General features: G+C 32.7%; 11 protein-coding genes across 20 annotated transcripts in view; 9 read left to right on the top strand and 2 right to left on the bottom strand.

Moving 5' to 3' along the window:
- The first annotated feature begins 3416 nt into the window (after positions 1-3416).
- LOC100248785 (4-hydroxyphenylpyruvate dioxygenase) lies at positions 3417-5558 on the top strand. Its single transcript, XM_002283239.5, has 2 exons — positions 3417-4715; positions 5211-5558. The coding sequence occupies exons 1-2, from the start codon at positions 3427-3429 to the stop codon at positions 5395-5397; spliced, it is 1476 nt and encodes a 491-aa protein (XP_002283275.2). The 5' UTR covers positions 3417-3426; the 3' UTR covers positions 5398-5558.
- Positions 5559-16688: 11130 nt separating this feature from the next.
- LOC100852705 (hypothetical protein) lies at positions 16689-17156 on the top strand. Its single transcript, XM_003633214.3, has one exon. It carries the CDS (start codon positions 16729-16731, stop codon positions 17008-17010), a length of 282 nt encoding a protein of 93 aa, XP_003633262.1. The 5' UTR covers positions 16689-16728; the 3' UTR covers positions 17011-17156.
- Positions 17157-37467: 20311 nt separating this feature from the next.
- Positions 37468-62389, bottom strand: LOC100253946 (rRNA (cytosine-C(5))-methyltransferase NOP2C). Its single transcript, XM_010658807.3, has 12 exons — positions 62147-62389; positions 59431-59869; positions 57638-57785; positions 55275-55412; positions 50350-50412; positions 49392-49513; positions 45612-45849; positions 43365-43576; positions 41329-41429; positions 40794-40875; positions 39228-39289; positions 37468-38181 (listed from the first exon to the last, which is right to left on the bottom strand). Exons 1-12 carry the CDS (start codon positions 62338-62340, stop codon positions 38067-38069), a joined length of 1914 nt encoding a protein of 637 aa, XP_010657109.1. The 5' UTR covers positions 62341-62389; the 3' UTR covers positions 37468-38066.
- Positions 62390-63273: 884 nt separating this feature from the next.
- LOC100248855 (persulfide dioxygenase ETHE1 homolog, mitochondrial) lies at positions 63274-73485 on the top strand. 5 transcript variants are annotated; one of them, XR_786971.3, is made up of 10 exons: positions 63274-63641; positions 67989-68117; positions 68389-68496; positions 71520-71654; positions 71777-71818; positions 71957-72016; positions 72123-72176; positions 72620-72644; positions 72761-72953; positions 73081-73485. XR_786971.3 is itself a non-coding variant. In XM_010658810.3 (10 exons), the coding sequence occupies exons 1-9, from the start codon at positions 63420-63422 to the stop codon at positions 72850-72852; spliced, it is 867 nt and encodes a 288-aa protein (XP_010657112.1). In that variant the 5' UTR covers positions 63274-63419; the 3' UTR covers positions 72853-72879; positions 73370-73485. The 5 variants fall into 5 exon arrangements, 4 of the variants coding, with proteins under 4 accessions (XP_010657112.1, XP_010657111.1, XP_010657110.1 ...); XM_010658810.3 differs by having other exon boundaries at positions 72761-72879; positions 73370-73485; XM_010658809.3 differs by having other exon boundaries at positions 72761-72879; positions 73103-73485.
- Positions 73486-87834: 14349 nt separating this feature from the next.
- LOC100243717 (aspartyl protease family protein 2) lies at positions 87835-90349 on the top strand. Its single transcript, XM_002279105.5, has one exon. It carries the CDS (start codon positions 88412-88414, stop codon positions 90050-90052), a length of 1641 nt encoding a protein of 546 aa, XP_002279141.2. The 5' UTR covers positions 87835-88411; the 3' UTR covers positions 90053-90349.
- Positions 90350-95682: 5333 nt separating this feature from the next.
- LOC100266026 (3-hydroxyisobutyryl-CoA hydrolase-like protein 5) lies at positions 95683-100536 on the top strand. 2 transcript variants are annotated; one of them, XM_002279126.5, is made up of 17 exons: positions 95683-95957; positions 96365-96606; positions 96838-96897; positions 97067-97150; positions 97249-97317; positions 97477-97540; positions 97676-97749; positions 97873-97956; positions 98095-98179; positions 98318-98403; positions 98892-99013; positions 99106-99166; positions 99285-99383; positions 99690-99791; positions 99913-99954; positions 100055-100161; positions 100258-100536. In XM_002279126.5, the coding sequence occupies exons 3-17, from the start codon at positions 96865-96867 to the stop codon at positions 100313-100315; spliced, it is 1170 nt and encodes a 389-aa protein (XP_002279162.2). In that variant the 5' UTR covers positions 95683-95957; positions 96365-96606; positions 96838-96864; the 3' UTR covers positions 100316-100536. The 2 variants fall into 2 exon arrangements, with proteins under 2 accessions (XP_002279162.2, XP_010657114.1); XM_010658812.3 differs by lacking the exons at positions 95683-95957; positions 96365-96606 and adding an exon at positions 96642-96717.
- An 833-nt stretch (positions 100537-101369) lies between these two features.
- LOC100260824 (protein VACUOLELESS1) lies at positions 101370-116092 on the bottom strand. The gene is made up of 15 exons (XM_002283392.4): positions 115014-116092; positions 113147-113437; positions 112311-112450; positions 109076-109181; positions 108802-108894; positions 107323-107412; positions 107105-107218; positions 106811-106918; positions 106590-106663; positions 106399-106453; positions 103842-104023; positions 103292-103421; positions 102981-103083; positions 102188-102285; positions 101370-101860 (listed from the first exon to the last, which is right to left on the bottom strand). The coding sequence occupies exons 1-15, from the start codon at positions 115788-115790 to the stop codon at positions 101705-101707; spliced, it is 2517 nt and encodes an 838-aa protein (XP_002283428.1). The 5' UTR covers positions 115791-116092; the 3' UTR covers positions 101370-101704.
- A 2958-nt stretch (positions 116093-119050) lies between these two features.
- Positions 119051-120993, top strand: LOC104880841 (proton pump-interactor BIP103-like). Of its 2 annotated transcripts, XM_059741301.1 has the most exons (4): positions 119051-119224; positions 119340-119760; positions 119851-120045; positions 120687-120993. In XM_059741301.1, exons 2-4 carry the CDS (start codon positions 119593-119595, stop codon positions 120729-120731), a joined length of 408 nt encoding a protein of 135 aa, XP_059597284.1. In that variant the 5' UTR covers positions 119051-119224; positions 119340-119592; the 3' UTR covers positions 120732-120993. The 2 variants fall into 2 exon arrangements, with proteins under 2 accessions (XP_059597284.1, XP_019079014.1); XM_019223469.2 differs by lacking the exon at positions 119051-119224 and having other exon boundaries at positions 119273-119760.
- Positions 120994-123263: 2270 nt separating this feature from the next.
- On the top strand, positions 123264-125230 carry LOC104880842 (proton pump-interactor 1). Its single transcript, XM_010658814.3, has 6 exons — positions 123264-123329; positions 123506-123718; positions 123916-124101; positions 124218-124346; positions 124447-124626; positions 124788-125230. Exons 2-6 carry the CDS (start codon positions 123521-123523, stop codon positions 124986-124988), a joined length of 894 nt encoding a protein of 297 aa, XP_010657116.3. The 5' UTR covers positions 123264-123329; positions 123506-123520; the 3' UTR covers positions 124989-125230.
- A 5994-nt stretch (positions 125231-131224) lies between these two features.
- LOC100852672 (proton pump-interactor 1) lies at positions 131225-132876 on the top strand. 4 transcript variants are annotated; one of them, XM_010658815.2, is made up of 6 exons: positions 131225-131332; positions 131511-131713; positions 131828-132025; positions 132139-132266; positions 132379-132540; positions 132671-132876. In XM_010658815.2, exons 1-6 carry the CDS (start codon positions 131326-131328, stop codon positions 132696-132698), a joined length of 726 nt encoding a protein of 241 aa, XP_010657117.1. In that variant the 5' UTR covers positions 131225-131325; the 3' UTR covers positions 132699-132876. The 4 variants fall into 4 exon arrangements, 2 of the variants coding, with proteins under 2 accessions (XP_010657117.1, XP_010657118.1); XM_010658816.3 differs by having other exon boundaries at positions 131232-131332; positions 131476-131713; XR_009467167.1 differs by having other exon boundaries at positions 131511-131733; positions 132379-132876.
- Positions 132877-143465: 10589 nt separating this feature from the next.
- Positions 143466-144179, top strand: part of LOC100245442 (cytochrome b561 domain-containing protein At2g30890) — a 2654-nt gene continuing 1940 nt past the window's right edge. Inside the window, exon 1 of the mRNA XM_002279206.4 lies at positions 143466-144036. Within this exon, the coding sequence (XP_002279242.1) occupies positions 143914-144036 (123 nt within the window). The 5' untranslated portion in view covers positions 143466-143913. The remainder of the gene's footprint in view (positions 144037-144179) is intronic.

The following is a 144179-nucleotide window of genomic DNA, read 5'->3' as shown; positions in this document are numbered from 1 at the left end:
TGGTGCAAGGTCCCCATGGACATTGAAACTCTTTAGTTTTCTTACATTTCAATGCCAATAACGTCTTTATTAATGAAACAACAATGTACTCTTGATGTAACTAATTAAGTACATTTTTACAACACAATGCAAATAAACTTTGGAGTTAAATACTACCGAATTGTGAACTCTACTCTTGAATTTCCTATACAAGTGTTCCCTTTTGGAGTCCAATCACTAGATACAACATTACCAATGTTCTCTACATTTTCAAACTATGGCAATGATGTAAAATGATATTGAACTAGAGAAGGCTTTGTTGGATGTTCCAGGTTTAGGTTGTTTGAAGTGTCACAATCTTCAACATCCATAGTTGCATACCTCATGTATTTGATTTTCACTATTTCTTGTATGGTTAGAAATGACAAACCAAAGTTATTATGATGATCTTTGTCATTAGCAAATTCAAAGGCCTTTGGTCCACCATGTTGAATATTCTCACTTCCTTTGCTTGGATACTAACCTCTTCTTTCTCTTTGTTTTCTTCATCATCATTATCTTCTCTATACCCTTCATTGCAAAGAGAGGAGGTTATCATGGTGGTTATAAGTTGCATCTATAAATAAGTATTGTTGTGACTATATCATATTGTTGTGAAATTTGGTCGTGACAAAATACAACAACCAAGTAGAGCATGTGACTAAAAGTTTGTAATATAACCATGATCATTTAGTTTCCGAGACTTAAAGGATATATACAACTACAATTTTTCTATGTTTCATGATCATAGGTTTTATATAGTTACATTACTTTTATTATGGTTGTGATTAAAAGTGCAACAGGCAAAATAATCCTAAGGGACCAAGGCATTTAGTGGTGATTTTATTTTGACCACAATTATAAAGTCTTAAAACCTCCATAGCATTCCTCAATTGATTACATTGATAGAAAAATAAAAATAAACTTGCATAGATTAATTTTCAATACATAGGAAAATGTATATTAATTTTCTTTATATAGGAAAAAGAAAATGTATGCTAATTTTTTCACATATACTAATTTATCAATACTTTCTTTACAATTTGCACTAAAAAATGTAAGGAATAAAAAAAATAAGGAAAAAAAAAATCATAATCATCAATTGCAATGTCAATGTACAATGTAAGCCTGTAGAAAAACCTTTTTTTTAAACCTTCAAAAGGGCTTCCTTATCTTTAGTTTTTTTTTTTTAAACTCCTTTGGCTTATGCTTTCTTTTTCATATTTTTATTTACAATTCTACAAATTGGTTTTAAATTGTGGTTTCCGAAAATCAAATTTTAAATTTTATCCTTATTTTAGAAACCAATCTAGAAATAATAGAAAATAAAATAAATTGCTTATTCTTAATTAATAATTTTCCCATATATTAGATATTCACATGTAAATCAACTTGTTTTTATACCAAATTTAAAATTTTTTTTATAAGGATGATTAGTATCTAATATGACAAAAACCTAAAATGAAAATAAAAATAGAAAAATATTTATATTCTTATAAAGCCCATATTTTCTTTCTAAACATCAATCTCTTTTTGTTTTTATTATTTCTAAATGAGGCCCATGCAAAGAAAAAAAGTATGAGTGTATTTAGCATTACTTAAACTACAACTTTCTTATCGGTTAACTTTCTTATTGGATTATGATTTTGAAGGTGTTCTTTGGTTTGATGTTTACTCTCTTTTTCCTTGATAATATATTACTTTATTATCCCCTTAATGAAACTAATTGAGACTATTTTTCTTCTTTTTCTACTTTGTGTCTCATTGGTTGGATATAGCATGTGATATATGCTCATATATAATTTTTTATATCTCCAATGGGATTAGGGTTGTAATCTGGGGAGGTTGATCGGATTGATAGCTAATCCAAACTCAATCCGGCTTAAGAAACAATCAACTTGACTTGACTTCTATCTAATTTGACTTCTAACTTGAGGTATTCAATTCAAACTCAACGTACCCTTATTTCTCTAAGTTCAGATTGAATTCATTCAGATTAAGTTCAGATTGTGATGTTATATTTGGGTTGATTGGATTAGACTTAGGTTAGTTGAAATATATAATTTAAAATCCATAATATTTTTAAAAAGAAAACTTTTTTCTTTATATTTATACCAAAATTTAAATAGTAATTATGACAAAATTTCAAGATAACAACAAAAAAGAAAAATAAATTTATATATCTTTCTAAAAAAGAAAAATATATATGATACAATGTAATTTGATATTTTAAAAAAAACTAAAAAGAAAATGAATATTATTATATAGAATAAAATACATTATAAATGTTATAAAAACATTAACTTGAGTTAGGTTAGGCTCAAATTGTGTTAATCATGACCTCTACTCAATCATAATATTAAAAATAATTTCCTAAACTTGCCCAAATGATGAGCTAGGTAGAGTCAACGGCCTATGTTGCACCCCTTTAATAGAATCATTCTATATTAAGAAAATATGTATATTATAACTAACAATATAATATAATATTTTTATTTTTAAACTCCAGATATTTTAATCATAAATAAGTTTTTCATTCCTATTTTTCTTTCTTATTTTATAAATTAAACATAAATATGATGTAATATATCCCATTGAATATATTACTTTCTAAGATCATTCCACCGGATATAATATCTAAAAATATCATACTTAACTAAAAATGATGTTATAGGATATGTTTATATTATATAATATAAAAAAAAATATCATATTCAATTAAAAATAAAAAATGCACAAACATACTAATACAAAGTATCATATTCAATTCAAAATGATATATATATATATATTCATCTTGGGTAACCAAACCCCACTTGTATTAGCACACCATAATGGAAATGATAACATAATCGAATTTGTAGTGAATCATAATATATGTAAAAAAGATGACTTAAAATCTCGATAAAAGTGAATATGAAAATAAATTTTTAAGTTTTATTTTTATTTTTAAAAAGATTAATTTTCTTTTAAGTATGTTTAGTTAATCATTATCTTGGATAATTATATTTTTTAAATATTTATTTATTTATTTAACTTTGCTTTTTGATTAGGTGTGTGTCGTTGCATCCAAATCATATTTTATTTTAAATATATAAATGATAATATTTTACTTATATCAGTATTTTTTATATTTGTAATATTTATATTTATTAACTTATTTTATATTATTTGCTTTTTTTTCTCTTTTTTTTTTCAATTTTTCAAAAAAGAATTTTCATTTTTAAAATATGTTTTGAAAAACATTATGTTTTATATTTTTGACCGCAGAGAATTGTTATGTTAGTGTCGTATACTTTTGTCCCTGAACGGAAAACCGTTTTTTAAAATAACCGCGGAATGTACGTAGACCATCGTCATTGAGATAAGCATACGCTATTGAAAAAGCAAACAAGATAAATCACTCCAATGATAACACGTGTCCAGAAGTTCCTTCCCTTCGCTGGACTTACTTCGGTCCTTAAAATATCCAACCTCTTTCACCACACTTCCACGCCTGCCTTCGCCCAACGCGCCACTGCTTTCTACGGCACTGAAATGGGAAAAGCAAGCGACAGCGGTGCGCAAGTTAGCAACCCTGCGCCGGGGTTCAAGCTGGTGGGCTTCTCCAACTTCTTGCGCACCAACCCCATGTCCGATCGTTTCGGAGTCAAGCGGTTCCACCATATCGAGTTCTGGTCCACCGACGCCACCAATCTGGCCCGCCGCTTCTCCTGGGGTCTGGGCATGCCCATTGTTGCCAAGTCCGACCTCTCCACTGGAAACGTTATCCATGCTTCCTATCTTACTCGCTCCGGCGACCTTAACTTCCTCTTTACCGCACCTTATTCTCCATCCATCGCCGGAGATCTAGAAAATGCCGCAGCCACTGCTTCTATTCCGTCCTTCGACCACTCCGCCTGCCATGCCTTCGCCGCCTCTCACGGCCTCGGCGTCCGCGCCATCGCCATCGAGGTCGACGACGCTGAGGGCGCGTTCCACACCAGCGTCGCTCACGGCGCGAGGCCGATGTCGCCTCCGGTCACGATGGGTGGATCCGTCGTGATCTCCGAGGTCCATCTCTATGGCGACGCCGTTTTGCGCTACGTCAGCTACAAAAATCCTAATCCTAACGCTACTTCGGACCCTAGTTCCTGGTTCTTACCCGGATTCGAGGCGGTGGACGAAGGATCGTCGTTTCCAGTGGACTTCGGGCTCCGGCGGGTGGACCATACCGTGGGTAACGTCCCGAAGCTGGCGCCGGTGGTCACGTACTTGAAGCAATTCACTGGGTTTCACGAGTTTGCAGAGTTCACGGCGGAGGACGTGGGAACTAGCGAGAGTGGACTGAATTCGGTGGTGCTAGCCAGCAACAATGAGATGGTGTTGCTGCCGTTGAATGAGCCGGTGTTCGGAACAAAGAGAAAGAGTCAGATACAGACGTATTTGGAGCACAATGAGGGGCCTGGAGTGCAGCATTTGGCGCTGATGAGCGACGATATTTTCCGTACACTGCGGGAGATGAGGCGGCGCAGCGGGGTTGGGGGCTTCGACTTCATGCCCTCGCCACCACCAACTTACTACCGCAATGTGAAGAAGAGGGCTGGGGATGTGCTGACGGATGATCAAATTAAAGAGTGTGAGGAGTTGGGGATTTTGGTGGATAAGGATGATCAAGGTACCTTGCTCCAGATTTTCACCAAGCCTTTGGGTGATAGGTATGCCCGCAACCCATATATGCTGTTATTCATTCCAATTAAGTGATATTTTTTGTTTCAGGAAATTCTGATTAAATCCTTGTGTTGGAAGAGTGGCGGTGCAGGGGATCTAGGCTTTACCCTTTCTTTACCCTTTTTCCCTTTCTTCTTCATTTTTTTTTTTTCTAAATAGAAGGGGCTGCGACAGAGAGATGTAATAGAATAAATGGGTAGAAACAGAGGATGGGAGAGGCGCCTCTAAACTGATAGGAGGGCAGGATTCTAAATCTAATGCAGAAGGGAGACCCTATAAAGCTGATTTTTTTCTCTCAGAAATAATCTTAAGTTGCTAATTGATCCATACTTTATTAATTACTTGTGATACCCCTTTTGGATACCTTTTGTTTTGAGTCTGTCTTCCCTATTTTTCCAATTCAGAAGATAGCTATGGCAGGAACTGGAGAAAAAAAAGTCGTATTGCTGGATTAATTGATTTTATTTGTATCTTTTGTGCAGGCCCACAATATTTATTGAGATAATTCAGAGATTAGGGTGTATGGTGAAGGATGATGAAGGGAAGGTATCCCAGAAGGGTGGGTGTGGAGGGTTTGGGAAAGGCAACTTTTCAGAACTTTTCAAATCCATTGAAGAGTATGAGAAGACTCTTGGAGCCAAGCGAATCGTAGACCCTGCTCCTGTATAAGAACAGGAACTTCTTCCTGTGTCTCCTTGATCCATAATTCTCTTTGATGAGGCAGCCGCTGAACCTGGGTTAGTTTATTCCCATCTGTATTTGTTCATCCCTATCTAATCATGAAGAACAAGTGAATAAATAAAGTTCAGTGTTCATCATTCTGGGTCTAACCTGGTGTTTGTATCCTGATTATAATCTTCAAATAATTTTATGGACCATTAAAGCTATCATCACTTTGTGGATCAGTGTTTTCTAATCAAGTACATGGAAGAACGATTCTGCATTTAGCTTTGTGCTGAATATTATATAGATTCCCCAACTGTTAAATTGATAATAACTTGTAGCAGTGCAGAACTTGTCATTGGAAAAAGCTAAGGTATCAGAGGTTCTCCATTGAAGTTACTTGTGCGAGTGCTATCTTTTTACCTTTTGTGAGGAATATCACTTTGTGGGAGGGATGCCAGTCAAGTTCTTGGTAAGAAGAGAGGTCAAAATGGGTGGCTTCCAATATCAAGAATTATACGTGTTAAGTGGTTCTTTGTGAGCAGGGCAAAAGATTTTCCAATCCCCATCAGGTTTCAAAAGGATTTTTTCTAGTTTGGGATATTAACTCAACTGTCTCCCACGCTTGAGTTTTGGTAGCTGTCATATGGATTATTTTGTTTGGAGTTGAAGGGTAGGTAAAATCAAACCAAGGCTCTGGTCATAAAAGAACTCCCAAGTTGTGTAGTGGCAAAATCGCTCACCTTTAAGCGAACAGTGACACGAGGTCTAATTGAATATGTTCATATGATATATGGGCGTGGCAGAATGTGGTGAGCTTGGGTTTTCTAGATAATGATACTAATGGGTAGTGATTAGAATCCACTAGTGGTTTAGGATTAGATGTTGGCCCTCCTGTCGATTCATTGCTTTTAATTATTGAATACTCCTGTGTTGACTAGCACAACAGTGGCCTCAGTTTAGATTTATATTAAATATATAATTTATATATTATTAAAAGTTAAAATAATTAATTAATTTTTTAAATATTTAATCATTTTATTTTTAATATTACTATATTAATCATGATAAGGAAAATATGAACATTTTTTATTTCCTTGAATAGTATAATTATGATATTTAATTATTGAAAAGATATTATATTATCGAGAAGTCAAGTAATATTTTTATTTATATATTATTAATTTTACATTTTATTCTTTTGTTGTGGCTTATATATTCATTATAAATAATTCATATTTATGTATCACAAATAACTTATATGATAAGAAAACACTTTAGCTTAATGATTTATGTTTAATACACATTTAGGGTTTATATTTACTGCATAATAAGTGTTTTGAAAGACTTTGGAGCAAACTAATTTTATTGCTTGGCTTAGAGTCCATTTGATAATGATTTTAGAAAGTGGTTCTAATATTTTTAATATTTGAAAAGTTTTATCATTCAAGTGTTAAAAACACTATAAACACTTTTTAGAATCACTCCCGTTTTTAGAACTTGTTTGATAGTGATTTTAGAAAATATTTTTAATTTTTTAAATATTTAAAAAATAAAAATTTTCAAGTATTGGACACGATTGAAAACACTTCTTAGAATTACTATCCAACAGTATAGGACCCACTATCTGACATTTAATATTAATAAACATTGGAAGGCCATTAGTTCACGAATAAAAAGGGAGAATTGTGCTTTTCAACCCAGTTGGGCCTAAAAATTGGCCCATGAATGTTGGAATTGCCAAATCTTCATCAATGTCAGTGCAGAATTGTAGCTAAAACATACTCCTAATAACTATACATCTTGGCATGTGCAATTTTAGTCCTTATTCCTAAGGTATCTTAATGGAATGTTTCCATGGTCATGGATTCTCTTTGGATACAGCAAGATAGTCTCTCACTTCATGTAATCTTTGCATCACTTCCATAACATCTCACCAGGCGTAGACCAAGTTGGCAACCTTGTATGCCATTCGGTCTAAAACTCGAATCATGAGTCTTAAGGTCCTACTTACCTTTGGAACCAAAGAAGACAAAACCATTATTGAGTGCATCCACATGATCAAGTGCACAATGGATGAATTGACTCTTGTCTGCGTTCATATATTATATATATTTTTAACAAATAAATATTAGAATTTAATTATTTATGATAATAGAATATTTTAAGTTTTTAAATTATATATATATATATATATATATATATATATATATACTTTCAATTTTAATATAATATAAAGTAAATAGTTATAATATAACATTGATATCATGATTTAATCACAATTTAATTATCTCTAGGGATGACAACGGGACGGGTTTGAAACGGGTCACCCCCATCCCGACCTCGTCCTGTTTATTCAAAATAATTTTCATCCCCATCCCATTTAAAAAATTAAATGGGAATGAGCGGGACGGGTATGATAAATTCCTATACCTGTCCCGTCCCGTTTAACTTTTTTTTTTTTAATTTAATTTAATTTTTAAAAAAAATTACTTTTAAAATTTTTAATTACATTAAAATAAATATATTTTATAAATAATTAAATTATTATATTTTTTATAACTTATTTTATTAAAAATATTTTATTATTATCTATATATTAAAAATAGTAAAATAAAAATTAAATTAAATTAATTTAAAAAAAATTAATTTTATATATAATTGGGGCGGGATGGGGCAGGCCAATACTCGAACTCGTCCCGAACCCGCCCTAGGTTTAAAAAAAAACCCAAACCCGTTCCAAACTCATTTATTAAAATTGAACCCCGTTCGATTAGAGGTGGGGCGGGATAAATACCCAAAAAAATCCGCTCCATTGCAATTCCTAGTTAGACATATAAGCAATCGAAGTTATCTACTTCAATCTTTTCAGCTTGTGAAGCATCTAAGTCAGAGTGATGACCGACTCAAACTGTTTTTTAATTTAATTTGATTTGTTGAATAATGCCAACCTACTCGTATTAAATCTAAGGGTCTCCAAAAAGCTCGCGGCCCACGGCCCGGCCCAGGCCTAAGCCCATTTTTGGATGGACCGGGCCATGGGCCCCAATTTAGGCCCGGTCCGGCCCGACGGGCTGGCCCGCCACTTAAAATATATATATATATATATATATATATATATATATATATATATATTCAAGAAATAGAAAATGCTACATTAATAAAAATATTCATTGCTAACTATTTTATTCATTGAATGTATACATTACATTTGAAAATGTGGGAAAAGTTTACATCACTACAAAAAAAATACATCCCAACTAGGTTGGCACCTACTTATTTGTCAATCATTTGTACTTTTCAACCACAAAAATAAAAATAAAAATAAAAATATGACATACATTTAGTAAAATATTTTAATCATTATCTCTTGACGGTGATGGCGAACTATCGCAAATCCATGAAGATCTTGATGATTTTAGTTTTTCCATATCGACAAGCATATTTTCTTCTTGAATAGAATCAAATATCCTTTTATCTGTTATTGCCTAGTCTTTCACACATATATTTGGTTCAATGAAATCCGGCGCTAAGCTGCATCGTTTATCACTAACTACTTTTCCACCTGCACTAAAAGCAGTTTCTGATGCAACTGTACTCACAGGAACTATTAGTACATCACGAGCAATGATAGAAAACACATGATATTTGTGTTGTTGTGATTTCCACCATATTAAAATATCAAAATCTTCATCATCTTCAAATGAAATTAAATCAATATTAAGATATCTATCTAAATCAGTTGTGTTGTTTGGAGAACTATTTGTTGCCTTCTCTCGACTTTTTAACATTTCTAAAGCTCCTTTATAAAAAGATGAAGAACTTGTAGATGTAGGTGGTAATTTAATAGAACTAATATCATCACCATATTTTTCTTTATAATAGTTATATAAATTATATAATAATGAATTTATTTCATTTTTAATTTCTTCAATTTTTATTTGGTCATTAAAATAAATAATTGTTAACCATTCATCCAAAGCTTCAAATTTCAATCTAGGGTCCACAATTAAACCAAGATAAAAAATTAAAGGTATTTCTCCCCAATATTTTCTAAATTTTTCTATCATTGCAAATATTACACCATTAAATATATCCAAATTTAAATATTTTTGAAGTACAATAAAAATATTAGTTATTTGCATGACATCTCGGTTTGAAGATGGATAATATACACCACAAAATTTTTTTGTTGAAGTATCAAATACTTCAAAAAGATCTCTTAAAAGATCTGCAATATGCCAATCATAATCATTTAATACATCAATATCTGCTTCACAATCATTGCTAATTAATTGTATTTCATATAGTTCTACTACTTTTCTATATTTTATAATAGTTTGTAAAAGTTTATAAGTGGAATTCCATCTAGTGGGCATATCCAAATTTATATTTCTTTTTTTCATATTTAACATTTTGCAACAATAAAAAAATAATTCATGTTTTGCTTGAAAACTATTAAGACCCGTAACAATGCCTCTAATTTTTGATAATGTATCATCAACGTGTTTTAATCCATCTTTTACAATTAAATTTAAAATATATGCACAACAACGCACATGAAATATTTTACATTGATCTTCTTTTATTTGCCAATATCATTTTAATATAGATACTGCTGCATTATTATTAGAAGCATTATCTAATGTTATTGTAAATATTTTATCACGAATGCCAAAATCTATAATTTCATCATTTATTAAAGATGCTATATTTTTACCATTATGTGGGGTATTTATTATTTTAAATAAAATAATTCTTTTATTTAATTTTCATTCATTATCAATATAATGAGCAGTTATAATAAAAAAACCACTGTGAGTTAAAAATGTCTAAATATCAGATGTTAAAAAAAATTTTCCTTCAAAATTTGCAAAAAAAAATTTTAAATTTTCTTTTTGTGTTTCAAAATTTTTTATAAGAATTCTTTTAACTATATTTCTAGAGCAACCTTGAAACTGAGGATTAATAACTCGTTGCATTGTTCCCGTATAATCATGAGTTTCCATGAAATTGAAAGGTTGTTTTGCTCTTATTATATAACCAATCATTTCTTCACGACAATAAGATTCATCATAAGAAATTTTTTTAAAATTTCCACTTTCATCTTTACCTAATTGTATATTATTTCTAATATCTATATTATTTTTAGTTTTACAATTTTCATGATGCCTTTTTAAATGACTTGTACTGGCATTTGAGCCACCACTAAGAAGTTTGTTACTAATTTTATATTTTGCTTTTATTTTTTATTTTTTATTATTTTCTAAATTTATTTCTATTCTATCAAAAAAATTCCATATATTTGAAGTAAATTTTTTGCTATCACATGCATTAGATGAAGAACAAGAACCACTTGCCATAATTATAATTATTGATAAAATATTATGCTAAAAATAATAAATGTAAATTAAAATGTAACAAATAAATAAAAGAAAAGGTGAAGTATGTTACTAAATTGGAGAACCGAAGCAGAAATTCCTTCAAATTTGAAATCTTTGAACCACCAATGCTTGTTTTTCACCACCAATAATATTGAATAATTTGAAACAAAATGCAATAATTGAAAATATTGTGGATTGGGAGAGAGCTTAAGAGTTGAGAGAATAGAAAAAAATTGAGGGTATTTAATATTTATAGGGATTTAAATATTAGGATTTAATTTTTTTTTTTTTAAATGTCAAGACCGTTCAACGGTCATATATTTGATATTTATGAATTATGAGTGGCATATTCAACGGTCATGTGACCGTTGAACAGCCAACTCACTTTTATTTTTTTTTTTCAAAAATCATACAATATTTCTAATATATATATAACTAATGCAAAATAGTTACACAAAAGAGGGTTAACTCAGTTGGTGGCTATCTTTCCTTGAATGCTTATGGATCCATAAGGGAAGGGGTTCAAATCCCTTTCCCTTCAAAACTCAAAAGTATTTTAATTTTTACCCAATACCCAGCCAAGCCCGCCCTCCCAGCCTGCCCAGCTTGAGGGCCCACAGGCTGGGCCACGAGCCTTAGATTTACCAGACGGAGAAAATCACTAAAAAATAAAAGTAAAAATTTCTTGAAACCAAAACTTAAAGTACTTTTTGGAAGTGATTTTGAAAAACGTTTTTAACTAAAATATGTTTTTTTTAAAAAAAAATTGATGTTTGGTCAAATTTTAAAAATATTTTTTAAAATTTAAAAAATCACTTATAATATTGAAAAATTATTTATAATGTTTTTTTTTAAATATTTTATATGTGATTATCTTAAAAAAAAACATTTTCAAAGAAAACACTTTTATTAAAATCATTATCAAACGTACTCTTAGTTTTATTAAAATTTTAATTAATGTATTTCGTAAATTATTGGATCATCTTCCTCAGCATTCTTATCTTATTCTTATTAAGAGTAGTGATGATCCTTTTCTCTACATTAGCAAAGCACCTTGTGGCATTTTGATGTTTGATGTTCATCTACTCCCTTGACGGAGAAATTGAAGTTGAAAGGGAGCATTCCTATAACAATGACTAAATCCATTGTCAACATTTACAGCTCTCTTTTTTGTCATTTCTCATATGGAACTTCAGTTCAACCCCGCACTAAGAATGTGAAGACTTCATGCCATTGAATTATTTACATTCAACAAAAGTTCCCTTTTTTTTTAATAGACAATAAACTTTTGTCAATGAATCACATTTGAAAATTTTTAGTTAAAAGGCAAATTTCATGTGAAAAAATATTTTAAAAATTGCTACACAATCACTTGACATGACGGTGATATTGATGAAACCATGTAAAACTTTGATGAGATTTTGAGTAAAAAATAAGATACTTAGACCTATGAAAATATTTTTTAGAACTATTTTTTATTTTCTAAAATAAAAAATAAAAAAAAAATATTTTTGGCAACGAAAAATTGTTTTATATTTTCAAGAACATCTTTTAGTTGTTTTATATTATTTTTACTTATTTTTTAAGGATTGTTTTAAAAAATAATTATATAAACATGTAGAATGATTTAAAATAAAATAGTAGATATAAAAATTATTTTTAAAACATATTTAAAATATTAAAAATAAGTTAAAAACATTTTAAGTTTTTAAACAGACTTTTGTTATACAAAAATCAAAAAATAATTTTCAAAAACTGTTCTTAAAAGCCATTTTTTGTAATTGTTTTCACAAATAGTTATCAAACAAACCCTTAGAGTCTATTTGAAGATTGTTAGAAAAATTAGGCTAATCTAAACCTATGGTAATTACCCTAGAGGGGGGGTGGGCTTTGAAAAGGGTGATAGTCTCTTTTTGTAAGTTTAAATAGTATGAATGCAAAAGATAATTATATGTAAGTATATAATAAAACAATATAAAGACAATTGCATATGAAGTAAAAAAAAAATAGGGAAAAGAGAATGTAAACACAAGATTTTATAGTGGCTCGGCGCAACCCGACCTACATCCACTCTCCTCTAGCTTCAATCTCAAGCTTAAGATTCTACTAATTCAAGACTTCCAAACCAAGCTTTAATACAATTGAATTATGGTTTCAATCCACTCTCTTGGACTTTTGGCTCCAAGCACCATTTACAAACTTTAAGAGATACCTCACTCTTAAATAACCCTTCAAGTGATACCCCACACTTGAGAATCCCTAAGTGATACCTCACACTTAGATTCTTCATCTCAAAGATTAACAAATGAATGATCTCACAAAATCCTAGTACAAAAACTTTAAGCTCAAATGATACAAGAAAAACTAGGATTGAAATGTGCACTAATGATGTGCAAGTTTTAGAACAATGGTACCCTAAAAAATACTCTTCCAATGCTCAAATATATTCAAGAAAGGCTTGGAAAGGTTAAACTTATAAACAATGAATATTTGAAGTCTTTTTATAGAGGAAAAAAACCAAACTAGCCATTGGGGGTTCGATCGGTTGACTAGTCGTTAACATTTAATAGTTGATAGGTGATCGTTGGATTTCGATTGGTTACTGTTCGCACCTTGATTGGTTGAACAACCGTTCTGAAAGAGAAAGAATGTTTTTTCCACCAATTGACTAGTTGAGCTGAGGGGTCGACCGATTGAGTTGGGGGGTCGATCGGTTTCTCATTCGGTTCGACTAGTTGAGCCGTTTTTGGCTCAACTACCAACTTTTTCAACTTAAAACTTTTAAACAAGTTTGAAAAATATTTGATACAAAGTTTTAGTTGAAAACATGAAATCATCCAATTTTAAAAAATTTAAAACAAAATAACTCTTGAATGATTTTGGTGCATAAGTAAAGAATGTAATGCATGAAAATCCTAATGCATCAATAACCTTATAAAGAGATTTTATGAAGCTTGAGTCTTTAAAAAACACTCATCTTTAAGATGATCTTCTTTTTCATGATTTCTCTTTGCCTTGATTTATCTTTGGAAATTGTCTTGCCTAATCACACTTGAAATATAATCATTAGTTTTAAACTTTGTTTTGTCATCATCAAAATCGAGATTAACCAAACCTTGGTTTTATAGAAATGTTTTGAAAAACAATTATCGAAAAATATATTTTGAAAATAGTTTTTAAATTCTTAACTTGTTTTATTTACACTTTCAAATCTTTCTTAAAAATAATTTTAATCTATAATATTTTATTTTCCATCATTCCTTATATTTATATAATTATTTTTTAAAGCAACATCCGAAATATGTGTAAAAACAACTTAAAATAATTAAAATATGATTTAAATTTTGAAAACCTATTTTTAGACAATTGATTATCAAATGTGTTTCCAAAATATTTTGTTTTTAAAAACAAAAAGTTGTTCTTGGGGCCGTTCCCAAAGAGGCCTTGCCCATCCCTGTTGGATTGAGAACAATTATTTATCACTTAAAAAATGATATACAAATTCAAAGGAGGAAAACGGTTCAAATCAAAACAACATTGAGAATGCCAAAAAGTCATCCATGTCCATCGAACATCTCATTTAAAAATGTTAGTAAGATATGGACCAATGATATAGAATTGACTAAATTGTACCTGTCATCTGTTGACAAACCAAGTTGAACACCCGTTTACAGGGACTTGATAGGTTTGCTCCTTCATTATCTCTCTCTCTCTCTCTTAATAAGTGGTTCATTCTAATTTGATGGGACGACTCATGGAGGCCTAGCCTTCCATGGAGATAAGAGCACCAAATTGTCAAAACTCAAAAGCATGAAGTAGACCTTACAAATGAGTCATATTGTTTTAACTATAATATTTTTATAAAACACTGATGTCAATCCATTTGGCAGTCGTGATCCAGGTCTTTATACCACCCAATTAAACAAGAAGGGCCAAAGCATGCTTATCTTCTTTTAAGTAATCAATATGTTCTAAATTTTTTATATACATGGGCTTCTCACGATTTTACCAACTTTTTCACCTTGGGTTGCAATTTGTACGGTTGATCTAACCCAATCCGAACTCAACCCAATGTTTGAACGTCCTGGACAAACATTTTCAATATTCGGATTGGGTTTGGGTTAAGTCTTTTTTTAATTCGAATTCAATTTAAGTTAAGTTGAGTCAAGGTTCAAACAACCAAAGTTTAACCCAAATTCATTTATGTTTTTACAATATTTATAATGTTTATTATTGTATATGATCATATTCATTTTTTTATATCAAATTATAGTTATATCATTTAAAAAAAATATATATATATATAATTTTATTTTTATTTTTTATTACTTTTTTGAAATTTTGTCTTATTTACTATATTTAAATTTTGGCATAAATATATAGAAAAATTAAGTTTTTTAAAAACCATTGTTGTTGAATTTTGAATCATACAATCCAATTAACTTGATCAACCTATGTCCAACCCGGTCAACCCAAATTTAAAAAAATGAGGTTGGCTTAGACTTGGGTTGAGTATCTCGGATTAAAAGTTGGGTTTGGTTAAACTTAAATTGGACTTGGGTTAGCCATCAATTGGACCAACCAGCATAAGTTGCAGTCATATTCAATATACACTTGTTACTAAAGAAATTAAGATGGATATATTGCTTTTCATGAGCTAAGCTCATGGTTCCAAATTCACATTTATTTTCTATGTAACAAAATTCTAATAATTACTTGAATTTTCAAGTTCCTAAATTCTAGTTTTTTTCTTTCAAATTATTACCTAATTAATGAATATTTAAATGCATGTGAATTCTACTTGGGTAAAATGGTTTCTAGCTTAGGATAAATTCAAATTTTATTTAGCATAGAATTAAGCAGAACTTCTCTATTATTAAATGAATTTGTTGAAAGTCACACTCAAGATGGGGCATGAGAATTGCCTCCAAATTAACTATGCATCTCCATTAGAGAATATGGTGTGGTCATGCCTGATTTCACATATAGAACACGGAAAATAAATTATACTAACCAATTGAGATATTAATTGATGTCACGAAATCTTGGGTCTACATTTTTCAAATTATAATTTTGAAGTGAAAAATAGAGTTATGGTAATAATTAAAATAGTTAATATTATTTTAGTGTTCTAATTAACAAATAAGGTCATGATGTGGATGGACTCGACCCACTATCTAAACAATATGAAATACTAAGGAGTTGGTTGGTGTTTAGATGTATAAGTTCTCCCAATGATAAGTTATCATAATTGGAGCTTTCCATTGATTGTTGAAAACTAGGAACAAAAAATGGGAAAATTAAAAGTGAGAAAAAGTTCCATGAAGAGAAAGTAAAGTTACATGATAAGTGATGTTTATTTTTTGGTTGATTAGAAAAAATTAAAATATTAGATTTTTTTTTCTATTCAATTAAAAGTAATTTACTATTATCAATCAAAATAATTAAAGTGAATTTATTGTCAATAGACTTAAATTAATTATATTGATTAATATCAACATGTTACTTCTAGTTGAATAGAAAAAGTCAAATATTGATATTTTTTATTCATCAATAAATAAAGTTTTTTGAAATTCTTATCTTCAAAAAACATGAATGAAAAATAAAAATATATTTTTTATCTTCAATGATCTGATCGGTTCAATGATCGGACCAATAATGCCTTAAAAGAATACTTGGAAGGGCACACAAAAGAAGTTAAAAAAAAACACACAAAACCCTAGGGTAATGCAAAAAGTCCAACAGGGTCATATTCAAAACTATACATTATTTAATTCTAATTATAACTAGAAGAAGCCATAGACTAATGCAAAAAGTCCAAAATCGTCATATTCAACGCTATACATTTTTTAACACTAACTACAATTAGAACAATAAAATATTGATCACCTTCTTGCTATAAAACTATGCATACATGACCAGCTGAAAGTGCAGGTAAAGAGGAGGTTGGAGCATGGGAAAGAAGGCGAACCCGCCTCCGGCCTACGTGAGACTGACCCATGACGACACCCGGGAAGACCGAGTGCGCAAAGGGAAGGTCCCTGTGCTCGTTGGGGAGGGTGAGGTGATGGAGAGACTACTCATACCGACAAAGCTGTTCAAGCATCCATACATTGTTGCACTCCTGGAGATGTCTGCTAATGAGTTTGGGTACCAGCAACAAGGAACCCTAAAAATTCCATGTGCTGTGGAATGCCTTAGACGGAGTATTGAGATGATATCAAAGGAGAAGTGATCATATGCATACGAAGATTGAACTCATGGCATGTGTATACTAGTCTTTACAGTAATTACAGAGTCTGCTCCTAAGTGATGAAGGTACTTTTTTCAAATTTGTAACTGTCAATCTTTCATCCTGCAAATAAAAGAAATCTTCACTCCGGTTTTAGCTTCTGCTACCATGGATATTTTCAGTCTCTCCTTCAACAACATTTTACATCATTGCTGAGTATCTTTCCAATTTGTGGGCAGAATCATATACACTGAAGTGAGGAAAAAATATTATTTTCAGAAACTAGCAGTAGGGAAGGATCACCAAAAATTAAGGCCAAAGAACTTATGATGACCGACTCCCATACCAGAACAATTATGCATCGATCATTCGCATGGCACTGGCAGTTTGGGATAGAATATCATAAATTGATTCTCAATATAAAAATATATAGGAAGGGGAGCCTGTACTAATCTATGCTATAAAGGGGTCAAGCCATGGTAAAGGAGAAGCTCTAACAGCATATATACCTTTACAGTGGTTAGGGCTTCCATGAACTAGCTAAATAATCTTGACACAAAAATTTAAGCCCTGTTTGAGAGATATGATTATTACTGCTGTGTGATTGAATTTTGTATTTTAGAATTGTCTTTTAAAAATGCTTTTATTAAAGGGAAAATTGTGTTTATGGGCTGTTATATGGGAAATATATGTAGGCTCATAAGTACCAAAATATCCAAAATATTTATGTACAAATATATTTGAATTCTACTATAATTCAAACTTCATCCAAAATATCCAAAATATTTATGTACAAATATATTTGAATTCTACTATAATTCAAACTTCATCCATTATTCTAATTCAAATTAATAGTAAATATTTATTCTAATTCAAATTCTATATTCTATTTTAATTCAAACTAACAATAAATAAATAAATTAAACATTTAAATTATTTATTTATTCTATTACTATGTCATTAAAAGGTAGTACATACATGATTAAATGTATTATCTTTGACTTTAAAAGGGGACAAAAATCTAATTATTTTTTAATAGAACATGAAGTTTAGATTTCCTAATTCACCGTTTTTTTTTTCAAGTGTGTGGAAACACACTTTTTCTTTGTAGCTTCATTTGCATTCCTCCCAAATGAGTTTATCAATAAAATAAAATACGATTAAAATAATAAATTATTAAGTTGTGTTTGGTTATTTGGAAATAATATGAGATAAGATAAAAGATATCATTAATTAAATATAGAATAAAATAAATTGATAGAATATATTATCTCACTTTGTTTTTGACATCCCATATATATATATATATATATATATATATATATATATATATATATATATATATATATATGTAAGTATGTATTAATAAATGAGACTTGATATTGTAAGGGAGAATTATCTTTTGGGGTAGATGAACCCCTAAATTAACAAAAGGTCCATATAACTCCTCAAATTGAGTTGAAGGATATGAAATAGTAACGGACAAATATACCATTTAAGAACACATATAAAATATTTTATAAAATTAATTTAAATAATTTTTTTTCAATAATTTTTTTTTCAAAAATACTAAATTAAATAAAAGTAGTTTTCAAAAATATTAAATTAAATAATTTTTTTTTCAAAAATATTAAATTAAATATTTTTTTTTCAAAAATATTAAATTAATTTTTTTTTCAAAAATATTAAATTAAATTAAAGTATTTAAAAATATATTAAATTAAATATTTTTAAAAATATTAAATTAAATAAATTTATTTTTAAAAAATATTAAATTACATAAAAGTATTTTTTAAAAATATTCAATTAAATAAAAGTATTTTTCAAAAATATCAATTTTTTTCTTAAAATCAACAAAGGACATTTTTGGAAATACTGAAGGATGATATCCTTCAACTCAATTTCCATACTTTTATTGGGTCTTGGGCTCAATTTGAAGAGTTACATGGACCTTTTGTTAATTTGGGGGCCCATCTACCCCCAAAACATAATTCTCCCATATTGTAAAATATAAATATGGTACCCTTTCTTATCTAGCCAATTAACCAAACATAATATCAGAGTTTTTATTTTTGTGTATTTTTTTTAAAAAAGGAAAAAACTCTAAATTTTTTTATCAATAAGTTTATTATAATGATTAGAATTCAAAAAAGAAAAAGAAAAAAAAGGTAAAAGTTGTTGTTGCTCGATCCAAATGGATGGTTTCGTCTAGCTTCCAAGAGTCGGATGAATGGCCCAACCAATGGTTCCATATAGCTTGCTTGAGATGCGAACGACTATAGTATTTGCACAAAAGGCTTGTCCAAATGGTTTGTTCGGGCACGCCCCTTCGATGCTAAAGCTGATAAGTGGCTTAAGTAAGTAAGGGAATTTGTCAAAAAGAAAACACATACCATTTGTAGAGTCTGTACAGTTACTTATACTTATTGCATCGTAACGTCTTTTTAGGTGTCTTAATAGCACCTTAATTGTGTTTGATTATGCGATATTATGACATTGACTGCCAATGCATAACAAATGTCTTGCATTGATGAGATGCTAAGAATGAAATGTTTTCCGATAACGACTGTATTTAACATAAAACATGTCTAACATGTAATTTGTGCATTAATAACTGAGTAAATGCGTGAAGGATAGTTGTACGCTAGTCTTATTGTATCCGTATAAGATTTATCCATGTGACCCACTATGGGATGGATTAGTCACCATTGGGACATACGACTGAAAATGATCATTCAGACCGGAGAGGGACTTTTCTCAATAGTACAGTAATTTAAAAAAGTTATGCTTAAATTATTGTAGTAGAAGAAGTTATTACAAATATATGGTAGTTTTTGCCACATAGGAGAGAGGAGAGAGGAGAGAGGAGAGAGGGTGAGAGAGGAGAGAGGAGATAGGAGAGAGGGTGAACGGATAAATTTTTTTAAAAAAGGGAACTCATCTCTTGAAGAGACGAGTTCCATGAAAAAAAATATATATATTTTTTTAAAAAAATTCCTATTTACTCAAGGGAACTCGTCTCTTCAGACGAGTTCCATGAAAAAAGACAAGGGAAAGACAAGTTCCCAGGGAAAAAAAATATATTTTTTTAAATATATTTTTTATTTAAAAAAATCCTAAATTAAATTTAAAAAAAAAATTCCTAAAGGGGACTCGTCTCTTTGGGAAATTTTTTTTTTAAATATATTTTTTATTTTAAAAAAAATCCCAAATTAAAAAAAAAAAAAATCCTAAAGGGAACTCGTCTCTTCAAGAGACGAGTTCCCATGTAAAAAAAAGTATATATTTTTTTTAAAAATATATATTTAAAAAAAAAAATTCCTAAAGGTAACTCGTCTCTTGACTTCAAGAGACGAGTTCCATGGGAAAAAAAATATTTTTTTTTTTAAATATATTTTTTGTTTAAAAAAAAATCCAAAAAAAAAAAATTTCCTAAAGGGAACTCGTCTCCTGAAAAAACGAGTTCCCATAGGAAAAAAAAAAATTTAAATATATTTTTTATTTAAAAAAAATCTCCAATTAAAAAAAAAAAAAAATCGAAGAGACGAGTTCCCATGGGAAAAAAAATATTTTTTTTTAAAATATTTTTTATTTAAAAAAATCCCAAATTAAAAAAAAAAAAATTCCAAAGGGAACTTGTCTCTTCAGTCTCTTGAAGAGACGAGTTCCCTTTAGGAATTTTTTTTTTTTTTAAATATATATATATTTTTTTAAAATAAATATTTTTTTTACATGGGAACTCGTCTCTTCTTGAGGAATTGTTTTTTTTTTTTTTTTTTTTTAATATATATATTTTAAAAAATATATATATATTTTTTTCATGGGAACTCGTCTCTTCAAGAGACGAGTTCCCTTTGAAATTTTTTTTTTAATTTTGGATTTTTTTAAATAAAAAATATATTTAAAAAAAAAATATATTTTTTCCCATGGGAACTCGTCTTTTCAAGAGACGAGTTCCCTTTAGGAAATTTTTTTTTTTTTAAATATATATCTTTTTTTTACATGGGAACTCGTCTCTTGAAGAGACGAGTTCCCTTTAGGAATTTTGAGAAATTGTTTTTTTTTTTTTTTTTTTTTAATATATATATTTAAAAAAAAAAAAAATTTACATGGGAACTCGTCTCTTGAAGAGACGAGTTCCCTTTGGAATTGTTTTATTTATTTATTTATTTATTTTTTATTTGGGATTTTTTTTAAATAAAAAATATATTTTAAAAAAAATATATATTTTTTTCCCATGGGAACTCGTCTCTTGAGTTCCCTTTAGGAAAGTTTTTTTTTTTTTAAATATATATATATTTTTTGAAAAAGATATTATTTTTTACATGGGAACTCTTCTCTTCAAGAGACGAGTTCCCTTTAGGAATTTTGAAGAATTGTTTTTTTTTTTTTTAATATATATATATTTTTTTAAAAAATATTTTTTTAACATGGAAACTCGTCTCTTGAAGAGACGAGTTCCCTTTGGAATTGGTTTTTTTTTTTTTTTTTTTTTTTTTTTTTTTTTAATTTAGGATTTTTTTAAATAAAAAATATATTAAAAAAAAAAAAAAAATTTTACATGGGAACTCGTCTCTTCAAGAGACGAGTTCCTTTGAGGAATTGTTTTTTTTTTAATATATATATTTTTAAAAAAAATATTTTTTTTTACATGGGAACTCATCTCTTCAAGAGACGAGTTCCCTTTGGAATTGTGTTTTTTTTTTTTTTTTTAATTTGGGATTTTTTTAAATAAAAAATATATTTAAAAAAAAAAAAAAATTTCCCAAAGAGAACTCGTCTCTTGAAGAGACGAGTTCCCTTTATTCTTTTTTTTTTTTTAATTTGGGATTTTTTTTAAATAAAAAATATATTTTAAAAAATATATATTTTTTTTCCCATGGGAACTCGTCTCTTGAGTTCCCTTTAGGAATTTTTTTTTTAAAATATATATATTTTAAAAATATATATATTTTTTTTACATGGGAACTTGTCTCTTAAAGAGACGAGTTCCTTTAGGAATTTTGAGGAATTGTTTTTTTTTTTTTAATATATAGATTTTAATTAGGAATTTTTTTTTTTATAAATATATATATTTTTTTTAAAAAAAAATTTTTTTACATGGGAACTCGTCTTTTTTTTTTTTAAATATATATTTTAAAAAAAATATATATTTTAAAAAAAATATATATTTTAAAAAAAATATATATTTTAAAAAAAATATATATATTTTTTTACATGGGAACTCATCTCTTGAAGAGACAAGTTCCCTTTGGAATTGTCTTTTTTTTTTTTTTTTCTTTAATTTGGGATTTTTTTAAATAAAAAATATATTTTAAAAAAAATATATTTTTTTTCCCAAAGGGAACTCGTCTCTTCAAGAGACGAGTTCCCTTTAGGAATTTTTAATTTGGGATTTTTTTAAATAAAAAATATATTTTAAAAAAAAAATATTTTTTTTCCCATGGAACTCGTCTGAAGTAGGAATTTTTTTGTTTTTAAATATATATATTTTAAAAAAAAATATATTTTTTTTTTACATGGGAACTCGTCTCTTTAGGATTTTTTTTTTCTTTTTTTTTAATTTGAGATTTTTTTAAAAATAAAAAATATATTTTAAAAAAATATTTTTTTTTCCCATGGGAACTCATCTCTTGAAGAGACGAGTTCCCTTTAGTTCCAAATTGTTTTTTTTTTTTTTAAATTTGTGAATTTTTTAAAAATATATATATATTTTTTTTCATGGAACTCGTCTCTTGAAGAGACGAGTTCCCTTAAGTAAATGGGGAATTTTCTTAAAAAAATATATATATATATTTTTTTATGGAACTCGTCTCTTGAAGAGACGAGTTCTCTTTTTTAAAAAAATTTATCCGTTCACCCTCTCTCCTCTCTCCTCTCTCCTCTCTCCTATCTCCTTTCTCCTCTCTTCTATGTGGTAAAAACTACCATATATTTGTAATAACTTTTTCTACTATAATAATTTAAGCATAATTTTTTTAAATTACTGTACTATTGAGAAAAGTCTGACCGGAGAGAGTCAAGGACACTGGATATAGGGGCTCCCCACAAAAGTGTAATTCAAAAATTATAAATTCTTTAAAATCATGGATACTATTTTGCTTTAAATGAAAGTTAGGATTCATTTGCTTGTGGTTTTTTTTTTTGACAAGATAAGTGATAAATAACATCATATTTGTATTATTAAATATCCTTGAAAAGTCACATCCAATAATTTAATTTCCACTCCTCCCGAGAAAGAGACACCCACAAGTGGGAGCAAAGCTACAATATAGCCGCCTTCCATGGTAAGATTTTCTCTCTCGAACGCCGGTGGAGAGGAGCCACAACATTTGGTCAGACCCACAGTAACGCTGATGGCATCCAAGGCCTCCTCTGATTAGTCTGGAAAGAGGAATAACGTTTTGTAATGATGAACAACGGCCGTGGTGAGGGTTGATTGGCGGCGATGGTTTTGGCGGTGGCGGATTTCTACACACCATGACTGGTAGCGCGGGGACTGGCGGCGGTATGAAGGTGAGTGTTGACTTTATAATCACAATAGGTTGACTTGCTTTTTCGGTCTCTCTTCAGTATGTGAAATTGCTGTTATAAAACACGGAAAACAGCGATTTGTTTTTAAAAATTATTTTTAAGTTAAAAAATAAAAAATAAATTTTAAAAATAAGTTTTAGAAAATATAATAAAATAAGTTGATATTTTTCTTTTATTTTTAAAAATAAAAAACTGTTTTTAATCAAACAAACTCATAATAATTTAAATTATAGTAGATGAAGACCAATTTTCAAATATATGGTTTTTAAAATCAATAATAAGTTATTTTTTGAAGGGTAATTTAATTTAAGAATTGAATTTTTTGAATTTTAAATTTAAAAATGTACACTAAAATTATTTTTCAAAAAAAGTTCAATTAATATACCATAATTGTACTCAAATTGTCTATTACAAAAATAATTTCAACCTAAATTTTAAACTTTAAAGTTATTTCTATAAATAATAATTTTAAAATTTAATATTTAAACCAAAATTCGTTTTTTTTTAAAGATAACTTTTACTATTATATTAAGTTTGAAAATATTTTTAAAATTATCATAATTTTAAAAATTCTCAAAAAAATAAAAAAAAAATCAAAATCCTTTTAAAGGCCTATTTGGATTCTAAACCTTTGCATTTAGCAATGAAGGAAGCAGAAACGACAAAATAAATAAATAAATAAATATTAGTATATGTGTTTAAAGAAAAACGCGAGTTTATATGATTTTTCGGAAATTGATCCTCAAGGAAATAGAAAAAAGAAAATATACTAATAATTAATTATCTATTTTTGCTTCAAATAAATCATCATATTCTTTCATTCATTATCTATACTACTTATCATGAATGCATTTCTTTAATTTTTAATTCATCCATAAATCTTATAATACCAAATTTTTGGATAAAAGACATAAAAAAGTAGATGTTTAGGCCGTGTTCATGTCATGTCAAAGCCTTTGTATTCAACCCAAATACAACACAAATAATAATCGTGTCAAAAATATAAACTCAAATACTACCTAATTATTAAACAAGTAACATGTCATGTAACTCATTTATCCTATTTAATAATCAAGTTGAGTTATGTCATATATAGTTCTATACGATTAATATCTCAACTAAACATATCAATGATTCAATTGATCTATTTATTTGAAAATAAATTTAAAATGAGTCAAATATAAGTTAAATAGTTTAAAGTTGTAATTAGGTTAATCAACACGTTTATTGAATGTGTCAATTTAGGTCAAATTCATGTTATGCAGGGTAACCTAAAAACTACCTCTTTATTAAATAGATTATGCAAGTTGACACGAATTTAACCTATACCCAATTATAAATGGCAATTTGTGTTGATAAGTCATGTTTGTATCATGTCAAAGCCCAAGTGTTCTACTACATATGTCAACCCATAACCCAACACGAATAATAATCATGTAAAAAATATAAAACTAAGTATTATCTAATTATTAAATATGTGACATATCATACAACCCATTTTACCTATTTAATAATCAAGTCCTCCTATTTAATAATTAAGTCGAGTTAAGTCTTATATAATTCTATATGGTTAATATCTCAACCAAACATATTTATGATTTAATTGACCTATTTACTAAAAAAAATTAAAATGAGTAAAATATGAGTTAAATAGTTTAAAGTTATAATTAGGTTAATCAGCGAGATTAATAAGTGGATCGATTTAGGTCAAATTTGTATCATGTAGGTTGATTGACCCAAAAACTACATATTAATTAATTGGGTATGCAAGTCAACACAATTTGACCCAACCATAATTATGGGTAGCAATTCACGTTGGTAGGTCATGGTCGTGTCATGTCAAAATCTAAGTATTATACTACATAAGTTAACCCAAATCTTACACAAATAATAATCGTGTAAAAAATATATACCCAAATACTATCTAATTACTAAACAAATAACATGTTGTGTAACCATTTAATAATTAAGTCATTTGGTTTAATAATCAAGTTGAATTAGGTCTTTTATAACTCTATATGCACGGTTAATGTCTCAACCAAACATATTTATGATTCAATTAACCTATTTATTTAAAGATGGACTTAAAATGAGTCAAATGTGAGTTAAATTGTTTAAAGTTATAATTAGGTTAATCAAAAGGTTTATTAAATGGGCTAACTCAGGTTAAATTTGTGTCATATAGGTTCACCCAAAAAACTATATTTATTTATTGAATGGGTTATGCAAGTCGATATGAATTTGACCCAAACCCAATTATGTTAGGGATGACAATTCATGTTGATGAGTCGTAGTCGCGTTGTATCAAAGCTTAGGTATTCTACTACATAGGTAAATCCAAACTCGACATGAATAATAATTGCGTTAAAAATATAAACTCAAATACTACCTAATTGTTAAACAATTAACACCTCGATCTTGTAACTTATTTAACCCATGTAATAATCAAGTTCTTTTATTTAATAATCACATTGAGTTAGGTCTTGTATAATTCTATATGATTAAGGTCTTAACCAAACATAATTATGATTCAATTGATCTATTTATTTAAAAATATATTTAAAATGAGTCAAATATAAGTTAAATGGTTTAAAGCTATTAGTTTAATCAGTGGGATTTTTAAATGGATCAATTCGAGTCAAAACTTTATCATACAAGTTGACCTAAAAACTACCTATTTGTTAAATAGAAAATGTAAGTCGACATGGATTTGATCCAAACCCAATTATAAGGGTAGCAATTTATGTTAGTAGATGATATTTGTGTCATGTCAAAGTTTAGGTGTTCTACTATATAGGTCAATTTAAACACAATATGAATAATAATAATGTCAAAAATATAAATTCAAATACTACTTAATTATTAAACAAGTAACACATTATGTAATCCAATTAACCCATTTAATAATCAAATCCTCCTATTTAATAATTAAGTTAAGTCTTATATAAATTCTATATGATTAATGTCTTAATCAAACATGTTTATAATACAATTGACCTACTTATTTAAAAATGAATTTAAAATGAGTAAAATATGGGTTAAATAGTTTGAAGTTATAATTAGGTTAATTAGAGGAATTATTAAATGAGTCAATTTAGGTTAGTTTCGTGTCATGCGAGTTGGCCCAAAAATTATTTATTTACTAAATGGATCATACAAGATGACACAAATTTGACCCAAACCTAATTATATTTAACCCAAACTTGTGAAAACATATTAGGTTTGAATTTGGTAAATCGTCTTAAACTTTGTCACTCCTAATTATACTCAACCTAAACCCATGAAATGCTTATTAGCTTTAAGCCATGTGAGTGAATGGTATCAAACTTTGTCATCCCTAATTATATTCAACCCAAAGTTGTGAAACACTTACTAGGTTAAAGTCGTATTAACAAATCGTATCAAACTTTATCACCCCTAATTATTCTCAATCAAACTTACTAAACACTTATTAGATTCAAGTCATGTTGGTGAATTATATCAAACTTTGTCATCTTTACCACTACTGTACAACTAGAAGGGAACACCAAAGCCATATACTTTTAAAGAAACCAACATGTAATTCTTAGTTTAAATTCTTCATTGTGCACTTTTCTCTCACCTTTTAGTTCTGTTGTAGCATCTGATTAAGCTTATGTTTTTGCTTTTAAGTCTACATGCAACAGCATATTAATCACCAAACAGTATTTTAAAATGAAAAGTCTCTCTAGTTATTTATTTTCTTACCAATTTATGTATACCAGCATCAAACTATAGTAACGAAAGTTACTCTTCCACATGAGCATGCCCATGGAACTGAAATACCGACACTGCCACAGCGTGCTAATAAAAATGTCTGGCTTCGCCACTATTTGAAACAATATGGCATCATTTGGATTGTCCTGATTTGAACTCAAGCCTTACTTGGGAGTTTGTCCAACCTTATAGAAAGAAGAAAAGGAAAATCAAAAACGGAAAGAAAACATTTTGACTTCCTCGGACACTGCAGGGTCTTCAATATAAACAAACAGCAACGAAATTTTCATGCTGGCAGATTAAATTAAGGTGGCAGCTAGGCCAAGACAGCAACATATATATAGTTATATAAATATATATAGTAGGGGGTACATGGCAGAATCATAGGACTTAGTACTAGTCGTCCTGCCACAAGCAACTGTAAGGTGTTTCATCAGAGGAAACTCCATTGTAGAATTGCAAACAATCTCCAAAATCTATCATCCCAACCATCTCATCCATACTTGTGTCCACATACCAGTCCATCACACCATCACTTGGCAATGGGGGAGCCATTTCCATCATACCAAACCAGTTATCGAAGTCATGGATGTGAGCCTCATATTGCTTCAAGCAATCACAGCCACGGCCATCTGTCACGACATTTTGATCAATTCGGGGTTCCAAATCTAGAGGCTCAACTTTATACCCAGCTGTGTCATCGCCGGTCTCCTCGGTCTCCGATTCTTCTAGTAACTCTCTTAGAAGGGCAGCGTCCATTTCTGTAACTTCCAATTCTTCTATATCATCGTAAACTGTCGAAGACATCGATTCCTCCAACGATTCAGATGACATTTTGTCTGAAAATGAGGCTGAAACAAGTAAGAAGAAGAAAATGGAGGAAGCTAGAATGAAGGAAAGCAGCACCCCGGCCAAAGAACTAGATAAGGAGTGATGTGGCTGATGGGGATTAGGCCTTAAGTAGGCAGAAGGGTCCTCCAAATCATGTGGACAAACTGACAACTGCAAGTACCTAATTTTGCTGCAAATGGTACAAATACAAATGGGGACCATGAAGATCAGACAAAGCATAGAAATGGCAAGAAACTTCTACTTAGCCCACCTCATACGGCATTATGAGTCAGCAAAAGCGACCTATTGCCCCCTTGGAGTCCATGACTTACGGTTCAAAAGGTTACACATTCAGAGGTGGATCAAACCCAATCCCTAAATTCAAGAAAGGCAAAAGGATGTGTTCCATTGCTCACTTTTTGGCCACTTTTTGGCCTTTCAGGTGAATAGGCGAGTATGCAGCCCCTCTTCCCACTCCCTTGGGCTCATCCCGGAAATAGAATGCCCACTACTGTGACCTAACTCTTGGTAGGCAGTGTGGTATGCATGTGCTCTGCATGTTTAGTTATACCTTTTATTTGGTTTCCAACATGTGAGCTTTACTGTTTATCTTCTCTGCCTTAGGCAATACGTGAGCTTATACAATGAGGACAAGGAGACATCCAAAGCACTGGATATGGTTCACAAACAGCTATGGTGATAGATAGTGACCAATTGGACCCATAAAAAATGTGTGGCCCTCAAGCAGCCACCCTCCCCCCACCCAACTTTTCGGTCTTTTTGGTGGTGATGTCTATCCTTATTGACTGTGAATTTATATTTTGTTTTTTTGGTTATGGATAATAAATAGTTGATCAAGAAGAAGTCATGTTTGAGTAGTCCACGAAACTAAATCCTATATAACAAATTAGATATATTATTATGAAAAAAGGAGTCTTAACAGTAGGAAAAATGATGGTCTTGAAGGGAATTAAGCCGAATTCCCAACATATGAGAAAATAAAAAAATAGAGAAAATACACGTCAAATAAAAACAATCACACACACAAGACAGTATTTATGTGGTTCGGTAATTTGCTTATATCCATAAAGTTCTACTTTCAACTATAATATTTTTCTCTTTATATAAAAACACGGCAACAACACCACACTAAAAAAACCCTAATTACAACAGGCGGTTCCACAATAGGTTAAACGGGTCCAAAAGTTTTTCCCAGAGGCATTGCCCCCAAACCCCTAGGAGGCTTGTCCATGGAGCCCATTAAATATTATTCGGGTCGGATCGTCAAATCGGATCAAACAAAACTAGACTCCACAAAACCCAATAAGTCTAAATCTCCCAATTTTAAGAACAAATTAAAGACTTGAATTAGAAAATTTTAGAGGTTTTCAGTAAGTTATTAGATTTGGAAATTAGTAAGAAAAAGTTAGGTAAATGCAAGCAATCTTGAAGTTTATTTGATGTGAGCCATTAGCTTGAATATTCAAGACAAGTTGGAGCGTGAAGCACTGAAAGAGCAGTGCCCTTGAAACACAAAAGTCCAAACCTACAGTGCCACTGAGAAGGGAAATGAAACTTGGGTTTACAATTCCATGCAGAGAGTGGACAACTCAAAAGTGCAGTTATTAGTAACATCCAGTCCTGTGGGACTCATACTATGCAAATGTGTGATCAATGCTTAAGGAAAGTATATAACTAATATTAGGTCTCGTTTGGGTCTTGGAAGGAGAAGAAGACATATGTGAGATCTTTTCATTTGTTTTGTCATTCAGAAAAATTTTGAAAATTAAATATAGATATATGATAGGAAATTGTTAAACAAAACTTGTACATGTGTTTGAATATGACAGGGAATCAAATATTAAAACTCCCCCGGCCCCTTATTTATAAAACCAACCACCTCCAGCAAAATAAAATAAAAAGAAAAAAGAAAAGAAAAAAGACCTCTATATGCCAAAAATGCCCCCCTCTTTTTCCCCAACACACAACTTTCCCTCTGTATGCCAATAATTTTTTTATATGTAATTTCAAACTCATTTAATTTATTTTTTCTATTATATATAAAAATCTAATAATTTAAAAATATATAATTTCTAACTAATTTTAATTATATTTTTTTTCTTTCATATTTTTATAATAATCAAACAAAAAAAATATTTTTTAAATGTTTTTTTTCTTTTCTTAATACTTTTCTAAAATAAAAAAATAGGATTTATGTTTTATTCAATTACAAAAAAAGTTCATTTTCCTTGGCACCTTTTTTTTTTTTTTTTTGGCAAAATAAAAGCTTCTTTTATTTTTAAAAACTATCCTACAATTATAAGTTTCCTTGACATTAAGAAGTTTCTAGAAACAAAATTAAAATTAAAATTTTTTTCTATTAAAAAAAATTCCCAAAAAGTCTAATTACCATTGAACAAATCTATCATGAAGAAAAATATGTGATCTAAAAGGCAACACAAAAGTAGAAAACTAAAAAAATAAATAAAATAAAATGAAACAAATTCCAACCATAAAATTTGGGCACAAAATCCCTTATTTCAATCTTGTTCTTGGCAAGTCAAATCATTTGAAGAGTAATTGTTTTGCTTGGATTAAAATTGGGGTAAATGATAGAAGCCACTCCACAACTCAATATATAATTGATTCAAAAGCATGAACACATGACATTAAGAGCCTTCCAACCATTGGCTAAAACTTATATAATATTTTACCAAGTGATCAGTTTTACAAGTACTATTTTTTTTTTTTTTTTTTTTTTTATTTTTTATCAGAAACGAAGAAGATTATATTAATAAAAGAACAAATACAGAAGAGAAAAAAGAGACAAAAGAAAGAGAAAAAAAAAACCAAGGGAAGGATGAGAGGTCCTTCCTACACAATAACCAAGGAGAACACCCAACAATAGTAATCTAAAAACAAGAGAAAACCCAACAAACTTCAAAGTCTTTAAACGCAAACCCCAATCCAATTGATTTGTAGGATGCTTAGAGGAACTCCTCTAAAAGCTTCAGTACAAGAAGCCCATAGAGAAGAGTAAAACCAAATCAAATCCCACACCACCTCTTCCGTTCTCCCTTTATCCTCAAAGATTCTATTATTCCTTTCTTGCCACACCATCCAAATCAAAGTAAGGCAAGCAATTTGCCAAAGAATCTTGCCTCTTACTGAGTTCCCCAAGCCTCTAAAGGAAATAACCAACATATCCTCAATGCTCCTTGGAGGGACCCAAATCACACCTACTAGATTGAACAACCTGTGCCAAAGTCCAATGGTGACGGGACAATGAAGAAAAAGATGATCAATCGACTCTCCATTTCTTTTGCAAAGAATGCACCATTGAGGACAGAGGGCTTTGTAGGGTCTTCTCAATTGCAACTTGTCATTAGTGTTTACCTTCCCATGTGCTACTAACCAAGCGAGGGCCTTAACCTTTGAAGGGACTTTTGAGCTCCATAAAAACTTGGCCGGAAGGAACATTAAAGGATTTGAATCTTTTGACAAGGCATAGAAAAAAGATTTCACTGAAAACGAACCTGACGAAGACAAAGACCACGCTCTTGAGTCTGATGAGGAAGGGGAAAGAAGCACAGAATGAAGGGAGGACATTAATCTCTGAAGGAGATCAATTTCTGAATCCGTTAGATTGCGGCGAAAGTTAAAATTCCAAGACAATGGAAAGGAGTTGCCAAGGACATTTGAGACAGTAAGGTTTCTCACAGAACTAACTCTGTAGAGTTCAGCAAATTGAACACACAAAGTTTGGTTTCCCCACCAAAGATCTTCCCAAAACCGAATTCTCTCCCCATTGCCCACCACTAGGCGAACAAAAGGGGAGAACTCTTGAAAAACTTGAGCAATAGCCTTCCAAGGACATCTGTGAGACCATCTAACCACCATGTTGGCGTCCCATCCATTAGGATGTGTCCCATATATACTCGCAATAACCTTATGCCAAAGACCGCTCCTTTCTCTAGGAAACCTCCAAAGCCATTTCCCTAAGAGGGCACTATTTCTCATAAAAGTCTTCCCAAAGCCCAAACCTCCCATCTCCCTTGGTCTACTGACAACCTCCCATCTGATAAGGTGATCTCTCTTCCCTTCCCCGGCCCCAGACCAAAGAAAATCCCTTTGCATCTTCTCAATCTTTGAAGCTATAGATATAGGGATTTTGAAGAGGGAAAGGAAATAGCTAGGGATATGAGACAGACAAGACTGAATTAGAGTAATCCTCCCACCCAAAGACAAATAGGCCTTTTTCCACCCATCCAGCCTCCTCGAAATTCTCTCAACCACTGGATCCCAAAATCCTATTGTCTTTGGGTTCCCTCCTAAAGGGAGGCCTAAATAAGACAAAGGCCACTCTGACACTCTGCACTTCAAAACCAAAGCCAAACTGGACAACATTTCCTGCCTAGTGTTGATACCTGAAATGGTGCTTTTTTCTAAGTTGATTTTTAAACCAGATACTTGCCCAAAAACCAAAAGGATAATCTTAAGGTTTTGAAGAAGATCCAAAGAGGCTTTAGAGAAAAATATGGTATCATCAGCAAACTATAGCAAGGACACTCTAGTCCTATCCCTCCCCACAAGGAAACCCTCAGTTATCCCAGCTTCCTCAGCTCTAATCATCAACCTACTTAGAACATCTGCTACTAGAGTAAAAAGGAAAGGAGAAAGAGGATCTCCCTGTCTCAATCCTCTAGAGGCCTTAACCCAACCCTTTGCATTCCCATTAACTAGGATAGCAAAACTAGAAGAAGATAAACAACCCCTCATCCAAGCTCTCCATTTCTGGCTAAACCCCTTCCTTTGAAGCACATGATCTAAAAAGCCCCACTCCACATGATCATAGGCCTTCTCAAAATCAATTTTGAAAACTACCCCTTCCTCTCCTGACCTTCTTTTCTCATCCACCACTTCATTGGCTATCAATACAGCATCCAATATTTGTCTCCCTTCCACAAAGGCTCCTTGCGAGCCAAAGATTGTTTCATGAAGAACTTTACGTAACCGCCCTGATAAGACCTTAGCAATTATCTTATATAAACTTGTAACCAAACTAATAGGTCTATAATCTGAGATTTTGAAAGTTTGGCTTTTCTTAGGCACCATAGCAATGAAAGTCGCATTTGTGCTTTGATTTATTACCCCTTTAGTGTGGAACTCAAAAAACACCCTCATAAGATCCTCTTTTATCACATCCCAACACTCTTGATAAACTGCTAAGGTAAAGCCATCAGGGCCAGGGGCCTTTTCCTTATTCAATTGGAAAACTGCCATTCGAACCTCCTCTTCCGAAAACGGCCTATCCAACCAAATTGCACTCTCTTCAGAAATAGGGGCCCAATCAATCCCTTTAATCTTCCAAGAATCACCCTCGGGTTTGGAATAAAGATTCCCAAAGAAGTTTACAATCTCCTCAGAAATAACCTCAATGTTATTTAAAGTCTCCCCCCTCTTAGAAATCAGAGACTTTATATACTTCCTACTTCTTCTTTCAGTGGCCACTCTGTGAAAAAACTTAGAGTTGCAATCCCCTTCTTTAATCCACTTAACCCTAGATTTTTGTCTCCATTGAACCTCTTCCTTCAATAACAAATCCTCTAACTCCTTCCTTCTTAAGATCCTTTCCGAGACCAGCTCAAGATTTAAATTCCCTTGTTCAATTCTATCAATTCTGCCTAAGTCCGTAATAATATGCTTTTTCCTCTCTCTTAAATCTCCAAAGACCCTTGTATTCCACTCTTTCAACTTTGATTTAATAAACTTTAGTTTCCTCATAAATTTGTGACCTTCCCAACCTTCAACCGAACACTCTTGCCACCAGTCTCTAAACTTCTCTTTAAACTCAGGATGGAGCAACCACATATTCTCAAACCTAAAAGGAGTCGGCCCCCACATAAAAGGATTAGTTTCCAAGCAAATTGGGCTATGGTCAGATGTCCATCTAGGAAGGGCCTCTTGAATATTTTGAGAGAAAAAAGAATCCCACTCAGCAGAGAACAAAAACCTATCTAACCTCTTGCAAATAGGATCGACTTGCATGTTTGACCATGTAAAAGCCGCATTCCTAAGAGGGGGGTCCAACAAACCACTTTCCCTTATAAACTCGTCAAAACGCCTCATGTTGACTGTTAGCCTAGAATCACCCATCTTCTCAGATATCCTCCTGATCACATTAAAATCCCCTCCTACACACCACCTTGGGAAAGTTAGACCATGTAGATCTTGAAGTTCCAACCAAAAGTCCTCCCTCCACACTGCCTTATTCGGGCCATACACTGAGCTTAGCCAAAAAGACCCTTCCTCATCAGAGTTCAATTTTACAGTAACAGAGAAGGATCCTAACACCTTCTCTGAACAATTGAACTTAACTGAATCCCACAAGATCACAATCCCCCCCGACGCCCCACAAGCAGGAAGAGCAACCCAAGCCAGACTTTTACCTTTCCAAATACTACTCACTAACCTCCTATCCCAAATTTCACGCTTTGTTTCCTGAAGCATCACCACATCTGGGTTTTGAGTGCTTAAAAACCTTCTCACAGTCCTCCTTTTCTTCCTAGAACCTAAACCTCTTGTATTCCAGCTTAAAATCTTCATTAGAACAATCACAACCCAACACAACCCGCACCCAGACTAATCCTCTCCTCGAGTTCCAGAACCCTTTTTCTTCTTTCTTCTGGAATAAACCTTGTCCGCAGAGAGAGGATTCCTATTCTCTCCCACCACACCTTTCCCATTATCCCTGACAATTCTAACCCTCAAACTCTCCAGAACCGACTGAACCTTGACCATCTTCCGAGGCGTAAGCCCCTCAATCTGGAAACCTTCCAGCGGGAGAGTGGAAGGTTCTTGCACAGGGAACAAAGCCTCAACTGAGTCACCACGCACCTCAAGGTTGCTAGGAATTTCCCTAAGGAAAGGTCGGTCTTTAGATTTTTGGTTAGAGGTTTCTAGGGGTACCACCACACCTTTCGAACAGGACGCACCACCACGATGGTTATCAGACACCACAGGAGAGATAGAAACAGGTCCACGCTGAAAAGCGTGGCTTGACTCCAACGGATACGAAGAAGAAGAGTGGACACAAAAAGGATGACCCAAAGAAACCGAGGTTTCGGGAATAAGAATCGACTCAAAAGCCCCAGACAGAGGAAAATCTCGCTCAGAAGCAGCTGAGATAGGATTACGCACCTCATTGATCAGTTTGCATTGCAAAATCCCCTCTTCCCCCTCTGTCTTGCCGGTGGAAACCTTGGATGTTTCCAAACCAGTGGATAAATCACTCTTTCTGGAGTGAGATTTGCCCCGAGAAATGTCCCGATTTGTCACCAGTGAGTCCCCTCCTTCAAAGGTACGCTTCGGGGAAGAAGACGCCTCGTCAAATCTCGGCGGCCCACTTCTTGCTCTGCGCCTTACGGAGACTGGAGATCCCTTCGTCTTTGACGATGCTTGAGGAAGACCTTCCGACGCTCTATTCTTTGCAGAGAGCCCTGGTCCTTGGAGCTTTGAAGACGAAGATACAAACGGGCCACCATTTGAAGATCCTTTATGGGCTGGACCCACTAATGGCCCAAAATCCTTCGCCCCAACTTGGGCCCAACCAGAACGGGCTTCAAAGGCGTCTGGTGTTGGCCCGACATTGCTTCCCGTCCTTGGGCCCGACATCCACCTTCCCTTTCATTTCTCCCCCTTAGCCGATTTTGAATCTGAAGAGCTAAAATGGAGACGATGACGGGGCATCCATCTTTGACAGTCACTGGTCCTGTCAATAGCTCGTAGCCCCTCGACCATCTGTGGCTTCTTCAAGACGCAACCCCCGGCTGACCTCATCTCGTCCTTGCTGCGACTCGACTCAGACTTGATATAGTCTCCTCCGTCGTCTTCTCCGTCATCTTCTCCGGTGACTGTAACTGCAACCGTGTATGTCCAATCTCCATCTTCTACCTCTAATAGCGCTGGGAGCACGACCTTTGGAAGCATTTCCACCCGCAATGTTACTTTCGACAAATCAACAAACTTCAAGGAGTTTCTTGCCACCTCCGTTACCCTCCCCCACTGCTGCAAAATGTGACTCAACTGCACCTCATCCCACAGGTGGAAAGGGAGACCTCTTAGCTCCAGCCACCCCCGTCTAAATTTTCCCCTCACCACTGAGTTCTCTTCTGGCGACCATCTCCTCAGAGCAAAAACCTCTCCTCTCACTGTGAAACTACCTCTTTCTTGAAACCACTGAGCTTTCCTTGCATTTTCCACAAAAAAACACCCTTTGTAAGCAGAAATGGGTGTTACGGATACCATTCCTTTCATCCCCACCCTTCTCGCTATAGCCTTTCCAACCTCACACCAGTCACGTATCTCTCCTTTGCCTTCACAAACCACCGCTCTTGCCCATTTTCCAACTGGCATCCCTGCGCCATTCCTTGTTCCTTTCTCTGCAACCACCTCAGCGTAGGTCCTCTCACCTCTGTACATTCCTTTGCTCTCTTGAAGCTTGTTTTGCGTCTCCTTCGATTCTCTCCCAACTTGAACAGATAGCTCTTGGACTGAAGCAATCACCTTCCTGAGGTTTTCCCACCCGCAGCCATTAACACCTCTTGGAACAACTAAGACCAAAGGTTTTCTCTTTGCACTATATTCTGTGATCTTCATATAACACCCTCTGCTATTAAAACATATTTCCATCAGATGAGTCCTGGTCTTGCCCCTCATTTTTCGAATGTAACCCCTGGAATCCTCCAACTCCACAGCTTTCTCTAACTGCTCCACTAGCCAACCCGTCTCCTCCTCTCCAAAATCTAAAGAAACCACATAACCTCGGCTTCTCTCTGTTATTGAAAGCCATTTTCCTCCATTGTAATCTTCAGACTTCACCTGGAAAATCTTTCTCTCCACTACAACCGACTGATTTCGAATCATCCTCATGCTTGACACCTCAAACTTATGCTCAGGGACATGGGTTCCTGACAGCTGCTTTTTTCACTTGCGCAGTCATTCTTCCTTAGAACGTCATTACATTTTGCATACCATAACAGTCTTAACAACTCAGAAAAATTTCCATGTTCCTCTATTGGTAGGAAAACCATAGTTTTACAAGTACTATTGCTATTTGACCCTTCACTTAATCTTAACACAGACTCAGAGGATGCTTTTGGTATGTGGAAATAGGAATGGGAATGAAGATGAATCACAATACCTTGTTGAAAGAGAACTCCAAATTCCAGTGAAGGTAGGATTTAGTTTCCACACTAATGAATGTCTTATTCCTATAATTCTCTTCTCAGTCTGAAAAGAATCCAAACACATGCATGAGAATGGAATTGATTTCTCATTCCATTCTCCATTTCAGCATTCTGAATGCAACCTTAATTCTTTAGAAATTAGAAAGCAAAGAATTCAATATTGTAGCTATCAGGCCTGAACATGATAGGCAAAAACATGCATCAAAGATCTAAACAGAAAGGATGGCATCATAAAGCTTACAGCTACAGACCATAGAAAACACTCAATCCTGTGTGCCTAGCTTCAAAAATCTACTGACCATGCTTCCAGCAGGTGCCAAGTTTACAACTATCATTATACTCGAATTTAGTTTGCCAAAATCTATCCAGAAATGGCAGGATCGACCAAAACTGATACAAGAAATCAAGCAGACTGCTCGCTATGGTGTTACAGGTCATGCTCCGCTTCCCTGCCTAATGCACGCAATTGCATACAATGGACTCCATAGACTACATACCAGATGTGAAGGTGTGGTATCCTTGAGATAAATAATGACAATTGCTTTTTATCCAGCATTCTAAAAAGTTGAATTCCAACCAGATCTTGTTAAGCAGAAGGAATGGTGATGATATTTCCTCCACAATTTCCATCTTTGCTCTTTGCAGGGTAGATGCATGGCAAAAACCATTTTATGTAGCCATTTCCCAAGCTATAGACTTTCTGAAGAGAAGTCAGGCGTCTTTGGGGCCAACATTGAACTTGGCAATGAAAAACCCTATTGTATCAAGCGGGGATGATGGATCAAACCTCTGAACGAGTTCTTCCTCACCAGGTCTCAACCACTCCCTGTGGGAATCAGGCATCAGAACTAGTCTCAGAATTATTAAACAATTAGAGCCCCTGATAGAGGGAAACAAAAAAAGAAAAAAGAAAAAAAAGGCGCAACATGGACTTGGACATTCTCACAAATTTAATGAGACATTGTAGCCCCACAACACATAAAAGAGATGGGACTTGAGTGATACAAGAAACCAAAGATTAGCTACCAAAATATAATTAGAAAAATCATTATAAAAAATAAAATAAAATTTGATAAATGTTCAAATAGAATACTCCAGATACAATAGAAACCATAGCGCATTATGGGCTAGGTAAGAGTCAAGAAGAAAGGTTTTCTAAAAAAATTCAACAAGCATGTAACAGAGAATTTCTTTTAGATTGCTGTACTAGAAAATAATTAGATAAATCTTTCAATGTGCTATGGGCAAGAGTCAAGAAGAGAGATTTCTAAAATGGAGTATGAGGAAAACATATCTAAGAACAGTCAAATGATGTAAAGAACTTACACAAAAATGGTTCAAGCAACATGGAGACATAAACCAGGATAAACAGGGTAAATTTATCCATTTGGGTCTGACCTAGGATGTAGTTGTTAATAGTTCAAGTTCAATAAAGAAAAGTTGCAGCCAGAGTAACATAAGCACGCATGGACAGCAAATTACTAAAAGATCATTTAGAATAACTTTGAACTACCTGTTTCTGGATTTTCATTTTGTAGGAAGTTTTAGTATTTGCAAATCCTTGGTACTTGGAAATCTATCAAGTGTTGCTCCAATTAAGTATGAACCTCTTGAACAGGGGGGTAAACATTGTACAAGAAGAAAACCAAAAGGAAAAGTACATGGTGAAACCATAAAAGAGCTTAAAATATAAAATGTAGAAAAAAGTACTAAAAAATTCATATACTAAATTAATCGAAAATCAACAACACCAAGTATTGTTAGCCTCACCCTGTGTTTACAAATGGAATTGAATTGCATAGAACTTTGATCAATATAAAGATAACATTCTCAGCTAATAAAAGAACAGAATAACAGGACAAAAGTACTTACTCAGTATACCCATCAGAAAATTGAAAACAACCAACAAGGCCAGGTCCTCCAGCTCTTGGATGCTGAAGTGCATACAACAAAAGAAAATAGAAACATACTCAGTAGCTTGAAAAATAATATAATAGTTTCAAAACTATTGAGTGTTAATTTCATTGATCGAATTTCAAAGATGAATAGAAGAACCCAAATATATCCACCATACATATATATATATAAAGCTCTTGTGGACTATGTAACACAATAGAGGACTCATAAAAGCATCTTCAGAAGATCAATCATTTCTCTGAGTGTTATGGAAATAGAGAAGATAGATGTGCAGTGCAACAAGAGAAACTAGAGATTTTCCATTTTAATTTGCAAATTCTTAGCTTTCTTAGTTTTGATCCTGGATATGGAGGAGAATTTGCATGTTGGGATCTTTTTGAGAAAGGCATCAGCTCTGGGCATTAAATTAATGTTTGGACTTCTACATATGGTTATCAATAAAGTTCTCACTTTCTATATTTTATCCTCCTGACATGTTGGCTATTTCTAAAATTGAAACATCCTCATGTAGCTACAGAGATAACTTATTTTCTATTATTCAAAGTCAGGTAATTGTACAGTTAAAACTGAAGATAACCCCAACCCCCCCCCCAAACCACCACCACCCTCTTTCTTTAACAGGTGATCAAGATTTTGGATATCAGATATGTTTGAATCAACCCAACAGCATATTTCCCACTTCCTAGAACACAGTTGGTGACTCAAACTTTGCTTTAAGATTATTATGTTGTCAGAAAAAAAAAAAAAAGCATTGTAATTTCCTGTCAGTGTCAACTTGGTTCAAGACAAATCCAAATTCTGCTTTATCCTCTAGTTTTCATAAGTGCAAATGCCTGAAACATCTTTTCTTGCAATGCAATCAGGTTCTAGTCATTGGTTTGGCCCTCAAATATTGCCAGGGTCCCAAACTACTGCCATCAGGAATTGACTAAAGTTCGATTTGCAAGGGTAGAGAGTCCCAATTTACTACCATCAGGATTGGGGCAACTCTGAAAAAATTGAGTTAAATCCTAGTACGGCTATTACCTAAAGAGTAGATTGATATTAATCTGATTTGGAAAACTAACCTTCACATGTCAGTTTAGAAGGATTGGCTCCAAGAGGAATTGTTTTATCAATGGAATTTGTTTCAGATATTATCAAGGTAAACTTTTCAGTCTACCAAATTAATTAACCCTAAAAAGGAATAAAGAAATCTAATGTGGACAGGTAAAGATAATAGACACCAAGAAGGAATTGGAGCCACTGCTTTTATCAAATATGGGGCTTCTGTTAAGTCAATTTGGCAGATTTCCCCATGGTGAAAGAAGCTGCAATATTTTTGCTTGTTCTTAGTTTGTCACAAATGAACTTCTTCAATCAAAAAAATGAAATTACAACTTGTACTATAGTCTTATAACTACTTTCATAAAATAACAGTTTTTGCATTGGCTACTTTTATATAATGACAGTAAATATCTTTTATCTGCAAAATCAAAACCTGAACCAAATGTGTTATTGAGGAAGTGAATCCCATCTAACCTGTGATGCCAATGAGAGGAACTTGTATGTGTCGAGAGCATATCGAACCAGCGCTTCATTCTCACCAGGGTTTATTGTACAACTACAAAAGGAAAAAAAAAATGCAGTAGTGTCAACAGAGATTTTCTGTTAAAGACTAGGTACAAAGATATATGTAGAATAACTAAAACTCAATCATTTTTCAAATGTTCAACCAAAAAAAAACAAAGAAATGAAACCTTCAATTTTTAAGGCATTGCATTAAGGAAATTTGGACCTCAACCTCATCTCAGTAAAATATAATGTTTCTGTGGTAGTAAGTAGTGAGAAATTGAAAATGAAAGGTAGCATGGACAGATAGACATACGTATAAATCAACTGAAGCCAATAAATGATCAGAGTGTAACATAAATAGGAGATGAAGGTAAGCATGCTGAGATCACCTCCACAAATTATGATAGCTATTGTTTGTGGCAGCAAATTTTTCCTTTTTTTAAACAGCTTTTGCGTCTTTTCAAATGCATGATACACAGATTTCATTAAAATGCACACTAACGTGGAATACACAATGACTCCACCAGGGCGAACTAGCTGAACAGCCTGATCAAACATCCTCCTCTGGTACTTTGCATGGTTCCTTAATGATTCTATAGTCTCCTGCCATAACACAAGAAATTAAACTAGTTTTCCAGCTGAAACAAAAAATGGAATTCAAATACAAATGTAGAAAGATGTAAACTAACATATTATAGAAATTAGAATCCACAGAAAATAATGACTCACTTGTCTTCAAACAACTGAACAAGGCTAGGAGATTTATCAATAATAAGCACAAAGCTTAGAAGGGTATGTCAACCTGTAATAACTTTTAAGTAGATGAAAGAGAAGCAACCCCTACAAGGTAGAATTGAAGGTAGAAAGACAGGCCAAATTTTAAAAGTATGGCTACTTTTATTGTGAATTTGGAACATAAGACAGTGAGAACAATCAAAGGTCACACCAGAAACTCGCTATCATGTGGCTGAAACAAGGCAAGAAGGATCTCAGACCTCCATCCTCTTTTGGAAGATTTAAAACATGATACAATCTTCTATAACAAAATTTAATATATCATTCCCCTTTCTTTTACAGGAAACAGGGAAATTTTATTAAAATGAAAGGACAGAAGTACAAAAAGAAATAATAGAACCTTCAAACACAAGAAAAAGTAAAGAGACAACCCCAGCCAATACACACACTGCAATGCAAACCACAAATACAATTCCCTCTCCTGCAAATCATGAAGGGAGTGAGATCCCTTCACATTTCACTGAGGAAGAAGCTCCTGTCTTCACCAAACTATCAGCCTCCTGATTAGCTGACTTGCACAAGCCTCTTCACCCCATGGAAGTCCAAGAGATAACATTGAGGAGTCCCCTTGAACCATGATATTTGTACAGCCCACAAAGCCTCTTTCAAGCCCTCCAATAATGCTAATCACTCTGCCTCAATGGCCCAACCATATTACTAGCAGGTTAAATAAGGTCTGAATTAAAATTATGGTCTCTGAGGACACCCTGATGGCCAAGGCATTCCAGATTTATCATCAAGCAACAAGAAGTTATGCTTGAGACAACCAATAAGAGAGGAGAGTCCACTAACAAGGACTGGCCCTTCTGCTAAAAGGGATAATGAGCAAAACCAGGGATCTTGAAGGAACAAAAACCTAATAAAGCTTATAATGCTTGTAAACCTTTCCTTCTTAGGGTGGTACCATATTTGTTTTCCTTTTTATTCAGAAACAAACAAATTTATTTATATGAATTTTTAAGTACAAGCAAAGGATGATAATCCTTACAAAATATACATATGATACCATATCACACTCTACTATCCCTCCTGTCTGATATGACAGAAGACACTTGTATCTTGACATACCCCACATGTTTGTCCCCCATTAGTACTCTATCAAAATTATTTAATTTAAAACCCTGGATACATTCAAGGCATGTCCTACTCATTACAGTTGTAACCAGAGAAATTCCAGTTGGAAGAAAACTACTCTTTAAAAGTCTCCCTGCTACACGGATTCAGTATACTGCCAGTATTTAGCTATCATGCTATTCAGAAACCAAACCTGACAACAGCAAACCAACAGACCCAACCACCCTCAACCTCCTCCTAAACACAAACATACAAAGATCATAAAAACGCAAAGTTCAAGAAGAATTATTTCTCATCAGTTTAAACAACAATTAAGGTGGCAAATTTCTCTAAAGCCCCTCCCCTCCAGACTATACCAGAAAACAGGAAGTAAACAGAATGCTCCCACCCAAAGTATGAGCCCCTGCATGTTTAACAGTCCCAATGTGCGTACATTGTCTGAATCAAATACATTTTTCACACCAAATCCTATTCATCCCATCTGTCTTGCTCAGTTTAATTAGAGGTCCACCATGCCCATCTATTTTGCCTTAATATTTGTTCAAACAGGAGCTAAATTTTTATGGTCCCACAAGACTCAATGCAAGCCCATTGCTTAAAAAAAACAGTAAAAGAGAAGGAATAAATAAAAATTATAAGCAAACAAATTCCAATAAAAAAAGACCCTACCTCGCCAGCAAAAAGTCTAGGTCTCAAGCCAAGGGCAGAACAGGGGGCATCAAGGAGGACTCGATCAAAACTATTAGGTGAAAAACCTTTTGATTTTTCAACCCTACCACCCATGCCTTGATTTCTTCCTGGCCCATTTCTCATTCGACGAATATTCTTCCTGATATCAGCTTTGCTAGTGTAAGTTCTTTGATTCCCTTCTCCATTTATAACTGAAATAATGAATGGGTTAAGGACAGAACTATATTTATAGAGGAAAGAATGTTTCATGCACATAACCATGATTAATGTTTAAGCAATCGTTGATCGTACCAAAAAAGAAAAGAAATGGAGGAGATAATTGCAATTCCAATAATATGCACAAAGATAACATTCATTGTGGAGTTTTTGTAACTCAAGAATAAGTCTAGTGTCATAGCTTTGTCTGAGTCTCTGAACATCTGTGATCACTCCCACTAACCATGTTTCTTTGTCAAAATCTGACCATGACGAAGGCGGAACATACTAATCACAGCAAATATTTAAACAATTCATGTTAAAGATGATGCATAAATTGGAACAACAAAAACTACCAAAGCCATACATCAAGTACAAGATGTAAGTCCTAGGAGACAATATGATATTTGACTTCAAGAATCAAATCCATAGGTTTCTTCCACATCCAAACACAATAAAATGTCCAAAAGATATACTACGTTAAGAACTTACGGTTACAGAAAGAATACCATAAGATAGAGAGAAAGAGTAGTGGAAGAACAAGAGAAAAGTGAAAGTGGCTGACAGCACAGAGATGGAGAAAGGAGCACAATGTAGTCAGTAACTTTCGACAATTGTTGAAAACTTCTGATGAAAATTTGACTTCTTTCAAGAAATTTGATACTAGGAATCTATATTGCATGGTCATTTCAAAGTCACAGTATCGATGGCTAACAAGACAGGTTCAAAGGTGGATTCGTCTCAAAATCTCAGATCAATATCAGGCAATACGCACAATATACTAATTAAAAAGCTCAAAAAAAAATTCCAAGAAGATAATGAAAATTTTCAGAAAAGTAATTATAATTAGATGGATTTCACAAACTAATAAAAAAAAGTTAATAACATTTGACATTGTTTAAATTTAAATAATTATAGAAGTGTGCACTTGGATTGGTTTATGATAATATTAAGAACGGAAAACTCTTAAAACATTATTATACTCATTTTTATACATGATACCAATTTTTTATAATTGATATATCAAATCATATTGTAATATCAAAACTATTATAAATGTAACTGATAAACAAAACTAAGAAAAAGAAATGTGATTAATAATAAGTCAATAAGCGTTTGAAAATAAGTTATTCTGAATTTCTTGTTTCTAGTCATGAATTAACGTATATGTGGAGAATGTGGAGAATCTATGAGAAATGTAAAGATTATCTATTTTTTCCTTCTGTTTTCAGCAAATCCAAGTTGCAATATTTGACTTTGAGTCATCTCAGCCTAGCCAAATGATCCATACCTTTACTCCTGTCTCAGACTCATTGTGTGGTTCAACAACAACACTTTGAACCATTCGTTGTTAAAAAAGAAAAATGAATAAGAAATCAATCAAAAGCAAAGATATTTTCTAAAAGAATTCCCCCTCTTTTATCCTTTATCCCTATAAATATTCTTATAAAAGTTGACTTTCCAACAAACTCTCTTTTTTTTTTTTTTCCAATGCATTATTTTAAGAAAGTTTTTTTTAAAAAAAAAAAAAAAAAAAATCAATCAACCAAAACAGTCAGCCACTACTGAAGCAAAATAAGAGTATCCAGTAAGGATCTCAAACCCATACTCATGTTGCATCTTGTCAATGCAGCTAAATTGGAGAAGGTTAGAGAGAGTCTGGTTATCACAGTAAGGAATATATCAAAATATTGATTTTAAGCAATCTCTCAACTGTCAATGGAATTGTTTTAGAAAAATTGGGAAAGCTTCTTTCCTTTAAACTCAAAAGAAATGGAAATTTCAATTGATATTTGAAAATTAAACATGAACACCAAATTTTCTTTGTACACACTTTCTGGAAGTCAGTGAAAATTCCATGAGCTCATAACAGTTATACACAGTCCTGAAAGCAAAGAAAAGTTCTTTTTTTCCCTTTTAGCACACCATATGGCAATGTAGTTAATAGACTATGAGAAACTATAGCACCAGAGAAGTCCACGCATGTATAAAAAAGCAATTCATGAACAAACATAAAGAGAATTCACCTACCATTTTCCTGGCAAGCAAAATCAGCAGCGAATGCTTCTGTACTGCATTGATTTTTCTCCATCTGTAGTCTTGGAGAGTCTGAACTTTGAAGAGTTACACCCTCAGCATCCTTTCTGCAAGATGGAGTGGTCATATCATTGGATTCATTGCTTCGACAAACAGCTTTAAGAGCATCTAGTTTATATGTGGTTATACAATGCAAGCCCATCTCAGCAGCCAATTTCTGAATATCCATCACCTGTAAACAAATTAAAATCAAGGAAAAAACAAATAAAAATTTTTAAAACTATAAAAGCAAAACAGGAAGACAATGGATTATTAAATTTGGAGAATTCAGTTTCAACTGAAACAAAATTCATCTGGACATAATGTTGCTTAAAAGAGGAAATTAGGAATTATTTACTAGTTTGGAATTAAGAAAAATAAAATACAAAACAGAAACCCCCAATATAATAACAAGTATGATTTCTACTTTTAATATTCCTTCTGTTATAAAAACCTGCAACATAAAACCAAAAAAAAAAATCATGGAAATGCACAGATGAGTGCACTACAGGTTTTTTATTTATTTTTTCATCAGAAACCAAAGATGTATTAATTAAAGATAATAAAACATAAGAAGGATGAAAAATCCTCCCCAGGAAATACAAACTTGATCAAAAAACCCATGAATACCTCTCCTTTACAAGGAGATTTGTACAAAAAGAATAAATAGACTATACAAATATACAACTCGAAAGCTCAACTCAACTTCTCACCAAGTAGGGCCCAACCCTAAGGAAAACATATTGAGAGCCAACTAAACTGAATGACACTCAAAAGGGAAAGGTTTGAAAACATCAATACGATAGGCCTAAAAAGAAGCAAAGAAATGAATCAAGCCTCACATCATCTCAAGCGTCTTGCAAGTATCCCCAAAAATCCTAGCATTCCTCTCTCTCCACACATTCCACATCAAAGTAAGAAAGGTAATCTTCCAAAGAGTCTTGCCTCTAGTAGAGTTTCCAAAACAAATAAAGGAAATAACCATCATATCACAAATGGTCCTTTGTTGAACCCACTCCATTCCCGCCTACAAGAATAGTCTACGCCATAACCCAAAGTAACCGAACAATGTAGGAAAAGATGATCAATCGTCTTTCCACTCCCCCTACATAGGAAGCACCAATCAAGACTAAGAGCTTTGAAAGGCCTTCTCTATATATTGGTCAAGGCTAGGAAGAAAGATTTTAATGAGAATACTCCAGAAGAAGAAGGTGTCCAAGCTTTTGCATCTGGAACAAATGGAGACAAATGTACACTGGAAAAATAAATCATTAATCTTTCAAGATCCTTAATCTCCAAATCAATTAGATTACGATGAAAAAAAATATTCCAAGGAGGAGAATCACTACCAAAAACAAATGAAACAAAGAGGTTTTTAGTTGTGATGACTCTGAAAAGTCTTAGGAATTGTAAACACAAAGGTTGATCCCCCCACCATAAATCTCTCCAAAAACAAATTTTTGTCCCATCACCCACCCCAAAGCAAGTGTATATAGAAAAAACCGAGAAAATAAATGCAATGGCTTTCGAGGGGCAACAATGTTACCATCTGACTAAATTATTAGCATCTCACCCACTAAGATGTGTCCCATAAATACTTAAAATAACCTGATGTCAAAGGGCAAAACTTTCCTTAGGATACCTCCAAAGCCACTTACCTAATAAAGTTTGATTTCTTGAAGTAACTTTCCCAAACCCTAAACCACCCAACTCCTTAGGCCTATTCACTAGATCCCAACTAACCAAGTGATGTTTTTTACCCTCCCTAAAACCCAACCATAAAAAATCTCTTTGCATTTTTTCAATCCTTGATGTTCTTGATACTGGAATCTTGAAAAGGGATAAGAAGTAGCTTGGGATGTGCGACAAACAAAATTGAATTAGAGTGATTCTACCTCCTAGGAACAAAAAATATTTTTTTCATTCATCCAACCTCCTAAAGACTCTATCAATCACTGAATCCCAAAATGAACTTGATTTTGGATTCCCCCCCTAAAGGAAGACCCAAATATGTTAAAGGCCAATCCGAGACTAAACAATCAAGCATCAAAGCCATCCTGGAGATTTGATCTTGATTAATGTTGATATAAAAAAGAGTCCTCTTATTAAGATTGATCCTAAGCCTTGGCAACCTCCCAAAAACCAACAAAATGAGCTTAAGGGTTTCCAAGGAAGCTCTAGAAAAAAAAGATAATGTCATTGGTAAATTGTAAATGAAACACTCTAGTCCTATTTCTGCCCACTAGAAACCCCGAAAAAAAGACCTCTCTTCTCCGCTCACACCATCAACCTACTTAAAACATCAGCCACAATGGTGAAAAGAAAAGGAGAAAGAGGATCTCCTTGTCTTAAGCCTCTAGAAGCCTTCACCCAAAAGACAAACATCCCCTCATCCAAGATCTCCATTTTGAACTGAACCCTTTTTGTTCAAGTAAATGGTCCAAAAAATACCAATCAACATGGTTATAGACCTTTTCAAAATCAATTTTGAAAACTACCCCTTCCTCATTTGATCTCCTTTTCTCATCCACTAGCTCATTAGTAATCAAGATGGCATCCAAAATTTGCCTCCCCTTCACAAAGGCTCCTTGGGACATGAAAATGGTATCTTGGAGGGCTTTACGCAATCACCCTGAAAGTACCTTAGCTATGATTTTGTACAAGCTAGTAACCAAACTGATAGGTCGAAAATCCAAGATTCTGCTGGTTTGACTTTTTTTGGTACTAGAGCTATGAAGGAACACTACAGTAATTTCAGCATATTCAAACAATAGCAGCATTTGTTCTTCTTTTAGTACACCTGATTTTGGGCATTGAACCATATTGGCTGCAGTATATAATAGCTAGAAAGTTGAAGCTTCCTATATTTTACTTCACTCGCAATACCACCAATCCCATCAGTCTTCATGCATATATATTTGAAAAAAAAAAAATCTTGGTTCACCAGTCAATATTGGTGACATTAAATTTCAATCTGAAGGGCCTGCATGAATTATGCTTTCATGAAAACATCTCAGCACTAAAAGGGTGATAATAAACTAGAACTGACACAAAAGACATCAATGTGAGATTCATAGTCACATACTTCAGAATGGGATCTTTAGATATGCTTCTAGAATAATAGATTTTTCTTTTAAAGGCAAACAAGAAAAAAGAATAGATTGACAATACCCAGCAAAAAAGGTTGTGCAATCTGCAAAACAAGTGCACAATCCGAGTACATAGGAGTTTACAAGGCACACAAAAGCCAAAAAAACAAAAAACTGAACACTTTTAACTATCCTACCTCTTGCTATTTACAAGCTCAAGAACATCAAGGATCTACTCTCTATATGAAAAAAAAAAAAAAGAAAAAAAGAAAAAGAAAAAGAAAGAAAGACTTTAAACACAAACATATTACTAATAAGACTACTATCCTTTCCACCAAAACTTCCATGCCATGCAAGCAATGCTACTCTCATGCCTATAATGGATGAGAATGTGCTCCACTGATTCTTCTAGAATAATAGATTGAACATTTGTATCAGTAATAAGGATGGACAAGTTCATCCATAGTGCATCCAATAGCCTATTATCCCATCTAATTGAGGGCATATACTAAATCCTTTCCTGCCATTTGGCATTAAATTCAACTAGTATGATGTGGTTCAGAATTTTTTATAGGAGTGATATGATAATTTAAGGAACTGACAGACTTTTAAAATCATACTTTTAGTTTAAAAGTTGTATGGGTACCTTGTTGTGAGATCTATCAACTGCAATAACCTCCCCTTGATCCTTCATAAGGATAGCAATTGCAGTAGTTTTCCCTCCTGGGGCTGCACACATGTCCAATATCCTCTCATCCTGTTGAGGATCTAAGACAGAAACAAAAAGATAATGTTAAGCACCCAAGGAAATTTCAATAAATAAATAAATGTTAAGAATCGCAATAAGAAAATGTTTAATCCAAAGTAATGAAAAAAACTTTAAAGCTTTTGAAAACTTGACATTGACAGCCAGTGCATATAGAATAAAGCCAATAAACATTTGGGAAGCCATTATGTTATCCGCCCATCAGCTAACCCATATAGAAACCCACAGTTGTTCTAAAATAGCACATGGATTATGGACATGCAAGATAAGTCAAATCCTCCACATTAGGTTTCACTTAAGCTTGAGTTTGATGGCTGTTTTTGGCTCCTGCTGTAGCTGCTACTGCTGTTTACTTGATCCAACACTAATCATTTGATACCAAACTCCTGGAGGCAAGTTCGGGACAAAAGAGGGGCTTGTGATGAATCTTAGCCAAGACAAGTTGGTAGGTAGGTAGGAAAACCTAACCCATCAATTAATCAATTTAAACCCAAATAATATATGAGTGACCCTCCAAAATTCCTCCTAACTAGGAACATCTCACTGATTACACTCAAAATCATTTATACGACCATCAATAAAGTAATACCCATTAAAAGACATTCAGTAATACCATTCAAAGACATTCAGTATGTCGTCCAACCCAAAGAAAGATTGTAAGTATACAAAGGACCTTCAAAGTATATGCTCCAAATTTTAAGTAGTACCCAAGGAACAAGGGAAACAAACAAAGAACCTTCAAATTATATGCAACAAAATTTTACAACAACCAAGCACCAGAGTAAGAAACAATACATGTAAATCACTTTAAATATATATATAATACTGTAATAATTACCTAGGGCATGTGCAGTGACAATGCTTGGCAGGTTTTGAAGAAATATTTCCCCTTCAAGCACATCTAGAAACCAAAAAGAAAGACAAATAATAATAAGAAGAGCAGTTAAGCATTTCCTGAATTGAACACCTGAAACTGGAACATTCCCAATGAAAAAGACAAAAGCCAAACAACAAAGTATCAGCAAATATGGGATAAAAATGTAGCAATCAATAAAAACGAAACCAACGAGGTCATAATTCTCATGACAATCCTTTGAACACCATGGTGATGAAAAAACAAAGAAAAGACAATGAGAACCTTTTCCAGAAAAATAAATTTGCATCGCTAAAGTCAAATATGAAGTAGAAATTACAAGCACAAGGGAAAGAAAGCATGGAGCACAGCAAGAAGATTGAAGAGAAAAAAAAAAAAAAAAAACAATAACGACACATCATTTGCCCAAAAAAAAAAAAAAAGAACTTCATATAGAATGCACACACCCACTTCATGATGGACTAAAGCATTTTTCGGGCCAAATAATCTACTGAAAGTTATGTAAGATGATAGACCCACCCCAATGTTTGTTTGCACATACACACCATCCTGGGAAAACAAAAGTCAATTCTATATTTTTTAGTCCTAAAACAATAGAAGAAGCCTAAGCTTAATAAGCTGCATTCACAATAATAAGCTTTCTCCCAACACCATAAAAAACAAGACCCATATTTAGATTCCTAGTCCCTGCCTGAGAATCTAATCCTATATTCAATTCCTCAGCAATGTAGACATGAGCTTTCTCCAGACAAGTGTTATAAGAACTTCGTATTTAATGATATCAACCATATGGATTTTAAAGTGGCAGAGCTTAAGTGGAAGGTGGAGCAACTCAAGAGCAGAGGGGTTGGAGATTGTAGCAATGATTCTAAGAGAAATCTCGCAAGTGGAGAGTTTGATATTCTCAAAGAATTCCAAATGATTTTATGGAGAACTTGAAGGTTGATAACAAGCCAAAAATGCGGCAAATCCACTGATTTTGGCACTTATTTCCTAACACTAGTGATGTTCCCTTCCTCCCAAACCAACAGGATGATTTTGACAGTTCTTTAGTCTCTTCCCACCTAGATGAGCCTCCAGCTCCAAATGACAACTGAGACCCTCAAAGCAATCCCAAGGTACTCAGCTCTTAGAAGGCTAAGCCCACTATTAAGATACATCAAGTACATTTACAACACCGGAGTCCTGCTCTTGACTCGGGTTAGGCATTTAGGATCAGGCTTTTATGCTCAAAGGGCACATTCAACCCTGTTCTAAACATCTATGACTTTAGAATCTGGTAAAGGGCAGGGACGACCCATGTTGTCTCAACAAGGGGGCTGAGGCAAAGGTTAAAATCCTTTTTCTCAAGCTTAAGGAGAGGAAGCAAAGGTGAAGGGTTCTCTCCATGCTTTAGTCTCAAGGAGAAGGCATGGCCAAAGCAAGATGGGATTTTCTGCAACCTTATAAAAGATATGCCACAAACCTAAACATCTTCATCTTCACAGAAAGAAATTATTGGATCCTTTCCTCAGCATCCAAGTTCTGTACAAAGCTGAAAACCTAACATTCCACAAAAAGAATAGGCATCTAGATGAAGGTACCACAGTCCTTACTGTAGGAATGAGATCAAAGACATGGACATGATTCCTCTCATGGAGATATGAAGAGCTTGTGCTAGAAAGCAACAATGCACTTGAGTGCCATGAAACTTTCACCATTTTGAGTTGTCACACAAGTGTATGACCTAAAGAAATAAGAAAGGTCAACAAACGCATAGTATGGAGGTTATACCTTTTCATGTTACTATGAACTATGTCACGATGTTGCTCAAGGGAAATGAAAGAATCTTCGAGGAGTTAGAAATGATAAGGAATGTGCTAAAATTTTATTGGTCTATTGTCCAACTGGACAAGAAGAAAGGAGGTCTTAGAATAAAAAATCTTCATCCTCTTAACAAGGCTCTTGTTAGCAAACAAAGTTGGAGATTCACTACTAAGCAAGAGTCCCTTTGGAAACAACCCATGGTTTGAAAGTTCAGAGCAAATGATGTGGGATTTGCTTCATTTCCTTGTTTCTTTTTGGGCTTACCGTATAGACGTTTTCAAACTCTACCCTTTGAGTGTAATTCAACTTAGTTGGCTTTCGATTTGTACACCTTAGGGCTAGGTCTACAAGGTCGGGAGCCATTACACTTGTATAGAATTTTTGTACTTTTTGATTAGCCCCATTGTATTGTGGAGGTTTACTCAATTCTTTTTTATCAGATTTGTATTTCTTGAGGATTTCTCATCCTTCTCATGTTATTTTTGTTCTCAATTAATACATATGTTTGTTTCTAATCCAAAAAAAAAAGTTTAAGGCAAATGAAGGGGGTTGGTGTTCAAGAGGTGGTAAGGGATAGCTATGGGGTGGGTTTGTGGAAGGCTATTGGCTTCAACGTTGCCAAAGACAAGGTTTGAAATATCGGGAAAGACAGATATATCTGTATTTGGATTTTAAGGATATATCAGAAATATTGGTAAAATATCAGTGGATATTTTGACACAAATATTGGTGAGGCGAAAATTATTCAAAACTCATAAAAATGTTTAAAAAAAACTCTAAAAAACAATAAAATAAATAAGAATACATATGTTAAAATTATTTTATAAATGTAATTGATAAATGTATGATGGAAAAAAATATCGGTAAATAAGAATATATCCGTCTTAATAATTTATTATTTATGTTATCAAATTAATTTTAATTTATAAATATTAGAATTTCCTTTTTTTATTATATATTTTAGTAATTTTTTGAATAAATTTATATTTTTAATATTTTAAAATAAAAATATTCAAAATTAAATAAAATTAAAATGATAAATATAGAAAATTTAAAAGTAAAGTGATAATAATTTTTTAAAATAAGATTAATGAAATAAATGATGATATATTTAATATTAAAACTATAATTTATTTAATTTAAATGCATTCAATAATGTAAAATAAATGATGATACATATATGATTTTTTTAATTTTTATATTTTTATATTTAATTATCATATAAATGATATAAAAAAACTTGTTAATAAAATTATAATAACAATTTTTATACTTTTATCAATTAATTAAATAAAATTTAAAATAAAATAATTAGAATTAATTTATTTATTCTTTTAATAATGAACTTTAACAAATTGATTGTGAATATATATTAACAAACACAAATGTGGCCTAGTGGTAATTGGGCTCTACTCCAAGCCTTTTGACTTGGAAAGGTTTTGGGTTCGAATCCCTTTGGCATTGTAGGCGGCAAAAATAAAAATTTGAATTCAAATCCCCTCCTATTGCAGGCAGTCACATTGACTAGTTGACTTCCCGAAAAATCAGGAAATTTCAAGAAATATAGGGGAAATCGCCGAAAAATCTGGGAAAAATCGGCGGACCGACTTTTGGTGTGAAATATCGTGTCGACCCTCCCTGATATCCGAAATTTCGACGATATTTCGTTGAAATATCCCAACATTTCAAACACTGGCCAAAGGCAAAAGGCAATGTCAAGGAGATAAGACTCCTTTTAACCTGAGGCAAAAAGCAAAAGACAAGGCAACACCTTATTATAGTAAGGCAATAAAGTGTATACATATATATTCACCGATTTGATGATTAACCAATATAAACGTCATCTTCAACAATTAAGACCATTAAATTTTCATTCTTCATGATGTTTTATAAAATTAACAAAATACTAATAATTATTCAAAGCTCTAAATATTATATCCACATCATAAGAAACATCATATTTAGAGAAATTCATCTTGTTCAAATACATATTCTAATTTCCCAAACATCTAAAAATAAAAATAGAAACTAAATAAGAAAATGAACATCCTAGAGAAGCTTCAGGCATCATCATCATAGTCATCATTGAAATTAAAATTGTCATCACTTCCATCAAAAGACTAGAGTGATAATCCCCCATCTCATTATCATCCTTTTCTGTGTCCTCTAAATTGCTCCTCCTCAAAATTTGGTTGTGAAGTAATAGCCATTATACCTCCCTTTAAACCTGTCTTTAATCTTGCTTGAAGTCTAGTTTAAGTCTTTGCATGCCAACACTTGCTGCACTTGCAGCTACTCCCCATGTCAAGCCATAATCCTTAAAAACCAAGTCATCTTCTGAAGTGCAGGGAGTTCTCTATCAAATCTCTCTATTCTTCCTTAGACAGGGGTGGAAGAGAGCTTTCCGTGTAAACATGAATCTTGGGGTACCAACAAAAGTAGGCTTTTTTGCATGGAAAACCGTTTGGAGAAGGATTCTAACGTTAAATCAGCTCAAAAAGAGAGGATAGATTATGTCAAATAAATGTTACATGTGTAAAGGCAAAGAAGAATTGAATGATCATTTACCCCTTCAATGCTCCCTTATGCTTATTTTGGACCTTATGGAAAGAAAGAAATAAAAAGTCGTTTAATGACACTGAAGAGTCAGATCAAGCAATGAAATCTCATTTTAAGTCTATTGTTTTGGAATAGTTTAGAGTGTACATAGATGAACATTTATTGTCCATGATAGGCTCTTTTATTCCATATCAAAAAAATATGTTCTATATGTTACCATTTGTCACTAAAATAGCACTTAAAAACTATGCTAGACAATAAATAGTTTACAACCAACAATAAGAAAATCGTGAAATCATAAATAAAAAACCATATGGCAAGTGTTCATCCAAAAGATGAACATATTGAACACCTTTTGCTGACATGTAACTTTTCAAATTTTCAAAAAGAAAGGACAATATTCTTGCATTCTATTAAGCATCAAATTAGGTTTTATAGAAATGAAAAAATAATCAAAAAAAAAAAAAAAATCTTTTTTTCAATTAAGAATTTAGGCAAGAGTTTGGATGAAGAAAGGATTATACCATGAAAGGAAGGCAGTTTAAATACTCTATTATTCATATCCACAGCAATTCCTCCTGAAGCACGGAAGATCCCAGCCCTTGACATCATTGTGGCCCCTTGGCCAATATAAAGGGCATTTCGTTCAAAATGATAAGGATCTGCAATAGCAACAACTTGTGTCAACCCCAGAAACTACAAGAAGTTTTCACAGGAATACTTATGCAGAAGATAAGAACTTTTGCGGTTTGGCAAACACAATCCACATAGACACACAGAAAAGAAACTACTGTAAAAGATTTTTTATTCCAGGTATATATAATGCCTCATGTTTGATCATATTTACCCTTTGATCTCAAGGTTCACAATCCTGCCACAAGAGAAATGATTATTGTTTCCACACACATAGGCATATACTTCTAATTCCTTAACAAGTGCATTTTAAAACCCACTTCCTGATTGAAACTCTAATCTTTGAGTAACCCAAATATGTTAAATTGACTACATGAATTTGGAAACAAGTATTTCATATGAGTTAGTCCAGCTCAAGGCATAAATGTCATATGGCTTACGGGTTTAGGTTTAGTCATACCACTCATATTATTCAAGTTTGAAAATAAATCAGTTTGATTAGTTGGTATTCACTTCAATATCTTACATAAATATTCTCATTGTTCCATTCAATACATAACTGTTATTTATGCTATCGCAAAAGAATGGGAGGGTATATCTCTCACATCCAATCGATACACAGAAACTTACTAGTTACTACACCATTTTGAGAACAAGCTGCAGTATAGGAAGACATATGCAGGGTGTAGGTTCAACATGTACAAAATCAAAGATGCTTTTATGCTCCCTTTTTAGTCAGAACTACAAACTATGAAGCTATATCATCTCCACATTGCACCCATTGGTCTTACCACATTTTTACCATGAGAATACTGTTTTACGCAAATTATACTATGAGAGTTTTTATTTTTTTCAGTTTCTAAATGATATTCCATCCATGTGTTTTTTATTTCCTATTCTGACAAGAAAAACCAAGGAATTAGGAAAACTATCCTATTAGAAAAGAGATAAGGGTCTATATAAACCTAGGTAGTCTTTCAAAGTCATTTACTAAAGGATTTCAACATCTTTCCTGCTTTCTTTGAGGATTTGATTGTCTTCCTTCCAAGAATAATTGCTTAACAAAATCTAGATGTGATTACCTAGGATATCTTTTTTCTTTTAAAGTCATCTTTTATTCTTTTCACCTCATTCTATAACTCAAGAAAATGCTACATGAGGGGAATTTTAAGTTCCTGCATCAGATTTGGTATCAGGTACTAGAAGTTGTAAACGTTTTAAGAGAAAGTTGAAGAATCGAGAACATAATGATTTTCTTGATATGATCATGGAGAAGACTCAGAAAGCCTAAAATCAAGAACTACAACAAGTTAGTCCCTACGACATTAAGGATTCAACTTTACATCCCCTTCTCAATAAGTTGTCTTTTTCTTAATTTAATTGCAATCAATTTGCTTATGCACATATAAAAAAGTATATTATCATATTTAGTAGTATTTTGATTGCAAGGTAAATTATCATTTTTGAGAGGAAATTTTTGTAGCCCTCAGAATTATAACTGTATTTTAATAACCATTTCCAATAAAAAAAAAGGCTAGACAATGATCAAAATCGGATTTCTAACATTTAAAAAGAAACCTGCAGTACCAAAACTGTTTACTAGAATTTACATATGATCAGACTTGGATCCTTTTAACTCTAAAAGATCTGTATTAGGATACATACATATGGTTGATTATGTATTAATAATTGTAGAGCTGTGTCTGTCACCTTCAAATGCACTTTTCTTTATGTTAGCATTGTTATCAATATCCCTGTATCTTACACAAAAAATGTTCCTAAATATCTATTTATTTACAGCATTACTTGCAATTCCTAGTTGGAAATCAGGACCAGGAAACTCTAATTAAAGATCACTCATACAAATATTCTACCAATGTCTTTGAACATCTCTCCAATTTGCACAAGATATTTCATGTTTCAAACATTTACTAAGCTTTCCCAACAAACGTGGAAAGGCAAGTCTGGAAAAAGGGACTAGACATCTGACTCGTATTTAACAAAAGTTTGCTCAAAATTTACCCATCTCTTTTCAAAAGATTAGATATCTATTCCCAAACAATAATTTTGAAAAGGAAAAGCACATCGAGATTCAATGCTAATCCAGAAACACTCAAATAACAACTGCTACCATCAAAACAATATCATTCTTGCTTCCTGAGAATCAAGTAACAAAAAAATGGTCTTAATATTTATACCCAAGAATATAAAGTTAAATCAGAAGAATAACTGCAGAGTAATACTATAGTCTTGCCTGTCTGCTGACCCTGTAGAACAGTCCCACGTGTTATACCAACACCCCATCCACCATCAGTACCAGGCTGCTCCACAGCAACTGAAACTGCAACTACATCCCCTTTCTCAACATGAGAACTGCAAGCCAATACACCAGGGACATATACCTACAAATAAACAACCATAAGAAAACAGGAGAGAGAACATCCAGCAATCATTACTTCCCTGTTTCACTAGAAAATATATCAAAAATGCATCAACTATTAACTCTTACAGAACAATCTGAAATTATACTCAAAAGTCATGCCTTTGTCTGAAGACAATATGAGACAGAATAGTACTCTGAAATTCTATACTGGTTAGACCCATTCAAAACTTTAAAGTTTCAAATAACACACAAGACCAAGACAAGTCAAACCCTCAGTGGGCACATTAGGATATGACTAACAAATTGGGTCGATGCAGAGGAAATGAATGCATTCCCATACTTACTATTAAGTTAAGTGAAATAGACAAAACATTAATTTGGATCATGACATCACTTTGAATACTAACTAGTCACATAATATCCCCAGTTTTTTATCTCTTTTGAGATTCAAAACTAGTAACCGATTCCATTTCCATAAATCTATGGAGTTCCCAAAGTTATTATTTATCTTATTATTAATCAAGGATTTCTTATATAGCTAGAACAACCCTCACAAATAGCGAATACTAGTTTATTAAGAATTAATCGGATTGAAGCTATAACGTCATCATTTGCTGGAATTGAAATGATCACAGGTATCTAAGCAATTCTTCTTGTTGCTTTTACAGAACTTCCCTATTGTATCATCAAACCGTCACCCATGAATACAACACCAACATTATTTGATTCCAAATTCAAAGCAATGCCTATTGTACCTTCTTCAAATTCTACTAATTCACCTATCATTACTTCATCAAGACCATGAATACAAGCAAACAAAAAACTATAGCAAGAGAAAAGAAATAAAACAACTATATATATATATATATATATATATATATGAAATGGTTAAGGGTTGGGATTGGAGCGGATTTATGGGAGGTTCCAAGTTCAAGTCCCAATGGGGACCCAAAAAAGAGAGAAAAAAAAATTTACCTATAGTTGTCAAGATGCTTCTTCTGAGTGGTGCAATTTTGAGTAAGGATCTAACAAAATTTAGATATATTAATAAAACCTATTGTCACATATAATATGATCACACACTTGCACATAAAAAAATTATATTAAATAATTTCACTTATGATGTGCTTGTATATAAAAGAATTGATGTGTTCTACATATCCCACTCTTTCAGGATTTGCACTGCTATGTTATACCCATGTCCTGTAGACCACCATGGCACATACAGAACAACCTGATCTTATATTAACTCAACTAAATCCAAATTAAGATTCAAACTATGGTTAGTAATTTCTTCTAGAAGTAAATGCAACATAATACTAAAGGGCCATAGGAGTCTAAACAAAATGGACATGTACAAAATGGAATAAGCTAAAAAATAATAATAAGCAAGGAGAGTTGATGCCCTTAAACTTTTGCAAACATTTGATACACACATGAAATTGAAAGTATAAAAAAACTCCATAAAAATGTGGAGTACTAGGATGCCAGATTTGCTCTCAGAAGTTGTGATCATGTTTGTTGGATTGAGTTAAGTTTGAATCCAAAAAAAGAGTAAATACTGGGATGTTCATATTTTATAGAATTCAAACACTAAGAAGCGCCAGACCGATGAAATTTAACATATGTACCAAACTTAGATAAAATTACAAGAATGCTAATACCTGAGCCCCTCGAAGAACTGCCTCAGCACATTTACGACTCACAATAACCTCCTTTGGAGGTCTATCAATTTCATAGCCATATTCAATTGTGTGTGGTCCTGAACCTCTGACAAAGACAACATAGTCTAGCCCGGGTAACTGGCACTTAGAAATTGAACCAGTTTCCAAGCTTTTCTTCTGAGAATCCAACTGTTCAAAGTTTCCAAAGGCAACCTTCTTTTGCTCATCCAAATTCAGGTGACTATTATATTCTCTCAGAGAGCTTTTTAAATTCCCTCCCATATCAATTTTGGCAGTGGCATTACTTTCACTTAAATGCATGCCATCAACAGTGTTACCAAGCTCTGTTTCCTGTATAATTGCCAATAGCTTCTCAATAACAGCATCACTTGTTGATTTGAGTGTATTCACACGGATACAAGAGTAGCAAGATGGACGCCTAGTCAAAACATGCGACCATAAAGACAAGGATTAAAAAAAAACACAACACAAGCACACAAGAAAACACATCATACTAACATATTACAATCACCATGCCCTCTCAAAACAACCAAAAAAAAATCCCTTTTTAAGCCATTGATTTGAGAGCAAACATTTGTTCTCTCCTCACCAACACCAGCACATCCAATATCTTCAATAGACAAAACCACCAAAACAAAAGCTTTGTTTTACAGATTTTAGTAAACTACTGTTTCAGCAAAACAAATTACCAAGCAATATTTTGCTATCACTTCAGTCAAAAATTTAAAAACAAGAAACAAACATATTCCTTTACTACTTATCAAGATATGTACCTCCAAAGAATTGATTTATTGAATCGATAGAAAGCAGAATCCTTTTCAAAAAAAATAACTCTCAAAAGCTAAAAATCCATAATAGACCCTCCATTTGGTAATGAGAAAACTGGGGAAGCAAAAAGGAACAAAAAAAAAAAAGAATTTGAAATTTGCATGTTCTCCTGCATAATTTTGCTTTAACTCTGCATCAGAAAATTATAAACCAAAAAACAAGTAGGCAAATACATTCCCTTTTGAAAGGACAACTCTCACGTGCAAAACACAATAACAGATCCACTTTTCAGTTAAGATGTCAAAACCAAAAGCAACAAGGAAAACACAAAATTTGAATTTTGCTTCTTTTCCATGTGATTTTGCCTACACTCTTAATCAAAATAAAAAATGCAGGGGAGCAAACACATTCCTTTTCTGCTTATTGAAAAACTAATCGTGGAGTTTTTTTTTTTTTGTCAGAAATAAACACATCCATTGCCCTAAATTAAGTACAGAGAAAGATTAAGAAATCCTTCCAAGTTTCACCAAACACTAATCTAACAGAAAATATGTGCATACCACTCCTAAGGAAAGCAAAACAAGGTGCATATCTTGTAGAGGATACCAAAGCATAATACAAACAAAAAATGCTTTATACATCTCAGAGGAGGGAAAAACTCAATGAAGGATACCAAGTGTTTGGGCCCTTTCTTGGCTAAATGATTCACCACCTGAATAGCTAAATGCGGAGATCAAGAAGAACTAACAACACTAATAATTTGATAGATCCATCCAGCATTTCTTCATGGACCTTTGCCTTCTAGGATACCCATGAAATAGCAATAGAAATCACCCTTAACCCATAAATATGAAAGATTCAAAGTTTTATCCTGCAACAAACTTTCTAAAAGAGCTAGTATCTATGCTTCTATAGCTAAACACTCTTCCGCCAACTTAGAAAAAGCTCTCAACACTCCATCACAATGATCTCTAAAGACTCCTTCAATCCCTAGCTGTCCTAGGTTAATGAGGAAATAACCATTGAAAATTAAACTTTTTAGACCCCAGTAGAAACGGAAACTACTCAAGATTGAGTGTCACCACTTAACATCTTAGATTATACCGATGAAACCTCAACCATTTTCCAAAAGACAACTCTCACATGCTAAAAAACACCACGACAAACCCTATATTTGGTCACCAAGAAATCCAGGATATCAAAGGAAATTTAAAAAAGAAAAAAGAAGAAAGGATAAACACAAATTTTGGATTTTCACCCCTTCCTACATGATTTTACTTTCATTGTGAATCAAGCTTTAAAATTGAAGGAAAAAAAAAACAATAAAGCAGGCAGATTTCTTTTCCAATCATTAAAAAATCACTTTCAAGCAACAGATAGATTGAATGGACAGACACCACAACCATTTTCAAGGACAACTCCCAAAAACTGCCCCCGTTTGTTTGCTGAGAAAGCTGGGCAACCAAAAGGAACAAGGAAATACGCAAATTTTGAGCCTTTCTTCTTTTCCTACGCGATTTTGTTCTCCCTCTGAATAAAATTCAAAAATTGAAAAACCATAAAGGGCGTACATTTCTTTTCCACCCATCGAAGAACAACTTGCAAACAACTGATAGATGGAATTAACCGAAACCACAACCATTTTCAAAAGAGAACTCTCATATGCTAAAAACCCCATAACAGGCCCTCTGTTCGCTTACCAGAAAACCAAGGAAACCAAAAGAAACAAGAAAAGAATAACAAATTTTGAATTCGGATTCTTTTCCTACCGGATTTTGCTTTCACTGGGAATCAAAAATCAGAAATCAAAAAAACAAAAAAGTCGCATAACTACACTTTATGAGAAACCCAACAGAGTGGGAAGTGCGGGGAAAGAGAGAGTACGAAAACAGAGAGGGAAGAGTAAAATGAGGAGAAGGGATAGTACGCTAGGGCTTGAGTGATGCGAGAGAAATGGTGAGGACCGTATGCCTTGGAGAAGTAGGCTTCCACCTGAGGGTTCCAGCGCAAGACGGGGTTGTAGCAGTAGCGGTCTGATGGATCCATTTGCGCCGGAGTTGGGGTGCGAGCAGTAGAGAAGCTGCGCGGTACGCTTTTCACCAAGTCCCTCGCTTTTCTCATTCAAAGACGCCTATTTCATATGTTTTGATCCCGTGTCATGTATCGTATACCTTGTGAATGAGATTTTTTAAAAGTGCCGTTCAAAACCCAATTTTCAAAACTAACCCTTCGTTCATTCATTTTCCATTTTTCTTTTTTTTTTTTTATCACATTTTAGCAAAAATATCCGTATTTTTCTCTTAGAAAAATATAGGTCTATTTTATTCTTTTTTTCAATAACTATTTTCTGTTCTTTAAAACAAAAAATACAAAAACCTTGTTTTAAAAAGGGGGTGTGTTTTTATTTTTTGTGTTTTTCGTATTGTAAAAAACCATTTTTTTTAGAACAATAAAAATATATTTTCATTGTTTTCTCTTCATTATTTTTATGTTTTTCTAAATGTTTTTTATATTTTAACAAAAGTGAGCTCAACTCAACTACCACACCCCCACCCACAAGCTCTTTTTTTTCCCTTAAATTATTGAAATTAATATACTTACATATGGTTACAAAATCATCATTTATTTAAGAAAATTATAACTGTTATAAAAACTTTAAGATTAAATAATTTTTTTAAATTTAAATAAATTGTGCATATGAAAATTATTTATATATTTAGAATATCGAGTTAATAAAATAAAATATTTTATTAATTGAAAAAATAGCTTTCAAATATGTTTTTTGTTTTACTTACTATAAAAAAAATTATTAACTTAATCAAATATGTTTTTTTTTTTAGAAAAAAAAATTATTTTACAAAATTTAGTCCCAAACACAATTTATTTTATGAAAACACAAAAAACCTTTTTTATAAATTATTTTTCACAACAGTTTTCAAAAACAGCAACTACACGGACCATAATTTTCAAAATCAAGTTTTCAATGGTCTATTTACTAAATAACCCTTTTCTTTTCCTCATCCGGCAAATGACACACAAGTGGGTCTCTATGTACGTGCCGTAACCTTAACTCAGCATTTGGTGTTAATTTGTCACTAACCTCTTGCTCAGGATAGAGCAGTAGTTTCGTGTTTCCACCGGAGTTCCATTTTCTAGGCGGCCAAACAGAGGCCCCATTGGAGATCAAGGACAAAGCGAAAATGCTTCGACTCTCTCTAGCTCCACTCCGTGTAGGCTCATTCTCGGCAATGCCAGCGATGGCCAAGGCCCGTGGCTTCAGGTCACATCGGATGGTGAAGTGTTATTCGACGTCGTTTGGACAGTCATCGAAAAAGCTTTTGTTTCGCCAGCTGTTTGAGCAGGAGTCTTCTACTTACACCTACCTGCTCGCTGACGTCTCTCACCCTGATAAACCCGCACTGGTTAGGTTTTGTTTTCTGAACTTGGTTTGGTTGTTGCTGAGAAGCCGTACAAAAGGGAAATGGGAATTTTGATTTTCAATTGTATGATCTTTGATTTGAATATTCTTTTGCTCAGTTTTTTCAGTAGTCCGTGAGCTTGCGTTAATGTTAATTCTTTGTTTTGGAATATGATTGTAATACATTCGAGTTTATGGTCTTGATTTTTCACCTTTGATCGAGGATAGTATCTTGTTCGAAATTCATTTGGGTGTGTGCTTGTTTTATGAACTTTGCAGAAAATTCCTTTTTTCTAGCTTTAACTTTCATTTGGTTCAGAAAAGAAGCTTAGCGATCGATGGTGATGACTGATGATGCGTATTTGACATGGTGCTTTCAGAAAATTGATTTAGTAAATTCTCCTGAAGATGGACCTATATGTGGAGGACTCCTGCCCTTTTAGGCTTACACCCCCTTGGAGCAATCCTCGAGATGGGCTTTTGCAGCCTTTTGAACCTAGTGATTGCATTCCTCAGCTCTTTCTAGATCTCGAATGTCCTCCGCCCCACCAGGACAATCACACGCTTATTTAGATTTGAACTCACCCTGAGATTGACTCAATACAGAGAATGTTGAATCTTTAAGTGTCTAATTGACCCTTTTCTGTCATATATTGTCACCGGCATGTGGCAGAAATGAACTCCTTCTCCCTTCTCTTAAACCCACTTAAAAGCTCTGCACAGAACTACCTACCGCTGCATCACATTGATAAAAAGGAAAAAAGGATGACAAATCTCGTGTCCCAAGTTTTCTAGAATTTAATATTTTTTATCCAGAAATGCTAAATTCGTTGATATGAATTAATATTTACAAAGAAGAAACAGAAATCCTCCCAGAAGTTTAAACATTTTGATAAAAATCAAGGAAAGTATGTGTAACCTTCTCCTACATAATTCCCAAAACTCCATATGACTCAGTGATGTAATAGTCCTTTACAAAAGAAACCAGCAGCTTTGCTCCCTTTTTGGCTAAAAGATTAACAACACTATTAGCTAAGTGTAGGGGCCCGGAGAAACATCCCAAATCTATAGGGAAATCAATAATTTGGCAAAGCCCAGCATCCAATTTTCAGGGGCCGCTTTCCTCTTTTGATACCCATAAAATAACAATAGTTGATTCCCCTTTCACTAAGAGATAAGAAAGGCTGATATCCTTTCTTGAGATAAACCCCTCAAAATTTATAGGATCTTTGTCTCAATAGCCAAACCTCTCTAGCGGGTTTTCAATATGGTATTTTGATGATATTTTATCTCTCCTTCAATTGTAAGTTGCCCTAGGTTACCCGAAGAACACCCGAGTTTAACATAAAAAGAACCCTCTAGAGGTGGATTTCATACTGGTTGCACATGCTTAAGTATCCTCTTGGACTTAGAAACAAGGATTCCCATCTAGCAAAAGGAGGCTCAAGATTGTGACCTTGTAGATTCCAAAGTTAAAGGTCTAAAGAGAATAGAAGGAAAAAAAAAAACCATATCCCATACCAAATTCACAAAGCTCCACTCATTCTAAAAGGTTTTTGCATTCCTTTCTCAGCAAATTAACTAAATCAAAGTGAGTCTAGCCACATTTCAAAACACACCTTGTCTCTAAGGAGCACCCCTGTTACACCTAAAAAATAAATATGATCTTTCCTGCTCTTGAGGGGTACCTAGTCTCTCCTAACAAGTCTAAACAACCTTTGACAATGCCTCATAACCATCGAGCAATGAAGAAAAGGATGATCGATCTATTCATAACTCTCCAAACACATAACCTTTGACAATGCCTCTAAGGAGCACCCCTGTTACACCTAAAAAATAAATATGATCTTTCCTGCTCTTGAGGGGTACCTAGTCTCTCCTAACAAGTCTAAACAACCTTTGACAATGCCTCATAACCATCAAGCAATGAAGAAAAGGATGATCAATCTATTCATAACTCTCCAAACACATAATATAATGGTTTGACTTTAGAGCTTTACAAGGCTTCTTCATTTGTAGTATGTCATTGGTATTATCTTCTTATTTGTCATAGGTCATGCAAGGACCTTTACTTCAAGAGAGACTTTAGATTTTCAAATGAAATTAGCTAGAAAGATAAGAGACTAGGTTATAGGCCATGAAAGACTTACTTAGATATCTCCAATGCTCAATGCTAAAATAGTAACATCAAAGCTATCTGTTAGTATTGACAATTATTCTCTAGTGCAAATTCTAAAATAGAAGAGCCAAAAAATTTAGCATACTACTCCAATGCATAATGCTAGTGTTTTTTTTGACATTGGAAATAGCAATGCCAAATTTAGCACAAAAAATGGCATTGCCATTTTAACACATAATATGGCATTGCCCATTGGAGCAACAATACTAAAGGCAAATGCTAGATTTTGAGAGTAACATGCCTTTTTGACATCCCATTAGAGATGCTCTTAGAATTGACTTTAGATTTCCAAATGAAATCAATTCGAAAGTTAGAGATTGAGTACAAGGACCTTTGAGAGAGCTAAACTATAGTAATAATAATAAGAATAAAAATGGACTCAAAATTTTAACCTCAAAACCCTCAAACCCTCACATAAGGAAAGATAGGCAAAAAGCACACCTAGGTCAAGAAGGACATAAGGAGAACAACCTCCCATTTTCAGATGAGACAAGTTGTATTAGAAGAGTAAAACTCTTCTTAGAAGAAATAGAAGAAGTTTTAGAAAGAAGAGAGCCCTAACATAAAAGAAATAGAAGAGTTTTTGGATCTCATCACATTTAAAATATTTGAGAATTTATTATACAGGGTTTGGTTCCTTAACCAAAGATTTTTCTAGAGATGAGCTTTTTCAATAATGAATTGAAGTTCAGAGTTGTGGTGCAAAGTAGTTCAAATGGAACATCAACATAACCTCCCAAGGGCAATAGTATGACCATTTAACAATAATGTTAGCATACCATTTGTTGAGATGTGTCGTATATATGCTCATGATGACCCTATTTCGAAAAAAGGTTACCCTTCATAGGAAACCTTCATAAACACTTCTCTTGAAGGGTTTTGTCCCTCAAAGTAATCCTTTTTAAACCTAAGTTTCCTTCTCCCTTTGCCCTGCATCGATCCTAATTAATAAGATGTTCACTCTTCCCCTCATAGCACCTAAAGAAAGAAATTCTCTTCACAAGCTCTCAATCTTAGAATCCCTTTCCCTAAAATCTTGGACATTGAAAGAAAGTAAATGGGGTTATGAAACAAGTAGAACTTCATAAGAGTTATTCTTCCACTTATGGACAAGTAGCCTCAAACTATCAAAATGGGCTTAAGACTCCGTAGATCTTCCAATCTATCTCTAGAAAAGAAAATTGTCTCATTTTTTGAGTTGCCAATGAAACACCTTCATTCCATTTCTAATCTCTAGGACATGTTCTAAAATGATACACACTTTAGCTCTTAACATCAATATACTTGCTACATTTGGTAAAATGCTAAAAAATAAGGGTGAGTATGGATTGAATTGACTTAACCCTCTCATTACCTTAGGGTACTACTTTGCACATTCATTCACTAAAACTAGAAAACTAATTGATGGCAAGCACCTAGGGAAGGTAGGTGTGCCTAATTCACTAAAACTACTTTGCACATTCTATGAAGCCAGATTCTATTTTACATATCATTGGTCATTGGGGTAACTGATTTAGGTTTTCAAATAAAAAGAAGAAACATTATCTGCAGCAAGAGTATGAATCTCCCTCATCAATGAGTAAGACACCAAGGACTTTGGCCTCTAGAGGAGGCACAAAAATTTATATCCAAGAAATCTCTTCCTTGATCAGGGTTTTAACACCCAAACTGGAAACCCAATTAAACATTCTCGAAGAGCTGAAAACACAATTTAATAGCCATCACTACCATTCAGGCTGGAAAAGACCAAAATCATCACCCCTCCACAGTCTCTAATAAAGCCCCCTATGCAAAATTAATCTGGAATCCTAAATGCATCTGTCAAAGTTCTTCTTGAAATGACTTCTTTGATTACCAGTGCAAACACCTTTTCATTCCAAAGAGATGAAACTTGGTGGAATGCTGAGGAACACCTCAGTGAGAAGATGCCTGAAGAGACATAGGAATGAACTTTATCCCACATCTCTGCCATGGGTGAATCTTCCTAAAAATCCTTGCTTTTTGCTCCAACCAGAATGCTCTATCCAGAAAAATTGCTTGCCCTATTTCAGTTATCACAATACCCAAGTGATGACTTTTATGCATAGGCTCAACATTCCACTCACTTATACATTAATTTCTTCATTAGCATATATTCTGAAATACATGCTAACTGAGTTCATTTATCTGCAGTTGATTGACCCAGTCGACAAGAAAGTGGAGAGGGACCTTTCCCTTGTGAAAGAACTAGGATTGAAGCTCATTTATGCAATGAATACTCATGTACATGCTGATCATGTTACCGGAACTGGGCTGATAAAGGTTTCTAACATTCTTAGTTCTGTTTAACTGTTTTCTCAGTATTGCTGCAGGTTTCTAACATTTTCAATGCTGTTTAACTCTTTTTTCAGTATTGTTGCATGTTCATTCACACACATACACGCATACTCTCTCTCATAGTATGTAGAGGTTGATTCTTATTCTTTTCTTGATATGATTCATTCACAAAAAAATTCTCTCATTGCATTTTTGAAAGTCTTATATCAAATGGTAACTCACTCTCGCTCTCTCTCTCTTCCTCCTTTTTTTGCAGACTAAAGTTCCTGGTGTAAAATCTATAATTTCTAAAATGAGCAAATCAAAAGCTGATCTTCTGGTTGAAAATGGTGATAAAATCTATTTTGGAGATCTGTATCTGGAGGTAAGGGCATGGTTCATGTATTTTCTTTAAGATGAACAGGGGAACTGCTTGTGTTTTGTGTATTTATAGTTTTTTTTTTCCTTATAAGAACCACACTGGAAAGTTCAGGACTTGATTTTCAAATTTTTGAAGAACCTATGGTCTAGATGTACTGACTTTCTAGTTTCTGTTTTAGGTGCCGGGCAGTTGCTATACATTTTACTCCTGATATTTCTAGAACAATAATTGTTGCATTACTAATGCCTCCCTAATTAGGCATTTGAAGCAATTTGTATTGTGTTGTTATACTAATGAAAAGAACATAATAAGAGATGCTGCTTGGGTTTGGGCCTAAAACAAACTTGGTTGATTTGTTGCATGGCCTCAGAACCTAAAGCTGCTAGTGGTTTAGGAATTTGTAATGTGGGTTGAAGTAATAGGAATCAGTTAATGAGTGGCTGTGCATAGTTCATAAGGAAACAAATTTCCTTACACCATTAAGTACATATTAGAGAGACTATTTAGGTGGATTGGATCCTCGTATTACAGCTTGTGGAGAGCTATATGCTCCTAGAGTCTGATTACCAGAGAAATTCTTTGTATCTCTTCCCAAAAGGCAGATTTTGGGAGGATCTGCTTGTAAGGATGTATTCCTGTGCAAGTAGCCTTCTCTTGTTCATATCTGCCCTGATGGGCTTTCTGGAATTTGTTCTTGACCCAACAAAGCTGAATGATTGTAAATTTATTTCACTCTCTGGGCTGCTCAATAACAATAATATGTTAATTTATTTCTAGTTTGGACTCTGGAGGTGCACCGGTTTTTCTCCTTCGAATGTTTCTTCCATTCTCTTTGAGTTTTCCCATTTCACGAGTCACCTTATTTTGCTAAATAGAATTTGTTCTTGTAGAATGCATCCCAAGTCTCTGTTGCATGGTATGGATGCAGTTATTGGTACATGAGATGTCTATGAGTTGTTGAATTCAGGGATTGCTTAAAAGATAAGGCGATGCAGGTGTACTTTGGAATTAGTTTGCCTTCTCTCATTAACACAAGCCCAAAAACAGAGGCAGCATCTCCTGTGCAGTCAACCGTTTTTCTTAATTATACCTCTTCTTTTCAGAAACCTGCCCTAAGTAATCACATCATCCATGGTACATATATTTTATTTCTAGATAATCCAATATTGAGAATTATGGTTTAGAAAAATAAATTTAAGCCAGATGATGACGACATGATGTCAGGAACTTCAATGTTTAATTATCAGCAGGTGACACTGTTATTTTGTAGTTGCATATATCTACTTCTCTATATTCATAAGCTATGATATAATTATTTGTTACTGGATTCGTTGAAGTTCCAAATATCATGTTTCATTATCCCACTTCTAAGCTTGTAGGATTTACCCTTTAGTAAAATTTTTGCATGCCTTTTAAATTTTCATGTAGCGCTCTGCCATGGATGTTAGAAGAAAGTAGTAACTATCTTCGATTCCTGGTATCGTTTGGAGTAGCAAATAGAGGTTCTAAGAAAAATTTAAAAAACACCCTCAAGACAGTAAATAGAATCTCAAAATGCCCTTTGGCATAAACTCTTCACAATAGCTAATTTCAATTGAGTTCCCCCTTAGAGAATTGGAGATATGATGGTTATTTCATTTAGAGGGTTGAGGAATTCAATCAGAGGTAAGACTCTTTGGCATATCGCTTGCCTCACTGTACTGTGGATTGTGTAGCAAGAGCGAAACGCTAGGATTTTTGAGGATAAGTACCAAAGAGAAGGGATGTCGTGGGATCTTCTTCACTTCTACTCCTCCTTTTGGGCCTCTTTAACTGTCGCTTTTAGAGGAATCCCACTTAAGGTTATTCAACTAAGTTGGACATCGGTTTGTAATTCGAAAGGGGTGGATAACGTTTGAAAGAGTTTGGTTTTGGTTTCTTGTGATATTTTGTACATGTCTTGATCTGTAGTTATCATTGTATAGTGGAGGAGAATGGTCCTATTTTGATCAAGTTTTGTATTTGTGGGAAGGACCTCTCATCCTTCTCATGAACTTTACTTTTTTTCTTTTTTTTGATAGACAAAGGCAGATTGAATTAATTAACACCTAAAAACAGTGGGCGAACCCCAAGTATACAGGCAGTATACAAGCAAAACCCAAACAGGCTGCAAAAAGGAGAAACAAGACCTACAATAGGGATGTTAGTCTCCATTAAGGACACCCAAAAAGTCAAAAAAATAAAAAAAGTGAACGGGTAAAGAGCTTCCTTAGACTTTGATCAGACATCTCTTCCTCCTAAAAAGTTCTTCGATTTTGTTCTCCCCAAATACACGAAAAAAGACAAATCGGAGCCAATCTCCACATTGATCTTTTATTCTTCCTCAGCCCCTTAACTTTCCATTCTAGAAAGAGATTTCTCACTGAATCCGGGAACACCCAAACCAATCCGAAAAAGTTAATATCACAGTCCAAAGCATTCTTGTCCAAAAGAAGTTTACTATTATCAATATATATTTTATTTCTGATAAAATTTTGAACAGTACTTTCCTGAGGAAAGAGTTTTTTTAATTGTTTATTAAAAAATAACCCCAATTAGGTGAATTTCACATGCATCATGCATCATTACCATTTTGTAAGAGAAAAAATGTCATTTTGCATCCACTGTAGTATATCCTGTAATTTTATAAGGCACATTTTTTTAGATTTTTTTGGTGGTATATGGTGAATCAAGATGTCCTTTGGTGTTTAATATCAAGTCTACTTATCATAAAATATATATTTAGCCTCCAAGTAGGGCTTGTTTCGTTATGTTGTTTTTTGAGGGTTGGTAGCTTTGTATACTTCCTGTATGCCTTGAGGCTATTGGCCGTTTTATATATATCATTTGCTTATCAAAAAAAAAAATATATATATATATATATATCAAGTCAAAATGCAAATACTACCCCGTTATTGCAGAATTTTCATCTTTTATGAGTATGGAGTTTGAAAGTTGTTAATTCGATCTTCGAGAACTTTATTTTTTCCTATTTCCTTTTGCTGCAGGTTCGTGCTACTCCTGGTCATACAATAGGTTGTGTCACCTATGTTACAGGAGATGCCCCTGATCAACCTGAACCAAGGATGGCTTTCACTGGGGATGCCTTGCTGATTCGTGGATGTGGAAGAACGGATTTTCAGGTTTAATGTAGTTATTAAATATTTACAGGCTGAAAGTGTGAAGAATTTGTTTCATTTTTAAAAGAGAACTTTTCTAAAAGATTCTCAAGGAGCATTGTTTAATCTTTATAATTGACTCACAGGGTGGATGTTCACATCAACTCTACAATTCGGTGCATTCACAGGCAAGAACATGAAGCAGAGTGGGCATTTTTTTTCATGGGAAAGAAAATTGAAAAAACCTTCTATGTATTTGGTATTTCAAACACCATTATGGTACAGTTACACTTCTCTTTTTCTAAAAATTTTTCTTATCAATCCAGATTTTCACATTGCCCAAAGACACATTGATCTACCCTGCTCATGATTACAAGGGATTCACTGTATGTAACCATCCTCTCTCTCTCTCTCTCTCTCTCTCTCTCTCTCTCCTGGAACATGTAAATTGTTTAATTATCAACTTATGCAATGACTATGCTTGAGATGTAGGTAAGTACTGTGGGGGAGGAAATGCTCTATAATCCTCGGTTAACAAAAGATGAGGTAATTCTTTCAGCCAGAATTGTTGCTTTCATATTTTCTTTTATTTCTCATTTATCTTTCTGGTTATTACCAAATGGATTATGATTCTATGGACACCATTGCCTACCTTTTGTTGGTTAACCTGTCCTTGTTCAATGAATGCTATCCAATTTGGCTTGTTCATTAAAGTGAATGACATTCACAATAATCTAACATAGTCATGTTATTTTAAATAAAATGATTCTCCTGTTGAGATTTTACAAAAACACTGCTGGAATTTGAAAGCATTTGATGAAAAAAAGGATATATCTAACCTTTAAGATAATTAGCTGATTAAATTGGGTTTTTGATGAGCAAAGACTTGGAAAAATATCAATTAAACATTTTTTATTTACCTAGATCTTGGCCAAACTTCTCTTATCTTCCTAATTGTTTTTTTTTTTATTCTGGATCTCCTTTTGCAGGAAACATTTAAGGATATCATGGAAAGTAAGTAAAAACTATCTGGCAGGGGAAAACCATGATAAATCTGTTACTCCTATTTTAAACTGCCCTTTAATATTTTCTACATGGCCCCTTAAGAGTGTGAATTAATTGTTTTTCAGATTTGAATCTATCTTATCCAAAAATGATTGACTTAGCTGTCCCTGCAAATATGGTTTGTGGGTTGCAAGATCTCTCTGCAAAGGGTGCTTAAGCTCTTTTTGACTAGATGCATGGTCAGGTATGGTTTTGAACTGCATTATTAAAAGAATTCAGGCATGGCTGTGAAGATGATAGGCAAGTGGAATATTCACTGTGAGTTTTCAGAGGATGGATTACAATAACATTTTTCAATCAAAAAATGAAAGGAAAAAAAAAATGTATTGTATGCTGAAGAGATACTCAAATAACTTGCATAATCATTTTTCCATGCTCTTTTCAGAAAATTTCATAAATATTGGCAGATTTTGGAGCTCTGATCTTGTAGAATAATACTTCCTGGTCATTTGAAAAAGCAAGCTATTGGAGGCTTTCCAGACTGAAAGATTAGTTAGAGCATGTGATTTTACTATGAATTTCCAGATTGATCGTTTGGGAGCACATTTTAAGAAGAAAATGAAAACTCTGAAGTCCTGATCAATTGATTATATGCTGGCCTGCTTTATTTCGAAGAGGTGATAAACCTAGGTTGATCTGTGAGAGCCTTCTTTATTTCTTTTTTCTTTTTGTAGAATCATACTCATGAACGGCTGAAGGGGAAAGCAATTAGCATCTTTTGACTTTGAACCAACACTGTAAAGGATGCCAACTTTATCTGTTTAACAATGAGATTTACTGAATTTGGTAATGTATAATGTCCATAATGTTGTAAATGCTGACAAAACTACTTTCTTTTCCCTAGCAATTTTCTTAAAAAAGGAAAAAAAAAAAAGGTAAAAAGCTGTGAAAGTTTGAATTGAGAGAGAGAGAGAGAGAGAGAGAGAGAGAGAGAGAGAGAGAGAATGAGTTTCAGATTTCATGAGAACTATGTCTGAACTAAATTATGTAAACTTTCAATTGAATTGGCTGGTTGGAAGTCACTGATGTCCATATCTGTTGCTTTTTAGCACCCAGACAATTGAGGGTGCACTTTGGTACAGGGAAAAATGATTTATGTAAAGTTTCAATTGAATCAGCTGGTTGGAAGCCATTGGTGTACATGTTTCTTGCTTTTTAGCAACCAAGACAATTGAGGGTTTACAGGGAAAAATTATGGTATTATTAAGTCTCCTTCGATAATGTTCCCAAGCCTCCAGTAAGATGCTACATGAAGGAAATATATAGCCTACAATTAATTTTCTATCTTTTTTTCTTGATATGAAACTGAGAAATATTGTCAGAATTTGTTTCACTTGTTGTTGGCTGCAGATGGTTCTTCCACTTGATAATACTTTGGGAGTGTAGACCCAAGCAAGTGCTGAAACCTGTAAGTGTTTCTACGAGGCACATTTAAAATGTTAATATGCAAGCCACCCACCATCACTGTAAACATTTGATCTTAAAGGCATTCTGTTTTATCCCAACTTGATAATCCATCTCTGGGTGGTTCTGTTCCTTGCCCTTCACTTACCATCAATTGATCTGCTCTCCATCTGCTTTACAACCTACTGTACTTACTACTTAGCAATCTGTTTCACTTTGCTTTTGGGTTTTTAAAAAGGAGAACCAACCAAGCTTTATTAATCTTCTTCCATGACTTCTGAAACATGCTTACTTTTAAGTATTTGTGCAAGGAGCCTAGAGTATAGAATTTACTTTGGGGATCTCTTCTCACGACTCACAGCCCTTCCTAATTCTAATCTTGAGGTAGGAAGCTTTTGCAGGATGTTAAAGCTGAAGTCAAAGGCCCAATTTTTAAAATATTAGAATTGTAAAAGTTCTATTAAATGGAAAAGAACTTTTTCAAAAAGTTAAAATAGGGTTTTTTTTTTTAAATAATAATTTTTTATTTTTATATTTTTAAATTGGAAATACATAAGAGTTTCAAAAATTTGTTGAGATTGAATTTATTTTTGTTTTAATTTTTATCTTTGGCTTTTTATTATTCAAACAAAGCTTTTATCTATAACAAAATTTTGAATTATAAGATTAGTGAAAAGAGTTTTAGAATGGGTTTGGTAGTGATTTTAGAAAGTATTTTGAGATTTTCTTACACTTGAAAATTTTTATCTTTCAAGTATTAAAAAAAGTTAAAAACACTTCCTAAAATTGTTACCAAACACACACTTAGTCAATACGTAGAAAGTGTTTCTAAAAACAGTTTTTTTAATAATAGATTTTGAAAATTATTTTTTAATATTTTATAAAATAAAAATTTGTCTGAAAACCTAAAATATTCTTAACCTATTTTTTATATTCTAAAATACATTTTAAAAATAACTTTGATATGCAGTGTTTTTATTTTTAATCATTCTTTGATTTGTATTATTATTCTTGAAAACGATTATTAAAAAACAAGTAAAAATGACCTAAACCGGTTGAAAGATGTTATATGAAAATACTATATATATATATATATATATATATATATATATATATTAAATAGAAAAGAATGTGTTTTCTTGCTTTATTGTTTTGGAAAATAGAAAACCGTTTTCAAAAAATGGTTATTAAATAATGCCTCATGCATCAAGCATTTTTGCTCAGTTTTGTATGGAAGTGCTTTAATAACAATCAAATATATTATAAAAACTTCAATAGGTAGAACTAGCTTTTAGCAATTAAAGCTTTGCCCCTGCGGGTGGGGCTAAAACAAGGAGTAATATGTTCTTTTTAAACCTTGGTTGTTAGTTTGGCTCTCTGTTTCAAAGTCGCACCTTTCTTAAATCAGAGCCCATGTGTGAGGGTGACTGAAAAGCTTTTACCTTGTGTTTGAAGCAAACAACTTTCTGAACAAATTTTCAAAAAAAATGGCTTCTGTCGTAAATCCGTCAAACTTGATCTTTTGAGTAAAAATGATTAAGAACAAACAGTTTTTAAAGAGTCCCTTAGGTCTGTTTGGTTCATGTTTTCAAGAATCGTTTTCTGTTCTTGAAAATAAAAAACACAAAAAACTTGTTTAGGGAAGGGAGGTGTGTTTTTATTTTTTGTGTTTTTCATGTTCTCAAAAACCACTTTTTTGAGAATAAGAAAAAAATGTTTTCATTGTTTTTCACTGTTCAAAGAACAGATTGTTTTTCGTGTTATTTTTTCCTTTCTTTTTGTGTTTCCACAAAGGTGAGTTATACCCGATCACCACACCCTCACATGTAAACATTTTCTTTTTTCCTTAAATTATTAAAATTAATATACTTACATATGGTTATAAAGTCATCATTTGTTTAAAAAAATTATAACTAGGGTAAAAATTTTAAAATGATTTTTTTTTAATTTAAATGAATTATCCATGTGAAAATTATTTATATATTTATAATATCAAGTTAATGAAAAAAACACTTTATTAATTAAAAAAAAAAAAAACTTTGAAACATGTTTTTTTATTTATTCTAAAAAACTTTTTTATTAACTCAACCAAATATGTTTTTTTTTGTTTTTGATAACAAAAACTGTTTTCTAAAATTTAGTTTCTAAACACAATTTTTTTTTTCTAAAAACACATAAAGTTGTTCTCAAAAACTGCTTTTCATAACAATTTTCAAAAACATCAATTAAACAAGCCCTTATATTCTACCCCATGTCTTGTTTTTTCCAAAAAGAAAAACTGTTTTTCAAAAACAATTTTTGAAAAACGCCTTAGATCACATTATTACCCCATGTAAGGTTTCTACATCTGTGCAGTGTCGAGGGTTTCATCTTTCCCACGCTGGTCCAAAGCCTAAAAGCCAGCACAAACCATTTGTGACGTCAAGATGAAGACCATCTCTCTTACCGTATGAAAATGGGACTCACTCCTTGTATTTTCTTCTAATGTTGTGCATTTCTTTGATTTGGTCAATGTGTCGTTAAATTCTAAGCCTTTAATATGTATCTTCTCCCACAAGTTAAAACACATTAGACTTTGTTGTGTTGTTTAGAGTCTTCATTCTTAGCCACACCTCCAACACGAAACCATTTACATAATCAATCCCACCGCCACTCTCGACATGATTCACACTGCAATTTTATTTTTCCTTTTTTCCTTTTTTCCTTTTTTTTTTGGTTGACTTTTTCTTTTTCTTTAAGGGTTTAAGCTGCTTTCAACTAAAAAATAATGATTGATAAACTTGTTTGGTTATGCTAGTAGAGCCTATGCGTAGAGCTTGCTTCGACATTGGTATATATAGATAAAAGTAAGAAAATTTAATATTACGGGTCTTGAATTTTATATCTCGGTCGTTGAAAATATATTACAGATGAAGCACGTAAGCAATAGGATTAGATAAAAATAATAATAATATTAGATATAAACATTGAGATTAAAATACATATATGATATGATTTGATTGATTATATTTTTCAATGTATATCAACTGAGTATCGTAGTTGAACTCCTATTTCTAATATTTTTAGTTCTTCTTATGAGAAAGTAATCGAATCCCAATAGTTTAAGTTGATAAAAGGTAGATTTTTGAGGCAAAATGAAACGTGATAGCGTGTTGGGAATGCTACAAAGACCACCCACTTGATGTGTCAAAGTAAAACACTTGCACACATTATCATGGTTTGTTTTGTTTTTACTATATAGTTTATTTGAAAACATGGTTTAGAACACAAAACTAAAGGGGACAAAAACACCATAATCAAAGCAAGGAGCCTTCGGCTTTCACAATCGTATATAGAAAAACTCTACCTCTTTGAATTTAATTTGGTTGTCCCATTGAGTAGGTGATGGGTTAGTTGGTTGTTGAGATGGGATGCGTATGATGTGTACTAAGAGACACCTCTTAATGAGCTCTCCCTTATTCTCAACCTCATGGTTTGGACTTCTTTTGGCATGTGCCTAACTTGGATGAGTAGCCCCATATGTGAGCTCCACCTTCGCCCTCATTCAAATCCATGATGTTACCACTATTATTTTTTGAAAAAGGGTTATTACATAAATTGATAATCTCTTTTCTTACTTCATTATTATAATTTATTATCTATTTCATCATAATAATATACAATTTATGAATTTTAAAGCATTCCATTACAATATCGGAAGGTATTTTTTTAGCAGATATAAAAAAATTACCTGCAATCATGTGGTATCATGTAGATTTCTTCGAGTTTTATTTGTTTATACCTGAATACATTTTTATCTTCATCTAATAGTCTAAATTTTATTACATACATTTATGATTCAGAGGGGGTTTGATGAATACTAATTCGATACCTTAATTTTTATTTTTTAAAATATTAATATGAAAATAATCATAAGTTGATGTTGAGGCATCATATATTACATAAGAAATATGTGATAAAAGTAACAATAAGCATATACTTATGCCTATTATTTTGATTATTATTTTCGGCTTTCAAAGGTGGGAAAGTCAATATATTAGCCATATTAAATATATATATATATTATTTAAATATTATATTTTTATTAAAATTTGAGCACCTCCACCTTGAAAAAGGAATTGAGGAGTTTGGTAGAGAGTGTCATTTCAAAGTGAGAAGCACATGGGAAAGGAGACAAGGCCATACACCATGGGCTAAGTGAGAAACTCAAGGAAACAATCTCCCCTTATACATATATTATAGAAGCTTATTAAAATCATATCATTGGAGTCAACAACATTACATTATACATTCCAATGGTTCACTCCTACCAAATACCATAAAATGTGATGAAATTACGCATACCCAAAACAAATAAAACAAAGTCATGTCCAAGCTACCATTAGTCTCCCCATCTCTCTCTCTCTCTCTCTCTCTCTCTCTCTCTCTCTTCTTCCCAATTTTCTAGGTCTGAAATAGGGTTTTGGCTTTTATAGACTAAGAAATTCTAGAGAAGTTAATGGCAGACATTCCCCATATGTAAATGGTGTAATGCCCTTGGAATGCCTGAATTCCATCTTAATTGAATGCCAATTCCGAACCATGTTTGACCTGGAAACTTGTGTACAAGGCTTCTTTTTTACCAACAGACTTCAACACATTTATCAAGCTTGTCATGAAAGCCATTCATGAAGATGAGAAGACTTCTCTTTTCTTTTTCTTTTTCTTTTTCTTTTTCTTTTTTTTTAATAAGGAAATTTACATGAAGAAGAGGATTTTATTTAGTACCTTAGAAAATTCTAATTTTTAAATTTTTACATAAAATTTTTTAGTAAAATATCTTGCTATTTATAGTAATAATTTCTATCATACCTTTTATGGTTTAAGCACATACATGTAAATGATGTATTTCTATTTAATATTAAATTTTAAGTGGGAATTTTTTTTTTCTTTTTTTTATATTAAATTTGAATAGATTTTAATTTAATTTAAATTTGGATAAAGCTAAATGCTTGAAATTATGGGCTGAAAATATTTGAAAATTAAGGTCTAAAAATGATAAGATTTTGACATTTTTTATAATAGACATTATTTGAAAAGTTGAAAAAGAGAATGAAAACACTTTGAATGAATCAAATGAAAATTCAAACCTACTTTTATCAAGATTTTGATTTTTCAACTATTCTAATTTTATATACCAAACATGCCATTACATTATTTTAAGAAAAAAATGACGTCCTTAGCAAATTAATTTTTTTTCGAATTGTTTTATTAATAATTAAAATAAGACATATTGTAATTATTTTATTTCAAAAGTAAGAGATTGTATTTTGTTAGAAAGAAAAAAATTGCTTTGTTAATTTTATTTCATTTTATTAAGGAAAAAAATTCTTATTTTTTGTATGACAAATAATTACATTTACGAAGTTAGGCACGAAGAGGATTCAAGGGGACAAATGTAAGTCAAAAAGTAACATTTAGTTTAATGGTTGGTTTATTTCTCTTTGAAACCGAGGTCATGGGATTAAAAACTCATATTGCATAATAATATTTTAATCCCTAGCTAAATTGGCCGGTGTGTGGAGTGACCCTTGTGGTCCATGGAGTGAGCCAGTTTGAAAGATAATTGAATTTACATAGGTTTATGAGGACAGCATTATTAATTATTATAATGTGTTACCTAAGAAATAAAATAAAAATAAATGTTAGAGGGTCAATGGTCTTGGCTGCTTAAATTATTTCCAAAGGGGTGCACATCCTTTGAAATGAGTTAGGTGGAGAAAGCCTTTAGTGAAGGATGATGGTTACGATGATGGAAGCAATTCCATTACTAAATAAAATAAAATTATTTTGATAGTTGAAAGGAGACTAATTTACAATGTATTGCGTAATCAATGATTTATTTTTAATTTTTTTAATTATTTTAATAAAATAATTAAATGTAATAAAAATTATTGAAACTTTGTGAGGACATGGAAATTCCTTGTCATGTTGAAAGGTTAAAAGAGTGATGCCCTACCTCCGCATTTTGTCTACCATGACGCTCTTGCAAGGCCACCCCGTGATGCCCCTATAGGACCCTACCTCCATGATGCCCTTGGTTAGCTTGACCCACCATAGTAGAAGTAATCATACATGCCTACACAACGATAACCAATTGTAGAAGTCTCTTAAAAATAAAAAATAAAAAACACTTACGATCTTTGTTGCAAAGTTTAGACGACGATTAACGACTGATCACTCACCAATAGAAGGGCTCTAATTCTTGGCAATGGGAGGATCAAGCCAACTAACTTAGGGATGACATTGGGTCACATAATCACTAGAGCAACAACAACCTTAATTCCCATACTGATGTACTTAACCATCATATCATGCTCGTCATTGCTAGAAATAAGATTGATCTTCTTAAGATAGAACCTTTAAAAGTATAGCATGTTGTAACAAACTTGATTTATTATTTTATACGATTTCAATTATTCTATTCCACTTGCATTGTTTATATGACCATTTATTTATTTGAGCATTTATATTTATATCACTTGTATTATACATGACTTAAGTATATTAGGAATTGTAAAAAAAAAAAATATATTCAAGTTATGAGTTTTTTACAAGATGATAAATTGTTCACTACTCATTCATGTACTTGGACAATTCCTTAGAAGTCATAGTACACCACTTCCAAAGTAGTGGAATGATTTGTCTTGGTCATCGAGATAAATGTCTCATGGTATGTGTATTAATGTATATGGTTAGACATTGAATATGACCTATGGAGAGTCACGACTGAATGACTATCAGATTATCATGATTTCTTCAAGCTATTGTGTTGCATGAGTTCTTAACTTTGAGAGAATATTACACTAGTGCTTAAGTTATGAGTGACTTTGATTTTACAGGTTTGATTTTAGTATGATCATATATTCCTTATGGATTGAATGATTAATGGTTTAAGTAATTACTAATATATATTCTCAATGGAGATATCATGATATCTCATGGGTTTGAAATAATGTCTCCTTAGTTGATCTTAAGTATTTATGATCATAAAATCTATGACTATAATAATTTCTTTAGTGGAATTTAACATGTATTCTTAATGGATAAGCGTATGTCAATTGATCATGATATAGATAGATATAAGACTCAAGGATTAGAAAGGTAATCCTGAAAGATTGATAACTATTATCTAGTTGGATTATTGACATAAATTCATGAGGAATTTGCATGTAATGAATGGTAAGTCATGGACTTGAATAAGTAATTAATTTTATCTCAATAGGATACAAAAGTTCAATTAGCTCTCTTTAGTGGAATGAAGAGACAATTTTAAAATTATGACTCTAAAGGAGTAAATATTTTTCTACGAGTCCCATTGATTCCTGCTCGAGTTCATATTCCTAGTGACACTTATTATTGAGAAAATTATATTTTAATTCAATGAATTATATTGTGTGCATTAGGGGTGCAATAAGTTGCACAAGGTTGCACTAAAACATATGATTAATTGTTTGTTGGGATTTATTTGTGTTATTTAATTAATTGAAATCCATATTATTAGCTAATTAATTAAATATGACCTTATAGGCTAGGTCAAGTGACCTTCGCCCATGTCTTGCATCTAGTCACTTAAACCCATCTCTAGCTTATATAAACCCTTTTAGGGTTTGGGTTTAAACTAATTCTTACTCTTATATCTTTTAGAAAAAACCCAAGTCTTCATTTTCCTTACAAGAGAAGACTGCTCTTCTCTAAGTGCCAAGATCCAAGTAAGAGTCATTAGGTGGAAGACACACAATATCTTTGAGAGCTTCACCAAATTAGAAAAATATGGTTTGGAAACATCCAAACCTAAAGGTATAGTTTTTTAACCTTAAAAAGATTTAATTTTTGAATTGTTATGGCTTCTACTATATAAGATCTAAGATGCCAACAAGTCTTCCCTTCAAAAAACTCATTGACAATTTGAGGGGCAATTAAGACTTTTAGGTCTGAATCAACATCCACACTTGGGAAAAAGAAGGATAGTTTAGAACGATTGACCCATGCACAATGGTCTTAAGATGACTAAGTGCAAGATGCTACCATGGGGGTGTTTTCTTGGAGATGAAAGGATGAGGTGGAATAATAGCAAATGTATCCCCAATTAGAGCATTCTTTAAAGGAGTTCTATAGGGAGAAACTTGAGTAGGATCTTACAACTATCCCTTTATCTCTAACAAAAGGACATTAGATGAAAAACTCAATACATCCTGACGGGTTAAGTCATCATGGGAAAAAGAACCCTTAACCATCATGTGGTCAAGTATTGGATTTTCCTAGACATTGTCCCTCTCATATAGAGAAACTTGAATATTGATTTGTGCTTGATCATACAATGATTCTAATGAAGACATTTTCCTCCTCTTTAAATTAGACAATGATTATGCAAAAGACAATCTTTTCTTAGATTTCTTCTTACATTGATTCGAGCCTTTTCTATTGATTGACCTCTTTGTAGAATGAGGCATAGGAATTCCCAATGCCTTTAGCAAGTCAAGGATGGGATTATTCATGTCCTCGACAGGAGTATATCTGTTGACATAAGTCACAAAATTCTTAAATTGAAATGGAAGGATCGACACAAGAGCAAAGGTTTTACAGTCAAAAGAAGACTCACCCTTAATAACCTTAATTGGAACTTACTCCTAGAGTAGGGTGACATGTTAACCTTGTCAAACTAGAATGACTCCAAAACAGATGAGTGATATGGAGAACTAAAATTGACCACTTTGTAAAAACACTCCAATGATACCCTCGAGATTCTCCAAAATATAGAAAATCAATTTAAGATTATAGTAGAAAAATCAAAATAAGAAGAGGGGAAGAGCAAACATATTATCTCTATCCTCTTTAAGAAGCATTGGAGGCACGATCTCTTGCACATTCGACCCCTCTTGTTGTTCGTCAACCAACAGAAAACCCTAGTCTACTTTTTTTTTTTCCCCTAGAGTTTGGAGTCTCAAAAACCAAACTTCTTAACCTATCGTTTGGAGAGATGTACTTTGCACCAGTATTATGGCACTCACTTGGTATAGGAAGAGCAACTCCCTCAAACTAATCTTGTAGTTAGGAACATAGTTCATAAAAACTACTATCATCAAAACACTTATAGTATTGGGATCAAATGGTGCAAGGGCACCTTAAAAAAATGTCATAGAATCAATGATAAAGGAAGATGAGGACCTACCTCCAAATGCTCAATACGAATTAATCATTCTCTTGACTTGAGTAGAGGAAGTTCATTCTTTCAATGGAAAGATAAAGCCTCACAAAAGAAGGAATCTTGAAGCATTGTCTTATGTCATAAACTTCACTAGTACCTTTTGAAAAAGAAGCAAGGAAGAAGAAAAGCAGAAAACAAAATTGTTAAGACCAAAAGCTCATATAAGAACAAATGACAATTCACTTATCAGTGACACTTGGAGAAAACGAAAAAACAAGTTGTCTCGAAAAAATGTGTCACCTCCGCTTTGATTTTTCTATTATTTACTAAATCGACATAGAAAATAGGAAGAAGATTTGGTGGCATGAAAATTCTTTACAATGTGACAAGGTCAAAAGAGCAACATATTACCTTCACATGTTGCTTGTCATGACAACTTTGTGGCACTCACTCAATTGCAATACAATACATGTGATTAGACCACCACCGTCATCACTTCACAAATAGGAGGTTGACACATCTACGCAACAACATCAACAATGATCATCGCCTATAAAAATTTGACCTCTCATAAGTAATAACTTTTAACAGCTAAAGCCTTGAAAACGACCCTATATTAACCACATAACAGTTAGAATCTTCGAGATAGACATAAGAGAAATCATTCAAAGTAACATATAACTTATGCCTTCTTTTATTACCTTTCATTAACGATCTCCCGAAAGGAAACTATAAAAAAATGAGGTTGAGCTCTACAAGGTATGAAAAATAATTCATTCCTATATGTTGTCCTCTCACTTCATTTTATGATCAACTTAACCATCTAAGAAGGTTGACCTAACCGATCCATCTCTTTCACCTTTCGATATGTAGGAACTTTATATATTTTTTATTTTATTTTTATTTATTTACATTTTCCTCCTTGTATCCCATTTTCACCTTAGTGTGGATGATGTAATAAAGAGCACCATGAACCATATGAGATGATGGAATTTTCAAATACCTTAGTGTGGATGATGTAATAAAGAACACCTTGAACCATAATGGAATTTTCAAATAAAAGACACTAAAGATAGAGAAGGGGTTGGGGGTAATGGCTGAAGAAAGAAAGATGAACATCAAATCCATGGTGGTTTAAAACTAAAATGGAAAGGGCAATAAACCCAAATTGGGTTGGTTGACCTTCTATTTCCATACAATATTTAAAATTAACTCCATATTCAATGCATCTCATCATGATTAGGACTACCACCAAGATCAACTCAAAAGACAATTTTGGGTTTTTATTTTATTTTATTTTATTTTAGTTTTTACAATTTTGATAAATCATATTGGCAACAATAACAATTTTTTATTAAAAAATATTGGGCAAAAAATACATATTATTTTGATATAATTGGTATCCTAGGAATTGGGTTTTTTTTTTCTTTCCAAAATATTTTTTAAAAGTACAAAATCCCTAACCTTTTGAAGTAAAAGCTAAATTAAAAAAAAAATTAAAAAAAGAAAAATGAATTAGGTGAGGAAGAAAGTGGAGTCAAGAATAGCGACTCAATATAATAAAGTTCCACAAAAGACATCTTTAGGGTTAGCAATTGAAATTTGAAATGGAAGACTTAACTCTCTTCTCTTGGTACACGTTGCTTTAATTAAATACTAAATACCCATAAATCCTCTTTAACAACATCCAATTGATACCCTATCTACTACTTATAATACCCAATAATTGTTTATTTATTTTTAAATCCAACTTTATCTTATAAATAATAAGTATGTGCTTCTAACCTCCAATATTAGTATGAGAATGCTAGATTTAAGTTAAAATGATTTTTTTAAACTAAATAATATCATATCTCAATATTATTTCAAACATTTGTGATCATCTAGATTCTTGGTGTTATTATTATTATTATTATTATTATTTTCATATAAAACTATATTTTTAAAATACAACTTCATAGTAAATTTATTTTTGAATTGAAGTCGCATTTTTTTAATATAGTTTATTTTTTGAATTAAAGTTGGATCCTTTATATATCATGTCTTCCCTTTTAAGAAACTATGGGTCTATTTGTTAGTTGTTTAAAAAACAATTTTGAAAAATAGTTTTTGAGAATAATTTTTTATAATTATTTTCTAATTTTTATATAACAAAAGTCTGTTTAAAAAGTTAAATATTTTTATTCTGTTTTAAATATTTTTAAAAATAATTTTTATATCTAGTTTTTATTTTTAATCATTTTACATATTTGTATAATTATTTTTTAAAACAACCCTAAAAAAATATAAAAATAATAAAAAATAATTAAAAGATGTTATCTGGCAAAACTTTATTTTATATTCTTAAAAATATAAAATAGAAAATAGTTTTTTTTTGTTATCAAACTCGTGTTTTTTATGTTTTTTGTTTAGAAAAACAAAAAATTGTTTTGAAAAACAATTTCCAAACAAATCATATATCTTTAAAATGCATTTTCAACCTAGAAAAAGTCTATTTTAATAATAAAAATTTGGAAGAATGTCCACACCTCATACTCACCTTCTTGTTTAGATTAGACCCAAAACACAAAAGAGGACACATTCAAAACAAAGATGTGGAGTCATATCTCCTTGGGAAGAATACCAAATGAAGTAAGAATACTTTTCTAAAAGGAAGTAAGAAAATTTATCCCTTTAGAAATTTGACGCATGCAAATGATGACCTCCATGGTCATTGCCCAAAAAGGTGGCACAAAAACGTGGATTTTGGTTCATTGATCAACTCTATTGACTCTATAATTTAAACAAACCCAACCCAACCCAAACTTTTTATGTACTCTTGACCTTGAATTATTTACCATTCATCAAATTTAAAATGAGTTACTCTCTCTCTCTCTCTCTCTCTCTCTCTTTTGACCAAGAATGACCTTAAAATTGGATTAAGATTTGTCAATGACTTAATTCTAACTAACCCTTGGGTCAAATTTCTATGATTTGGTCCTCCCTTGATACTTTGAAAATGATATCATAAAAAAAACAATTTTTTTTTTTTAATTTTTTAATTTTTTACTTAGAAGTCTAAAACTAATTTGATTTTGATTGACAAGCCTTTCTATTTCATTGAATTAATCTCTTTCTTGTAGCAGAGGGCACCCGTGGTGGGCCCAAACTGCGACGCGCTCATTGGCGCGTGTCATGTAGTCCACTATGGACCACTTTTTTATTAAAAAAAAGTCAAAGCAAAGGACCAATTGCATTTTGGACTCTACGTTTGGTTCGTTCACATCTCATTTATTTAGTTGGCCATGGAAAATATTTTTTATTTTTCATTTTTATATTGCGTGAATTTTATTATTTAATAATTAATCATGAAAATTCCCTTTTAACCTCCTTAGGTTAAATTTAACATAAAAATATATAGATTAAATAGGAGTATGATAAACCAATTTGATAATTTAAAGTAACTTAATAACTTAATTTAAGTCATTAAATAAATAAGTGTTTGATAAAATTTAAAATTTATTATTTAATGATATAATTTGATATTAAGTTAAATTATATTTAAGTTATTAATTTGATCCTTATTATAAGTATTAAGGTTGTCTAATAAAATTTATTTTAAATTATCAAATTGATATATTTATTACCATAAATTATAATTAGGGTAAAAAAGATTGGGTAATATAAGAAGTCGTGGAATAGTAAAAAAAAAATCATGAAGGTAACTATGATAAATAAGGATAAAAAGATAAAATAAAAATATGGACTTAATAATAAATTAATTAGTTTATTTATTTATTAAAATTATTTTTGACTTTTAAGTCATATAATTAAGTTATTTTATCAAACATACTTAATTTATTTAAAAATTTAAATTAAATTATTAAGTTACAAGTTAGTTTATCAAACATCCACAATAAGACTTTTTTTTTCCATTTCTCATATATAATTAATAGATTAATTATTTTTTATTTTTAACACGTTTAAAATTTAGAAATTTTTTTATAAAAATAAATTATAAAATTTATTTATTTATAAATTGTATTTATTTATTACAATCATAATTTTAAAAATCAAATTGGTAAGTATGTAAGGTAGAAAATTAAATCCAAATATATAATTTTTATGCTAAAACATGGTATATAAGGTAGAAAATTCAAATACATATCTTCTCTATATTATACCTAAATTAAAAATGTGATATTTTCTCATTGAGATATTAAAATAAAAAGACAAAAATACCCTTGTGGACTTGCCTAGAAAATCTTCCATGCTAAAATATGATATATATAAATCCACTTGAGGTGATATTATACCTAAATTAAAAATGTGCTGTTTTCGATAAAATAAAAAGACAAAAATACCATTGTGTATATGCCCAGCTGAACGGGAAGCCCAAAGAGTCAAAACCCAATCAAGTAATTTTAAATGTGCAAAATAAGAACACATGCATTTGAATTTTGAGGGAAAAGAGAGAGTTATGGAGTTTGACCAGGTAAAACCAAGGCCAAATGTTGTAGTTGCAGACTTTTAATTAGTAGTGGGAGGCATATTGGAATTTGGAAGAAGAGGAAAGTGTGAGGAACACCACCCTCTGCCCTCTCCTCAAAGACCAAGCAAAAATCTTTCATTCATACTCATTTCCATAATTAAATTTACTTATATATATATTTTTATATTTTTGTCTTTCAAACTTATTTTTTTCCTTTTTGATTTTTGATTTTTTTGATTTTTTTTGAATTTTTTTTAGATTTTTTGGATTTTTATTTTTATTTTTTTGACCCCTTGAAACCGCGTTTCCAACAGTGTTCAAATCGTTGAATTACATTCCATTGCTGATAGCACATATACCCTTCTTTTTCTCTTCTTCTGCTTCGCCTTCTTCTTCATCAACTTTGAATCCTCCTCTTTTCCATTATATAATTTCTCTCCTCTCAAACACACCCCATTTACTCTTTTCTTGTGTTTCTTCTGTCTTTATTTTCTGGGCTTCTGTTTTCTGAATTCATTTACTCTTTTGATTTCGGAACACCTTTTCTGGCATTTGCTAAAAGGTGAAAACATTTCTACCCTTTTCTGGGTCTACCTTTTTGGTGTCTTTCTTATTTTCTCAGTGACCAAACAGGAGGGGATCAGCATCACCACCATGGTGCTCAAGGTTTTCCTCCTCCTCGTTCTTCTGTTAGTCTGCGGCGCCGCCGGAACCCACGATCACAAATCAAAGAATGGTTCTCACCTCGCCGGAATCGAATTTCCCGAGCACCCCAGCTTCAATGCGGTCACAGCTTCAGCTACTACTGGGTGTAGCATCCCAAATTCGAAGAAATCGAATCCATCGCAAGATGAAGGGTTCGACAATTGTGATGACGATGTCGATGACGACGAGGCGGAAGACGGCGACGGCGATGTGAAACAGACGGTGAAGCTAAACCTGAAGCGCCGGTCGGCGGGCACAGAGAAGAAGGAATCGGTGGGTGTGTCAAAAATGAAGGACTTGGCAAGAATTCAGACTCTCTACAAAAGAATGACTGAGAAAAAGAACCAAAACACGGTGTCAAGGCTGAAGAAACAGCAATCGAAGCCCCAAGTAGCACCGCCAGCGGCGGCCCCGGAGTCCTCCGCAAGCGTGTTCTCCGGCCAGCTCATTGCAACGTTGGAGTCCGGTGTGAGCCTTGGGTCAGGCGAGTACTTCATTGATGTGTTTGTGGGTACACCTCCTAAGCATTTCTCTCTTATACTTGATACTGGTAGTGATCTTAATTGGATTCAATGTGTGCCTTGTTACGAATGTTTTGAGCAAAATGGACCTCATTATGATCCTGGGCAGTCCTCTTCTTATCGCAATATCGGTTGCCATGATTCCCGGTGCCACCTCGTTTCCTCTCCTGACCCTCCTCAGCCCTGCAAGGCTGAGAACCAGACCTGTCCCTACTACTACTGGTACGGTGATAGTTCTAACACCACCGGTGATTTTGCTCTAGAAACTTTCACTGTTAACCTCACCATGTCCTCTGGAAAGCCCGAATTGAGGAGGGTGGAGAATGTCATGTTTGGTTGTGGTCATTGGAATAGAGGCCTCTTTCATGGGGCTGCTGGATTGTTGGGATTGGGGAGGGGGCCACTCTCCTTCTCGTCCCAGCTCCAATCTCTGTATGGCCACTCTTTCTCTTATTGTCTAGTCGATCGGAATAGTGATGCTAATGTCAGCAGTAAGTTGATTTTTGGTGAGGACAAGGACCTCTTGAGCCATCCGGAGTTGAACTTCACTACTTTGGTTGCTGGGAAAGAAAACCCAGTGGATACATTTTATTATGTCCAGATTAAATCCATTGTGGTTGGCGGAGAGGTGGTCAATATTCCAGAGGAGAAGTGGCAGATTGCCACTGATGGCTCTGGTGGTACAATCATCGATTCAGGCACTACACTTAGCTACTTTGCTGAGCCTGCATATCAGGTTATCAAGGAGGCATTTATGGCCAAGGTGAAAGGATACCCAGTAGTAAAGGATTTTCCTGTTTTGGAGCCTTGTTACAATGTTACTGGGGTGGAGCAACCGGACCTGCCTGACTTTGGAATTGTCTTTAGTGATGGAGCTGTCTGGAATTTCCCAGTTGAGAACTACTTTATTGAGATTGAACCAAGGGAAGTTGTGTGTCTAGCGATTTTGGGAACCCCGCCTTCGGCCCTTTCAATAATTGGAAACTACCAGCAGCAGAATTTCCATATCTTGTATGATACAAAGAAGTCTAGGCTGGGCTTTGCACCGACAAAGTGTGCTGATGTCTGACATTGCTAAGCATTTGGGTGGTAGGAGAAAAAACTCTTAACATAACAGGTGCAGGAGGGCGATTGTCTGGTTCTTGTTTAAAGTGGTAACACAAATGAAATTGAATTCATTTTTTTTTCCTTCTGTTGAAGTTCAGGTGACTGCATACTTATAAGCAGGGATCACTGGTGCATAACGGTTCCATCAAGAGAAATTTTAATGTATTTATCATTTTAACCGCTCCACTTTGGATCCCTTTTTGGCTTGAAATTGTTGTTTGACGGTGAATACTATCAGTAAATGACATGTAAGTTTATGTACAAGTTCAATTTACATTTCCTTTTTGTACACATCCAAAATCAAACTCTTAAATGCAAGAGTTTGGTCATATGATTGCTCTTAGGCCTTAGTTTCGTTTCTTTTGAATATTTTCTCTACCAGCATTGATTCCCATTGTTCACTGATTTTTTCCCAAATCAGTGATCCTAATTTTATCAGAAAGCTTTCACTCAAAAAGGCCCAAAATGAGATCTTTGTAATAATGTTGAAAACCATTTGTTGATGTTGATATGTATGTAGATGAGTGACTTTTCCCATTAACCTAGTTAGAGGGATCTGTTATTTGTTGCCTCCTTTTAAATCTTTGTGCATGCTTTTCCTTATATTCTGTGGTAATTATAGCTCTATGTGGGTTTAAAAGTTTCAGACCCTTTTTCTTTTTCTGGGAAAACTAGACATTTTATTGTATAGTGCCGTCTGTTTGCTGATAATCAGCTTGTTGAAGACTAGCCCTAAAAAGGCTTGCAGCCAAACGAAAGAGAAACATGTCTTTCTTAGAGCTTCCACTGCATTCCCAACAGGTTTTCCCCTATTTTTGTCTGCTTGTCCTGTTATGGTAACCCACTGCTTCATTCTTTGCTTGACTCGTGTGATTCTTACTGTTGGACTTTGCATCATGACCTACCTGCAAATCAAACTTCTGTCTTTTGGAAGCAGTGGTGTATGGATGCATCATTTTCTCATGGACATCTAATGTTTGAGCATTTCTGTGTCATAGATTCTGCCCATAGTCACACATGTTAAATGTTTTTTTCTTGCTTTATGATGCTCATCTTGGTGTGTACACTGTAATTATATTGTAGTTAGGACTGGCTTGGCTCGATTTCTGGTGTAGTAGTCTGTAAATGGCAGTTTGTGTGCCAAGCATGGTCCGCTTTAGTTTGTGCCTGTCTGCTAAACACCATACGAACCCTATTCAAGAAGGGTCAGCATTCAGCAAGTAGCCACAGGTCCCTGCCAAGCCATATCCCTTATAATTTCAATCACCTAACACCTTGCGTATTAAGTCTATGGCAAAAATCATATCCCCAAAAAGGAATACATTCATTGACATACATTTGTGTTATTCTTCTATTATTCTCGTTGGCACTTCACATGCTGCTTTGTTTTCACTATGTTTGAGTCTATGAGGCTATATTTGGCTTGCTTGTTTGGAAGGTGTCCTCTGCAAGGGCTGCACAGCCCTCCATCAAACCTTTGCAGGAGTGCAAATGTAGGGACTTGCATTCATTCATCTCTATGGATCATTTAGATGTTTCTGGATATGGTTTGCTGAGAGGAACAAGTTGTTTGGAGTCTTTGTTGTAGGATCATATCCTTCACTGAGGTGCTGAGATGGCTTTCATCTATTGCCCATCTCTCTCTTTTTCTTCTTTTTGGGTTATTTGTTCATGTTGTTGGATCATACTAATGTTTTTTTGTATAGTTTGTTGCCTTTTCTTTGTGGGATTTAGATATCGTTTCAGGGAAAGGGTGGGGGGAGGTCCAAACTTCATAGGGTTGTGATTTGATTTCAGGTGTCTCTAGTGCATACAAACAGGGCGAAGCCATGCAATGCTTCTTCTATAAGGTTAAAGATGCTTACAACGGAGCTAAACTCTACACTTCTATTGACTTTTGTTTTTCCGGGATTAAAAGGAGCATTTGTTAAAACTTAATAATTTGAAAGGATTCTAAGTTATGATTAAGTTAGTAAGTCATATTAAATCATTAAATCGATTTACCAAACTTTAAGTTATAATACTTAATTTATTTTATCACATATATTTAATAATTTAAATTAAGTCATATTAAGTTGATAAATTAATATATCAACCTCAACCTCTAAATCTCTCTAAATCTTACTCTTTACCTCTTTTGAGGTGAGACAAAACTGAGTGTTAGTTTGGCAAAACTTCATACTTTTATTTAATAAGTTGAATTTAAATTAAATTATTAATTTAAAACTTATTACTTATTTTTTACTTTACGTGTTAATGTTGTTTAGTAAAGTTAATTTAAAATTTACTCTTTGACATATTTACCTTTTTAAATTTTAACTCATATTTATCCTCATTGATTTTAACTCATAGTTAATTTCAATAATTTTAAGTAATAATTTTATTTTTAAAAGACATTTATATTTCAAGTATTGTAAATGCATAAGATAACCATAAAATATTTATTATAAAAAGTAAGTCATGCATATGAAATCATAATTCTAAAATATATTCTTCTAAGTGTGACAAATGAAGTAAAATGGATTTTACATTAATAATAAGTTAACTATTTTAGTTTAATATTTAAAGTTAAAAATAACTTTAATTTGTAAAATAAAGTTATTTAACTAAACATGTTTAATCAACTTAATGATTTAAATTAAATTATTAAATCATATTAAGTTATTAAGTTGATTTACTAAAAACCTTTTAAGTATGATTAGTAGAATATCTATTTTAGGCACCTAGCCTAGGACTTCCAATCGGCTCATACCACAACTACCTTATAAGGGTGGAGGGTTCTTTTGCATCTATAGGGCTTTTTTTCTTTATTTTTAAATTGATCGATTTATTTATTTTTGATAGAATAATTGTTAGGATAAAACCCTTGAAAGCATGATATGATGTACCAAAATGTAATTTTATTTATAAATTTATTTATTATTCTAATGCCTTTTATTATCATTAATAAAAGGTGATAACATTACCTTGTTAGATAATCGATATTAGTTTATGAGGAGTTTGTATGCAGTAAGTAGTAAGTCACAGACCTAAGTTTCATCTTATTGTTATTTATATAGGATACTAAAGTGGAGTTGATTCTCTTTAGTGAAATATTGAATCAATTTCGGAATTGGATTATGAGGAAATTAGTACTATTACTATTATGGGTCTCAATGGTCCCCGTTTTAAGCTCATATACTATGATAACACAGTTTATAAAAGTTTGATTGCCTTTAAGTTCACTATTGTGCATAAAGGTATTTTGATAATTACATAATATTACATAAGGGATGGTGAATAAGTTTCCTAGATTGAGTTAATTGATTAATTAGATGACCCTATGTAGTTAATTAATCAATCATGACCCATTTTTGACTAAATTAAGTGACCAAAATCTTAATAGACTCAAGTCACTTAAGCCTAAAAAGAGAACTATAAATACCCTTTAGAGGTTAAGGTTTCAATCATCTTTTGGTGTGAGAACCATCTTCCATCTCTAGAGAGAGACTAAGATTCCTCCCTTCCATCTTTTAGTTATTTTCAATTATTTTTACTTTTTTTTATGATTGTTTAAAAAAAAATAACTATACAAATATGAAGAATGATTAAAGATAGTATTACATATAAAAGTTATTTTTAAAACATATTTAAAAAATAGAAAATAAGTTAAAACATTTAAAGCTTACAAATAAAGCTTATATTTCACAAACCATCAAAGAACAATTTTTAAAAACTATTTTTCAAAATCATATATATTCGAAAACACTTCCTAAAAAGAGCTTGAATATTCTAATAAATATATTGTTTTTTCTTTTTTTGGTAAAATATAATTTTATAATTTCTTGTGCATGGGAAATTATTCAAAATTTTGATAAAAAGAATAATTGAGTATTTTGCATATTTGGATTGTATGACTTTTTATGATTAATTTTTATTTATTGACTATATATATTATTTTTCTTAGTCTTATTATTTAACAAAAATAAAAAAATATCTCAAAAGATGTTCTTTTAAAATGAAAATAAAAAATTATTTTAAACATGTGTAAGAGTATTACTCTCAATTTATTTTCCATTCCATTCTCATTCTTATTGTTATCAAATATTGAAATAAAAAATTAATAATCATTCTAACCTTACATACATTTAGGTTCATCGATATACAAAAATTTGAATCACTAAATTCATTTCCCATTTAAAAATAAACAAGGATTTTGTTAGGTAATTGTTTTTAAAACAATTTTTTATTCTAAAAAACTAGAAAAACATATTTGATAATAAAAAAAATAAATCGATTTCTATTATTAAGAACAGAAAATAAGATGATTTTAGAGAATATGTTTAATTATTTTCTCATATTTTTTTTGGAGTTATTTTAAAAAATAATTACATAATTATAAAAAATAATTAAAAAATAAAACATAAAAATTATTTTTAAAGTATGAAAAATATTTCAAGTTCAAGAAGACTACAAAATATTAAAAAACAGTTTCTAAAAATTTATCTCAAAGCAAAGCATCCATTCTCATTGCCAACGAATATGGCCTACATGTTCTTCAATCGGCAAAGCAGAGGAGGGAGCTTTTGTCTGCTTCATGTTGGTGTTGGAACTCGTGGTCACCATGAAAACACAAACCCACCCCTGTAGGGACCCCTCCCCTTGGGAAACACGTGGCACGCAGCTCATGGTGACGCGTGGCACGTGCTATCAGCCGGACCATCATCATCCGGATTCTCCTAAAGATATGCATGGTGCGGCTATCCTATCCGGAACCCCTCAAGGAAAGGCAAACGACGTTTCAGCTTCTCCTATCCAAGGAAGAGCAAACGACGCTGGCAGAGCGTAGACACCCGGATAGTCTCCACAACACATCCGGATAATCAGCATGATCCATCCGGATATAAATCGTCTGGATGGTCAATTAAAGTAAAGCGAGTCTTACACGCAATCACAGCAAGCAGCCATGGCCCACATCCCATCACCTGCAGAATGAGAAGACAAGAGGAAGTGACAGCAAGTCACTTCCCACGATCATTCTACATAATCACTTCCCACGATCTCTGACAGCCGCATCACCTACCATGGTCTCTGACAGCCATTCGTAGGATGATAGTGCTCCTACTAACACCTATTGTCATCATCACAACAGAAAATATCTCCTCACCATTAATGAAAGGAACAGTACCCCTGAAGCTGTATATATATGACTTCGCACGAAGAAGAAAGGGATGATCTCCTGGTAACCTCTTGATACCTAGTAAAAGGCCAACTGCCTCATATATCTTACTTTCTTACTATGGCTAACAACATCATCGGAGGGTGCATCCGGACACCCTGTCCGGATTCCTTTTTGCAGGTACAACCACTGAATCAAGAACCCCTTGTGTGTTGAGAATCGCGTGTCCATCCATCTAGCATCAACGTGACCCACCTCATACGCGAGGTGACAACAACCCCCCCACAAACAACCCGAGTTGTTGGTCATAGCCTCATAGGATGGAAGATAAAATTCTAATGGCAGGCCCAACAACCTCCTCAGTCCTCAGTCGTCAGGCCCAGCCGCCCAAGCCAACCCCTTCTTCCATCATTTGGCTACTATCTGTACATATATTCCAATAACGTATCTTGACCACCTACGTCTCAAGTGATGGTAGGTGGCAAAAACATGAATGATATCTTGTTTCCTTCTTCAGAGCTTCTTGGATTTTTTTTCCTCTGCTGGATACTGGTGATGGTGAACAAACCCAATTAGAAGTGATTCATCATCCATCAGTCAGAATGTAGAACTATGGGTCAACCAAAATGATATCATTCTTCATAAAGTGGTCTTCACCTACCATCTCATAATCTCGTTCAAAAGCCTGATTTCATGAAAAGAAAAAAAGGTAATTTTACAGCTTTTTTCAATTGCTTCATTTTGCTGTGATGTGACATGAAATCTCTTGAGGAAATTAAGAACTATGTTGGATTTCCTGGGATCTTCATTGACTGAAAAATCAATCTATCATCCTATTTATAAATTACAAAAAAAAAAGAAAAAAAGAAAAAAAAAAAAGGAATGTAAGCAAATAGTTTTAAGGATTTTTTATCAAATTTAAATATAATCCTTAACTTTTTTTTTTCAATCCAAAAAATATTTATTTTAAAATTTAAGTATAAATAATTAAAATATTAAAAGATATTTGTGTTCAAGTTTATATATCATTTCATTCCTTCTAATCTATTAATTCTTTCTTTGCTTTTTTTTTTTTTTTTTCTTTTTTGAATAATTTGGTAATGATGGGGATGGAAGGTGAAGGCGGTAGTTGGTGGTGGTGGGTGGGTGAAATTGGAGTTTGGTAGAAGAAACCATGTGGAAAATGGGGAACCACGATGTCAACAATGTGATCCTTCTCAAAGAGCCTCTTTATTTAGTTGCAGTTTCAGTTGCAGGTGGAGCTACCAAAGTACCCACACCACAAAACCTCACCTTTTTTGTTTTTTTTGATCTCTCCATAGACTATAACCCACACCTTCACTGTTCTTCCCTCACTGGTATGTCTGCTTATTTGCATAATTTCTTCTGTCTCAGTATTTTGTTTCAATTCCAAGTTTTGGCACTTGGGTTTTGTATCTTTCGAGTTCAAGTTCATAGTTTCACCTAATGTGCTTTTTATTTAAAACCCCAATTTGCAAATTTGATTTAAATTTTTCTTATTTTCTGCTTCAATTACATCTTGATTGCCTTGTTGGGATTCTCATGGCTTTCAAATGGTGTTTCTGCAGTTCGTTGGATTCACATCAATAATTTAAATGGGACAAGAAGGGGTAAAACGAGATGAGCAGGTACTCTCTCTCTCTCTCTCTCTCTCTCTCTCTCAGTGACTCATGAAGTGGGTATTTAGTTTGGGTTTTTCTTTATCTTCATAAGTATTTGGGTCTTGTTTGGAATGGTGCCTAAAAACAAAGTGCTTCGCTGATTACTAAATGGGTATTGCTGTATTCACTCTTTTAGGTTGTTTTAGGGGAAGAAATAGGGAATATCAGAGTGATCACCTTGAATCGCCCTCGACAATTGAATGTCATTTCATCAAAAGTGGTAGGTTGGAGAAACCAAAACCATGTCAGATTTATTGTTTTTTCTAATCTTATTCTTGTGTGTGTGTTTAAGTGGTTGTTCCCTTTCACTGCCATTAGGTTTCTCTGCTAGCAGAATACCTAGAAAAATGGGAGAAAGATGACAAGGCAGAGCTTGTGATAATCAAGGCAAGTATTAGTAGAACCCAGAAGTTCAAATTTCTGGATTTTCATGTCTACCTTTTGTTTATTTTATTAAAAAAAATTGATTTTGATAGAATAAGAATAATGTCTGTAAATTGCTTTCATTTGGTAATTTTCTAATGTTAGTCATGTATCTTATTTTAGGGAGTTGGCAGGGCTTTTTCTGCTGGAGGAGATTTGAAAATGTTCTATGATGGCAGGGAACCAAGTAAATGCATTGTCCTCAATAATTTTCACATGAGATACATTCTTGTTTGCAAAAACAAACGCCTTGGGATTTGGGGCCTGGGATTAGTTCTATTACATTTGACTTATATACACTTTTGAAATTTGATTTTGGCAGGGGATTCTTGCCTTGAAGTGGTCTATAGAATGTATTGGCTTTGTTATCACATCCATTCCTATAAGAAAACCCAGGTGCTGTTTTTTAAAAGCAATCTCATGCTAAGGCCCTCTATGTTGTTGAGGAAATGTTTGTTATAATTTACTTATTTGATGTTGTAGTAGACTATGCTTGTTAACTGTTAATGCCATTGCCAGGTTGCTCTTGTTCATGGAATTTCCATGGGTGGAGGTGCGTCTTTGATGGTTCCAATGAAGTTCTCAGTTGTCACAGAAAAGACTGTGAGTATCTCTTAGTTGTTGGGGATCTTCCATGCACAAATTTTGTGGTTTTGATTTGTTGGGCCTAAAAGGCTCAATTTCCAATTCCGTGTTACACTAAATTTCTTGTGGGTCTGCTAAATGAATGTTTTGATATAGGTTTTTGCCACTCCAGAAGCGACTATTGGATTTCACACTGACTGTGGTTTCTCATACATGCTTTCCCATCTTCCCGGACATCTGGGTAAGCATGCTAGTCAAGGAGGGAAGTGTTTGACATGTTGTAACATGGAAAAGTGTTCTGATTTTGTTGTGAAAAAAAAAAAAGAAACAAAAGAAATAATCTCTTTGCTTCTCTAAATCTGTGTGGATATGTGTGCAGGGGAATTTATAGCCTTAACAGGGGCAAGGCTAAATGGCAAGGAACTGGTTACGGTTGGACTGGCAACCCATTATGTCCCTTCTGAGGTGAGTTCAAACTCTCTCTGAATTCCAGGTTCATGATATTCAGACATGGTTCTATATTTTATTGTTCATGTAAATAAGAACCCTGACATGGGATCAACCGATCAACATCAGTCATGGATATATGGCGTCTAGCATGGAAACCTCCCAAAACTTAAGATTTTAGCATGGACACCCCTCATAACTTGAAATTTGATGTTAACTGTATTACTCTGACACATAAATATGTATTGGTGCCCTTTTTGGACACGAAACAACATGATATTACTAGATGTCCTTTTTTAGACACACCCAAGAGGGAGGTTCGATGAAGCAAAAAAATGCAGCGTCAATGAGTAAATAACAGTGGAAATGAGTACATCCAAGATCTGGGGATACGAACATTCTTCTTAGTTGTGAATTATTGTATAACGTTCCTTCTGCTGAACATTGTATTATTTTTCAAAATATATATTTGAATTAATTACATGCTGTACTGTTTCTTATGTCAGAAAATGCCCGAGCTAGAGAAGCGCCTGATGTGTTTGAACTCTGGTGATCGCAATGCTATCAAATCTGCAATCGAAGAGTTCTCCTTAGATGTTAAGGTTGATGAAGATAGTGTGTTAAACAAGTAATAAATCTGAACTAGATGAGCATATTTAGCATGTTTGCTGATTATGGTATCTTTGACAATTAAACCAATATGTTTCATTTTCCTTTCAGGCAGTCAACAATCAATGAGTGCTTTTCCAAGGATTCTGTGGAGGAGATCATAAAATCATTTGTAATTCCTTCCTTTTCTTTTTAATTTTACAGTTTCCACAGGAGAGGTTCATCAATTCCATATCTATCTTCTCCAAACCACATAGTCTACATGAATTAATATGTAATATGCTATTCAGGAAACCGAGGCAAGAAAAGAAGGAAATGCTTGGATTGGTCCAATGCTTAAGAGTCTGAAAAGATCATCCCCTACAGGATTGAAGATAACATTAAGATCGGTAATGATTTCTTTCAGGAGCATTTATGACATAAAATGATAAAATCACAATATATATGGGAAATCTTGTAGGAACAGTAGTCCAGTGCTTAAATTTGGAAGCCTCCACTCTGTTGGACTTTATCTCTTCAAGATACTGATGAAAATTAGCCCTTTGCTTTAAAATTTGCATTCTGTTCATGTGTCCATCATCAGTTGTTCAGTCAATTAGACATTGATGGAACAACAGCATAACAAGTAAATGTTAGTGCTGTTTCTTGGATTTCATGTATAATTGCCTCTAACTATGCTTTTTAAACATGTCTAGATTCGAGAAGGAAGAAATCAAACACTTGCAGAATCCTTGAAGAAGGAATTTAGACTCACAATGAACATCCTGCGAACTACAATATCTAACGATGTCTATGAGGTAGTATTACTGAATTTATTGAGCTTTCACTTGTTTGAATTTATGTCAATAACTATTTCATGTTTAAAAATGCTTTCCAACTACTGAATGAACTTTTCCATTCCCTTTTTCTTCTTAAAAGGGTATTCGAGCTCTGACCATTGACAAGGATAATGCTCCAAAGGTATGTCCTCTCTGAGTTTGCCCATGCACTCTTGTGTTCTTAAATTTCTGCTAACCATATGAACAAAATCAAATGATTCTCGATTCACAACTTAACGCAGTGGGATCCACCAACTCTTGACAAAGTGAACGGTGAGAAAGTAGATATAGTATTTCAGCCATTCAAAGAAGAATTGGAGCTCCAGATTCCAGAAAAGGAGGAATGCAGGTCAGTTTGACTGTAAAGGTTCAAATTACTGATATGATTTTACTGTTAATGAATTGATTGCTGATGAATTCTTTTTTTCATCCATATAACTCACAGATGGGACGGAAAATATGAACATTCAGCCTATGCGCAGGTGACTGAGGAAGCAAAATAATTTTCGGTCAGCAGCTGCTGATTCTGTACAATTTCCATGATGTTGATTTACTATCTTCCTGCATTTTCCTGGACTGGTTATTTGTGTTTTAGTGTGCTTGAGGTCTTCACTCTCAATAGAGAAAAATAGAAATAATAGAAATGAAGACCTCTCTGCAAATGTTGTATGTTTCAAAGTTGCTTTCTGCAGTCATCCAATCAACTCTTAAGAATTTTCTAACATGTCCACCCCCTTAATCACACATTCTAAATATTAAAAATAAAAATAAAAAGGCCAAGGTTATGCCTATCTTTGTCAGAAATGTATTGCACTAATTGTATACTTTGAGAAGATGGAAGATTGGAAAGTGTTTACTACTGACTATCCTTGATAAGGGAAAAAGATAATAAACCATGGGTATTTTTTTTTCCTTAGATTTTCTTAGGTGTCCTAGTAAATGGTTTCAGTGGTTGAAAAAATGGTGATGGATGTTCAATTGGATTTGATACAGCTTTTTGATCGCCCAAAAGTTGATTGTGATGGTCGAAGTGCTTTATAATGTGTTTGATTTCGAAGTGCTTTTTGATCGCCCAGCATGCTCTTTCAAGAAAAAGGTTAGATGGATGTTTTATAGTATAGCAAGTATGCAATCCAGATCTCTTTAGTAGGATACCTGATTTATTTGTGTATTTTAGTTATTATAATATTTAGTTTCATACATTTGGGTGTGTTTGGTCAGTGAGAGTCAGAATGAAATTGAATCATAATATATCTTAAAGGAGAAGAATCAAGCATGGCCAGAGAAGTACAGTGAAAATTCAATTAGTGTTGACCATTTGGTGGGGGAGGAGAAATGGCACTGCTAGAAATGTATACTTGGTTCCGTAATTAAATGTCTCCCAACACTTCAAACCACCTAAGAAGCACATTTTGCAGCCATGAGAGGCATAATGTCTTCTTATAACTTCCCAACCAAATCATCCAATTTCCTTCTCTTACGTTTTCTCCCCAACCAAACAGATGGCTAGGACTAATATTCTCCCAATACAAACTACAAAAAAATTAATCAAAGGAATCATGGAAGGATTGGCTTCTTTTAGACAACCGGCAAAGGAAGTTAACTGTATTCATACAAAGATTTAATATACAAAGAAAATAAAAAAGATGATTCACCATGCCCAAGCAGGTTCCTCAGTGGCAACTTAAAATCCGATTCCCTTAAAAAACCAACTTCTAAAAGATTACAAGCTGTAGATTCAGTGGTTTCAACCACATAGTCACAGAGCATCTGACCTTGTGTCAGCCCAAGACTTAAGTTAAAAAGATATGCACACAACACGCATACAAAACTGAAACCAAAATGCAAATAAAGGGGAAAGGTAAGAGAAAAACAAATGGGGGAAGAATAGATTAAGCGACTCCTAATCTGTCCCGAAGAGTATCAAATATTGATGAAGCTGCAGCATTTTGTGCAAAAGTCAACTTCAATCGACCAAGCAATTCACCATCCTTTGCCTGAGAAGCAGCATCTGCAGCTTCCTTGGCCATGCCAATCCGAGCATAAGACTGTAGAGGGTAACATATAGAATCAAATAATCAGCACAATGGGAGAAAAAGAATCAGTTTGATAAGAACTTGCGATCACATTGCTGCTTCTGCTAACAGTGATGAATGCAGTCAACAGAAAGCAAATACAAACCCATATAACACAACATTGCAGTCAACTGAAAAGCAAATATAGACTCCAAAATGCATCATTTTTCTACGAGAAGCATGGTAAGCAAATACAGACTATTTCCAAGCCCATATAATAGCAAGATTCCATAGTGATACTTTTCTTTTCCTGTCTTCTGAGTAAAATACCCAAAGATGTGTTAGGACAGTAAAAATTACCTCAGCTCTTTCCCGTGGATCTGTAAGTTTGGGAATATATTTTAGTGCTTCACCTTTCTCATCTGCATCAATGCAAGCCTCCACAAAAGGCCGATAACCTATTTGATAAATACAGAGGTATTCAGTTTATCAGTACTGCAGGAGAGAGGCAGAGAAAACGGTAAATCTAATTCAAAAGGTCATTATTAAGTGGTTTACAGATAAGGTTGCAAAGAATAAAGAAACCAGATTTATCATTATACCAACAACCCATTTGGTGTGTGTGTGTGTGTGAGAGAGAGAGAGAGAGAAAGCAAGGGCCATAAACAACGTAAAGAAACCAGATTTTATCATTGATACCAATATAACCTATTTGATGTGTGAGAGAGGGGTAAAACAAAGTCACAAAGAACAGCACAGAATTGCAATCTCTGTGCATCTTTTTTGTACACAAAATTACAATCTTTCCCTCTCTCTCTTTCTTTTCTCATTTTTCCATTTTCTTTTTCTTTTTCTTTCAGGGGTTGGTAGGGATCAGACATCCAGTAACAAATAATTTGATTTTGGGGTTAGAATTTGATAGATCATCCTATCAGATCAGGTCCAAAAAATTTCATGCCAAATTTTGGATTTACTTCCATTTTAATCTTTCGAAGAACCACCTACCAAGCCTGAGTTTGGGTTTTACCTCCAAATTTAATCTTTTTAAAGACCAACTCTACAGACTTATAATAGTCAAATATATTTAAACCAGGTGAGGCCATACTCATATCAGCTACTTGCTTGCCAAAATTAAACTAGAACTTGCACTTACCAATTGGTGGTCTCTTCTCCTTTGAGAACTTTTCTAGGGCATCCCAATCTCTGATTGTAGCCAAAGCAAAAACTTTAAGCCAGTACCATCTCTTTTCAGAAACCTGAGACAAGTTAATAACAAACATAATAAAACAAAATTGTAGCAGCTTCTGGTGATAAAACAAAATCTAGACTCATAACAAGCAAAAATACTGAAGAAAGTTTTCTTTTCACCTATATGCACATGCTTTTTCAAAGAGGTGTAGTTAGTCAGCAGGAGATTCATAGTGGGATGCATTTTGCTTAAGTACATACAGGAACATTACAAACCTTGAATTCTGTTTTAACCTTCATTGCAGCACGATGATTTCCCAGTACAATACATGTGCGAATCGTATCACTGATACTTGAATCAACAAAAATGGCCTGCTTAGTAGTCACTTCTAACTCATGTTGAATTCTGCATCATTTGTGGAGTAAGTGGTCAGAAGGGATCATGAAGTTTCCAAGTATGGAGCCACCAAAAGGGGGAAAAAGAATACAATTATAGGAAGAAAAAGATGTTAAGCATGAATTAATAAAAAAAGAGCCACATTGAACTCCTGACAACCCTCTGACACCATGCATTTATATATGCATGTAAATACCTACTATCTATTCCAGTTCAAAGGGAATGGAACTGACTGTTAGTCTTTACACCTTTCAACAACTCTAAACCCTTGAACTTAGTTACCAGTGTGATTGTATAAAATGTCCAGTATAAGACCATTATGTCAAACAGTGTCATAGGGTGCAATACACCAGATTGTGCTGTTATAAACATGACAAGTTTTTCCATGAAATTAGGGTGTGCAGAACTTAAATAAACTGAAATTCTTACCTTATCAATTTAGCATGCTCTTCAGCAGCCTTTGACTCAAAGGTATGTTCTTTGGTTTCTGAGAAAAGACTTTGGGCCTTTTCAATTATCTTGATCCGTGGACCATGAAGTGGAGATCCTTTGCTTGCCATTGGATTCTTTCCTAGTTCCCACGACTCTTTCCATAACAGAAAAGCAACATCCTACAAACCAAACAATCTTCAGTTAAAGAGAAAAAATAGAGCAGAACTATTGACAGAGAACCCTTTAGGGTTTAGTAAGACAAACCCTTAATTAGGCATTTGTGAATTTAATGCAATAATTATTAGGGTACAAGATTATAACAAAAATTTAAGAGAAAAAAAAATAATTGGGAACAATGCAGATACTGTTTGAAAATGAGTAGTTCAAATTGAATTAAACTTCCTATTGATCCCGACACTTGGAAATTGGAATCCTGTAGATATAGACATTGGATCACATTGAATTTTGTTTTATAATTGATTATCTATAAGAAAGAAAAGATTAACATAGGTTGTGTAATGGCAACGATATTCAATTGAGATGTCCTGTTCAAAATTTTACGTTTCAACTATAAATTGATATTGTAAGGTACCATGGAGTATAGAAGAATTAGACCCAGGTTTGCTCTGTCACATACACAGATAACACTTGCCTTTCTAATATAAAATGTTGTTACAGTTAAACATCAATTGGCAAGACAACACTAAAGTACCAGTGAACAATAGCAATTCCAAACTGTTTAGGTTTATGTAATACATGAAACACCCTGCAGTATTTGGACATTAAAAGCCAGAATGTCTATGACCTGTGTGTCAGGATGACATGACACTGTTATAGTTAAACACCCATTCACAAGAGAATGCTAGTACCAATCCCATTTAACTGTGGCAATTCTGAACTATTTCATGTTTATGAATACATGATACACCCTACAGATGTTGGACCAAGAAATCCCATAAGATCTGAGATCCGTGTTGGGATGACATGATATAGTATCTGAAACGAACATGACTGAGGCCTATCTGAAAACTTCTAATAAAGTATAATTCATGAAAGCACAGGAATTATAAATATTATACCAAAAATAATATTACATGCTTAAAGTTTGATATTTTATCCACAGATTTTTTTCAAGTATCCTATGCTGTGGATATGACATAAATATATATTTTATATAGAAACAACAATTTTTATTCTCAGGCAAAGAAAAGAATACCACAAAACGGACAAAGAAACTTTAAGAAAGCCAAAAAGGAAAAACAGAGTATCAAAACTATAACTGTTTTCAACAAAGCTAAATCCCATCATGCATCAACATATAGATGGATTCTCCAAAGTGAAAAAAGGTTTTTTTTTTTTTTTTTTTCTTCTTTTGATAGGTAAATTTTTGCCACATTGGGACTTGAACCTGGAACCTCCCACAAACCCCATCCCTTTACCACTTGAGCTAGGCCTCAAGGGCCTCTAAAGTGAAAAAAAAGTCTAATCCTCTCTTTTAGCTATCATCTGAGAATGATCTAAACTCTGCATCAAATAAAGGTCCAACTCCAGGGGCTACAACTCCCATCTCCCAATGCTATGTAGTCCCCTGAATAGAAGATGTAAAAGGACCATCTAGACAATGCAATAAGGCAAAAATATCAGCCCCAACAGCAAGTCAATAGCCATCATGCCTAGAGCTCCTACAAAGAAACCCATTAAAGTTGTGAAACTTAGGGCCCCTGGAGGAGGCACTGAGTAGAAAACAATCACCCTTCTTTGCCCCCAAGAGCATGCAGCTACCCATTTAAGCACATTAGTAGACAAAGGAACACCGGGTAATTCCTCAGATCCAGTTCCCATAGGGACACAATAAGAAGCATCCAATCCCCAATTTCCTAGGAGGCATTCTTATTTTTCAAAATTTCTAGCTTCTATTTCAATTCAAATCTCCTGCAAGAATGAACTACCCCCTACCAAACCCTCCCAAAGCTCCCTTTTGCATCACTCTAGAGCTTTGACTTCAGGAGAAAATTTGACCTTCCAATTGTGTTTAGCAGGCTGAAAAAGAAAGAGGTAGGGACTTTAAGAAAATACTGAACGAATGAGGGAAGAGAAAAAAACATAGCAAGCAAGGGATAGCATCTTCTGTTCAAGGAGAAATTAGAGATTTAAACATTCCCTAAAAAGCGAGCAAGGGAAGTTCATTTTGCAGTCTTATTGTCATTGGATTTTCCGGAGAATTTGAAAATTCCAGGGTATCAAGTAATTGAATAGACCAATATATTTGTAATATGAACATTTATAGGATCAGGAGATCCTTGGAAAGACCAGGCAAAGGAATCACGTGAATCTACTGCTTGGATAGTTAACCATATGGCATACCTATACCATGATAGGTGAGTGAATCGCTCAAGTAAGATCCTTGGACAGTTAACCATATGTCTTATCCATACCCAAGTGTAACACCGTGCTGCAACCTATAATGATTTCTTTCCTTTCTCCAAAAACAATTTACAAGCCAGGGAAAGATTAAAATATTTAGTTTGGTCCATGTCAAACAAATCAAACTTACTTGAAGCTGCCCAGTAGATAGAAAGAAGTCCTTTAGGAATTCATGCTTATAACACCTGGAACAGAATTTTTAATGAGTGATCATCCAAGACTACCCCTTGATAGGAAAATGAGTAGTTGATGCTCATTTCTGAACTAGGATGCTAAGGAAAACAAATCAAAATATTAACAAAATCACACAATTCAGTATACCTTGCATAAGTTATGAACAAATCGCGTGCCAGGGGTCTGGCCTGTATCATTCCAAAATACTCCAGTGCAGGCCTCTAAATTAGAGAAAAGGAAAATGTGAGTACAACAGAAATCATAACATAATTAAGCAACATGTGTTCATGGGTCACATCCTAAATTTGGTTCAATCTGTCCTGAAGTGATAGATAAAAAACAAAATGTTTTCATGAAGGTAATAATACCTTCTGCCAAATATGAAAGAGAACTAGATAAACAAGGTCAGTATCACCACTTTCAGTTGCCTTAGTCAGAGCTGTATCTTCCTCCCCTATGCTTAACAAGAGAGGAACCTGAGGAAAAAGGATCAGAATTATAACATAAAAAGTAGACTTCTTAAGAAAAGAATTGCAGGAGTTTGTTGTCATCATGTAGCAAACTTTCACCAATGAAAAGAATGCATGAGAGCCAAGGAAGAACCCTTTATAACAATCAAATTTCAATTTAAAAAAAAGAAAGGAAAAAGAAAAAGAAAGAACCTGCTTGGAAGAACGTGATTCATGTTCAACAAGCATAGCAGCTAGTTTCCGACGGCCATTTTTATCTGCATGAGCAGCAACAGCTGCAAAAGATATGCCTTTGCATAATCTGAGCTGAAACTCCAATAACATCATTTCAGATGTTGCACTTGCATAAAACAAATTTAGCAGTCAACATAATTTTCAGGCCAATCCTAACAACTATGCAAGAGATGGACCTTATCAAGTAAGATTTCAAGGAGAGTGGCATCAGGAATTGCTAATGACGCCGTTATCTTTGAACATGCCCAATGCATTATCACCACCTCCTACACAAAGCCAATCAAAGGAATCATGAATACACTGAACATGAGGTCTCAATTTCAAGTTCTAAAACAGAAGGTAGCAATCAACTCAAAGCTACAAAATTACTGGTCTCCAATACTAGATTATGAACTAGATAAATACATCTGTTCATATGTGTGTGTTTTTATACATACATAGATACATACATACATACCTACATATATATGCATACGCACACATATATATGTATGTATGTACATCTTTTTATGATGGTCTCCACTACCAGATTATGAAACTAGATAAATATATATTTTTGTATATAAACAACCAAGCAAATATTTCTTAACATTCAGATTTCAGTGTCAGGGAAGAGGATATAAACAATTACAAAAACATTCAGAAGTTGGACAAATTTCTAAAAATTACAGATTGCTCCTAGAAAAAGTAAACAATATACAACAATATTGAAAAGAGTATGTTATCATTTTTCAATCATATCTAGCAGAGCATGGGTCACAGGTAGTGTTCTTAGAAGTTGCTGGCAACCCAAATATTTAAGTACGTGAACACCATAATCAAAAGGTCTTCCAAATATGGATTTAGGCAATTTCTATAATATTCTTATTTGCCTACGAAAAAAAAAACATTGTTGATATGATGCCACTTGTGAGGCCACACTGCCTCTGCTGCTTTCTACATGACACTTTAGTAAGTTCAATTAGAGTCAGTCAGTCATGCTGAGATGATCAGGGAAGTTGGAGACACTTTGCAGGGCAAGGAGAGGGATTTTTCTAAGGGTGTGTTTATAATATGTTAGAGGTTGCTATCTCAATTTCGCCTTTTGGATGATACTTCCATAAGTTCAATTAAAGTGAGGAGTCATGCTGTGACCATCAGTGTTGTTGAAGCACTTGTGTGTGGGTGGGGGAAACCAATGTGACTTTCTCAACTGCCATGAGGTTCTCCAGACATTGGGCTTAACCATGTAAAATAGGACCTGGGGAATGGTAAAAGTTTGATGTTCAGTTCCCCACTGGGTAAGTGGAACTCAACACCAAAAATTGAAACCTGTGTGGAAGATAGGACAGATAAAATCAGAACAGACACACCAACAAATCAAATCCTGAAAACAGTTGGATATTTGACACAGATAAAATTTGTTACATACTTATATATGACAAAATGTATATCTTTTAAGTAGTCTATACCATATCTTTACAAATAATTTCATAAATTGGAATGTGGGAGGTTCTGGGTTGAATTCCCAAAAAAGAAATTTAAAGAAATTACATAAATAATATATATATCTATATATATATATATATATATATATATATATATAAGTAAAGATGGAAGTCACAATGCATAACGTAGATGAAGTAAAAACTTGTAATATTTAACAAATAACGTACTTGGTTCATGCCAAGATATTCTGATATCCGTAATGCAAGAAGGTGTTGATGCATATTAATCAATCGACCAATCAGAACTGGTGCTGTAAGCAACTGGGAAGGAAGAGCAAAGTCAGTATGAACTCAAGAGAGTAGCACACAAGTTCAGAAATGAAACTGGGAAGATTTGGAGTGCCCATTGTTAGCTCTTTTAATTTATTTTATTCTTTTGCCTATCAAAAAAAAAGAAAAAAAAACTGGGGAGATTAACTTGCAAGCTTTGAAGACCTTGTACCTTGTATTGCTGAATACTAAGAGGGATCCCAATCTCACTGTTGTGGACAGCATTCAAGACCCGTAGAGTCTTACACATCACTTGAAAACGATCACGTTGAACATGGCTGCCAAAGCCAACTGGATATCATTACCGAGAGCAGAAATCAGGAAAAAATATGTTTATTCCTTTAATAAATTTATAACCACTAGTAAAATGACACATGTTATGCAGCTGATTAAAAAATAAATAAATATTTATACTTAATAAATATAATTTTATTTTTTTATAGAAGATTTTAAATAAAAATGAAACACGCACACACACTGATATATATATATATATATATATATATATAGTGTAAATTTTGAAACAAAAATAATGTTTAATTCAAACATAAGAATTCACTTTTTTCACTAATTTATTGCATTCAAAACATTTTTCCTTTCATCATCTCTATTAAGTTTTTGTATCTAAATGTGAAATGTACAGTGGCCTTTCAAACCACCAAACTATAATATATCCAATAATCATAAATTATTTATAAAAAGGAATAATATTAAAGAAACATTGGAAACAGAATCTTTAAAGTAATAGGCAAATAAATTATTTAAAATTCTTTACAAAAGCTTTAGACTAATTAACAAGAAAATAAATTATTTAAAATTATGAATAAGGAAAAGCTATTTGAATCACCAGAAAAGACAATTAAAGCTTTGGAGTAATGAATAAGTAAAGCAATTTATTAAAATTTTTTTTGAAAAGGAATTCAGTTTTCTCAAGGAATTAAATTTTCTCTTTCCTATTTATAACCAAAAAATAAACAAATATTTGATTTTGTTGAAGAAATGTAGAGACCCCTTCAAAAATAGAAAAATAATGAAATCCAAAACCCATACATTTGAATAAAGGACCAAATTTAAAAATCAATTTCGTATTATCCATTATAATGAACAATGAAAGATGCATTTATTAGGACCATTACAATTAAATAATGGAAGTATTTATTAGAGCTGTTAAAATCCAGTAATAAAAACATGAGATATGAGTAAAAATGAGAGAGGGTATTTTAGGCAAGGAAAAGTCTACAAACCGTTGAAGATTCTCCAGATTTTTATATATAGTAAAGATACAGAGATAGATATATACAAGTCATGCAATGTTAACAAAATGTAACAACAAATACCAAATGGAAACATCCATTGAATAATAAAAACTTAAGGGTAAATAAAGGCCAACAGTGTGTGCAGAAATGCATTTACTTCAGTCTATAAGCATGAAAGAGTGAAATACTATAAATTCCTGAAACTTAGTTTGGGGATAAGTCTAGGCAAAAAACATAAAACTTCGACGAATTTTGATGGGAATTTGAAGAATTACAGACGACTCGAAAGCTTTAAATGTTCTTTTAATAGTAAATTCATTTGTTTTATTTTCATTTTACAGCATAACCAGAATATATTACTCCCTATGCTATGATGAGTTGACATTGAGTACCTTGTTTTGCAGGAGATCTGTTTCAATTTGCTTAGTTTTGGTAATACAATATTAACTTTGTCACATTTGTCTAACCCAAAGAGCAGTTGCATTTCACCTGCCAATTACCTTATATTAATTGGAAGACCTAGGTTTCTCATGTTCATCCCACATACATCGGTAAGATTGCTCCAAAGTAGAATGGAATGCTTGGATGACATCATGGAGGGGTTTTGGGATATTTGTTCCATATCTGATGCAGCACAGGACTAAGAGCATGTGAGGGAGGAGCTCGGACAGAAACAGTCCAAACTATTTAATTTCCTATTTATATGACTTGAAATGAGTAACTTCATGTGCCATCAACAGATGAATGATGGTTAGGCTGTGTCGAAGAAGCCTACTTATACAGGAGTGTTGAAACTCAAATTTCTTCTCACTAATCAATGTGGTACTGTCCTACATCTTCTTGTAACATTCAAGGAAAGAAACATAATAACAGCCTCTTTGAGAGTGATTTTGGAAGGAAAGAAGTGTTTCCTAATGCTTGGAAATATTATCCTTAGAAAAATTAGATGTTTATTCTAAAATTACTATTGAAAATCTAGAGAATCACTTAAAGTGATTATTGGGCAAGCGATTGGTAAGTGTTTCTTTTAAAAAACACTTCTTTGTTATGTAACTAAAAACATTATGGGAAACACTTCTGTTGTTCATATCTAAATACTAATTAATTCTCCAAAAAAAATTCCTAATAGAAGTGCTACTAACAAAAGTGTTACAGGCTAAAAGCATTTCTACAAGAATCACTCTCAAATGAGCCCTAAGTTGCATAGGCATCATAGCATTTTTCTCATGCATTTCAGAAGTGGCTTTGAAATGCTCTTTGCAACAGTTCTTGGAACAATGGAAATCAATAGTTCCCCAAACACTCTTCCTATGAAAATGATTTATGCAAGGCCCAACAGAGTCAATATTAATTTTAACAATATTCTTATATATATGCAATATACAGAGAAACCAGAGTAGGTTGGTTGACCAAAGCCTGTCAGACCTGACACAAAGGTAAGGGAAATCTCATCTGTGCCCTTAACTCAATTAAAAGAGTAACGTGCCTATCCACATAGGAGTCTCTAGGTGAATGATAAAGGAAACCAAGAAAATAAACATGAGTCCATTGTTTTACACTGTCCCTTCTAAAATTAGATTAGGTGTTAACCAATTCTGAAAAACATAAAATGATATACCAATACTAAGGTTAAACTGTTAACCAATTTTGAGTGACGTAAAAAGGTAGACAGATAAATAGTCAAATCAACTACTTCTACTACTACTACTACTACTAAATAATGATTCTGATTAATATGATTATCATTATGCACCTTACCTCTACAAATGAATGCAATGCAAGCTTTTCTATACATAAATATAATGTACATCAGGCCTTCAACTTTGTGGCCTTTTGGACGCTTGTGCCTCTCCAAGTTTTTCGACTCCTTTTTGTTATTTGTTTTATTTAGTACTAACTAAAATGCAAATATGAACCAAAGATTGATGTCAGTCATGGTGGTAGGACCAACCATCAAAAAGCAGAAAACTCCATACCAGAGCAGAGCTCCAATGCTCAATTTGGATTAAATTCACATTCCCGTATAGTGAGCATATTAAGATTAATTTATGATGTAAAATCCATGAAAAAGAAAAGTGAATCCTAATCTCAATTTCTGAACCAACAACTCTAAATAACACCAATTCAACTGCAAAATGGAGCCAGACTAACCTGCAAAAGGCTTGGCCATAGCTCGCAGCTCTTAGTAGTGTACGTTGCCGTGAAACATCAAATTCATGACCAGCAGCATCAATACATGCTTCAACAGCCTCAGGCAAGGATGAGCGAATCAATCTCAAATTTTCATCCGCCTAATGAATATTATGATATTAGGATTTTATCATAAGAAACAATACATATCTGATAAACCAATGATGAAAGGCCTGCCGGTTGTTATGTTTTCCCAGATCCTATACATGGACATCTTTCTTGAATAAATACAGTAGCATGCATTTACAACAAAAGAATGAAGAAAAACAATATATTTAATTAGTGGCATCAAAATAAAAAACAATTGAGAGATTTTTTTAAAATTAAATCACAAGGTTGCTTCTTATAAATTCCTTAAATAACAAAGAACTCAGACAAAATCTAGGAAAATAACAGATCATTTAATAATACATATCACTTCACAGATAGAAATCATCCAATTAAAATCCCAATTCCTGCATCACTACCTAATAAAGGTATACTGCTAGACATATTTCCATCAAACCTTATAAGCAGAGGTCAATAAGCAAGTTTTTTACAAAGCCATATTGAAAGTTGCGAGTGTACAAGGACATGCACAAAAGAGAGAAACACACACACAATTACAACAACTACTACTACAAATTAATGAACAAAAGGTAGATAACACATACTAGTTAATATCAAAGATATTGTGATACAGACATATTTTGAGAAAGAAAATATGAAGCTCTTACTGAGTTTATGATGATTGATGATGTGTACAAATAACATAAGAATAAATAACTTATTCTGTTTTGCATACAAGAATGGCTTACCTTGGCACTACGCCGATCAAAATGATCCAAGGCATCATACAATAAGGCTGCAGGTAGCGTGCTTCCAATCTTAAAGATGGACACGGTGGAATCAGGAACTCGTTGCAGAAATTCCATGCTTGTATTTGAAAGTATTCTCACTCCATCACACTCTGGGATAAGAATTATCGGTTCATCATAAAGATAGCGCACTGGATCCCCATAAGGACCCACCATCAAAAGCATATCATCCCAATAAAGTAGCACACTATCCATTCCACACCAAGATAGCTGGTCAGGAGGAAGAGCTGACTGTATACATGAAAATAAAATGCCAAAATGAAAAATAAGAGCAGAGAGGATTCAAAATGGAGAGAAATAGTAAAGAAAAGTTTAATGTGCAATAAAGCTGGAACCACTCTGTTTTGTTTCACATAGCATTTGAAATAGATTGATTGCACTTCTGGTAAAATTTAAGCGATTCTATTAATTTCTCTTAGCAACTATCTAAAAAGAGGTGTTTTAAAAAGTGACCTATTAAATCTTTTTCCTCGCCTATCAAATCTTTTTCCTCTATCTAGTTCTTGGAAAATTTGAAGGAAAGTACAAGGGAAAGAAAATAGAGAAGAAAAAGGGAAGGGAAGTAAAAGTGAAGAAAAATAAAATATGGATTTAAGCTATGTTTGATTCTCAGAAAGCACTAAGAAAATGAAAAAAATGTTAAAGAAAATTATTTTCTTATGTTTGGTTTATCATGAAAAATATAAAAGAAAATAAAATATAATTACAATTAGTCAGAAACTTAAATATTTTCAAATATATATACAGAAAGAGGGGAAAAAAAGTGAAGTGAGTTTAAAGAAGTAGACAAAAATAATTCATTAACTTCAAATCTATTTTTTATTTTCTTTCCCTTTTTCTTTTCTTCTATTTTTCCTCTACACTTTTTTTTTTTCCTAGCATTTTTTCATTTTTCCTCAAATTTTCCAAAAATCAAATATAGCGTTAATTTTTAGTAAGTTTTCCTCACATGCTCCCCAAATTTATTTCTTCTTGTTTTTCCTTTGTAAAGAATGGAGAATTTGGAGATATATAAGTTTCTAACTAATTTTCGTTATATTTTATTTTCCTTTGTATTCTCCGTGCTAAACCAAATTGGAGATTTTCGATTCCTTCCAACTTCTTTTCCTTTCCCTAGCAGCCTTAGTGAATCATTTTTCTGTGATGGTATTGTTTCATCTGTAATGGTATTCCTTCCAACTAATTTTCCTTTGAACGTAACAGAAAACAAATGAACTGAACTAACATAAGTTGGGCCCTTGAAGCGCCTGGCTCAAGTGGTAAAAGGTTGGGGAGGGTTTGTGGGACGTTCAGGTTCAAGTCCCAATGGGGACAAAAATTTACCTTAAAAATAAGTTGACATACAAAGACACACACATATATATGACTTAATACATACATTAAAAACCAAAAATTAGAAAGAGAGACGATGCTTGACAATATACTGAATAAGCTGATTTTCAAGGATGTTGAAAGTTGAAAAAAATTAGAACAAACAAACAAATTACAGAACTGATCCCATCAGGCCCAGATGAAGACAGTTCATCCATAATATCTGTAACAAGCTTTGAAATTAATAAAAACATTCATACTTGGCAACATGGTGCTAAAATTTGCATTCTATTGATCCAACCCAAACAATTTCACATATGAAGATATATTATGTTGGGCAGTTTATCCCTAATTCATGATCCCATTTCATGAAACCTTTTTTTTTTCAATGAGTAAAGAAAGCATCCCATTTCATGAGACTATTTAAGCATGCATATATATATATATATGGTCATATTATATCGAAGCCATTTCAACCAAAAAATCATAAACCAACCTCACAACTGTACTCAAAAATGATCTTCGAAAAATCTGTGGATATAACTAAAAGCCGTCCATCATGTGTAAATGATGCCAGCAACTTCCCATTCCGCGACACCACCATTTTCTGCAGCGGCCCAATTCCAGCTCCCAACTGCTGAACACCATCCTCCTCAACAAGCAAGACAAGATCATCCACCGCAAGAAGCACTTCCACATTGCCCGACATTGTGTACTGCGGCTCGATCACCGCTACACAAAGCGGATACTCATCCAAATTTGGGTCAGCAAGCTTACACGGATTTGGATTCTTGAAATCCGATATACAGAAAATTTGATTGGCCTCAGTTATACAGACCATTCCATTGCCCCAAAACACACACTCAACCACATTTTGCTCAAAACACTCCTTGCCCATTGAAATGTTCGGCTCTTGGAGCTCAGCATGAACATTGTACCTAAAAACGGTGCCGTCTTGAACTACGCAGATGAGAGTTTGATCGTCAGTCCACGCCATGCCGACGAGGCGGCCGCCAGGGTGTTTCCAGACGGTTTCGGAGATTTGGACGCCGGCGGAGTTGAAGATTCGGAGTTTTCGGAGGGCGGATTCGGCGTAGAGCTGGACGATCTTGGAGTCGTCACGGATGACGGCAATTGGGCCGCCGAAGGGGGCACCGGCAACCTTGTTTCGACTGAGGTCGATGTGCTTCCACTGCATTGGGTAGATTTCCGGCTTCCGGTAGTACCTGTTGTAGAGTAGCTGCCATTCTGCAGCCACCGAGACGTTCGCCATACCAAGTCGGATATCGACTCTAGGGTTCCTGAAACGCTAGATTCTGATCTTCAAACCCAAACAAACTCTAAGTTGTCATGGAAAAGCTATTGTACGGTCTCTGAAACGTTAGCGTTTTGAATATTGATTTTAGGGCTTTCGAAACAAACCGCAGATTTTGATCCTAAAACCAAACCCTAGAATTGCAGGGCAAAATCAGAACTTCGCAGAGGGAATCGATGTGGAATGAAACGAAGCAGTTTCAAGTCCGGTAATAATTCAATACAAAGTGACACAAAAATTAAATGACTTCATTCTTCCAAAAGCTAATGTCAATCATTCGTCCATCACATCGCCCGGATGATCAGTAACGGGTTTGGGCCCGGGTCAGGCCCACAAACCATAAGAAGTACAAGATTAGGAAATTTCCTATAAGGTGACATTAAATTATGCCTACCATATATCTTATTTTAAAATATTTCAAGTAAAAAATACTTTTCATTTAAAATCCAAAAATTGAAAAAAAAAAAAAAAACACTAAGAATCTAAATATATAAAATCCAAACTTTATACGTGTACGTAAATATAATTGAAAAAATTTATAAAAAAAACCCTAACTTTTATTAATTAGTTTTATATTTTTTTATTTAAAAATATTTTAAAATATACATGAGCTTTTTCATGACTCAAATAATTATTTATTGAAATACCATTTTACATGATAATATTAAATAAATTTTTTTGAAATTAATTTGTTATTTTAATTTGATAAAAATGTTTTACAAATAAATATAATATGAGATACAAATTATTGTGAAAAAAAATTCTTCAAGATTGTCAAGTGATAAATAAAATCTTTTTTATCCTCTAATTAATAATGATTTTATATCGTATATTATATAAATCCCCTCATCTTCTTGTTTTATTTAATAAAATTGAATAAAATTTTTGTTAATTGACATCAACAATAAAATAAAAATTTTTAAAAATTAAAAATATAATTAAAATTAATTTTTTTTTTTAAAAATATTTATTCTCATTGTATTTCTATATTTTTCTCTATATTTATATTTTCTATTAGAGTATTTTAATTGAGTTAAAGTTAATATTTTATTTTTATATTTTTAGTGTTGAATTTTTTTAAATTTTAATTATATTTTTAATTTTTTAAATTTCTTATTTTATTAATTTCAAATAAGTTCTCATATTAAAAAAATTATTAATTAATATTATTGACATATAAAATGATTAAATAATGATTTGAATTATAAAAAGGTGTATATATTTTAAAATATATTTAAACTGATGAATATAAATTTGATTTCTAAAAATTTAGGTTATTTTTTTTATATAATTTTTTAAATTAGTGAGTCAAAACTGCTTTTCTTATGAATTTGATCGCAACTATAAATTGTCTTCCACATGGATCAAGTCGAAAAAACACCAAGCATGAAAGCTGAAGCAAAGTGGGCTAAAACAACCCTCGTGACAGCCCATGGAAGCTATGCTCTTATTAAGAGCTGATTTTAAAATTATTCAATATGATTTATTGCTGCAGGTTCATTGCTACTTAGCTATGAAAATAAAATCTTAAATAACCGCGGATGTCAATATCGGTAATTGGATTTTACGAGAATCGTTAAAAATTCATAAAAATACTTTAGAAAAACCTTTCAAACATGATAAAATAAGCAATTATACATATATTATAATTATTTTGTAAATGTAATTAATAATATGATCAAAGATAATATTCATCAATTTTCAAAGAAAAATTAGTCTAAATTTCTTTAATATATTTATATTAGTTTATTTTAAAAATTAAAAACTATTTTTATTAAAACATGTTTTATTATATTCTACATAAAAATTAAATTGATTTATATAAAATATTTTATTTAAGATTTAACTTTTAAAATTTTATTGTAAATTTGTGGTGATAATTTTTTACTATTAACATTAATTTATTTAAATAATTAAAATTATTAAAAATTATATTAATAATTTATCTTATCAAATTAATTTTAATTTATAGAATATTAGAACTTCATTAATTTTTTTTTTTTTACATTTTGGCAATTTTTGAAAAAAATTATATTTTTCATATTTTAAAATAAAACATTTAAAATTAAATAAAATTAAAAGGATAAATATAAAAAAAAATAAAAGTGAAGTGATAGTAATTTTTAAAAATAGGATAAATGAGATAAATATGAAAAATAATTAAAGGGAACAAAATAATATAAAATAAGAGGTTAATATAAATTTAAAATAAAACATGAATTTTAAAAATAATTTAAAAAACAAAAAACATGGATTTAAAAAAAATGGCAATGTTAAAAAATTTGCTCATTTATTGACGATTTTTGAATAAATTGCCTATTATTTGTTGATTTATGGGCGATTTTTTCACTAAATTCCTCTTCACTCACATATGCATCTCATGCCCAATTTTTCATCGAAATTATTGATATGTTAGGATATTTTGTCGAAAGTTTTGATTTTTTGACGAAATTTCTTCTAATTGATAATTGATAACCGATTTCATTTTGACCACCTTGGATATTCAATATTTCATCGATATTTTTTTCGAAATATCCGATTCCTTAAACCATGGATAAACTTTAACATAGCTACATGTGGCTGCCCTCTTTGACAAAAATAATCTTTAACAAGGTATATATTAAAAAATTTGAAAGTAAAGTTGGTGTTGGGAGAACAAGAGTTGGGCTAGGAATAAATAAAAGGTTAGGAAGGAGTGGACTTAGTTGGCGTGGGGTGCAAGTGCCTTGTTGGCTAAGCGGGTCTTCTCCCTTTTAACGTTAACTATACTATTCAGATTCATCTGAGGCCATATTTTTTGTGTATACTGACCTGTATTTGGGTCATCTTTCACATTTTCTAAGCTTGATTTCATTTTCGCGGAAAATATGTATACTTCTGTTCACAGTTCCATTTTTCTGAATATGGAAGAAGCCAACTTCATGGAGAATTCTCCCAATGAAATGCCTGCCAAGGAGCAAATCCATCAGTGTCATTTCCTCAAATTTCAATCACATGATCAGCACCTGAAATTGAAAGCTAGATTTAAAGAGGCTCAGAAGCTGGTTGAAAAATGGAATCAAGATCGTAATCGGATCAACGAAGAACTGAGGAAAAAATTGGTACAGAAATGACTGCATTTCTATATCATATTGCTACAGACCTTGAATTTTGTCGGCTTCATATTTTATCTATAGAGTACTCCATCTTGCTGATTTTTTGAACAGGTACATCAAAACTGTTTGAGTTGGTCCTTGAGTCGTTTAAGCTACAAGGATCAGGGTCTGAAAGCAAGCATTGCTTACAAGAGGAGGCAGCTCGACCCTCTGCAAGTAGCTCTAGACAAATTGTGTTGTGGAAAGAAAGCATACCAAGTTGGACCTATCTTTTCTGGGGGAGAACTTAATCCTTTTGTAAGATTAAATTTCACTTTGTTCTATGATTTATGTTGGAGCTCAGTTTCATTTTTTCTGCTCTATTGGCTATGCTTCTTCCCTTTGATCTTTTCGGTTTTTCTTTGGAATTCAGAGCTTGCATCACAGGATGCTGCATAAGACCAAAAATTGAGCTGAGGAGAAGCAGCTACTTAGAGAAATAAATGCAAGCCAAAGGACGGCTGTTAGTTCATGTCTTTCGTTGGAAGAGCTTAACTATAGTGTAAGATTGAACTCCGAATTCGTGAACAAGTAAAGACTTGGCCATTTTGGTTTTGTAAGCTTTTGACTTCTTTTCCCCCCTCTTTGGGGTCTTCTTGGAGCAGATCCACTCTTCATACCAAAGGATGGAATCATTGGAATGCGAGAGAAGAAGTTCAGCTGAGAAAAAGCACTTCCTCAGAGAGATCAGAGAACTTGAAGTGAAAAGGGACAACATGATCTCTAATGCTAATTTGAAGGGAAAGATTTTGGATTCATTGGGTTCAAAAGAAGCTATAAAAACCCAGATCAAGGTAAGATCAATAGTACCTAAATTTTTAGTTCCAATTATAGTGAAAAGGAACAACATGATCTCTAATTTATTTTTAATTTCCTCATTGTAGCTTATCAGAACTGAATTGGATGGAATGAAGAAGAAACAACAGTCAGTTAAGGCTGAAATTGAACAGGCTGAGAAAGAGATGGAGGCCATGGAGATGTATATAGGTTCTTTACAGGAGAGATTGGTAGCTATAAACCAAGAAAGGAAAGGAACAGTCAAACACCTTAATGAACTGCGAAAGCAATGCGATAAAGCGGTATGCTGACCCAATCTGATTATATGGTCTGATCATTTGTAACTTGTTTTATATATGGAGTCAATATCCTATCTCTAACTATTCAATGCAGAACAAAGACATGACATCCTCTTTTGTCATCGAGTTCTTGGTATGTTCTCTAGAGTTAACAACATTAGATGAATCTCAGGAGATTAATTTTACTATGCTTTAGCCTTTTGTTCAAGAATTTTATTCATCTTTCCTGTTAGACAGTAACTAGAATCGTTGCCAAGATTTGATGTGATTTCTTTTATATGAATTAACCATGATGAACATCTAACAAGCCCGAATTCACTTTGTCTCACTAGTAGTTCTGAATAAGTTTAATTTCAGAATGGTTTGAACAGGTAACACAATAGGAATCATGGAAACCTCCTATGAACTTGATCATTTTAGCAAAAAGACCTTGACCATCCTCTTAAAGTTCATCCATCTTCAGCTGACCTTATATGCAAAACCATATATTACCTTGAAGTATTGCATAGTTAGACTCACAATTCAGAAGAGATTGCAAACTGTTTGTCCTTGAAGTATCTATTTTTCCAGGCTGCCTTTTGTTTGCTTCTTCATTCTTTCATAATGTCTTCCATTACATATCTTTCACTTTTGCATAATGGCAGATGACTTGCTACAAAGAAGGATGTTGCTGCCCACGCCAGACTTGAGGAATGTCAACAGAAGATTATCAAAGGATGGATTAATGATCAGGAAGCCAAGACAAACCACTTGTTTTGAAGCAACAAAGTACACAACAAACCAGTGAGGAAAGCAAGCCTTCAATGGAAAATCATTCACTAAATCATCAGACTCTAGTTTCAAAACTAGAGGAATCCAAGCTTGTTTCTGTATTAATTAATTGAAGCCTGTCTCAGGAATGAACATGGAACTCCAGTGTAAAACACAATATGTTGTGCTGAAAATTGTATTTGGTTCCTCCAGGGACTGGTGGTTTGATATTGTCAATCTCCTAGCTAGTTGGTTTGACTTGGGGATTATAATAAAAACTTGATTTTGGTAAATTGAAGTTGTTGGCTTTTGTTCCCAAAAATAATAAAAAATAAAAAATAAAATAAAGAGCTATAATTATAGCGGTTTGGTCTATCGGGGTTTGATAATTCAATTAATTATGCTAAATTGGTAAAATATTGTTGCAACCTAATAAAACTAGATTTAAAAAAGAAAAAAGGAAAAAAAAACCTAACCCAATTTAATGATGGTGAGATAGAATGAACTAAAGCGAATAAAATGTTCAAAGATAGTTACGACCCTAAGTTCAAATCTTAACTAGAGTAGGATCTTAGTTTCCTAATACGATCACACATTTTCGCTTAAGGGTTTAACATGTAACTGACCAAATCCATCATTAACGAATCAAACCCTCTTAGTGTAACCATTCAATGATCCCAATAAGTATCATATATGCCTTATTCTAAGGATTTGTAGAGAATTAATTTTATATTTGAAATGGTTGAGAGATTTCAATCTATGAATAGGGATGACATTACTTACTTGAATATGCACTCTTTTTGTTGAGAATCCTCTCTTAGGAAGCAATCGGCCTTTCAATAGGATCAAAAGAGCTCACTAAATCATAGTGAAGAATGTCTTCTCACAAGCCATGAATGGATGCTTAGAGCAAGAAGAAAATTGAAATATATATAGAAATTATTTACTAAAACAAATAAAACTCTAATTTGAAATAAATGAGAGAACAAAAAGAATGAATAAATATTTTCTAAAACATATTAAAAAAAATGAAAGCATCTTGAAAGTTTCACAATTTGGTGTTGAATCCATCATGAGAGAGAGCACTATATAATCTAAGGTTTTAAGATCAAAGTCTACCTAAGATTGAATTTGAGTCTTGAGACAAATTCACATCCAAAACTAAGTTTTTAAGTTTGGAAAATGGATCTCTTAAACCAATTTAGATATATTGGTTAATTTAGTTTTTAGTTTGTCTAATCAAAAACTTGCATTTATCTTGTTCACCTTCATGTTAGCATCGTTGGATTACTTGAAATTAGCCAAACAAATTGGAAGATTTCTTCTCACAACCTATGTTTGGATTAAAAAGAAAATAAAACCTAAAACTTAATTAAACTAAAGCAAAATTATAGAGCTAAAAAACATGGTCTATCTCTCTTTCTTCCTCTTTAAACCCTAAGACAAAATAAATATATATGCGCTCTAACCTAAAAGGAGACATATATGTGGCATCTTCTAAATGGCAACTTCTTCCAAAAAAGTATATCAACATGTCCTAAAAGAACGAAAAATCATGAATTCTAAATGATTTAGATGAATTTCCAATTGGATGGAGCTAAAATATGGTTTTAGACAGAGAGCACAAGAAAGTGCTACTTTGGGAGTAGAGAGGGGTGTAGGTGCTGATGGTATAAGACTCTAGAGAGTAGATGCATCATCTTAGATAAAAATTATGCATCTTTTTCTCATATTTTGTCAATTATTTAGCGATCAAGATATAATTTATGGTTTTTTTACACTTAAGGGTTATGAGTGTTTTTCCTTACTATATCTTGTATGCTTTTGTACAATTGATTTTATTTATATATGCATAGAATTATTGAGCCATTGATAAATAATTAACTTAGAAAGACAAACTAGAAGTTGAGAATAAATTAAGGTTAATATTAGGAACGATTCTAGACTACCTATTCAATGGCCTCTAGGTAGTTTTATCATATCAAGATTACAAAAATTCTTTTACCCTTATTGTCCTAGCTTTGATCATGAATAATATAGAGAAAATTAAATTCTATCATACTGAATTAATATTATACTAAAGTTTAATTCTAAACCTTGAAGTGTATGATTAAATTTAGATCGTTAAATGAAAGTACAAAGAAATGAGATTGAATGCAAAGAAACGAAATCAAAAAATAAATAAGACTAATGAAATTTAAAAAAAAAAAAGGACAATGTGACCATTATAAAGATACAAAACAATGAATTTTTATTTTAATTTTCTATGTGTAGCAAAAAGCTACTATTTGGTAACCGACCCTAACTGTACAATGCACATCTAATTATTAATTGACAACATGCACGCTTTCATTGCTTCCTGAAAATAATATGCAAGTGCCTTGCGAGGTAAACAGGCTAGGATGAGTTGACTTACTTGGCGTGGAGTGCAAGTTGGCTTGGAGTCTAAGTGGGTCTTCTCCTTTAACAACCATACCATTGAAGCCACTGAAAATAGGAGTCCCTCCTCATTCCCCCATAGATTTTGTGGCCTCACGGTAAGTTCATTTATCCCTTGCATTAAAGTGCTAATGATAGAGTTTTAGTTGTTTGGCGTTTTCTTTTCCTTTGTTTATTAATTTGTCGTTATTGAATTGTTCATTTCAAGTTTTGATTGCATATTTGTAGAAAATAATTTTGGTCATACTTCAATTTTTTTGCATTAAAATATCAGGTTGAATTGGTGAATATGGAAGAAGCCAACTTCATCATGAAGAATTTGAGGGATGAATGGCCGGTATTGGGGCAAATCCATCAGTCTTATTTAGTCAAGTTTCAATCATGTGAACACCAGAATGTGAAAACCGGAATTGAAGAGACTGAGAAGATGATTGAGAAATTGGATCAAGATGAAGATCAGATCATTGAAAAGCTTAAGAAAAAATTGGTACCCCCAAAATGGCTTCTACCTTACAGCATCTGCACATCACATATTTACAGTAATAATTGAGCTAGTATGAAGCTGAAATTGTGTTGGCTCCATGCAAGTCATTTTCACTTCATCAAATAATCAAATCATGCATACACCATCAATTAATGTTGTATATTATAGAATTGAATTCTGTCTTGCTGAATTTTGAACAGTTAGATCGAGACGAGCTGAATTCATTGTTGAAGACTCTAAGGTATCGGGAAGAGGATTTTGAAAGAAGTATTGTTTGGAAGAGAGGGGAGTTGCACCCTCTGCAAGTAGCTCGAGACAAACTGTGTTCTGTGAACAAAGCATACGAAGTGGGAACCATTTGCTCCGGGGGAGAGCTAAATACCTTAGTAAGATTAAACTTAGACAATGAATGCAGCTAGAAGTTCAGTTTCTTCTTTTCTTTCCTATTGAATCTTCCTTTTCCCTTTCCTTCTCATTTTTTTTGGGAACTATTGGAATATAGAGTCTTCATCACCAAATGCTGCATAAGACCAAAAGTATAGCCGAGGAGAAGAAGCTCCTTAGGGAAATAAAAGTAAGCCAAACGGGGGCGGTTGATCCATGCTTGTCTATGAAAAAGCTCAATTCTAGAGTAAGATTAACCTTTGAAATTGTTTGTGATCTTTTCACCTTTTCCCCCTTTTTCTGCAGATTTTTTTTTTCTTTTTAATTTATTTGGGAGTTTGCAACAGATCATGGGATTGTACTCCGGGATGCTATGGGTAAGAAGAAGTTCAGCTGAGAGAAAGCAGCTGTTGGGAGAGATCAAAGAGCTTGAGGTGGAAAGAGACAACATGATCTCTACTGCTAACTTGAAGGGAAAGGCTTGGGATTCTTTGGGTTCAAAAGAAGCTATACTAAACAAGATCAAAGTAAGATCCACAGTCCCCAAATATGGTTTTTTAAACCTATATATATTACTGATTCTGTAGAAATATGGTCTTCCTGAGTGAATATTACTTGAATTTTCTTTAACTTGTTAATTATTTTGAAATGCTCCTAAGGTCTATGTATTGATTTTCTCTTGCTGTAGGATATCAGCATTGATTTGGATGGAACAAAGGAGAAGCACCTGTCAGTTAAGGCTGAAATTAGGCATGTTAAGAAAGAGATGAGGGCCATAGATAAGTGTATGATTCCTTTACAGAAGAAATTGGTAGCTGTATACCGGGAAAAGGATGTAACATACAAACACCTCCTTGAACTGAGAAAACAAGAAGATGAAGGGGTATGATGGCTTCCTTCTGATTCACAATAGCATGTGCAATGCAAAAAAATTCCTTGAATGATGAAATGTTTGGGACAGAGTTGACTTGGTAAATATGAAAGTTATCAGTATTCTATCTGAAGTAGATACATTGATGACTGCAGATTATTTTTACCATTTCCTCTTCTCTTCAAGAACTTGATTTATCACCTTCTTAGCAGCAACTGAAATCATTTCCAACTTGATTTATTCTTACCGACCTGAATTCATTTGTCATAGTTGTATCCTTAGTTCTGCATAGTTTTTCAGAATGGTTGAAACCATCAACAGAATAAGAAGGCAAACATAGAAAGATGGAATATCTTAACAATTTTTTTAGAAAACAACTCTTGATCAGCATCCCCTTAAATTTCATTGTTGTTCAGTTGCAAAGAAAGCTGTGGCCTCTGGAGCTCTGAGAGATGCTAATAAGAAGGGTCACAAGAGACCAAACATAACCTTAATTAACATATAGTAGGACATGAATTAAATTTCCATAAACTCCTAGGCAAGGGAAAAGGTTGCAACACACGGGATCTTAAGCCAAAAGATATATATATATATATATATAACATTTTCCTTGTCTCAATTTAATTAATTCACCTATATAATAACACAATGCACATCTAATATTAATTTAGAGCAGGCATGCTTAGCTACCTTGCTTGATAGAAAATAGTCTGCAAGTGCCTTGCTGGATAAATGGGCCAAGATGAGTTGGGGTAGACAAGGGGAAAACATGGGGTTTTGGAAAGAGTTGACTTGCTTGGCGTGGGGTGAAAGAGCCTCGAACATTAAACGTATTATGACTTCATATGTTTGGGTCATCTTTCTCATTTTCTAAGCTTTGATTGCATATTTGCAGGCTTGCAGCATCAAATAATTTTTTTAGTAGTTTCATTTTTCTGCAGCAAAATATCAGGTTGAATTGATGGATATGGAAGAAGACAAGTTCATCATGAAGGATTTTGTGGATGAAAGGCCAGCCATGGAGTAATATTATAACTTATTATTATTATTATTATTATTATTATTATTATTATCTATGTATTAAAAATAAAAATTAAATTAAACTAATTTTTAAAATTAATTTTATGTATAAATTGGGGTGGGACAAGGCAATACTCAAATTCGTCCCAAGTTTTAAAAAAAATCTCGAATTTGTCTCAAACCCGTTTATTTAAATTTCAGATCTGTCCCATTAGGGGTGGATGGATACCCAAAAAAACTCGTCCTATTGTCATCCCTAAACATGAGCAGTTACTATGGTACTTGAGTGAATTTGTTCTCGAACAATATGACAATTGATTAATTTCTATATGCTTGGGTATGTTCACAATAAATTGGATTAGCAACAATATGAAGTGCTAGTTCAGTGTCATAGACTAGTTTGGCAAGTTATGAGTGCTCTAGCTAATTGCAAGTCATCCAACAAATACTTTAGCCACATAAGCTCACACGTAATGGAAGCCATGGCTTGATATTATGATTTTGCTGAAGGCTTGACATTGTTGTTTGTTTCTTGGTTCTCCATGAAATAAGAGCCCCTCCAAGGAAAATGCAATAACTAGTGACAACTCATCTCATGATCGAACATTAAGCCCAATTTGCGTCTCAAAATCCCCTTAGTAGCAAATTTCCTTTGGCTAGAAAATATAATCCTTGTCCAGGTGCACCTTTGAGATATCCTAAAAGATGATGAAAAACATCTAAATGAGACTTTCTTGGTTGTTGCATAAACTGGCTTAAAATATGGATTGAATAACTTATCTCTAGCTAGCCTTGTAATAGTAAGATAAATGAGTCGTCCGACCAATCTTCTATAAATGGATGGATTCTTCAATAGATCTCCTATTGTGGGTAGGAGTTTAATATTTTCTTCCATAGGTGTTGACAATGGTTTGGCCCTCAGCAAGCAAACTTCATCTAAGATATTAAGAGTGTATTTTCGTTGGGATATTGAAATATTGTCAATAAAACGAGCAACTTCAACACCAAGGAAATATTATAATTGGTCGAGGTCCTTGATGCAATATTTGGTGTGGAAAGACTCCTTAAGAACAATAATTGCATTTTCATCATTGTCGGTTATGATCATGTCATCTACATAGATGAGCATAGCTATGAAAAAATTACTAAAGATCTTTGTGAGTGAATAGTCATCCCTTGATTGATGAAAGCCATCTTATTGAATGGTATTATGAAAATTTTAAAACTAGCTATGGGAGGCTTATTTAAGCCCATATAGTGATTTGTTGAGTCGACAGACCATAGGCGTATCCCCCTATTGACGAAAGTCGAGAGGTAACTATATATAGACTTCCTCAAGCCAATCACCATGGAGAATAGCATTTTGAACATCCATTTGGTGAAGTGACCAATATCAGACAAGAACTACAACAAGTAAACATCAAACTGTAGTTAACTTGGCCACAAGAGCAAATGTCTCCTTATCGTTAATCCTTTCGCATTGAGTGAAGCCTTTCACCACGAATTGGTCTTTGTATCAATCAACCATGCCATTGAGGTTATGTTCTTATAAAGCCATTTTCACCCAATCAAACTATGACTAGAATCCATGATCCTTAACTTTGACACCAATTTTAGATTAGGTTTTGACCATCTCATTTGTCAACCAATTGGTATTTTGTAAGTGTAGACCATGTAATAATATGAATTTCTTAAAAACTTGATGAAGATTTATTTAGTTTTTAAAGTGTATTACTTTAAGAAAATTTTAAAGGCATCCATAGTTAAAAATTTTAGGACAACTTCATATGAAATAGCAATGTAATTAGTGCATAGACTCCGCTGAAAGATGGCTTTATGAATGGACTTATGAGGTTAGACTTTCTTTAGTAAGAGTTGTTTGCTTTAGCTATGAAAATGAATAGCACCTGAGTAAGCTACTTATTTGAATATGTGGCTAAGAATGCTCAGATGTTTTGATTGAGAATGAGCAATGGATGAAGGCCACTTGGACTAGCTATGTTGGCCACTTGTTTGCAAGAAATTCAGTTAAAAAGAAGCTGCTAAAAGGTGTCTAATATGGGGTTAACCCTGTTTAATAAAAAGGGCTTTAGGAAGAACATGAGCAATGCTGCTTAAAGTTAACTAGCAACTAGCTTAAACTTACGGTTGTTGGCAGCCTTCAACAAAAACTTAGAACACCATAAAACCTAAAAGTGAAAGTTTGTTATGTTTTTCCCCTATATGAAACTCCTTTAAGTTGTCATTTAAATGAACAGTAAATGGAGGCTTGGATAGCTAAAATTTTGGTGAACTTGTACATTAGATAAGGGATATTCTATTTTGAAATCTAAATTTTATTAGATTTTTAGGATAGAGAAATTGAAAATTTGATGTGTGCTTAGTTGTGAAGGTTTATATAATATGGAAAACTTCTTACAAGAATTCATTTCTCATCTTATATGTTAATGTCAAGCATTGGTGTTGAAGTATGCATATTGTGATGAAGTTTGTTACTCCTGGCTTGATGAAAGATGATTAAAATAGCTATGATGTTCTAATTATTAAAACACGTGTATTATTGTACTAGTGACTAACATTGAAGTGTAGCAAGAAAAACATGTCAATTGGCACTTAATGTGATGGAAATTGAGGAAAGACATCAAGAAGGGTGGCCTAATGATATTAAGTTGGGGGAACAATCTCCTAGTAGGAGCTCCTGAAGGAAGAAAAGTAAAGTACCCAAAGGTGAAAGAGCCAAAACATACCTTGTGAGGATCTTTATTGGGATTAAGTTGGTGCATAGATGTATTTCACTAGATAAGAGACCGGAATCACAAGTTATAGTTTTGAGAAATCAAGGAAATTTGTTTGCTCAACCAATAGGTATATGGTGATCACTTTAGGAAGTATGAATTGGTTCTTACATGAAGTTGGTGTTGATGATGGCTTGCTGTGTTGAAAATGTTATATTTGATTGTATAAATTTGTTTAATGTTTAGAGGAGTTTACGATAGCTTAAATTTCTACATAGAAGTTTTCCTTGCTGGGCCGTAAGCTCATCCTTTTTGTGAACCCAATTTTCAGATTTGGTTGAAGGGGCACAAGGTGATGGAAATGAGGATGAGATCTCTAGAGCTTGAAGAACTTTATTTAATTAGATTGAAAATCTGAGATGATGTTGTAACTTTTTGGTTGTATTAAGGTGTTTTGCTACTATGATTTTGTGAGGATAAGAAAGTTGAAACGAAAGCAAGTGTTACTTATTGTGTATTGGAGCCTAGAATTTTGAGGACTTAAGCAAACTGCAAGTAAACTTAAAACAATGTTGCTCAAGAAATGCTTGTGGAAGGATAAAAAATTGCCCAAGGAAAATCTTGGAAAATATAAAATCACAAAATTTTCCCGTGACTTTACTCAAACATCTCTAAACAAACAGCCTGAGCAAGCTTTAAAAGCTTTAAGCAAACTAGCCTCACTTAGCTTACTCAGCCAACCTCACGTTTATCCATGATCTTCCCTAGTCTCAATTAGCTCACTTAGCCAGCCTTGCTCAGCCAATCTTGCTTTTGCTCATGTCTTTGCTCATACAAGGATTGAGCAATTCAAGCACCCTTGAGCCATCTCGACCTTGCTTAGGTAAACGCCTGAGCAAACCGATACTAGTATCGATGCCAGGTTCCCTCCAACTTTCTTAAGCAATAATATCATAATTATATTTAAAGTAAGTGTTCTCATTTTGCATTTAATTTTATTTATTTCTCCATTTACTTTAAGTTTACAATTTAAATTATGGAATAATCTCATTTGAATTTAATAAAAAATTGTCCTAAAAATTAATTTCAAGTAAATCAAAATGTAATTTTTCCAATTTAATTATGAAGTAACAAATTTTGACAAAATTGCTTAAATGGGTTGTGAAAAGTAAGGTTAGGCTTGGGAAAATTTCTTAAAATAATATTTTCATGAGTTATACTAATGTGATAAAAATAATAATTTCTCCTACTTTTATTTTTAAACTAAGAAATTTAAAAATGACAATTTCCATACTTAGTATCTTGAATGTTATGCTAAACCATGATTTTAGATCTTGGGGTTAATAAGTTAAATTATTTATAACATTTGACAATATTTTCATTTTCCCATAGGTTGGTTTCAAAAGCCAACGTTTTGAGTGACCCATCCCTTGGCTTGAGAGTCACATTGTTGCACTCTAGTAGGACACTCAAGCACCCTGCATCTTTTATTTTTTATTTTTTTGCCTTGATTTTTTTTTTTTTTAAATCATGAAAAAAAAATTGTATTTTTATAAAAAAAAAAAAATTGGTTTTCCTAGACCAACACCAAGTGAAAAATATTTTGTTAGAGCCCTTGAAAAAAAATCTTAGTGTCCATTTTTATTCTTAGTTCTAAAACTCCTACTCAAGAATTGTTATAGGAAATCTTCAAGGTCTTTTTGGGGAGGAAAAGCAAAAGGTCATAGATTTGAGGCTTTAGGCCTCAATATTATTTCATGGGGTGATCCTAATGGGCATAGGGGATTGTTGCATCATAAATATGATGAAAAAGTATAGATGTTGATTAATATAACACTCTTGGAGTAGGCAATATTTGGATTAGATAAATCTATATACTTTTATTCCATATTATTGAATTTTCGTCACAGACTTTAGATTTTTACATCTGAAAGGGTTTTTAGTAATGTTTTTAGAAGTGGACTAGTTATTGAGCTGGAAAAGTTACTAATTCACAATTCATTGGTCAGATCAGTGATCGAATTGCGATCGAACCAGTGATGTCATAAATATATAATTTATATTTTATTAAAATTAAAAATAATTTTAAGAAATTAAAAAATATACATAATTAAAATTTTTAACAACATTTCATTTTTTTATATTTGATATGTCAATTAAATGATAAATATAAATATATTAATATATCAAATTTTATTAAATAGAATATGTATAATATTTAAATATGAAAAGAAAATTATAATATTTAATTTTATTTATCTATGTATTTTATTATTTTAAAATTTAAAAAATTATTATATTAATTAATTCATATCATTTCTAATTTCATTTTTTCTTAAATTTAACTTAAATCTTTTTTACCTTGAAATAATGATTTGCCCATTTGGATAGAGTCCATGTTGGGGAAGAAAAGGTTAATTTAAAAATGGTTTTGAAGGGAATTGACTTTTGGCTCGCTTGGAGTGCAAGTCCCTTGTTGGCCAAGTTGGGTCTCACCCTTTAAATAATTAGACAATTGAAACCATTGAAGATGAGAATCTCTCTCCTCCCAAAGATCTTGTGGCTTGGGTACTTAGCTACCTCAATTCGTCTAGGAATAAATGTTGAGTAAGTTCATTTACATTATTTCAATTCTGTATGAATTGCCATACCTTCAATTATCAGATTGAAACCTACGGCTATTTAGAATTGTTTGATCATGAATTTTTATATAACCCAACTTAGACTTTTATTACATCTTTATGCATCAGAAACTATGATTAAACCTCTGAATATGGAAATCTAGGAAGCAAATCTCATATAGAAGAGGATATGGTGGCACAAGTCAACTTCATGGATACTTCTTTGGATGAATTGCCTGACTCGGAGCAAATCCCTCAATCATATGAAGACCTTAACGTGAAAGCCAGAATTGAAGAAGCTGAGAAGATGATCCAGAAATGGAATCAAGATGGGCAACAGATTGCTGAAAAACTAAGATCGAAAATGGTAGTAGAGCCTTTGATCATGTGGGGTTTATTCATCCATCCATAAGCCATTTGATTCTATCTGTTTTAACTGAAGTGAATAAAAACTTTTATGTTGCTGAATTTTTTAAAACAGTTAGATAGGAACTCGACCACTTTCCGATTGGAGGCTGTAAAATGTCCAGATCAGTGGTTGAAGATCAGGCAGGTTTTGAAGAGAAAGGATCTGGAACCTCTGCAACTAGCTCTAGACAGATTTTGTTTTGCAAACAAAGCATGCCGAGGCAGGACGAATATCGGTTCATGTTCATCTGCAGAAGGGCTTAATCCCTTTGTAAGATTAAACTCTACACAATGAAGCACACTTCAGTTTAGTTTCTTTCTTTCTGCCCTATTGACTATTTGTCTGCACTTTCTTTTTGGTTCCTGGGAACTGTTGGAATTCAGAGTTTTCATTATAAAATGCTGCATAAGGCCAAAAACTTAGGAGAGGAGAAACAGCTCCTCAGGAAGATAGATGCAAGCCAAAGGAGGGATGTTGATTCATGCATCTCAGTAGAGAGCTTAACTATAGAGTAAGACACAACTTTGAATTCATTTTTTGGTTATGGTTGGCTGCTTGGGGTTGTGATCAATTGGCTTCTTTCTCCCTCCTTTACAAGGGTTATTTTGATCCTGTTGAAACAGATCAAGATGTTGTACAACAAGATGGAATGGGAGAGAAACAGCTCTGAGAAAAAGCAGCTCCTTAGAAACATCAAAGAGCTTGAAGTGGACAGGGACAAAGCTCTCTCTAATGCTAATTCCCATTTGTTGGGTTCAAAAGAAGATATACAAAACCATATCAAAGTAAGATTGATGGGTCTGAATAATTCAGTTGATCAACTATATTACTATAGCCTATGCTTTTGGTTAGGGTATGAATGGTTTTCTGGGCTGATTGTTACCTAATGTTTTGTTGATTTTGCTCCTTCTGTAGATTATCAGTAATGATTTGGATCAAATAAGGAAGGAACATCTGCCAATCAAGGCTAAAATTAAGCATGTTGAGAAAGAGATGAATGTCATAGAAAAGGATGTAGGTTCTTTACAGAAGAAGTTGGTAGCTATAAACCAAAAAAAAGAAAAAGCATATAGTTCTGTTCTTGAATGGAAAAAACTACTAGGCGAGGCAGTATGAAGACTCCTAATTGTTTTATGTTCAATTTGCAACTTGATTTATAGCTTTAAATAGTATCATTTTCTGTTTGTACCTATTATCAATAACTACACATGATTATACACAAAGGTGTATAATGAAATATGCACTAAATTAAAAGGGTGCATTGATGTCTACAAATAAGGTCAATGCCCTAGCCATTCAAAATATATAGAACTTAATTTAGAGAAAAAAAAGTTCTCACTTCTCACCTTCCTTATTACTAGTTCTTATCAACATATGCTGTAGCATTCCATTTTATTTTGCATCAAGAGGGCCCCTATATACTATTAATCTATAAGATCAATATAACAACAAAGAAAATGTGAAGAAGACTTGGGACTGTCTAGAAGCTACATGTTTTATGGAAAATCTTGCAATTATGAAATTCTAGGGTTCAAAGTTCTTTAATTATAAGATGGTTGATACTAGACTCCAATATAACAATTTCATGACATCATGTGCATTCCAATTAAATAGGTTTTTCCAACATGATTTGTATTTGGATGAGTCTAATGTTGTATATGTTAGAATATCTAAATTACTCCATTCCAAGCCCTATATCATTAGGGTTCATGCATCTATAATACTAGCTAGGCAGATTAGATCTCAACAATAAAAGGAGTAAAAATAAAATAAAATAAAAACTTTAGATCTAGGTGCTCAAAAAACGTTACATATAATTTGGATGTTCTCAGATCAATTCCAATTGACAAAGAGGATGGTACAAATCTTAAAGGTTTTCCTTTCAATGGCCATCTCATAAACATTGGCACATGAGAATAGTAAAATTCTCTCTATAACCTTTTACTACAATTGTAACCTTATATGTCTCAACCCTTCCATTTACTCTTCTTTTTTTCCTTGTAGACCCTCTTGCGCCCAATGGGTATTATTCCTTGAGGTGTTTCTACAAGTTCCTAGACTTTGTTAAAATACATAGATTCTAACTCTATCTCCAAAGCTTCTTGCCATAAATGAGCATCCATATCACTCATGGATTCATTGTAATCTATGGGATCAATATCATATTCCATTGGAATTGCCTCCCAAATACATGATCGATTTGGTTGTGAAACAATCCTTCCACTACGACAAGGCATTCGTGTATAAGAATTGTCAAGAATGATAGGTGTAGGTACCATCAACTCCATGGTATTATGTGTTATCATGGGTTTGGCCTCTAGGGCTTTCCAATTGACATTACTCTTAGACTTATTACTTACCTTATGATCTTCTTCTAGAAATATAACATTTGTGCTAGCAATGCCTTCTGGTCGGTCCTACTAATAAAATAATAACCCTTAATTTGTTCCTTTTGGATATCTTATAAATTGATAAACTTCTGACCTTAATTCCAACTTATCTACTTTTGACTTTAGCACATGTACTAGACATCCCCATATGCAAACATGATGTAACCTAAGTTTACAACCCATCCATATTTTCATAGGATTCAAAGGTATAGATTTAGAAGGAATTAAATTAAGAAGGTATCCTACAGTTTCCAAGGCATGTCCCTAAAAGGATGTAGTGAGAGTTAGGAAACTCATCATCAATCTCACCATGTCCATTAGAGTTTGATTTTATCTTTCTACCACTCTATTCTTCTATAGGGTTCTAACAATACTCAATTAAGATATAATTAGATGCTTTTTAAGGCAAGAATCAAACACATCAAACATGTACTCACCACTTCAATCTAGTCAATGTGCCTTGAGGTGTTTACCTAATTGCTTTTTCGATTCCAATTTAAATTTCTTGAATTTCTCCAAGACATTGGATTTTCTATGCATAAGGTCAACATAACAATACTTAGAGTAATAATCAATAAAGATGATAAAATACTCATACTCTTCACATGCATGAATATTAAAAGGATCACATACATAAGTATACACTAACTCTAAATATTCTTTGGTTTTATGTCCTTTAGTTGTAGATGAGTTTTTGGTAATTTTACTTTTTATATAGGATTCACATACTAGAACTAGAATCAAAAAGTGCAACGATCCAAATTCAACTAATCTTTAGATCCTATTTAGATTAATATGACTTATGTGAAGATGCCAAATGAAAATTTGATTAGTGTTCAGTACTTTCCTCTTCAATGAAATTTGATTATGCTCAACATTGGGTAAAATATAGGAAAGAGTAATGTGATAAAGATTATCAACCAATGGGCTTGAGCAAATAAATGAATTGTTTTTTCTTATAAACATTTTTTTATTGAAATAAACTAAATAATTACAACTATTTAAACTAGAAACTAAAATGAAATTATTTCTAAACTCAAGTGCATAAAAACAATCCTTGCTTTTTAGATGACATTTATTTTCTAATATTAGGGTAACATTTCCCATGACTTGGTCTTTTTAATGAAGATAGTAATTTTTTTAATAAATAAATAAATAAATTTTGAAATATTGTCTCTTTAATATTAAAGTATTTTAATTTAATGAATAAAAATATTTTTCGGATTGAATGATAAATTGTTTTATAATTATTAACATCAAAATTATTTGGTATTAAAATAAACAATAAATTATATTATATTTTCTAATATCTAATTTCAATAACATATATATAGTTTATTTTGTATAAATTATTGAGTATAAAATAATGCTTTAGTGAGAGTTTTAAAATGGGTTTTTGAATGTAATATAGTTTTTATCATGAATACACTCAAGATAAATTGTTTCCTTTTGCTAACACTTTTATTCTTTTTTGGCAAAGTTTATTGTAAAAGGAAATTAATGATTTGACATGAAAAAGTAATGTTTTGTCATGAATAATTTTATTTCAAAAAATTAATTTCACAGCCAAATGACAAATTTTATGTTTTGTTGAGAGGCATTGTTCATAAGTCATTTTCTATGACTGTCCAATTGTACTTAGGAAAAAAAACTAAGGCATTAAAGAGGCACCCACCAAGCTCTTAATCTTCATTGAAAAATGAATGAAAAATTTAATCCGATATTTAGACGAATATACAAACAATGAGATTAAAGTACAAAAGATAAGACTAGGTATAAAAAATGATACTAAAGTACAAAGTAATGAGACCTAAGTATACCCATAATCCAACCTAATTGGTTACACTTTTTTTATAGTCAAGTCTTCGATATTATAGCCAAAACCTTGTATTTATGAGTTATTTCTCATTACCTTTTCTTTTACATGGATATCAACTTTACAAAACAAAAAACATGTCTTCAAGAAAGCCATTGATTAAAAATAAATCCAACTTTGAAGATTTCAAAAGCTTATCAGATCCTTAAAAACCTTAGATCTGATAAAATCATGATTACCATTGCCCCTTGATTTCCGGAAACTTTGGGTGCCAAGGCCCTTTTTCCTCTACTAGCAAAAAGAAAAGACTGATCATCTCGACTGCAACTAGGTTGATTAAGGGAAAGTTGCATGATTAATGGTGATAACTAACCAATAACAATGTAAAAGTATGTAGTAAAGTAATGGTCATTTCTTAACAAAAGCAGATACTCAGTCACCAAGTGTCCCCCATCATCATTGCTAGTGAAATGGAGTCCTGGAAGAAAGGGTTGGTGCCAGGACTGATGACAGAATAATCAGTTGAGTTGGTGGATTGGTGGGATTAGAAAAATGAGATGTCTCCTTTTGCTAGTTTGGATTGGGATTATCTGTGTTTTTTAATTCTTGTCTTTTACTAATTACTAGGTCTCAAGTTAATATTCTTTGTGACTGTGACAAAGCATTTCATAATCGATCAGGCCATCAATGGATTTTAATTATCATTACATGTTTATTAATCAATGCTTTAAAATCAGACCGGTTATTGAATAAAAAAAGTTATCGATTCACGGTTCATTGATTGGATCGACTATTGAACTATGGTCGAATTGGTGACATCATGTTGTATATTATTAAAATTAAAAATAATTTTAAAAAATAAGGATTTTATATATATTAGTTTATAAATTACTTTCAAATAAGAAATTTGGATTAAAAATAGGTTTTTAATTTAAAATTAGAAATTTTAAATGTTATTTTTAAATTATAAAATTATTTTAAAATTGAAAATTTTATATTTATTTAAAATTATTTAAAAACGGGGACACATTTGATTGTTTCTAGAAATTTATTTTAATTCCTAATGTTTTGAATGATTTCATTAATTTAAATTCAAATAACAAATTTTAAAAATAAAAAAGTTAAACGAATTACAAATGTAAAACTAAAATAAATAAAATGAGAATAAAGTAAATAGAAATATAAGATATAAAGAAAATGGAGAAATGCTTATCATTGTCTGAGGGCTGTCAGCGGTGTAGTCGTCAGGCTGTCGACAACGTCCCCGTTGGCCAGCAGCATCGGCATCCGTGGTGGACCTAAAGCAGCAGCCTGCAACTGGAGCATGGAAAGGGAGAATTAAGAAGTAAGGGGGTAGCAACAACATAGGGTTTTGTTACGGGGGTAAGGGCTTTGACCCAAAACAATGTCGTTTTGATGGGGAAAAATAACAGCTTTTGAACCATTTGGTTAGGGGAGAATGGGCTAGTTCACCGGTTTGACCGTAGGTTCCGACAGTTTGATGTCGATTCAAAGGGTGGTTGGTTCAAAGGGTCGAACCGAATTAGAACTACGATCGATCGATGGTCGGACTAATCAGTTCGATTTGGTTTTTAAAACCTTGACCATAACCTAGTAACTAAAGACTAAAGCTTTTAATTTAATTACAAACTTAATTTGACATGTATTAAAATTTCAAAAATTCATGAATTCAAACCTCAATATATGATCCTCCAATTTATTAAGCCTATATATAAGCTTTGAGATGATTGTCCTCCTTAAAAGTCATGAGTTCAAACCTCATCTCATATTAATTTAACAATTATATATAAAGTCCACATACAAATCTAAATAATTACCCATAAAGTAGAGCATTAAGTTTTAGTCTAAATTGGCTTGAAACATTTTATATTTCCCCACTTCTTGTATTTACACCCTAAACTACGAGCTCCTTCATTCCATCGAGTATCTTATATTCTTCCTCACATCTTTATTAATAAAGTATGGTTTATGCAAGACTATTAATATCTTATAATATTTTCTCCTCATGACTTAAAATATTTATAAATATATTTTAAATAATTTTCTTTATTTTATTAAAAGTCTAATATTACGATGACATATGAATATAGGAAATATTATATATAATATTCTTTTAATATATATATATATATATATATATATATATATATATATATGAATTTTGGAGATTTTCCAACGGGTCAATCCATATATGTAATATAGCTGGCCAACTAGCCAGGTGGTGTATGGAAAATAAGCAAGCTTAAGCACATCATTCCATAAAATCCAAAAAATGATGTCATTGCACAACTAAGCAAACTCAATTTAAAATAGAGAAAACCTAGAGGATGGCATAGATGACCAGTCAGGTGCAATGGAATTGATCTAGAAGCCATGTCCAATTTTCCATTAGGTTAAATGAAATGTCAACTTCATGATACAATGATCACATCTTACCCGAAGCCATTGATGAGATATAATTTCAACTTTAAGGAATTCAAAAGCCTCTCAAGTCAATAATGATTATGCAAGTATATAGAAAAATTAATGTTCTCCATGCATGGTAAGTTGAAGCAGATCAATACTTGATATGGTAATTATTCCAATTAAATACATGTGAGACCCTAGCTATTAAAATTTGATAGATCCATTTGATATAGATAGAGCACCAAGGGGAGGGAAAATACAAACTTAAAGCACATCATTTCAAGGAATCCTAAAACTGATAGAGATTTGCAGCCAAAGAAGATTCATTCATCTGCCATTGGGTTGATAAAATAATATCGGCTTTACAAAACGATAATCACATCTTAACTTAAGCAAATGATGAGAAATAATTCCAACTTTCAAGAATTCAAAAGCCCTCTCAAGTCCCTAAATTATGCCACCGTCAAAGTTAATTAACCCCCCTCAATGTTCATCCCAACCGCAACGAGCCAACCGGATACTTTTGCGAGTTCATTAAGACGATAAACACCTAACAATAATGAAAAAAACCATAGTAAATTAATTATCAGAAACCTACATGACTCAATGATGAAATATGTGGATGTTGTTGTGTATCATTATTGCTATTGGAATGGAGAATTAAAGAAAGAGTTGGGGGCCAAGATTGATGATAAAATGATCATCAGTTGTTGCCTTGATGGTCATCTACATTCATATATGGCATACTTCATTCATGTGGTTAAAGTTCAGCAGTATGAGAGGTGTCCCCTTTTGTGTTTCCAAATATTGGGTAGGCCTCAAGTGCCCATACGCTTCTTGATAATTAGTATATCCTTTATGATCGTGTACATGACCAAAATGATTACCGATAGAAAAGGCACCCCCTAGACAGGGAAAAAGCATACAAGAATGTAACCCGTAAAAGCCTTATTGAGACTTTATACATCCATTACCCAAGGCTATAAGGTGTTAGATAACAAGTTGATCAAAAGGTGGTACGAGGTTTGTCTTTGTTATCTAATAATATTAAGACAATCGGGTATTAGTTTTGGAATCAGAATTACATTGTAATTAAAATGCATTTGACAATACATTTATTCAAAATACTTAAAAGTATTACCAAACAGACTCTTAATGAAAGTCATTTGCAGTTCCCATAATGATCATCTTCTACATATTTAGTTCTTTTTATCATTTTCATTCTAAGTTAAACTATATCAACTAGTAGGTTGATCATCTCTACCTATACTCAACGTTTGGGCTATTCCATCTATGTGGCCATGCAATGAATATGGAAGTTGATGGCTATGAAAATCATCATGCACTGTTCCTCACCTAACAAGAGAAGAAAAGGAAATGTGCTTTCTGTTTAGAGAAAAGGAAAAGGAGTCAAATAAAAAAACAAGTAATGACTGCTTTATTGACCATTGCTCTTGCTACTTTTGTCAATAATCGACCCCAGTTGGTTGAAAATCCCACACTCATTGATTATCACATTGTCGCATCTTCTTTGCACAAATGGATGAAACCCCAACAAATTTTAATCAAAATTTCTCCATTTTTACTTCAAAATAGGGGTTGTTAGATTCATCAATGAAGCCTTTTCTTAAGACACCTTTTGATCATCCTCCAAAGACAGTTTGTCAAACAAACGTTTTCACTGAGAGGTGATTGGTTTTCTTTGTGGCCTGAAAGACCTACTACTTTCTCAAATTCAGCTGAGTGCTTGAGGACTTCACTTTATCATCATCTTTTGACACTTGTTTTCAACTAAATGTCCCCATTTTAGTTGAAATGTTATATCCAAAATTTTGTCAAGCTCTTAAATCATGATTATATGGTGGACAATTGTGATTATAATAACATGTCACATTTTGAACTAATCCAATTCTAGGCTGTTAATGAATTTTGAGAGTAGATAGGATTAGGAATATGAATGAGAATAAGAACGAAACGACAAAAAAATCCTAATTCATGAGTGAGTTTTGTTTTTTAACGGGAATAAGGAATAAGGGTCTATATGATAATTATTTTCTAAAACAATTCTTAAAAATAGTTTTTAAAAGCTGTCTTCTAATGTTTTATAAAATAAATATAACTTTATTTGCCAACTATTTTTTAGAACAATTTTCTATTCTCTAAAACAAAATACAGAAAAGTATGTTTGACAATAAAAAAAACTGTTTTCTATTTTTTGTTTTTAAATTTGAAAATATGGTATTTTTATATAACATTTTTTAGTTTTTTTAAAGTTATTTTCATTTGTTTTTTAAAGGATGTTTTAAAAAATAATTATACAAATATGTGGAGTGATTAAAAATAAAGCATTAGATATACAAATTATTTTTAAAACATATTTAAAAATATTAAAAATATATTAAAAATATTTCAAGTTTTCAAATAGACTTTTATTCTATAAAACATCAAAGAACAATTTTCAAAAATTGTTTTTTATTTTTAAAAACAATTACCAAATAGGGTCTATATGTTTGGGAACATGATATATTTTTAACATATCTTCTATATTTTTAAAAATAACTTCTATATGTAATGTTATATTTTTAGTTATTTTACATAGTTATATAATTATTTTTTTAAATAGCTTTCAGAAAATAATTGAAAGATGATCTTTGGAAAATACCATATTTTCTATTTTTAAAAAGAGAAAACCGTTTTCTAGTTTTGAAACATGTTTTTTTTTTCTACAATAAAAAAACTATTTTTTAAAACAATTACCAATGACCTTAATTTTTATTTTTATTATAATGTTAATAATTCATTGAAATGCATGTAATAATAGATGAAAAATGAAAAAACACTTTCCATTTTTCCTTACACCCAAACAATCGGAAGAGTAGAGAGTAATCCTAAGTAATTATATGGGAGTTTGTGAAATCAAATCTTTTCAATCCATGTAGGCAGCCATGGTCATGGGATGATATTATTCTTTTCACACTTTTTAGTGGGTTAAGAACTTAAGATCCACATCCACTGGATGCATGGCTGGACCTCATACATATTATATTGCCAAGTCTTTTGGATTGTCCACACACGAAAAGTGTATACAAGAATATATGATAACAACGTAGGTCCAAATCATCATCATGAGTTGCAGGAAAATCAATTGCAATATTTTTTTTTCAATTTTTTATAATGGGGTGGCCACAAGCAGCTTTTGTGGCAAGCACTGTTGGATTTCCCAGACACGAAAAAGTCGGTTTGAGATAAAGTCGTGTTTGGTCCACCTGTCTTTTACTCCTCCCTCAGAATCTCTTGCCCTGCTCTTCTAGATTGCGTTTGTTGTGTGATGGGATTCTCAGGCGGTCCGGAATTGCTTTGGAGAAATTGTTTTCATCCTTTAATGCTTTTCTCACTGGTGTTTTTCAAAATGGCTTCCAGCATGAATCAGTAGACATTAATTTCATGATAATATATATGGAATAAGAAATATCAACTTGGAAAGGAACCTGGTTAGCTAATTATATTAACTAATTATTTAAATTTTAAAAGTGGTTCTAAAATATTTTGGAAACTGTTTTTTAAAAATAGTTTTTTATTTTCTAAAATAAAAAATACAGAAAACACATTTCACATCTAAAAACTATTTTTTATTTTTTTCTTAAGAATAAAAAACACGGTGTTTCCATAAAATATTTTTTTAGTTGTTTTTTATTATTTTCACCAAGGACTGTTTTAAAAAATAATTATACAAATATATAAAATAATTAAATATAAAATACAAGACATAAAAATTATTTTTAAAAATATTAAAAATAGATTTAAAATATTTTAAGTTTCACAAATTATTTTGCTCTATAAATCAGAGAATAATTTTTAAAAGCTATTTTTCAAAATGTTTAATTCGAAAATCATTACCAAACAAGTTTTTAATTTTCTAGGAAATGCTTTCAAATTGTAAGGTTGTTTGATTCTTGAAAAGTTTCAAAGAAAAAAAATAAAAATAAAATAAAAAGCAAAAGATAGGAGGAGTAACTATAAAATTATTCTTTTATTGTAGATAAAATATTAAAGAAAAAATAAATTAAATTCATCAAGAATGTATTTTTCTCAAATGTTTTAATCTTTTCGTTATAGGAAAATCATTTAGAATTTTCTTTCACTTTTTTTAAAATATTTTTTCTCCTAATAAAGTTATTATTATTATTTTATTGTTGTTGTTGTTGTTTTTTTTAACACTTTTGAGGAGTTAAACATAATTTAAAAAATAGTTTTGACTCTTCCAAAATCACTAGTGATGGCTCTATATGTCTATATAGATGATAGATATTGCTCATGGGTTAACAAAAATGTGCAAAAGCTCTATTTGTCTACATCATTCTATAAGTCTATTCCTTTTTACATATGACATCCCACTCCCTTAAGCAACATCCACTAATTCAAAACTTAATTTGAAAGACATATTTCGATTTCGACGTTTTTCGTTATGCTCCTATTAATCAACAAATGACAAGTACTTTTCCTTATGTAGATCCTATTTCAATGGAAACTTGATGAGTCAATTCGCCTATACATCTTACTTTTAATACTATATTGGGAGTTATTCCACGTATTACTTGACGTAAAACAAATAGTTGATTTGTTTCTATCTTTTGTTGAATCTTTTTCACAACTTGATAGATAAGCTAATGACTTTTTTCTTTCTTTTAAACCATCTTATTGAATTTAACACAACCTAATTATTGTGTTGATGATACGAAAGAAACCGAAGTTTTCAAAAGCTTGGAATTTTTACAATCAATCTCAACTTTACATGAATTGATGATATATCGCATCTATCCATTCAAACATATGGGGCTTTTATTCAAATATGTCATTATCCCTAGAAATGTGTTGGAAATGTAGCCAGAACGTACTCCTTATTTTATGTGAATATATTCAAGCATAGTATTATAGTGCATAACCACCCACTAGTACTACTAGAAGAACACAAGACGCTGTATGGCAGACTAGTGTATCCTACCACGTGATACTCCACTTAGAACCCTTCTTTTCAAATATCTCCCTCCATTGAAATCCGACTATCCTTCTGCTCTGAAATCCCACAATCTCCTCCCATTCAACCAAAAAGAAAAAAGAAAAAAAGTCTCTGCATGTGAACCCCACATGGTTGAAAACTGCAATCTATGCCCATTCACCCTTTCTCCCCAAAACTTCTCACCTAACCATCCAACTTAATGCAATGCAATGTTAGCTTATTTAACACTCAGAGAGAATGCAGTTTCTCTAGGCTAAATCTTCATCAACTTTAGTTTAGTATGAATGGGACTGTTTTTCATTCCTCGGAGAAAGGGTTCAGTGCTGACTGACAGCTTTTTTGGAGAACAAAAAGGATGTTTGCTTCCCCAGAAATCATGTAGCTGAGCCCGCTTCCTTGCTTGAATCTATAGAGAACACCTTATTGCTCTTGTATTTTGATTCTTGCTCTGCAGATACACTAGAATCATTTAGTTTGTAGCTGGGAATTCTTGGCTTTCAAGAGCGTTATGGAAATTTTACTGAAGGTGGTGTCCTTAACGTTTCTTCTTGTTCTTCTACCTTCCCTTGTCTCATCTCAGGAACAAGCCAATCAGGTTGGAAATTGTACAGGCAACGATAACAATCCAAAGGTACCGATTCAATATTCTCTGCACCTCCTCTCTTTTTGAGTCTTCTGTTTCAAACAATGGGATTCTCTTTTACCTTTAAGCTTTGCTTTCTAATATCTTTGTAACTCATGAAGAAACCCTGCTAATCTTCCAGTTCTTAAATG

This window comes from Vitis vinifera, chromosome 12, assembly GCF_030704535.1.
Source record: "Vitis vinifera cultivar Pinot Noir 40024 chromosome 12, ASM3070453v1".
NCBI classification, from domain to species: Eukaryota; Viridiplantae; Streptophyta; class Magnoliopsida; order Vitales; family Vitaceae; genus Vitis; species Vitis vinifera.
Note: the sequence above shows the minus strand (reverse complement) of the source record. Positions and strands in the feature narration are given on the sequence as shown.

Bases quoted from the DNA above. Each gene is read 5' to 3' on its own strand.
- LOC100852705 (XM_003633214.3), top strand. From the start codon at position 16,729: ATGGGAAAGAAGGCGAACCCGCCTCCGGCCTACGTGAGACTGACCCAT.
- LOC104880841 (XM_059741301.1), top strand. From the start codon at position 119,593: ATGGAATCATTGGAATGCGAGAGAAGAAGTTCAGCTGAGAAAAAGCAC. The intron at 119,761-119,850 runs GTAAGATCAATA...TCCTCATTGTAG, and splicing joins CTATAAAAACCCAGATCAAG to CTTATCAGAACTGAATTGGA. The intron at 120,046-120,686 runs GTATGCTGACCC...GCATAATGGCAG, and splicing joins GAAAGCAATGCGATAAAGCG to ATGACTTGCTACAAAGAAGG.
- LOC100248855 (XM_010658810.3), top strand. From the start codon at position 63,420: ATGCTTCGACTCTCTCTAGCTCCACTCCGTGTAGGCTCATTCTCGGCA. The intron at 71,819-71,956 runs GCAAGAACATGA...TTATCAATCCAG, and splicing joins ACAATTCGGTGCATTCACAG to ATTTTCACATTGCCCAAAGA. The intron at 72,177-72,619 runs GTAATTCTTTCA...CTCCTTTTGCAG, and splicing joins CTCGGTTAACAAAAGATGAG to GAAACATTTAAGGATATCAT.
- LOC100260824 (XM_002283392.4), bottom strand. From the start codon at position 115,790: ATGGCGAACGTCTCGGTGGCTGCAGAATGGCAGCTACTCTACAACAGG. The intron at 103,084-103,291 runs GTTTGTAATGTT...AACTTGTCTCAG, and splicing joins AGGTTAAAACAGAATTCAAG to GTTTCTGAAAAGAGATGGTA. The intron at 102,286-102,980 runs GTAAGTGCAAGT...TTTATCAAATAG, and splicing joins GGAGAAGAGACCACCAATTG to GTTATCGGCCTTTTGTGGAG.
- LOC104880842 (XM_010658814.3), top strand. From the start codon at position 123,521: ATGGAAGAAGCCAACTTCATCATGAAGAATTTGAGGGATGAATGGCCG. The intron at 123,719-123,915 runs GTACCCCCAAAA...AATTTTGAACAG, and splicing joins AAAAGCTTAAGAAAAAATTG to TTAGATCGAGACGAGCTGAA. The intron at 124,627-124,787 runs GTAAGATCCACA...CTCTTGCTGTAG, and splicing joins CTATACTAAACAAGATCAAA to GATATCAGCATTGATTTGGA.
- LOC100253946 (XM_010658807.3), bottom strand. From the start codon at position 62,340: ATGAGAAAAGCGAGGGACTTGGTGAAAAGCGTACCGCGCAGCTTCTCT. The intron at 50,413-55,274 runs GTATAATCCTTT...TTTGGTTTCTAG, and splicing joins TAAACTGCCTTCCTTTCATG to ATGTGCTTGAAGGGGAAATA. The intron at 38,182-39,227 runs GTAAGTACTTTT...TGATTCCCACAG, and splicing joins TTTTCTGATGGGTATACTGA to GGAGTGGTTGAGACCTGGTG.
- LOC100248785 (XM_002283239.5), top strand. From the start codon at position 3,427: ATGATAACACGTGTCCAGAAGTTCCTTCCCTTCGCTGGACTTACTTCG. The intron at 4,716-5,210 runs GTATGCCCGCAA...TCTTTTGTGCAG, and splicing joins ACCAAGCCTTTGGGTGATAG to GCCCACAATATTTATTGAGA.
- LOC100266026 (XM_002279126.5), top strand. From the start codon at position 96,865: ATGGGACAAGAAGGGGTAAAACGAGATGAGCAG. The intron at 98,404-98,891 runs GTGAGTTCAAAC...TTCTTATGTCAG, and splicing joins CCCATTATGTCCCTTCTGAG to AAAATGCCCGAGCTAGAGAA. The intron at 99,167-99,284 runs GTAATTCCTTCC...TATGCTATTCAG, and splicing joins AGGAGATCATAAAATCATTT to GAAACCGAGGCAAGAAAAGA.
- LOC100852672 (XM_010658815.2), top strand. The intron at 132,267-132,378 runs GTAAGACACAAC...CTGTTGAAACAG, and splicing joins GTAGAGAGCTTAACTATAGA to ATCAAGATGTTGTACAACAA. The intron at 132,541-132,670 runs GTAAGATTGATG...CTCCTTCTGTAG, and splicing joins ATATACAAAACCATATCAAA to ATTATCAGTAATGATTTGGA.
- LOC100243717 (XM_002279105.5), top strand. From the start codon at position 88,412: ATGGTGCTCAAGGTTTTCCTCCTCCTCGTTCTTCTGTTAGTCTGCGGC.